The sequence below is a fragment of the Eulemur rufifrons genome, chromosome 19, assembly GCF_041146395.1.
Source record: "Eulemur rufifrons isolate Redbay chromosome 19, OSU_ERuf_1, whole genome shotgun sequence".
In the NCBI taxonomy this organism is placed as follows: Eukaryota; Metazoa; Chordata; class Mammalia; order Primates; family Lemuridae; genus Eulemur; species Eulemur rufifrons.
The window spans coordinates 95,199,928-95,334,839 of record NC_091001.1 but is presented as its reverse complement, the minus strand read 5'-3'; the positions used below and the strand labels follow the sequence as shown (position 1 = coordinate 95,334,839).

General features: G+C 48.8%; 8 protein-coding genes and 1 non-coding gene across 18 annotated transcripts; 4 read left to right on the top strand and 5 right to left on the bottom strand.

Annotated features, from left to right (window-relative positions):
* Nucleotides 1-11,141: 11,141 nt before the first annotated feature.
* LOC138400445 (small nucleolar RNA SNORA18) lies at nt 11,142-11,277 on the bottom strand. The gene has a single exon (XR_011236328.1). It is a non-coding gene; the product is annotated as a small nucleolar RNA SNORA18 (small nucleolar RNA).
* A 23,121-nt stretch (nt 11,278-34,398) lies between these two features.
* On the bottom strand, nt 34,399-45,580 carry SLC5A6 (solute carrier family 5 member 6). 5 transcript variants are annotated; one of them, XM_069495258.1, is made up of 17 exons: nt 45,351-45,580; nt 44,799-44,865; nt 41,255-41,788; nt 40,876-40,941; nt 40,429-40,480; nt 39,955-40,022; nt 39,474-39,628; nt 38,927-39,067; nt 38,630-38,759; nt 38,277-38,365; nt 37,713-37,825; nt 37,299-37,366; nt 36,766-36,852; nt 36,435-36,616; nt 36,121-36,224; nt 35,754-35,869; nt 34,399-35,351 (listed from the first exon to the last, which is right to left on the bottom strand). In XM_069495258.1, the coding sequence occupies exons 3-17, from the start codon at nt 41,585-41,587 to the stop codon at nt 35,205-35,207; spliced, it is 1,851 nt and encodes a 616-aa protein (XP_069351359.1). In that variant the 5' UTR covers nt 41,588-41,788; nt 44,799-44,865; nt 45,351-45,580; the 3' UTR covers nt 34,399-35,204. The 5 variants fall into 5 exon arrangements, with proteins under 5 accessions (XP_069351359.1, XP_069351358.1, XP_069351361.1 ...); XM_069495257.1 differs by lacking the exon at nt 45,351-45,580 and adding an exon at nt 45,242-45,305; XM_069495260.1 differs by lacking the exon at nt 45,351-45,580 and adding an exon at nt 45,219-45,236.
* Nucleotides 45,581-45,614: 34 nt separating this feature from the next.
* On the top strand, nt 45,615-49,545 carry ATRAID (all-trans retinoic acid induced differentiation factor). Of its 3 annotated transcripts, none has more exons than XM_069495264.1 (7): nt 45,615-45,799; nt 46,503-46,624; nt 48,086-48,157; nt 48,366-48,437; nt 48,532-48,653; nt 48,928-49,025; nt 49,323-49,545. In XM_069495264.1, the coding sequence occupies exons 1-7, from the start codon at nt 45,701-45,703 to the stop codon at nt 49,344-49,346; spliced, it is 609 nt and encodes a 202-aa protein (XP_069351365.1). In that variant the 5' UTR covers nt 45,615-45,700; the 3' UTR covers nt 49,347-49,545. The 3 variants fall into 3 exon arrangements, with proteins under 3 accessions (XP_069351365.1, XP_069351364.1, XP_069351366.1); XM_069495263.1 differs by having other exon boundaries at nt 49,242-49,545; XM_069495265.1 differs by having other exon boundaries at nt 45,691-45,936; nt 49,242-49,545.
* Nucleotides 49,546-49,751: 206 nt separating this feature from the next.
* On the top strand, nt 49,752-73,470 carry CAD (carbamoyl-phosphate synthetase 2, aspartate transcarbamylase, and dihydroorotase). 3 transcript variants are annotated; one of them, XM_069495198.1, is made up of 45 exons: nt 49,752-50,014; nt 50,258-50,397; nt 52,509-52,638; nt 53,505-53,647; nt 53,828-53,969; nt 54,165-54,336; nt 54,514-54,699; nt 54,861-54,973; nt 55,305-55,450; nt 55,723-55,854; nt 55,997-56,230; nt 56,356-56,577; nt 56,797-56,985; nt 57,226-57,350; nt 57,532-57,662; nt 60,916-61,028; nt 61,487-61,731; nt 61,955-62,201; nt 62,527-62,625; nt 62,796-63,020; nt 63,110-63,292; nt 63,485-63,703; nt 63,987-64,154; nt 65,012-65,194; nt 65,306-65,410; nt 66,240-66,479; nt 66,728-66,809; nt 67,118-67,284; nt 67,451-67,615; nt 67,748-67,879; nt 68,089-68,290; nt 68,714-68,904; nt 69,004-69,144; nt 69,389-69,514; nt 69,954-70,050; nt 70,250-70,300; nt 70,595-70,639; nt 70,746-70,915; nt 71,027-71,101; nt 71,618-71,830; nt 72,024-72,149; nt 72,346-72,501; nt 72,598-72,699; nt 72,908-73,002; nt 73,113-73,470. In XM_069495198.1, the coding sequence occupies exons 1-45, from the start codon at nt 49,933-49,935 to the stop codon at nt 73,213-73,215; spliced, it is 6,753 nt and encodes a 2,250-aa protein (XP_069351299.1). In that variant the 5' UTR covers nt 49,752-49,932; the 3' UTR covers nt 73,216-73,470. The 3 variants fall into 3 exon arrangements, with proteins under 3 accessions (XP_069351299.1, XP_069351300.1, XP_069351301.1); XM_069495199.1 differs by lacking the exon at nt 70,250-70,300; XM_069495200.1 differs by lacking the exons at nt 56,797-56,985; nt 70,250-70,300.
* An 8,567-nt stretch (nt 73,471-82,037) lies between these two features.
* SLC30A3 (solute carrier family 30 member 3) lies at nt 82,038-89,428 on the bottom strand. The gene is made up of 8 exons (XM_069494838.1): nt 89,334-89,428; nt 85,610-85,791; nt 84,874-85,020; nt 84,625-84,778; nt 83,838-84,036; nt 83,472-83,577; nt 83,102-83,236; nt 82,038-82,186 (listed from the first exon to the last, which is right to left on the bottom strand). The coding sequence occupies exons 1-8, from the start codon at nt 89,426-89,428 to the stop codon at nt 82,038-82,040; spliced, it is 1,167 nt and encodes a 388-aa protein (XP_069350939.1).
* Nucleotides 89,429-100,816: 11,388 nt separating this feature from the next.
* DNAJC5G (DnaJ heat shock protein family (Hsp40) member C5 gamma) lies at nt 100,817-102,583 on the top strand. Its single transcript, XM_069493885.1, has 4 exons — nt 100,817-100,929; nt 101,240-101,453; nt 101,622-101,766; nt 102,516-102,583. The coding sequence occupies exons 1-4, from the start codon at nt 100,817-100,819 to the stop codon at nt 102,581-102,583; spliced, it is 540 nt and encodes a 179-aa protein (XP_069349986.1).
* Nucleotides 102,584-104,463: 1,880 nt separating this feature from the next.
* On the top strand, nt 104,464-122,120 carry TRIM54 (tripartite motif containing 54). Of its 2 annotated transcripts, none has more exons than XM_069494543.1 (9): nt 104,464-104,966; nt 116,565-116,737; nt 117,219-117,390; nt 119,575-119,670; nt 120,227-120,460; nt 120,721-120,743; nt 120,853-120,977; nt 121,154-121,246; nt 121,561-122,120. In XM_069494543.1, the coding sequence occupies exons 1-8, from the start codon at nt 104,799-104,801 to the stop codon at nt 121,243-121,245; spliced, it is 1,083 nt and encodes a 360-aa protein (XP_069350644.1). In that variant the 5' UTR covers nt 104,464-104,798; the 3' UTR covers nt 121,246; nt 121,561-122,120. The 2 variants fall into 2 exon arrangements, with proteins under 2 accessions (XP_069350644.1, XP_069350643.1); XM_069494542.1 differs by lacking the exon at nt 121,561-122,120 and adding an exon at nt 117,490-117,621 and having other exon boundaries at nt 104,799-104,966; nt 117,219-117,389; nt 119,577-119,670; nt 121,154-121,245.
* Nucleotides 122,121-122,242: 122 nt separating this feature from the next.
* Nucleotides 122,243-122,629, bottom strand: UCN (urocortin). The gene has a single exon (XM_069495349.1). The coding sequence runs from the start codon at nt 122,627-122,629 to the stop codon at nt 122,243-122,245; it is 387 nt and encodes a 128-aa protein (XP_069351450.1).
* A 1,460-nt stretch (nt 122,630-124,089) lies between these two features.
* Nucleotides 124,090-133,554, bottom strand: MPV17 (mitochondrial inner membrane protein MPV17). Its single transcript, XM_069494690.1, has 8 exons — nt 133,541-133,554; nt 132,934-133,008; nt 126,586-126,701; nt 126,268-126,360; nt 126,078-126,173; nt 125,811-125,843; nt 125,496-125,548; nt 124,090-124,507 (listed from the first exon to the last, which is right to left on the bottom strand). Exons 2-8 carry the CDS (start codon nt 133,001-133,003, stop codon nt 124,438-124,440), a joined length of 531 nt encoding a protein of 176 aa, XP_069350791.1. The 5' UTR covers nt 133,004-133,008; nt 133,541-133,554; the 3' UTR covers nt 124,090-124,437.
* Nucleotides 133,555-134,912: the final 1,358 nt, after the last annotated feature.

Below are 134,912 nucleotides of genomic sequence, written 5' to 3'. Positions count from 1 at the left end.
GCGCTGGAGGCAGACATGGTGAGAAAGACTTCCCCGCTGTCTCCCTGCACAGAGCGGGGCATGTGTGTGCTTTCTGTGAGCAGGGCCGTAGGGTGGAGGCTTAGATGGGGCTGTGGGAGAAGAGAGCAGGCCCAGGGATATTTAAGTATTACGGCAGAGCCTGTGGATTTTACCAAACTGGGAACTAGAGAAATTAGAAGTAGAAGAAGACCTAGTGTTCTCCCAGAAACTCCTTTTCCCTTCCTCTGGGAGGAGCCTGGCTAGGATGGGTCAGGCACCTCCCTGTTGCCGCACAAGCCCTAAACCCAGGGCCCCTGCAAGCTGATTCCGTTCTAGATCAGGGGTAGGCCAGGCCCAGGCCCCCACCTGTTTATTGGAGTACAGACACACCCATTTGCTTAGATATTATTTATGGCTGCCTTCCTGATACCCTGGCAGAGTTAAACAGCTGAGACAAAGACTGAAAAGCCTCAAATATTTACTATCTGGTCCTTACAGGCAAATCTGCTGAGCTCTGCTCCAGATCACAGGTATTCAAAGTGTGGTCTAGGAACCCTGGGGTGGGGGGGTCCCTGACGCCCTTACAGCGCTCTAAGTGGCCAGAACTATTTTCTTTCTTACCTTATGGTAAGAAGCTCTTTGCGTTTTTCACTCTTAGTCTCTCAAGAGTGTAGTAGAATTTTCCAGAAGCCTCAAGCCGTGATAGTGCAACAGATGGGATGTTGCAACAGCTGTCTATTGTGACAGACATTAAGGATATTTGCAAAAATGTAAAGCACTACCACTCCTCTCACTAAATATTTCCCAATATGGAAAATAATTATTTTGTGTAAAAATGTTACATATGTTCACATATGATGGGATAATTTTAGAATAAATATTTTTAAAAATTCTCTATTTTAATTTCTAATGTGGTGACTATCAATAGATATAACCCACAGAAGCAAAATCACTTCAGAGTCCTCCTTTTTTTTTTTTTTTTTTTTTTTTTTTGTATTTTTTGTAGAGATGAGGTCTCAATATTGCCCAGGCTGGTCTCAAACTCCTGGCCTCAAGCAATCCTCTCTCCTCCGCCTCCCAAAGTGCTGGGATTACAGGCTTGAGCCACTGCACCCAGCCCACTCTTTTTTTTAGAATGTAAAGGGGTCCTGAGATGACGATTTTTAGAACCTCCGCTCTAGATAGGCTGGTGATGGTCAAGGAAAGCTCCTACCCCCAGCCACGCCCCTGTAGGCTGACAGCTCGGCCCTCTGCCCCAGTAGGCACAGTGAATTGGTCCTGGGCGGACTCAGGGCAGGGGGGGTGCCTGGCAGAGTAAGGACAGAGGCGGGGCCCTGAGTCCACGTCACAGGGAGGTCTCCTGGAGGACAAAGGTGGGGCTGCTCCCCCGGTGGGCCCAGCTGTCCAGGGCCACCGCCTCCTTGTCTCTGCTGTCCCTCAGCACACCATTCCCCATCTTCTCTATGGGGAGAAGGCCTCAGCCACGGCTGAACTTGTAAATCTGCCTTAAACCAAACCTCTGCTGAGGGACTTTCGGAGACAGGTGGGTCCTGGGGGACGCGCAAAGCAAGGAGTGTGGACACGGGGTGGTGAAGGGATTCATGTGGAAAAGATCCCTGGTAAAGGGAGCGCCAGGCAGGTGGGGCGGCAGAGCAGGACACCCCGGGCTGAGCTCTAAGAGCTCTAAGGGGCCCTAAGATCCTTCTGCCCCTGGAGCCAGCTCAGCCCTGTGGTAGCAGCTGGGACAGCTGCTGTGGGACAGTCCACGCTTAGCAGCTCCTCAGGGAGAGGGGCGCTGGGGCAGGGGAAAGGAAAGGGGTGGAAGGGAACCCGGATGGTCTGGCGGCATCTGCGAAGGGAAGGGAGGGGATCGTTTGGACGGCAGGTACTACCTGGCTGTAGCTCCTGCAGCAGAGCCGCTTCTGACAGGACCAGGGCAGCAAGGCGAGGAGTCTTGGCAGCACTGGGTAGATGGTCTCAGGCTTCAGGGGCCGGCCCCGCATTCCCCCTGGAGGCAAAGGCGCTCCTGAGTCTCCTACGTGGAACTGTGGCACCGTCCAGAGCAGCAAGCCCTCTTCTCCCTCCGGGGCCCAGTGGCCCCAGCCCTCTCCCACCTCCTAGATCTCAGTGAGAAGCCTGACTGTCATGGACACCCGAGGGCTCAGAGGGCAGGGTCCCCTCTCCCAGCAGACCGCAGAGTCCCCGAGGGCCCTCCCCCAACACCTCCTGTTCCTCTGCCCCACAATCCCACACCCTCACCCGTGAGCAGGTGCTGGCTGGGCCCCAGCTGGCAAGTGGCCTCCGAAAGAACTGCCACCATCCCAGCTTTGTCAACGGCCAGCCCCAGGAGTGACTATTAATCACTTCTTGGTAGAGTCTGGTTTCCTATTTCTCCGCACAGCGCCCCAGTCCAGTTTGGGAGTGTGAGGGTGGGCGCCTCCCCTCTCCGGGACTCTGCCTCTCCAGCCTGGCCACGGGAGGGGCGCCCCAACACGGTAAGGGGTCAGTTGCTGAGCAGTGAGACAGAGGACCAGGGCCCGCTCCAGGGTTATGAGTAACCTGCAGGAGACACTGGAAAGAGGGAGGAGCTGACGCTGGGGTGACAATGGGGAGAGAAGCAGGAACCAAGAAGAAGCGCCAGCAGTTGAGTACACTGAAGAGTTACCTTGGGGCAAAGATAACTGCATTTTTTTTAACCTTGGAAAAACTACAGGAAAGTATGACCCAGGAATCAGAACAGAAACAATCCTCCACGTTAAGGATGGAGGGAGGAGAAAAACGCATTGAGTAAATCAGGCCGGCCTCAATAACTTGACAGTTTTATCAAGGCTTTGGTGGCTCAGAATCTCTGTGTCGGGTCCAAGTTGGATGAAAATAGATTCTATGTCCCACGTCCCTGGAAGCACAGCTAACTGCGTTATGGCTGGTTGGGCCCCTGGAGTTCTGGGGTCCTTATGACAAAACAGGTACACTCTAAAGATTTCGAATGGGGAGCCAGCGTGATTGGTGCACACACAACAGGTGAACATAAAACTGTCACGATCTTGATGCTCTGAGAAGAAGGGCAGTCATGTAAATCAGAAGTTGAAGCAAAACTCAGCTATAAGCCCTGAGGTGTAGGAATAAGCCAGGCCTGCTGGGAAGGGCTACATCTCATCACAAGGAGCCACTGGCCCTGACACTAGGAGGGCACCCAGGTGTGGGGTGTGCCAGTCAGAAAAGCTGCTCTTCCTTTACACACCAAGACTGGCTTTAACGTGTCTTGTAGACATAGCTGTGACACTCCTCCAACGGGCCAGGGCAGTGAGATTCCCTTTTGGCCAGTGTCACCAGGTGCCCATCAGCAACAACGTGCCACCATCGTTATGTTCCTGGGCTTAAGGGCAGACCAGGAGAGACCTATTTTGCTTTTGGAAGCTCATCACAAAAATATGCCATTGACTCAAACATACAAGCCCCTCAACTTTACTATAAAATGAATATTTGCTTGTGCCTTTGAAAGATGAAGTCTTACATGGGGGGAAAATGGTGTTACTGAAAAATTATGGACCCCCTAAGCTGTATTTTGGTGACTGCAAGAGAAATTAACAGAATTTCTTGGGGTTCCTGTTATGTATGAGCCCCTGCTATGATGAGGAGCTGGGGAAGAGACTGGGTAGCTCTCTTTGAAAGGCATTGTCACTCAGGCTTTGAAGGATTCCCATGGATACAACTCCAACAAACTTGAGCTTACAGGAAACAATTATAAAAATCAGAAGGAAACACGCCACCATAAAGAAGCAATAACAGAAACACTGAATTATAGAATCACACAAGTACTGCACATATTGTAATTTTTAGGTATAGAATATACATTAAAGATATTTAATATGCTTAAAGAAATAAAGAGGATTTTGAAAACCCAATGCAGGAATAAGAGGCTATCAAAAATGACAGGCAGAATTGGGGAAAAAATAGAATTTCCAGAAATTAAAAAGATAAAATTTTAATTAGAAACTGCCAGAAATAGATGTAGCAAATCAGAAGATAGAGCTGAAGAAATTACCCAGGATTCAGAACAGAGAGAAAAAGATAGAAAATATAAAAAGAAGAATGTAATATAGGAGAATACCTTCATGACCTTGGGATAAGGAAATGTTTCTTAGAGAAGACACAAAAAGCACTAACCTTAAGGAGTGACAAAATTGTTTTTTATGGCTAGTCAAGTAGAGCAGTGGGAGTGGAGAAGTAACAAAGGAATTTGTAACTGGTTGTGATCAATTAGTTGTAAACACCACCGCACTCGGACCAGCTGAGAGTGATAAAGTGTACTACATACAATTAGGGGCATCTGTTCATCACAAGATACCACTGACAGAGTGAAAAAAACACATTAACAGATGGAGAGAAGATATTATTTGAAATACATATAATCAAAAGGGCTATCAAGACTATATTAAAAATCCCCACAGAGCAATAATAATCCTGCAGCAAATGGGCTAGAAACGTACTCAGGCACCTTTCTAAAAGGGACGTCCCAACAGCCAAAGATGCTCAGCTTCATCAGGAATTAGAAAAATGCAAATTAAAATCTTGAGATACTATAGCACATTTACCAGAATGGTTAATATCTGTATCAATTAAATCCCCTAAGTGCACTGTTACGTTTATACCCCCCAAAATGAGTGCACAAGTCATCAAAAGCTATGTGCAAGAATACGCATACAGCATTATTTGTAATACCCTCAACTGGAACCCGGTACTCATTTCCCACAGCTGCTGGGGCTGGGATTCTGCAAGTCACTTTCTGCCTTGTCAGCTCCACCAACCGAGGGTGCTAGAGGAAGCCTGAAAAACAGGAAGGAAAGGGGACTTGCTTCTTATTCCCTGTGCCTGAGTGTCATGGTGGCAACAGCTCTTTAACCTGGCAGCTTCACTTGTCTCAAGTTTCCAGCTTTTTCCCACTCTCAGGGCCAGCCTTTATTGTGCCTCTCAAAGAGGCCAGCAGTAGTTGCACAGGGCTCCTTCCCCTGAAGTCTGAGTCCCCTAACTCAGCAGGACTCCTGCTCCAAGCTCCTAGCTAGGTTCCAATAACTCCCACCTTTTCCTTGTGTTAACCTGCATCCCTCTGGGGAGTGTAACTGCTTTCTTCACTTGCCACCTCTGTGTTCCATGGCATTTCCCTTTCGCCTTTGCAATCTTTATAATAAATTCTCTCTGTTTAAAATAACTGGGGCCCACCTTTTTGGGCCAAACCAATGTATGATTCCCATGTATTGATTTATGACTTTACCTGTAACCCCTGTCTCCCTGAAATGTATAAAACCAAGCTGTAACCCAGCCACACCGAGTTCACTTGCTCAGGGCCTCTTGGGCATGGCTCCGGGTCATGATCCTCAAATTTGGCTCAGAATAAATCTCTTTAAAATAAAATAAATAAATAAATAAATAAAATAAAATAACTGGTGTGGTTGTATGTTTCAAATTGGACCTTGGCTGATACAACAGCCCAGGTAAGGTTCTTTTGGCATCTGACCTGCCTCCTGATCAGAACTACACTGACTATTCCTCCCCTTTTAAACAGGGAAACTGAGGGCTGCAATAAAGTTTGCAGATCCTGCAGCCTTGCTTGGTTGAAAGTCTGTGGCATCTTGACATGGTTACAGAAACAAACCAGAGCCAATGACCCTGAGTGTCTTGGGCATGACTGCCTGCCCTGAGGACAGCTAGAGTCAGGCCAATCTTTACGAACACTGCTTGGCTGGGCTTCTTTTATCCTCTCTCCTGTGGATGTGTTTGGATTCAATGGCATCTTTCCTAAAGTCTTCATGACTCTCCTAAGCTGTGGTGGCAACTGAACTTGAGAACAAACTCCAGAGGCACCTTGCTGCTACTTTGGTCATAATTGCACATGTGTGTGTTTAACATCATTGCAAAGCCTGATTCTTTTTTTTTTTTTTTTTTTTTGAGACAGAGTCTCTCTCTGTTGCCCAGGATAGAGTGAGTGCCGTGGCGTCAGCCTAGCTCACAGCAACCTCAAACTCCTGGGCTCAAGCGATCCTCCTGTCTCAGCCTCCCGAATAGCTGGGACTACAGGCATGCACCACCATGCCCGGCTAATTTTTTCTATATATATTTTTAGTTGTCCATATAATTTCTTTCTATTTTTAGTAGAGATGGGGTCTCGCTCTTGCTCAGGCTGGTCTCGAACTCCTGAGCTCAAACGATCCGCCCACCTCGGCCTCCCAGAGTGCTAGGATTACAGGCGTGAGCCACCGCACCCGGCCCAAAGCCTGATTCTTTAACCAGATTGTAAATATGTGTGCAAGGGTTGCCCAGAAAATTAACAGGAAAATTGTGCAATTTGCAAGCTAAGTCCTTGATGGACCATGATCTTTCTGCATCCTTCCTCTAGAAGGCTGGTAGCAAACATTATGAATTATTATAAACCCAGTACATCCTCCCCCACCCAAAAAAAATCCCTCATAGTATATAATTTTCCTAACCCAGTTAAGTACATACCTCCATAGTGCCCAGCATTTAAATCTGTGTCTAAATAAAGCAGAACACAAACTGCTTATTTTAAAATCTATTTTTATTTACACTTAGAGCCAAAATATTCTCTTAAGATTTCCCTAATGTATAAATACTAGATTGTGCCAATCTTTTCGTTCTGCCCGGAGGCATGAGATTGGGCAGAAATGGAGAGAAATTTCCTCCACCTCCCTTCAGATGACATATTTTATCACCCCTGTTGTATTTTGTGAGCCTGTTTTCCAACTTTCAAGAAAAAGTGGGGCCTGCTCAGTTCCAGTAAGGGCTTCAGAAATGCCATTCAGCCTGCAGCTTGGCCATGCCCATCCTGGGGCACAGTAGCCCCTGTTAGCCAGAGCAGCTCCCTGCTCAATGCCTAATCTTTGTGTTATCAAATGTATTCAGCAGGCATACAGTGGCAGTGGTACACTGCCTGTGACAGTGGTACACTCTGTCACCTCCAGAGTACACTCTGTCACCTCCAGATCTAGACCAGATGTCTCCTGGGGGCCCAGTTGCGTAGCCTGGCTATCATATGCTTCTCAGGAAAAACTAGTGTTATTAGCTCCCTTTCTTGCTTCCTTTAAGGATCTGCATGGGCCACCGAACAATGCTTCATCTTTCTAAAACCTCTTAGGTCCCAAAGGGGAATTAAGTCTCCTGTGAGTGCTAGTGTGTGGCTGAGGACCTGTTCTCCCCTGCAGGGCTAGGTGTGGTCTGCTAGGTGCCAAATATCACTTGTCTGTGGGCTCCTTTAAAGACTAGTCAAGGAGCTGAACACAGTGGCTCACATCTGTAATCCTGGTTAAGGCGAGAGTATTGCGTGAGGCCAAGAGTTCGAGACCCTGTCTTTAGGAAAGATTTTTTTTTTGGAGACAGAGTCTCGCTCTGTTGCCCGGGCTAGAGTCCTATGGCGTCAGCCTCGCTCACAGCAACCTCAAACTCCTGGGCTCAAGTGATCCTCCTGCCTCAGCCTCCTGAGTAGCTGGGACTACAGGCATGTGCCACCATGCCCGGCTAATTTTTTCTATATATTTTTAGTTGTCCAGATAATTTGTTTCTATTTTTTAGTAGAGACAGGGTCTCACTCTTGCTCAGGCTTGTCTCGAACTCCTGACCTTGAGCGACCCTCCCACCTGGGCCTCCCAGAGTGCTGGGATTACAGGCCTGAGCCACCGCGGCTGGCCTATAGGATGTTTATATGGAAGTTTGGGGAGGGTGAATTCTTTAAGCCTAACAGGGCCCAGGAGTTCGAGGCTGCAGTGAGCTATGATCATGCCACTGCATTTCAACATGGGCAACAAAACCAAGATCCTGTCTCAAAAACAAATCAACAACAACAACAACAACAACAAAAAGCCCCCCACAGTAACAACAGTCAAAAGTGCAGGGATGGGAAGGTGCTGGCCTGGATGCACTTGTCATCCCCTACCCTTCCCTATGCCTTCACAGGAGCCACCAAACAACCAAAGAGAGCATTCTAGCAGTGCCTCAGGCCACACTTTCTCTCAAGGTCCACAGAGCTGAGACCGTGTGGGACTTTCTTGTTTACGGCCCTGAGCATGGCCACAGGGATCATGGTGGAGACAAGTCTCTCTCTCCTGGAAGTCGGGGACAAAGACTGTAAACTTGAGATTCCCTGAGGGAACTCATCTGATCCCAGTGGATCCCCTGGGAGAGGGACTGGGGCCTGGCCCGCCACTTGCTGGGCCTTGGAGGGCTCCACCATGCTGCCGCACAGACATGAAGAGGGGCTGCTCTGGCAGACTCACGTGCTGCTACATGCATGGCCCCACGGTTGGGCAGCTTTCTAGCAGTAGCTCACTAGGATGAAACAGCAAGACTCCATCTCTACAAAAAATAAAAATTAGCTGGGCATGGTGGTGTGCACCTGTAGTAAGCCCCAGCTACTCGGGAGGCTGAGGCAGGAGAATCACTTAAGCCTTGGAGTTTGAGGTTGCTGCACTCCAGCCCAGGTGACAGGGCAAGACTCTGTCTCTAAAAAAAAAAAAAAAAAAAAAACAAAAGAAACCCTTCTGGCAAGGTCATAGGTAGCCTCCCTTTTGTCAAATCTGATATTGAGGCCAGGCATGGTTGCTGACACCTGTAATCCTAGCACTCTGGGAGGCTGAGGACAGAGGGTAGCTTGAGGTAGGAGTTCAAGACCAGTCTGATCAAGAGCAAGACCCTGTCTCTACCAAAAATAGAAAAATTAGTCGGGTGCAGTGGGACACACCTGTCTGTAGTCCCAGCTACTCACAAGGCTGAGGCCGAAGCATCGCTTGAGCCCAGGAGTTTGAGGTTGCTGTGAGCTATTGAAACCGCCCTTCACACAAGTCAATAATGTGGTGCAGGGAAAGAACTGTGGTAAGGGCGTAGCTAAAAATAATGATAATAACTAGTCACTGCCCCCCTGTTTGCTCCTCTATAATTGCCACTCCAGAGCCGTGCAGCTGGTGTCCATAAAGATTCTTAACTTTCTCCCCATAGCTGGTGTCCATAAAGATTCTTAACTTTCTCCGTAGATAACATCACCTTTTTGAAACCTAAAGGTAGTTTTCAGGATATCTTCCAGGCCCAGCATTTCAGTGGATTAGTTGACCCACGCAATAGAACAACAGCCCATACCAAGAAACCAACTCAACTGGAATTGTGACCCCAGGGACTGAGGTCACAAGAAGATGATTTCTATACCCCTGCCAAACTATCCTTAAAAATCCTGTCTCCCAAATTCTTGGGGAGGTGGATTTGAGAAATTTCTCCCATCTCCCTGCTTAGCGCTATGTGGAATAAACTCTTTCTCTGCCACAAAACCTGCTGACTCAGAGTATTGGCTTCCTCTTGGGCAGCGGGCATATGAACCTGGTTGGGCAACAGCACTATGATGACACCACTACCACTCTAGGTAGGGTGACAGAGTAAGACCCTGTCTGAAAAAAAAAAAAAATCTGATATTGACTACTGTGGTCTCATTTTACTGTTATTTGTTTTCATTTTTGGCATCATTTAACTCTTGATAACTCCATCCTTCTTGGAACACTTTTTTTCTCTAGATTCCTTAAGCAATATTTCTTCTCAGTCTTCTTCCTGCTTCTTCCTCCTCTGTTCTACTTCTAAATGTGAAAACAGGACAGAGAAAATTAGCAAGGCAAAAATCACTATAAGCAAATTCAAAAGGCAAATGACAAACTGGACAGTATTTGCAGCTCGGATAATGGACATAGGAATAAACTCCCTAATATAAAAGACCCTAGAAATCAATAAGTAAAAGACCAATAACCCAATAGAAAAATGGAGAAAGAATATAAACAGACAGATCTCAGGAAAGGAATACTTATCAATACAAATACAAATGGCCACTTATCAATACAAAGAGATAGGCAGCTCATTAATAATAAAGAGAAATATAGATTTAAACTACACTGAAATACCATTTTCAACTGTCATACTGATAAAAATCCAAAAGTTTGACAATATACCCTATGGGAAAACTGGTCCCATATATTGCTGTGAGATTAATATGGAAATATCTCTGAGATAGATTGTAAATGGATAAGAAGAAAATGTACAAAACTGTATATATTATGCTACCAGGATATGTATTGTTTCTGTTTTTATTTACAGAAGGATACACGTACACACAACAATGAAATGCAATTACTTATTGGAGTGGAAACTGGAGTGGATGGGGGATAAGGTGAGAGTTAGTCTTTTTCTTTTTCTTTTGAGATGGGATCTGACTATGTTGCCCAGGCTGGTCTCAAACTTCTGTCCTCAAGCAGTCCTCCTACCTCAGCCTCCTGAGTAGCTGCAACTACAAGTAGGTACCACTGACAGAGTGAATCTTTCAATTGTATGCCTTTTTAGGTTATTTAGCTTGTGAACTATATGAATGTATTAACTACTTTTTAAAATGAGAAACAAAGAACTATGGTCCAAAGAGTTTCCCGGTGAAATTTTTCTGAGCAGTGGTTTAAAGAACATAGACAAATGTGTTTCATCTACAGTAGGTGTTAGGGCATTGTTATAAGCAGGATATCCAGCCCAGGATCCTGAGCTGGGCTTGAGTCCTGTATCATTCAGAGATGATCATGATGGCCTGGAAGGACACGTATGATGACAGAGAACAGCATCACCAGGCATCCGTTCATCTATTTTTTTTTTAGTCAATAAATTTTTATTCAAGGAATGTCACATGTGATTCCTTCCACTGTCCCTCAGCCTTAGTTCCTCACAGGCTGGAGTCTTTGAAGATTTACCTTCAAGATAGCCCTTTCTAATAAAACAGATCCTCAATCCATAGTTGTCCTGTCAGCCCAGAAGTTACTTGCCACAATTCTTTTTCTTTTCTTTTGGCTTCTTTTATCTCCACTTGAACATGGACATACTGATGAAAACTTAAATTCCACACCAAGAATCTTTGGGATATAATTTCTTCAAGCAAGTTACTTGAGAATCATTTTTAGAGTAGATGGATCTGCCTGGTTCTCAAATTGACACCCTCTTGGAAAAATGGGTGCGTTCAAATCATTAGTTCCTAAAGCCATCATACTCAAGAATAGTACAGACTAGTGGGATATGCCAATACCTAAGGGAAAGACAAATATTAGGTCTTTTATACTTTTAGCAACTGTCTTATAGTTCCTGGGAACGCAGATCTAACTAACAGTCCTGTGAGAATAAAGCAAAACCACAGTGGTACTCTATGAGGCGTTTCCCGCTATATGTGGCTACAGAAAAAGCCCCACCGGGATAGACCTCAACCTCTATTGATCTATTTGAATACTTTACACTGGATCCATGACTTGGCTACGTACTGACTCAAATTTTTATCAGAACATCAGCTAGCACTGTTAATCACTACCTTCATCAGAAGCATTGACATCAATTGGATGGTTTTAGCTGCTAGGCAGAAAACAACCCAAACCAAATGGCTGACAGTAACAACAGCCATTATCACACATAAGAAGATGTCTAGAGATCAGGTGGTCCAAGGTTGGCTCAGTGCCTTGATAAGGCCATCACAGATCCAGATCCACCAATGAGTCCATCTTTCTGCCCTGCTATCCTCAGCACATTGATGATGGCTTCACTTGGGGTTTCAAGATGGCTGTGGCAATTCGAGACAATACATGAAGACATGACTTCATCCAGCAAAGGAAAAAAGGGGGTGCTTTTTCTCATGCATTTCTTTGTATTAGAATAGAAACAAAAACTTCCTAATATATCAATTTAAGACAACATATATGCTATATGAGTTATTATATTACTAAATTTTTGATAAAAGGAAGAAGCAGCGGGCAAAAGAAAACTAAAAACCCATTTGGCAAACAATAATATCCAGAAACTTAAGTAGCTGACCTACACGTCGAAGACTCAATGTCATCTTACAAGATAAATTGTTAGCAAAGTTTAGAGATTGATAACTGAATTCCACAAGGAATAATATGAAACCTTTGGAGTTCAAATGTCTACAACAAAATTCTTACAAATTAATGGTGAAAGTATTTTTATGGTTACAGAAAAAGAACAAGAAGATCAGAAGATATTGCACAAGTAAAAATTTCATAAAAGACTCCCTTTCCTGAACATAGATAGGTCTGCTCAGCTCACCATGACTGGATATATATCCACCATAATTTCTAGGGTGCTGACGTGGTCCATATTTTCTGAATGGTTTCACAATGAGAAATACTAAGAGGAGGATTATCGTTAATTTTTTTTAATTGAAGTAAAATTCACATAACATAAAATTTACTATTTTAGCCATTTTAAAACATACAATTCACACTCAATGATCTTGAGATATTAAATTAAATTAAAATTAAAAGTATATAACTCAGTGGCTTTCAGTACATCCACAGTGTTGTACAACTATCACCACTGTCTAATTCCAGAATATTTTCATCACCCCAAAAAGAAACCCTTAACCATTAAGCAGTCGTTCCCCATTCCCCACTCCCTGCAGCCCCTGGCACTAATCTACTCCCAGTCTGTATGGATTTGCTTATACTGGACTTTTAATATAAATGGAATTATACAATATGTGGCCTTTTGTGTCTAGGTATAAAGTTTTTTTTTCTTTTCATTTTTTATTTTTCTTCTTTCTTTTTATTTATTTTTTTTTTGAGTCATTTCCACTGAAAGCCATAGGCATAAAATTTTTAAGTTTCATTCATGTTATAGCATGTATCAGTACTTCATTCCTTGTTATTGCCAAATAATATTCCATTTTGGGGATACACCACATTTTGTTTACCTGCTCACCAGCTGATGGACATTTGGGTTGTTTCCACTTTGGGGCTATTATAAATGGGACATCTATGAACGTTTATGTACAAGTTTTTTTTTAAACACTTGTTTTCAATTCTTTTGGTTACATATTAAGGAGTGGAATTGTTGGAATTGCTGGGTTATACAATATTCTATGTTTCACCTTTTGAGGAATCACCAAACTGTTTTCCACAGCAGACGCACCATTTTACATCCCCACCAGCAATGTGTGAGGGTTCCAAATTCTCTACTTCCTTGCCAGCACTTGTTATTTTCTACTTTTTGTTTTGTTTTGTTTTGTTTTTAATAATTATAGCCATCCTAGTAGGTGTGCAGTGGTACCTCATTGTGATTTTGATTTGCAGTTCCCTAATGACTAATGATGTTGAGCATCTTTCATGTGTTTGTTGGACATTTGCATGTCTTCTCTGGAGAAATATCTATTCAAGCCCTTTGACTATTTTTTAATTGGGTTGTTTTTCTTCGTTATTGAGGCATAACAGTTCTTTATATATTCTGGATACTAGACCCTTTTCAGATACATGATTTGCAAATATTTTCTCCCATTCTGTAGGTTGTCATTTCACTTTTTGGGGAGAGTGCTTTGATGCAAAAAATATTTTATTTTGATGAGGTTTGATGTATCTATTTTTCTTTTGTTTCTTGTGCTTTTAGTGTCATAGTAAGAATGCACTACCAAATCCAAGGTCATGAAAATTTATCCCAATATTTTCTTCCAAGTTTCTATAGTTTTAGCTCTTTAGATATTTGATCCATTTTGGGTTATTTTTTTAGACAGTATGAGGTAAAGGTCCAACATTATTTGCATGTGGTTATGCAGTTGTCTCAGCATCTTATTTTAAAAAGACTATTCTTTCCCCATTTCATAATCTTGGCATCCTTGTCAAAAAATAAATGGACCATAGATTTATTTCTGGATCAATTATATTCCATTGATCTATATTCTATATTTCTTTTCTTTCTTTCTTTTTCTTTTTTTTTTCTTTCTTTTTTTTTTTTTTTGAGATAAAATCTTGCTGTGTCCCTGGGCTGGAGTGCAGTGGCATGATCATAGCTCACTACAACCTCAAACTCCTGGGCTCCAGCAATCCTCCTGCCTCAGCCAAGCAAGCAGCTGGGACTACGGTCGTGCACATATGCCATCACACCCAGATAATTTTTCTGTTTTTTTATAGAGATGGGATCTCAATCTCGCTCATACTCAGGCTAGTCTCAAACTTCTGTTCTCAAGCAATCCTCCTGCCTCAGTCTCCCAAAGTGCTAGGATTACAGCTGTGAGCTACTGCGCCCAGCCATCTACCTATATTTCTATTCTATGCCAGTTGATAGTTGCATTGCACATGGTTTTGATTAATGTAACTTTACAATAAGGTTTGAATTTGGGAAGTGTGAGTCTTCCAAATTTGTTCTTCTTTTTCAAGATTTCTTTGGCTATACAGGGTCCCTTGCAATTTCGTGTGAATTTTAGGATCATCTTGTCAATTTCTGCAATTCCCTATTGGAATTTTAACACAGGTTGCATTGACTCTGTAGATCAATCTGTGGAGTAGTACCTTCATACAATAGTAACTCCTCCAGTCCGTGAACATGGGATGTCTTTTCATTTATTTAGATCATCTTTAATTTCTTTCAACAACGTTTTGTAGTTTCAGTGTACAAGGCTTGCATCCCCCTGGTTAAAATTATCTCTAAGTATTTTGTTCATCTTCTAAATGCTACTGTAAATGGAACTGGTCTCTTAATTTCCCTTTCAGATTGTTCATTGCTAGTGTATGGAAATACCTTTGAATTTGGGGTACTAATCTGGTATCCTGCAGCTCTACTGAATTTATTAGTTCTAATAGTCTTTTGTGTGTATACTTTGGGATTTTGTATATAAAAAATGATGTTGTCTGCAAATGTAGATAGTTTTACTTTTTTCTTTCCAATTTGGATGCCTTTTATTTATTTTTCTTGCCTAATTGCTCTGGCTAGAACTTCCAGTACAATGCTGAATATAAGTGGAAAAGCAAGCGTTTATTTTGTTCCTGATTTAAGGGAGAAAACTTTCAGTCTTTCACCATTAAGTATAATAATGGCAGCTATGAGTTTTTCCTTCCTAATGCCCTTTATCATGTTGAGGAATGTCTATTCTATTCCTAGTTTGTTGAGTGTTTTTATCATGAAAGAGTGTCTTGTCAAATGCTTTATCTGCATCTATTGAAATGATCATATGATTTTCCCCTTCATTCTATTAATGTGGCATAGTACATTAATTTATTTTCATATGCTGAACCACACCTGCAATCCTGGGATAAATCCCACTCAGTCATGATGTAAAACCTTTTTTTGCATGCTGCTGGATTTCTCTTGCAAATATTGCTTGAACATTTTTTTCATCTATATTCATAGAAGATGGTGGTCTGTTGATTTCTTGTTATGTCTTTGTCTGCTGTGGGAGGGGGAAGGGGTGTTTCCAACAGGAGAATACCTTCAGATTTGTTTCTGTTGCCCCAAGTCATAGAAGTATGAATTACAGCTGGTAAGAATGTGATCGAGGTACAAGGATTTTTATTTGGATGTTGGATATGGCAACAAAAGTCAATTTTGATAGCTTAAAGGAACCTACAATTAACCATTGCTCAGTTTGAGAAGCTGAACCAGCAAAGATAGTTATTCAACAAAGAAACATTATACATGCTGAAAGTAAAGGCAACTAAAATATAGAGTACTGCTAAAAAAAGAAAGTATCCAAGAGTTTTGAAATGCACCTTTATGGCCACTGAGTCCTATATGTTCCTTTGTGGTAATATTTTGTGTGTGTCCATATTCTGGCATGACTATTTTAGAGAAAAACTAATTGGAAGATACTTTTTTTTTTTTACATTGAAAGGGTGATTAAAGAGTATCTAAAGTGGCAGAAAAAATATCCTGATGCAATAGCTGTTTGGCAGCCCTTGCACAGGATGTTATAATACATTTCCCAAATATTCTGCTGATGGGAATCCTCCTGGCAACAGAGAGTGATGATGAGTTTATCTTGTGCAAAATGTGTGAACTTGGTGATTGTAGATGACTCCAGAGGCAGAGCAGGTGGATGAGGATTAAAGTAAAAATGCTCTTACTAAACATTTCCAGAACCAGAACTTTATATCCTTTCCATCATTCGAAACGTGCTCTGACCAAGCAATAGAAGCCACATGATCAGTAAGGGAACCCCAAATATGTGGCTTCTAAAAATCAAAGCAAGACCTTTGGACCAACCACAGTTAACTTTCTGACTTGTCATTGCACCCTCTGGATCAAGTCCCCAGATGAGTTTCTAGTTTTCCGTGACTTCTGAAAGAACCTTAACACAACAGCGGACAGACTCAAATACTGCCGCATCTGATGGACACTCCCGAAGAACTACTTTTTTCAAATTGGAAGGACCAGCTGTCTTTGCCTCAAGAAAATGTGAGAACAGGCTTCCGTTAGGAAGTCATTCCCCAGGACATCGACTTCTAAAAACTTGTCTCTGTGTGTTCTAGGAACTTTGAGCTGTTGCAGCTGCTTGTTCAGTCCAGCTTTGCCAGAAGAAAGCTGTCCTGAGAAGAGCCTGTGGCAACCTCATCTCCCCAAGTATGGAGCTTCGTGCATGGCCTCAGCCTTTAAAGAGGAAAGTACCTCCCCTGCCACAAAGATCTGTATCTTTAAAAGATGGTCCAAGACGATAAAACATCTGGGTGATGGTTACATGACCCTCAAAACTCAGAGGTGCAACAGTTAGGCAACAGTGTTTCACTTTTTCTATCTTTTAAAAATTATATTTCAGGGAGGCTAAGGTGGGAGGATTGCTTGAGGTCAGGAGTTCAAGACCAGCCTCAGCAAGAGAGAGACCCAGTCTCTACTAAAAACAGAAAAAATTAGCCAGGTATGGTAGGCTGTAGTCCCAGCTACTCAGGAAGCTGAGGCAGGAGGATCACTTGAGCCAAGGGGTTTAAGGTTGCTGTGAGCTAGGCAGATGCCATGGCACTCTAGCCCAGGTGACAGAGTGAGACTCTATCTAAAAAAAAAAAAAAAAAAAAAAAAAAATTCCTATTCAGCATTATTTGCTCTGTTTCCAGCCTTGGTGTGAATTTAGATGCTGCCTTTGTCAGATATACATTCTCTCTCTCTATGTACATCTGTTTCTGGGCTTTCTTCTGCCCTACACTTCCCTCTGTTCCACCATGTAGTAAGGCCCAACCACCCCACTGTTCTATGACATTTGTCTGTCTAGTCTCAGACTTGTTCTTCCATATATATCTTCAGATCATTTTGTCCAGTTCTCTCCCTCTACTCAAAACCTATTGGATGTTTTGAAATGTTATCCTATGCATTTATTTAATTGTGACATGGAAATCCTTGAGAAGAAAGCTGGAGAATGGTATCTCTAATTCTCTGTCTGAACTGACACGAGTTCAGGGCTCACCCCTAAACTATGCATGTGCAGAACATGCTCAAAGATGCACAGCAAAGGCTTCGAGAATGGAACTAAAACATAAGTATAAATCAACATCCAAGTCCCAGACCAACCCCTGAGTGGTACATGAAGGGACAGACCCAAACAGCAAAGTCTTCAAAAACAACTGATGTGGGAACCCACAGAAGACGATATAGAACTCGAGGTTTGAATCTCACCCGATTGGTGGCCTACAAAAACAAACAAATGAAAATCAACTTTATCCAGAGATTTAACGGGACCCAGACCTCAGAACGTAATACTCAAAATACAAAAAACAAGGAAAATCTGACCAGTTCTCAAGGAGAAAGGCAGTCAACAGATGCCACCCACAATGCTGAGATTATTAAAGACTTTAAAGCAGCTATTATAATCGTACTCCATGAAGTAAAGGCGAACATTCTTGAAATTAATAGAAAGATAGCCCCTTAAGAGATGATTAGGTCATGAGCATTCTGCCCTCATGAATGGATTAATGGTGCCACCATGGGAGTGAGTTCATTATCTTGAGAGTGGGTTGTTATAAAAGCTACTTCAGCCCCCTCTTGCGCTCACATGCTCCCTCTCCCCTCCTCTCTCATACACACACACACACACACACACACGCACACACGCACACACATGCTCTTGCTCTTCCACCTTCCACCGTGGGCTGATGCAGCAAGAAGGCCTTCACCAGAGGTAGCCTCTCATTCTTGGACTTCTCAGCCTCTAGAACCTTGAGGCAAATAAATTTCTTTTCTTTATAAATCACCCAGTCTCTGGTATTCTGTTACAGCAATACAAAACACACTAAGACACCCCATATGCTTTCATTTTCCAGAATTGTTTTGACATATCTTGACTCCTGTCATCATTTCTCCCTTCTCTGTAACCGTATGGGTTTATGGTCCTTTTATTTCTTTAACTGTTATTACAGTGGGGACTGGGCAGGGAACAGATAAATACATATTCAATCTTTCATGTTGACTTACACAGCTCTTCTTTAATCAAGTCTACAACATAAATATAGTGTAGGAAATGGATACTATTTTCTCATGAATATGTATAAAAAGTTTACCTCTGGGGGCAGGCTCAGAAAATATAGATGTTTACCAGACATGATCCCAATCAGTGCAAGCCATCAGATTTTTCTCTCCCAGGGGAGACACACTTAGAAGAGTTGTCGCACGGTTTCCAATCCAGCAGCCAGAATTCCCAGTGCTGCGTGGGCTGTGTGCCAGGGTTCATGGGTTCTGACAAACAAGTGGTTTCACACAAGGGCCATGGGAGCTGGGGCAGCCCACTCACAGTGGTCAGCTGGTGACTCAGCCAAAGTTGCGGGTCTGTGAATGTCTCAGTAGCATCGCAGCATTCACACCTATAATCAGTACCCAGAAATGCCTTTTCATTGTCGACATCAAATCACCCCCTTACATAAAAACATGAAAATAGTGTTGAAATGGCACTGACTGTCATGGGAAACATTCTCATCCCTCCTCATCACTTGTACACCTTCAGTCCCAAGAGGTCTTTGGAAAGGCAGTGCTCAATTAAGACTTCCACACAGAGAACACTCCAGGGTCTCAGAAAGCAGGTGGGCCTGCCTTTCATTCTTTTTAGGTGCTGCAGCAAAACTAGAACACTAGGTGGTGGTGTTTTGTTTTTGTTTTTGTTTTTGTTTTTAGAGACGGGGGTCTTGCTCTGTTGCCCAGACTGGAGTGCAAGTGGCACGATCACAGCTCACTGCAGCCTCAAACTCCTGGGTTCAAACGATCCTCCTGCCTCAACCTCCCAACTCACTGAGATTACATGGTTTTTAAATTTTGGATCCCACAAATGTAATTTGTAGATTGTAATATGCCTTACACACATTTTATTTTCAAAAACTCTGTCACTGTTCACCTTAACCAGCTGACCGTGGGAATTTTTATTTTACTCTGCAATATTATAAAATTATGACCTTGGATAATTTGCCTACCTCCTCACCAATGCCTGCCTCCTCACCTCCCTCCACCCCTGCCTCCAACACACACACACACACACACACACACACACACACGAGACTGGGAGCCCTCATGCTCATGTGAAAACCCTGGGCTGTGCAAAGCAGAACTTTCTTGACTGAAGCTGTAGGAAACCTTGTGAAGCAATGAGGGAGACTGTTGATTGTTGCTTTTCGGCATTATGTCCTTTTTCTTGCTAATGGAACTCTGATTTCCAAGTATGGCTGGCAATGGGCTCAGAAAATATGGGGGTGTCCCCCAGTAGAGTTGCCAGATTTAGCAATAAAAATACAGGATGCCCAGTTAAAACTGAATTTCAGATAAACAATGAATAGGCAATCCTATTCCCCAGACACTGAGGATAAACTGTGATTGAGCCAAGCGGTAATCCTCTGCCCCTTGCCAGCGATTAGCTTGGGAATGGGCGTACAACACAGTTCTGACCAATTGGGGCTGAGGGGCAATCTGGGGGCTTCTGGGTAAGATTACACCACCACCACCACCCCGCAACCCCCCTCCCCCCGCCCTCCCCAGTTAAAAACAGAGAGAGAGAGTGCAATGTGGGAAGTTCTTTGTGCTTCCTGCTTTCAATGATCTCATGTGAAGATATGGTGCCGGGAACAGCAGAGGTCATCTTGTCACCAGGAAGGGAAAGTCATGAGAAAGAGAGGCTGAACCAGAGCTCTGACATTATTGAACTTCCGAATTAGGCAGCTCTGAAATTCCCTTCTTCAGACTTTTTGTTATGTGAAATAATGAACGTCCTCACTGTTTGAGTCACTTGTAGTTGGGTGTTCTGTTTATGCTGCTGAAAGTGTCCTCAATGATTTAGCTGAAAGCGCACTCAACAAGCATTAAATTGCTGTGGTTAGTAGTCCCAGAATTCAGCTAAAGAACCTTATCCTACTCAGATAAACAAAATTATTTTATTATAAGAGCTATTGGCCCAGTTGTGTTGCATGGGTCTTTCTGAACTTCTCACACTTTAGGAATCACAGAGACACTCTCATAGACTTTGAGGGGTGGACGGGAAGCAGGATGGGATAGTTACTCTTTTTTTTTTTTTTTTTTTTGAGACAGAGTCTCACTTTGTTGCCCAGGCTAGAGTGAGTGCCGTGGCGTCAGCCTAGCTCACAGCAACCTCAAACTCCTGGGCTCAAGCGATCCTCCCGCCTCAGCCTCCCCAGTAGCTGGGACTACAGGCATGTGCCACTATGCCCGGCTAATTTTTCTATATATATATTTTTAGTTGTCCATATAATTTCTTTCTATTTTTAGTAGAGACGGGGTCTCGCTCTTGCTCAGGCTGGTCTCGAACTCCTGACCTTGAGCGATCCACCCGCCTCAGCCTCCCAGAGTGCTAGGATTACAGGCGTGAGCCACCGCGCCCGGCCAGGATAGTTATTCTTGTTAACAGTTCTCTATGTCCTCGATGTCACTGACAGCTTCGGGATGTGAACTGGCTGCATAGGGAAGTGGTAGCCAGGCAGCCAATTTTGTGGGACAGATGGCTGCTGTTTTATAATTGTAGGCATGAGAAGGACAACCTTTCTCAGAAGTTTTGGTTGGTGATGCTGAGATATCATTAGCATCTATAACATCTGTGCTGTCACTTTTGATCACAGTGTGGATAATACCCACTATCTGTTGGTTTTATTTCTAAACATTCTAAAACAAATAAAATGTATCAAATGTTTAATAGCACAATTCTGATATATGGCAACCACTTTTAATTTTTTTGGTAATTTTTTGCATAGGTTACAAGTGCACATAACATATATAGAATTCAGACCAATAGGTCTCCCTTCCCTCCTAGACTCCTCTTTCCCTTCTATAGAAACAACCATTATTATCAGTTTCTTGTGTTTCCTTCCAGAATTTTGTATATATGGACAAATATATGAAATGTACATTTCCATTTTTAATACAAATGGTAGAACATAACACGCATTGGCCATATCTTAGAGATCCTCCCATGTCATTACTTTTATTAATAAAACTCTTTTACTCTATTCAGGGGCTGCATCGTATTCTGATGCATGCGTGTGCCAAGATGTACTGGCCTATATCCTGTTGCTAGACAGTATAATGGACACTTGTCATGTCCAGCTCCTTTGGAACTCTTCTAGTGTTTGTGGAAAAACTCACTCTCTAGTCTTCTTTGAAGTTCCAGTGACCAGCTGCATCCTTATCGGTCTCCAAATCAGAAGTGGACCCTGGAATGAAATGGATCCTGGGCAGGGCATCCGTTTACAGGCTTATGGCTTTGGGAGCTATAGGGGCTACAAGGCGAGCTCCTACTGCAGAAGAGACATTGGTGGTGCTGGCACCAGAAACAGCTGCAGTTGCAGTCAAGTTCTTGGTGACAGTGCAAATTATGGCATGTAGTTCTTGGTCACAGCACAACGTTCTGGGCATTTTCCTCATCTGGCTATTTCTGCCTGTGGTTTGTGGCTTTATTTCTTGAGGGTTAGCATCAAGCCTGTTCTCCGGCCCTCCCAGCGCTTGTGTCTATAGTAAACGACTTTCAGCTCATCAACCAGAGTCACAACTGCTGCTTGCAACCAAGAGTCCCATCTGAGACAGACATTTTGTTGTCCTTCTAATTTTTTTTAGGGCAAAGAAATCTGTAATGATTATCCTTTCATATATGTCTTTGTGCCTGTGTGTGGGTAAATCTGTGGCATAAAATACTAAAAATGGAATTACAGCATCAAATATAATGTGATTTTGATGGTTATTGCCAAATGGACTTCAGTGTGATTTTACCAATTTATACTCCTGCCAAAAATGTATTCTCACACCCTGGTCAACACAGTGTATTACCCAACTTTTTTTAACTTTGCCAAACTGAGAGGTGAAAAGGATACTTCATAGTAGTTTGATTTGCATTTGTCTTATTACAGGGTGAAGTTTGCAAATGCTGAAAGATATTTGTATTTCCTTTCCTGTGAACTGTCCATGTTTTTGCCTGGTTTTTTTATTCAGTGTAGGTCTTTTACTTATCCATTTATTGGAACTCTTTATCCTTTAAAAAATTAGTCTAATCTTTCATTTTTATGTGGTCAAATTTAGAAATCACTTATTTTATGACTTCTGATCTTTAAGCTTAGAAAGGACTTCCCCATTCAGAGATTAGTAAATAAAATCACCTAGATTTTCTTCTACTAATTTTTTTCCTGCTTAACAATTTTTTTCAATTTTTGTATTATTTTATTTTATTTTTTGAGACAAAAATCTTGCTCTGTTGCCCTAGCTAGAGTGCAGTGTCATCATCATAGCTCACTGCAACCACAAACTCCCGGGCTCAAGCCATCCTCAGCATACTGAGTAGCTGGGACTACAGGCATGCGCCACTGTGCCTGGCTAATTTTTTTTATTTTTAGTAGAGATCGGGTCTTGCTCTTGCTCAGGCTGGTCTGCAACTCCTGAGCTCAAATGATCCTCCCCCCTCGGTCTCCCAGAGTGCTAGGATCACAAGTGTGAGCCACAACTGCCCAGCCTTTCTCAGGAATCTTAATTGCCCCTCTCTGGGTCACGTGGGCAGATCTGCACCAATCATGGCAAGGAATACTCAATTTGAGACTATTGCAATAAGGGTCAAGACCATCGCAATGGGGGAGAGAGATTAAACTCAACTCTGAACACAACAAAAGCAGCTGGGGATTCGTGGCAACAGGCAGTGTGAGGGAGAGATGGAGAATTACTAAGAGGCACTTGGTCAGGTTTCACAGGTATAGGGGAAAGGAACTTGACTAGATATCAAGAGTGTTTGAATTCTTTCTAAAACTGGGCTCAGCAGGCCAAGGATGAGGCCTAGTCAAGAAAACGGCTCAGAGGAGCCTGACTATAGTTTGGACAAGGAGGGAAGTCTGGTCATAGGTAAATTAAAAACAAAATCACAGTGAGACACCACTACACATCTATTAGAATAGCTAAAATCCAAAACGTCAAAAACACCGGTAAGAATGTGGAATGACAGAAACTCTCATTCATTGCTGGTGGGGATGTAAAATGGTGTGGCCGCTTTGGCAGATATTTTGGCAGTTTCTTACAAAGTTAACCATAACTGTTACCATACAATCCTGCAACCACACACCTTGGTATCCAACTAAGTGAGCTAAAAATTTATGTTCACACAAAAACCTGCATAAAAATGTTTATAGAAGCTTTATTCATAATTGCCAAAACTTAGAAGCAACCAAGACTTCCTTCAAGAGAAGGATGGATAAACAAACTATGGTAATCCATACAATGGAATATTATTCAGTGATAAAAAAGAAATAAGTTATTGGCTAGGCGCAGTGGCTCACACCTATAATCCTAGCACTCTGGTAGGCCGATGCGGGAGGATCGCTTGAGGTCAGGAGTTCGAGACCAGCCTGAGCAAGAGTGAGACCCCGTCTCTACTAAAATAGAAAAAATTAGCCAGTCAACTAAAAATAGAAACAAAAAATTAGCTGAGCATGGTGGCTCGCACCAGTAGTCTCAACTACTAGGGAGGCGGAGGCAGGAGGATCGCTTGAGTCCAGGAGTTTGAGGTTGCTGTGAGCTAGGCCATTGGCACTCACTCTAGCCTGGGCAACAAAGAGAGACTCTGTCTCAAACAAACAAACAAAAAAAAGATATCAAGCCACAGAAATACATGGAGGAATCTTGAAAGCATATTGGTAAGTGAAAGAGGATAATCTGAAAAGGCTACCTAGTATATGATTCCAACTGTATGATTTTCTGAGAAAGAATGGAAAAATACTGGAAAAATACTATGAAGACAGCAAAAAGATCAGTGGTTCTGGGGAAAGGAGGGAGATATGAATAGGGGAGCACAGGGGATGTTTGGGGCAGTGATACTGCTCTTGTGTATGCTACAGTAATGGTAGACATGTGCCATTACACATTTGTCAAAACCTGTAGAATATATAATACAAAAAGTGAACCCTAACGTAAACTATGGGATTTAGTTAATAATAATGTATCAATATTGCTGCATCAATTACAACATATATACCACACTAATGCACAGTGTAAACAATAGGGGAAATTGTGTGCTCGGGGAGAGAGGGTATGTGGGAACTCTCTGTACTCTCCTATCATTTTTTTGTAATCCTAAAACAGCTCTAAAAATAAAAATATAATAGAAAAAAAAAAAACCCTACGATGAGAACCACTTCATAGCCACTAAGGTAAAAAAGATGGCCAATAGCAAGAGTTGACATGGAGAAATAGGAACACTCATACATTGCTGGTGGGAATATAAAATTTGCAGCCACCTTGGAAAACAGTCTGGTAATTCTTCAAAAGACTAAACATAGAATTACCATATGACTCAGCAATTCCACTCCCAGGTGGAGAAATGGATACTATGAGAAATGGAAACAAGCCCACACAGAAACTTGTGCACAAATGTTCATTGCAGCATTATTCGTAATAGCCAAAAAGTAGAAAAAACTCAAATATCAATCAACTGATGAATGGATAAACAAAATGTAGTATATCCATACAATGGAGTATTATTTAATGATAGAAAGGAATGAAGTACTAATGCATGCTACAACACAGATAAACCTTAAAAGCATTATGCTGAGTGGAAGAAATCAGGCACAAAAGACCACATATTGTACAATTCCATTTATATAAAATGTCCTGAATAGAAATCCAGAGTCAGAAAGTAGAGCCCCACACCCACAGTGTCCCTGGAGACCATGTGGGAAGCACCTCTACCCCTCCCAGCCAGGATGTGTCAGCAGAGCCTCCTGGGGAGCCTGAACTTGGAGGGTAATGAGCTACTCTTCCCAGGGTGTCCACAGGAGCTCAGTTGGGAACCTGGGATTCTACCCCCACCTGATAACAGCAAGGTGATTCGAATACCTGTACCACCAGCAAACACAGATTTGGGAAAAAACACAACTGATTGTTGGCAAGTACACAACTCAACCCGTGGGAGCCATATGTGTGTGACCAGCTGTGGGATTTCAGTGGGCTTTGACCACCAGTCAGTATGTTTTGCAGAGTAAATGGAAAGCTTCTCTCAATCACTTCTCTCAAGTATTTTTAAGCTTCCAGATGTAGAGGGCTTTTAAAAATATTTTAGTATTGGTAATACATGAATTGTTCAAAATCAAATGTGTAAGAAAGAGATGAGAGGTGATGAAGCAGAGGTTGGTTAGGACTGCTACTGCATTTCTGCATGTAAATAATGCAAGTGAATGGGCCTTTGTGTCCCTGCCAGCTTGCCACTTTGAGGGTACAGTGCTTATCCAGTAAGCACCGTCCATGCTTTGGATCCTGGGGACCTCTTGTGGACAATTCAGACAGAGTGCGGGCTCTTTGAGATTGCCTGTCAGAATCAAATAACAAAAATTCACAAAGGAAACCGAATGGAAAGCCACTCCGATCTGGTAGCCACATCATCCAGGAACAGCAGTTTCTATGCTATTATCATGTAAGACAATCCCATTAATCTATAAATTTAATGCAATCCTAACTAAATCTTAACAAGATTTTTTATTTTATTTTTAAAGGTTTTTTTTTCTTTTTTCTTTTAAACTGACTGAGCATTCTTGGAAAGAATTTTTTAAATTGGAGCTTTAAAATTCTGACAAAATATTCAATAGTAGCCAAAAAAAATCTGAAAAAAAGATTATTGAGTGGGAATTTTCGCTACAGTATATGAAAATGAAGCTGTAAATACATATAAATCCATTGAAATATAAATAGATTTTGCAATATAATCATAGCTTATGACAGAAGTGACATTTTTTTCTTTTCTTTCTTTTTGAGACAGAGTCTCGCTCTGTTGCCCAGGCTATAGTACCATGGCATCAGCCTAGCTCACAGCAACCTCAAACTCCTGGGCTCAAGCGATCCTCCCGCCTCAGCCTCCCAAGTAGCTGGGACTACAGGCCAGCGCCACCATGCCCAGCTAATTTTTTCTATTTTTAGTTGTCTGGCTAATTTCTTTCTATTTTTAGTAGAGACGGGGACAGGGTTGGGGGTCTCGCTCTTGCTCAGGCTGGTCTCGAATTCCTGACCTCAAGTGATCCTCCTGCCTCGGTCTCCCAGAGTGCTAGGATTACAGGCGTGATCTACCATGCCCAGCGAAGTTAAAGTATTTTAAAGGTTTTTGAACTATATCTTTTTATAATGTGGTGATGAATGCCTTCCTAAATAAGATATAAAACCCAGAAGCCATAAAAGACTGAGAGATTTGTTCTCATAAAATTTAAAACTTCTGTTAAACACTAAAATCAAAGTTAAAAGAAAAGAAAGTCGGAGAAAAAATTGTTGCATCAAATTACTATCCAGATTATATACATAATAATTCTGACAATAACTTAAGAAGAATTTTTTTTTTTTTTAGAGATGGGGTTTTGCTATGGTGCTCAGGCTGGATTCAAACTCCCAGGCTCAAGCGATCTTCCTAACTCAGCCTCCCAAGTAGCTGGGACTACATGTGCATGCCACCATGCTCAGCACCTGACAACAATTTTTTAAATTGATGAAGAATATGACCAGGAAGTTCACAGAAAAAAAAAATCTAAATCAAAAAAAGAAGAAAAAGGAAAGGGAGGAGAAGAAAAGAAAAAGAAAGAGAGAAAAAAAAAAGGCGTTGAAACTTAATCAAGAAAAGCAACTTCAATGAGATTTTTTTCCCCATCAGATTGTTCAACATTTAAAAGATTGCCCGTCTGAAGCCAAAGTTTTGGCTATGTGATGTTCTAGTTGCAATATTTTTCTAAATGGCTTATAATTTCCAGTATGATTTGCTCTTTAATGCAGATGTTATTTAGAATCTTTTTAAGCTTCCAAATGTATAGGGCTTTTAAACATATTTTAGTATTAGTAATACGTGAATTGTTCAAAATCAAATTGTATACAAATGTGTAAGAGATGAGAGAGAGGCCTTCTCTTATCCTCACTCCCTTCATCCCGTCTCTTCTCATAGGTGTTCATCATTGTTAGTTCTTCTACACGCTTCCAGAGGTAGTTTACGTGTATACAAACAAGTACTGGTGTATTCGTTTCCTCATCATCTTTACTGTAAATGGTACCACATTATATACTATTCTGCATCTTGCTTTTTCTTCTTAATAATATAGTGAAAATAGGCAGCTATGCCAATGATCATCATATTATATTAGTAGATTAAAAATATTTACTGTGAGATATACACAGGGCATATAAAACATATTTGTAGTGTTTAAAGTGAACCACTATGGTATCTGCACCCAGTTAAGAACCACAACCTGGCCAGCACCTTCGAAGCCCCTCCCTGATCACACCATCCACCCTCTTCCCTAAAGGAGCCTCTATCCCGACTTTGGGGTTAATCATTCCCTGGCCTTTCTTCATGGTTTTACCACCTTTGTATGGGGCTGTGAACACTAGAGTTTAATTTTTTTCAATGTTGAACTTTAACAAGTAGAACCACAGTGTTTTCATCTATGACTTGCTTTCTTTTGATCAACACTTTGTCCTGTTAATGGGTGTGGTTTTAGTTAATTTTTCACCATTGCCACATAGCATTCCTTTAAGAACAGAACACTGTTTTTTTTTTTTATAGACTTTTGGGATGTCTCCAGTTTGAGGTTATTATGTTATTATGAAGCCTCTTGTATGTTTCCTGGTTTAGGGAAACGGTTCTCAAAGTGCATGCCATGAGCCCCAAGGGCATTCCTGAAACTTTATCAGGGGGTCACTAAAGTTAAAACTATTTTTTAATATAATAATACTAAATCGTAATCTGCCTTATTCACTCTGTGGATGTTTGCACTGATGGTGTAGAAGCAATATGGGTAAAACTTCAGCCACTTTACCATGAATCAAGTCAATGGCTACAAATTGTATTTGGAGTCATTCTTTGCCAATCTGCTAAGTATGCAATCACATCCTGTTTTGGTTTTCGTTGGCATAAACTACTAAATTAGCAGAGAGTACTAATGAGATTGAATTGCTTTTTACATGTTTCTAGACCACTTAGATTTCCTCTTTGTAAAATATTAATTCAAATATTTTCCCCATTTCTAATTAAGTGATTTATCTTTTCCACATTGTTAGTTCTTTACGTCACATGTTATTTACATCATTACATGTGTTACAAACACATTTTCTCTACTTTTTGTGTGTTGTCTTTTTTACTCTTTTAATGCCGTCTTTCACTGAAAAGAAGTTTTTGATTTTGATATAGTCAAATCCATCACTCTTTCCCTTTCTGTTTATGTTTTCGTGTGACTGTGTTGACTAGAACATCAAGTACAATGTTGAATAGAAGTTGTAATAGTGGTCGGCCTTATCTTGTTCCTGATCTCAAAGAGAATGCTTTCAACACTTCACCATTAAATATTTTTCTTCCACTGTTTCCCCTTCTTAAAACTTTGACTATAGTTAAAAGAATTAAATTATTTTACCTTTACCTTCGATTATAGTTTACAAAGGTTTGCTGTGGATTTTTTCATAGATACCCTTAATCCGGTTAGGAAAGCCCTTCTAGTGCTAGCTTTTCTTAACAGGAATGCTGAACTTTATGAAACTCCTTTTCTGCATCTATTGAGATGATAGTGAGATTTTTTGTTTTAATCTCTTAATGTTAAGAGTTGTATCATTGGAGGGTTTTTTTTATTGTTGGTTGGTTGAGTTTTGTTTGTTTGTTTTTTTGTGTTTTGGAGACAGGGTCTATCTCTGTCACCCAACCCAGGCTGGAATGCAGTGGTGTCATCATAGTTCATAGCAACCTCAAACTCCTGGGCCCAAGTGATCCTCCCACCTCAGTCTCCAGAGAAGCTGGGACTATAGGTGCACACCACCACTTCCATTGAAGGAAGCTGAGCACCACAATGTTTTTCAAACAGTGGTTTCCAACTCATCAGTAGTTCATGCATGAAATTAATTTCATTGTATATTTCCTACTAACAAGACCATTATCCTACCTAAATCACAACAGAACCATGAAAATCAGGAAATAAATGTTACTTCCATCTAATCCTCAGATCCCATTTAAATTTCACCTATGGCCACAACTATGTCTTTCATAGCAAAATGATAGAATTCAGAATCACGTGTTGCATATAATTGTTGTGTCAGTTTAGTCTCCTTCAGTCCAAAACATTTCTTCAATCTTCAGTTGACTTTGACTTTCATGACCTTCACACCATTCAAAATTACAAATCAGTATCTCATAGGATGTCTCTCAATTTGGTTTGGCTGATGTTTTCTTTTGATCAGTTGCAGGTTATGCATCTTTGAGAGGAATGTCATAGAAGTGATTTTTCCCATTGCATCTTATCAGACGGCGTGTGACTTTGACTTGTCCTATTACTGACAATGTCAATTCTGATCACTTAATTAAGATACTGTCTTCTAGGCTTCTTAACTACAAAAGTACTCTTTTGTGCAGAGCAAGGTAGTTGAAACTATGTAAATTCTGATTTATTCACACACTTTTATCAATATAAACTCATGATTTTCTTTATTTATTCAATGGGTTATAAACCATTACTATTATTTTGATGCTCAGACTGTCCCAGATTTGGCCACCTGGCTTCTGTGTCCTTTCAATATGATCTTATCAATCCTCAAGAAGTACTCTGCTTTCTGGCTACTTTAACTTAGGATCTTTAGGATGGAGAGTACCCCTTCAATGATTAGGAGAGACACACGATGGAAAGAAAGATTATATTACGTACAGGTCCTGGTGGGTGGGGGTACAGAGCACACTTGGAGGACCCACACACAGAGGTCCAGAAGTGCACAGAGAGAAGCAGAGAGAGGGACTGTGGGCCAAAGCCTTGATTGGGGTGCCGGGTATTGTCCAGACAGGTTTTCCGCAGGGAGTTTTAATTGGTGGGCTTAAAGCAAGCAGGCACAAGTTCCAGGAGGTCATGCTGTGACTGAGAAGTAGTCACTGTGGCATATCTGCACAGTCCACGCAGGGGGAGAGGGTCCGTGGGGCCAGTCAGGTAGGCTGTATCTAGCTGTCCCCTAGGGAGGCTGGCAGCAGGAAGAAGTTGTATGAGGCAGATACCTGGATCAGTTACACTGAGGACCTGGGAAGAGGTAGAGAACTGGAAACTGTGTCAAGGTTAACTGAGCCCTGTTTCTCGTATGAGAAATTCCAACTTACTTTCAAAATGAATGCCAAGGCAACATAAAGTTGTAAGAATTCACCACACCAACGCATCTTGTACTTTGCCCCAACTCTAGAAACATTTATTTCTCCAAGTAGCCCTGACTTTTAAAGTAGAGAATGATATTTAGAAGCTGAGATCTAGACACAATGTACTTACTAATTGCTATTGGAGTGCTACTGCTCCCAGGCCCTCTCAGTAAATGGAGCTACTTCCAACCCTATTTATTTCTATATCTCTGTAGGCACGTTGAAAACCACAAATACATGCCAATATCTCCTATTCCAATTCACCACCACAGGGTTCATTCTTGCTTTATCCCTTTCTATGCACCTAACACCCTTCTCCAATAGTAGGAAACATGGCTCACATTACCTTTAATGTGCTTATTACTTGATTCATTCTCTGCGTGCAGCCCACGCCCTATCACTGTCTCTTGGACAGATGCTCTCCTCACCCTACTCAGGCTCCATAACCCTGCAATAGGCTGGCCCCTACGAGGACATCCTCATCACCCTCTTAGGCTCCGACACCCACTCCAGGCTGCCTCGATAGTGAATGACTTCCTCACCCTCCTTGAGCTCTCACCTGCTGCCAACAGGTCTCCCTTCCATACAGATGTTATCCTCTCTGCACTCAGGCTCTAATCGCCCAGGTAGGGCTACTCACATGTGTAGATGCCCTCTTTGTTCTGTTTGGGTTCTGAAGCTCCATGTAGGAAACATACATAGATATACACACACACGTGCATGCACACCCACACACACACTTGTTCAGACTCTGACAACCCATGCCAAGAGATGCCCCTTGTGGATGCCATTCTCATGCTGTTAGGCTCTGACACCTCCCATCAAGCTGTCCCCATGGCCAGGTGCAGTGGCTCATGCTTGTAATTCCCGCACTTTAGGAGGCTGAGGTGGGAGGATTGCTTGAGCCTAGGAGTTCCAGGCTGCAGTGAGCTGTAATCATGCCACTGCACTCCAGCCTAGGGGACAGAGTGAGATCCTGTCCCATGCATGGACCCCCTTCTCACTCCACCCCAGCTGACACCCACACCAGGTCTTGTCTGTGGAAATGCCCTTCTCACTTAGCTCATGCTCCTACACGCCACACTAGGCTACTGACCCACACGGACCTTGGGCTCCAGCACCCCACAGCAGACTGCCTGTATGGACGCCCTCTTCACCCTGCTCAGGCTGACATCCCAAGCTGGGCCCCTCCCATGCACAGCCTCCCTCCTCCTTCACTTGAGCTCTGACATCCTGCACCAAACAGCCCCTGCCTAAATGCCTACCTTGCTCTGCTCCATATCAGAGGAGCAGTATTAGGACTGAATTATTCAGGAAGAGGAGGGAAGAGCTCAGAAAATATTAACTACACCCCAGGGGTATATTTTCATGAAGTTTTGGTTTTAGTAACATGTATACAAGGTATGCGTGTATTGGACCATGATGTAAAATGTGTTTCTTACTGTAGGTCTCAGTCAAAAAAGTTTTTAAGCCACTGCCCTAGAAAGATTCTAGAATGATGGTGCTATTGCTGCCCATGTAATGCCTCACTGTGCTCTGGACTGCTGTCTCAAGAGACACACTGTTGTCTGTGTGAACACCCTATCCAAAAGCACATTGCTGTCATGGCAATAGTGATTCAATTTGGTGGGCTACAGGGAGTCATAGACCCTCCTTTTAGCTCTGCCTCAACCACTTACTAGGCAAGTAAGCCAGTTACCTTACATATTAAAAACACAGATGATATGGGATGTACATCTCTCCCAAGGTATGAAATAAGGTAGTATATGAAAAGTGCTTTGAAAACTACAACAAACAATCATTACAACAATAAATGTTATTGTAGGAATGCATACATACACATATATGTACATATAGACATGCAATATAATTTTGAGTTCTTAAGTAACTCTGTGAATTTCACATTTAACAGATGAAGAAACTGAAGCTTAAGGAGGTTAGATGGATGAACCAGTACTTGAACTCAAGTTTATTAGACCCCACCCTCATAACCACTAAATAGCACTTTTTAAATGAAGAAAGTTTACTACATTAGAAACAAACGAGCATCCTTGCTGTATTATAAAGTTTGAATTATTTATGTGAAGAATTGGATCTTTTTGCCATTTTCCCTTAAATATCATAATTCTTAAAAGTTTTCAGTCCTTTGGGGGTTCTTATTTTCTTTTCTATGCAAATACAGCTGAAATGCAAGAACTTCAGATTAAATGTTGATGGTGGCACCTGGTGAAGGGGTCCTGGGTGGCACAGTAGTTTCCTTAGCTCTAAAAAGTAAAGCCCTTGCATGCAGTAGCGATCAATAAATACGCTGAACAAATGAGGGTCCGGTTGAGTCTAGAACTCTGGCAGAATTAGCTGGGTGTGTGGTGCGCACCTGTAGTCCCAGCTACTTAAGAGGCTGAGGCAGGATGTTCACTTGAGCCCAGGAGTTTGAGGTTGCTGTGAGCTACTCTAGCCTGGGCAACAAAGGGAGACTGTCTCAAAAAAAAAAAAAAAAAAAAAAGCCCTGGGCAGGATGCCCTGCTCTTGATTCTCCTGCAGCCACACTGGCTTGGCCAAAAAATGAGGGATGGAGAGGTAAGACTCCAAGAATTCAGAGATGACCTCCTTCCTTCACTAGTTCTTGCTGACGTACAATCATCACTCTCTCCCTCTTCTATGACTTGAGCTATAAATCTTCCACTTCTGGTTTTCATGGATATTCTTGGATAGTTTCTGTTGCCTAAGTTGAGAAGAGCTTGCCCCAGAGGCAGCTCTACCAGGTCACCTGAACCAGGAAACAAATAAGGCTTGAATTTTCAGTTACATTCCTAAAGTACCTGCAAAGGAAAAAGTGAATTTTTTTCTAAATAATTACAGGCTTCTTATCTTACCATCCTTTTAATCCTCCAGGCAAAACAAGACAGGCCTGAGTCCAGAGGCCCCTAGTATAACTTTTGCATCTGTCCTCTCATGTACACTCCCTTCTACCCTAATACAGCAACCTGAACCCTGGGGGTATCATTCTCCCCAATTCTCCCTGGAGCCTTGCCCAGGTCCATGTGAAATGTGGTAGCTTCAGTGGGTATCTCTGGCCTGTCAAGGTAACTTCCCAGGCTTAGAATAATAGCTCGTGGTCAGATACCTAAGGTCCATACTGAAAAGGGAGTTTTATGTTTAATACCAGCCTTGTGGACCAGAGAAAAGTCCAGGGCAGTAGGTCTAAGGCACGTTAGGAGCCTTCATTGTCACCGTGAGTATAAATGAAGTCTGGGCAGGCTGGGAGTGGCTGGGGTCTGGCTCTGGCACCACGAGCCCTGTTCCTTGACAGGGCTGGCCAGGGCAACAGGGGAAAGAGGACAGAAGGGGTGACTTGGCAAGCTGGGGTGAAGGTAGAAAAGGAGACAAAGAACGTCCCAGCCCCAAGCCGTTGGGATGTGGGAGAACAGCTGGATTGTGGCTGGGATCTCTGAGGAGATGGCCTCTGCCCAGGCCGAATTCCTGGGTCTACCAGGGATCAAGTCTCTGCTGAGGGGCCCTGGAGAGCTTGTGCAGAGCTGCTCTGGGCAGCTAGACAGGGCCAGGCGGGGGCAGAGACCAGGTGTGGGAGGGCATGAGCACTGTCTCCACAAGACTGTAAGTCTAATTAGAATGCTGTTTCTAATATCAAATAGCAGAATCCTTCCTCCAGCCTCAAAAGTGGAGATCTCAGAGTAGCAGAAACTGTTCTGACAAAGGACAAGTGGGGCCAGAAAGAGGTCAGACTAAGCCACACGGCATGACAAGCTTCTCTAAGAGGGACAGACTGCATCCTGGGGAGCACAGTGCTGTCCACTGCAGAAATGGTGGCCACAGAGACTTGAAGCCATAGCACTAGTCCCCTTTGCTCCTCTCTTCCGCAGAGGAAGACGACCTGTGCACGGGAGGTGGCTCTTTATCCTCTCCAGGGCATGGGGCAGGGGGGACAAGAGCAGTTGGAGACAATACAGGAGCCCAGATTCTAGGTCCAACAGCAGATTTTATTCCCTAGGAACAAAGATATGCAGGGAAGAAACTCCAAAAGGAAACGGGTGTGGGTGAATGACACCAGGGTGGCCTGCTTCAGAGTCAGGTAGATGGCTGTTCCACAGTGGACCCGGTCATGGCCCTAGTTTCTTGGATCTACTTTTGCCCCATCCCCAAGTGTCCATCTCTGAGGCGGATGATAGAGGCAGTGAGGTGAAAAACTTGCCTATTCTACACAAAGGAGACAGAGGTACCTGTCTATTCCCAGAGGCCCAGGGACACCAAAATCTCCCTCTCAAGACTGGAGGTAGACAGATAAGAATGAGAGGGGCTTGGGTGTCACAGAAAACATTAAAATAATCACAGGGGCCCACCATGACTGGCAGAATCGGTGTTGAAATGGGACTGCAAGGGAAGCAACAGCTGGCGAAGGCAGCTTTGAGTTTTGTTGTAGAGACAGGCAATCTTCCAGATTGAGCCCTAAAAGGGCTCTGGCTCTGTTGAATCAGAAGCCGTTATCCTTTTCCCAGAGGATTTGCTTCTATTGCTACTTCTGGCACGATCCTGCTCCCTGCAAACCTGGTCCTTTACAGATCGGCAAGGAATGAAGAGAAACCCTGCCCTATTCTTACACACTCGAGATGTGACAGCTTCTACTGAAGGCAAGAACTGCTAAGAATAAGGTCCTTTGGTTTGGGCCAAGTCATCCAGGCACATCCTGCAGAACACATCAAATGATTCATCCCTGTACTACAGGGTAGCCTCTGGCTGCTGCCTGGCAGAGTGAGGACAGAGGCGGGGTCCGGAGTCCACGTCACAGGGAGGTCTCCTGGAGGACGAAGGTAGGACTGCTCCCCTGCTGAGCCCAGCCATCCAGGGCCACCACTTCCTTGTCTTTGCTGTCGCTCAGCACACCATTCGCCATCTTCTCTGGAAACAGGTCAGTGTCCATGGGGAGGTCCTGGGGACACAAATAGCAAAGGGGATGGAGCTGTGGAATATGGGCACGGGGTGGTGAAGGGATTCATGCAAAGGTCCCTGCTAGAGGGAGCCAAGCAAGGCTGGGTGGGGGAGGGGAGAGCAGGGGGAAGAAAGGGAGGAGCAAAGCATGGGGGAGGGGCTTGAGAGGGATGGGGAGGGGAACAAAACACATCTGTGGGCTGAGCTCCACACCCCCCATCTCCGAACCAGTAAGGCCCTATAGTAGCAGCTGGGACAGCTGCTGTGGGACAGTCCACGCTTAGCAGCTCCTCAGGGAGAGGGGCGCTGGGGCAGGGGAAAGGAAAGGGGTGGAAGGGAACCCGGATGGTCTGGCGGCATCTGCGAAGGGAAGGGAGGGGATCATTTGGACGGCAGGTACTACCTGGCTGTAGCTCCTGCAGCAGAGCCGCTTCTGACAGGACCAGGGCAGCAAGGCGAGGAGTCTTGGCAGCACTGGGTAGATGGTCCCAGGCTTCAGGGGCCGGCCCCGCATTCCCCCTGGAGGCAAAGGCGCTCCTGAGTCTCCTACGTGGAACTGTGGCACCGTCCGGAGCAGCAAGCCCTCTTCTCCCTCCGGGGCCCAGTGGCCCCAGCCCTCTCCCACCTCCTAGATCTCAGTGAGAAGCCTGACTGTCACGGACACCCGAGGGCTCAGAGGGCAGGGTCCCCTCTCCCAGCAGACCGCAGAGTCCCCGAGGGCCCTCCCCCAGCCCCTCCTGTTCCTCTGCCCCACAATCCCACACCCTCACCCGTGAGCAGACTGATAATCAGGCCCACGACAATGACTGTGGTGGAGTTGTGGGCACTGTACCACATATAGGACAGGGAGTAGAGCCGCTGCAGCCCCACGGGCCTGGGGAGAGAAGAGAGGGGAAGACAGTTAGTTAGCAATTTCTTGGAAGGGTGTCCCTCAGGCACCTGGCTCCGCCTATCTGCATGGTACCAGAGTCTTGGGACCTATTACCTGAGGCCTCAGATGGCCCATGCCTAAGCAAGGCCCCTGTGAAATCCCTCAAAAATGAGCTCCTATCCCCAAGGAGAAAGACAGCAAGCCCCGCCTCACTTGGAGAGGGTAGTTGAGGGCATCAGTGTGGTCACAGTGGCAGCGGTCAGATTGCTGGGCAGGGAGAAGCTGGATCCATTAGGGGGAGAGGCTGCCATGCTGGAGCCCACGCTGGTCACTATGCTCCCGATGCCAATCCAGAAGGCCATGATGAGTCCAGCCAATAGGCCCACGATGGCACCCTGCCCAGAGACACAGTGCAATCTCCTGTCACAAGGCCAGCCCTCCCATCCTTCACACCAGTCCCTGGGCCGCCTGGTGAGAGCCCTGCCAACCCATTCCCCAGGCCCATCCCACTGCACATGACTAGGGAGCCAGATGTATCACTCACAGGAGGGTTGGCACAAGGAAAGAAAATCCCAAGACAGAAGAGTCCAAGCAGTGGCCCCCCAACCATGCCAAAGATGCTGATTGCTGCCTGGGAAGACGGGGTTGAAGGGGAAAAGGAAGAACACACAGGCTCAGAGACCCCCAGCCTCATGGTAGAACACAGCCACCCACCATTGCCTCAGAGCCCCACTTGTCAGATCTGTCTCTTCTACCTGGAACCACAGAAGTCATGAACCCAGAGGGCAGGGGTGGTTAAGGGAATGTGCTTTGGGTTCTTCTCTGAGGCTGATCCTTAGATCTCTCTGAGCCCAGACATCCCAGGAATGACCCTAGGGCTTTTAGCTGCTTGAGAGTCTGTTCACAGTGAAGGTGGTCCATCAAAGGGAAATTTCTGACACCTGCCCCTCTTTCATTCCTCTCAAAATAGCTGCCTTCCTCAATTTCCTGTTTCAATCAATTCCTTTCCTCCCTTAAAAATTGCTCCCCGCCACCCCCCCACCCCCCCCCCCCCCACCAGGCTCCAACAGTCATTACCTGCAGCACAGGTCCCATCTGGGAGGAAATATAGGCCATTCCCAGACAAAGCAGCCCATAGCCAAATGCTGGGGGGAGGAGAAGAGAGGAAACAAGCAGATGTGAGTTAACACAAGAAAAACAGTTAAGCAAGGCCCCTGCCCAGCCAAACTGCCACCTCTGTGTCCCTGGAAACAAGGGCATACTACCTGACACCCAGCTCCAGACCCCTGCCACCAAGTCCTCACTCCAACATGACTCAGAGACCTCCCAGGAGATGCCCTGAGATGTCAACAACCAGGGAGTGAAGGCTGTGTGCTTCACTGGGCCAGTGCTGGGCGCAGACAAAGCAGGGGTTTCACGGCACACGGAGGACAGAGGTCAGGTGTAACTTAGAAAGCAGCAGACTGAAGAGATGAGGAAGCGTAATCTCACCGAGGCTTCTGGAAAGCATGATGGCCCGGGCTTCAGCAAACTCAGGGAACCAGGGTCGAATCAGGTCTTCCATCGTCACAGTTGCCAATGAATTAAAAGCAGAGGATATGGTGCTGAAATGGAGGAGGAGAAGTAGGAGCTGCGCTGAGTCTGGGGGCTGAGAGAAGCAGAACTAACACGGGACTCTACAGAGGGACTAACACGGGCTCTACACCCTAAAGGGGGAGAGAAAACCCGTACTGCCAAAAACCTCCTCACAGCTGGAGCCGAGACCACCTTAGAGGGGGCCTGGAGGCAAGGATATGGTCCTTTCCTGAGGGTGGGTACAGGTTTTGTTCAGGTAGATCGATTCCTGGTATTGTAAAAGAAGAACCCTTAACCAAAACATGGGTATCTCCTGGGACCTGTGCTCTGTCCTGCACAGATGAGCTGTCCCCTGTCCGGTGTTATCCACAGTGGATGGGTACAGTGAGAAACTCAGAAGAATCCCCTCCTCCACCTGTCACCTTGTACCAAGAAGGAGTCAGGTGTACCAAGCCTGAGGGAAATGGTCAAAGGAGGTACCTGAGGGAGCCACTGAAGAGGCAGGCAACAAAGAGCCCAGGCAGGCCGGGCAGGTCTTTCAGGAGATCCATCACGAAGTACAGGACGAACTGCAAGCAGAGCAGAAGGCCAGAGCATCCTCAGAGGGGATGCCTTCCCCAGTGTCTCCACCCCAGCAGTGTGAGCGCTGTGATTGTTGATGCTAGGGGCCGGGATCCTCACGTGCTAGACTGCTAGCATCTCAGAGTGGGAAAGGATTTTGCATCCATCTCCCACCCAGGGTGACAGTCCTTTCTGTAACCCACAGACACTCCTTTTGGGGGCCCCGGTGGGCCACTCACAGGCATAAGAGGGAGCCAGGGAGGCCTTCTCACCTGGTCAGCGGATGCCTGAGACTGCTGGGTGCTCATGGTATATTTCTGGTAATAGGCAAACATGACCAGGCCAATGAGGCAGCCCATGCCAAGGACCACCTGCTGGCAGGGGAACACCGCGTAACAGGACCTGCAAAAGAGGCCGGAGCCAAGAAGAGAGATGGTATTCACAGAAAAACTCAGCACATCCCGCCCCCAGTGAGTGTGTGTGAGTTCTGGCATCCTACCTCACCCCAGTTACCTCTGGGGAACCCACCCCCCAGCCCTTGCTCAGAATCTTCCTGCCCCTGCACTCACAGCACAGCAGCCTTCTCCGTGCGGGAACTGAGGTAGCGCTGCACCTGGGCCTGGTTCACCCCGTACAAGGAGAGCATCATGAAGACACCCCCGAAAGCCAAGGTCCAGAAGGTATGCCGCACAAAGGGGTCCGGATCCAGCCTGCAACAGACACCGCTTGGTCACCGTGCCACAGCCCCAGACACTCAGCCTTCCTGCCCTCCTGGCAACATGGGTCGGAGGACAGGAAAGCAGAGACACCACTGCTAGGGCCAAGGGCAAGAAGCCAGGTGCTCAAGAGACAGTGCAGCAAGTTAGAGGGAGGGTTCCACTTCTCTGTTCCCCAGCGCACTCCAGGTACTCATCCTAGTAACATCCTGACCCTTCTTGACATCAAATGAGCACCTGTGATCACCCTCCATCTCGGCAGGGCCAGCTTTCCACTGTCTAGTACTGCACCTGAAGTTTCCCAAACCACCCTCTGCTTACTACAGCCCTGAGAGCAGGCTCTAGGATGGGCAAGCTCCCAGGCAGTGCAGACCCCAGCCAGGGGAAGGGATATACTTACTCGATCCCAGAGATGCGGTCATGCTGGGAAGCCACGGCCCACACATGCCCCAAGCCGCCCACCTTGGTTGACCCCACAATGATAACTGCCAGCTGCCCTAGGAACATGACCAGTGTCTGGAACACATCTGTCCAGATGACGGCCTTCAGCCCACCCTGCAGGGAAAGGACAGCACACCACCACAGAGGTCTTCTAAACCATCCACCGTAAGGACACAGTGCCTTCAGCAAGGAGACTATACCGCTATTGGGGGTGTAACTGCTCAGACCCCGCTGACAGTATTTCCACCACATCCTCTACTTTCATATGTCAGCCCTTCTCCTAAATCCCACCCTAAATCTCATCTCACCTCATCCCACCCTAGAATTTCATCCCATCTCCTCACCTAGATGTTTACCTCATCCCTTCTTTTCCTTCTCCTCCCACCACCCCTCCTTACTTCATCCCTTCCCCTGCATCCCCCAGAACTTACTGCACTTACCAGAGCAGTATAGACAGTACAGACAATCCCTAGGGTCAGCACGGACAGCCACAGATCAAAGCCAGTCACTGTAAGCAGATAAAAGTCAAACTCCAATCCCTGGAAGAGGGTTTCCCAGGGAGAAGCTCCAGTAGGGCAGCCAGGTTACATCACAGAGATGAAGCATTTGGTCATTAACAACGAAATAAATAATTCACCACAATGGAAAAAATATGATTCAGAGCTCCACCAAGAGGTATTGATTAACCAATTCAGATGAAGCATGGTAATGTCTGAGTAGCTTTCAAGTGATATGAACCAAGCCTGCCTCTACCTCTGATAGAGACCAACCCAAGAGCCCATGCAGTGAATTCATTCCCCGTTCAAGGTCAGGGAGATTCATTTCTGCACTCTCCCCTCTGTCGGCCCCTCCCAAAGGTGCAAGGTGCGTTCCCAGCCTGCCATGGCTGGAAGCCAGGGGCTGTGACTCCTCACCTGCATTGAGAGCCAATGATGGTGCATAGAGCACAACCCCCATGTAGATCACCTGTTGGATGTGGAAAAGAGAATGTGCCAGGGAGAGGAGACAGGTGGGAAGAGAGAGGAGGAAAGATGGACCTCAGCTCCAATATGCCAGCAGCTTCCCCTCATCTAGGCTCACTTCCCTCTCCCTTCCCTTACCAAATTCTGGCTTGCTGCCACCACGGTGTCCATGCTAGAATTGGAAGGAACAGGCAAGCAGAATGCCTCTGGGTGTTTAGGGAATGCTGACCCCTAGCAGGAACCCTGCCAGTCTGACAGCAGGGAAGGCTCCAACTCCCTCAGCATGCTTGAGTTCAGGTTCCCCTACCATTCCCCAGGCTCAATTTCTTTTGTTTGTTTTTTCCTTTTCAAATCTACACCTGCCTACCCAGGCTCAATTGCTATCCTCATTCTACTTACCATCTGAAAGATGAAGGTCATGGTTCCACAAACCCGGACAGTTTTATTGAATCGGAGCTCCAGGTACTGGGTATACAGAAAAAAGGTATTCCTCCTGACTCCACCCCCACCATTCACATGCAACTTCCCTCAAGAGACTCGCGAATATCAGAGAATCCAACGTATACCCACTCTGATTCCCACTCAGCAAAGCACTCTCCTTCTTCCCCCATTCCCATCCCCCCACCCCAACCTTACCCAGAAAAAACTATTAACAGAGGTAAGTTTCTGTCACTGTCATTAGATGGAGGAGATCCAGGGTCCCAGATCCTTCATATGTGCCCTGTTCCTCTTCTCCATCCCTGACCCTCGTGCCCCCATGTGCTCCTCCCATGCTCACCTCATAGGCACTGGTGAGATGCAGGCGGTAGAAGATAGGGATGAAGATGTGTGCAGGAATCAGCAGCCCCAGGAAATAGGAGCAGCCCAGGAACCAATACTGGGTCCCAAATCGGTAGATCTCAGCTGGCACACCCAGGATGGCCACGGCTGACTGGAAGGTGGCCAGCAAGGACAGCGCCACAGGAAGGCAGCCCATTTTGCGGTCTGCCATCAGCAGCTGGCCAACAGTATGGCGGCCCCAGCCACGAAACGCATGGTAGAGCCCGATGGCAAGGGAGAGAACCAGCAACAGGATGAACACCACGTAGTCCACGACGGAGAAGGTGGACATGACCACACTTGTGTCTGAGGCTGGGCGGAGGGGTGCTGAGGCGCTTACCCCTACACTGTGTCTATGATCTGCAGCCAGTTGCTCCTCCTGGGCTCTGGGCTGCCAATTAGCTGGGCAGTAGTGGGCAACTGGCTACAACCTGTCTCCCAACCACGGTCTCACAGTCCTCCTCCTCTCTCAAGTGACATTGTCCAGGGTGAGCTGCAAAGGAATCGGCTTCTAGTCAGGCCTAGCCTGCCTTCATGGCCAACCCCCCTCAGGTCTTGTACATCCCAAACCCATGGGACTTGGACCAGCCAGTGTGGTGGCAGCCCTGGAAGGTCTGGAGCCCTGCTATGGGTTTGGGAGGGGAGTGAGGTGAGGGGGCAAGCAACAGAGAGAGACAGTCAGGAGACAATAATTTGGCCAGGACCTTTAGGTATGCAGAGTTATGAAATTCAAGAACCTTCTTAGGTCTCCAGCTGAGTAGCAAAAGAAAAATCAACTCTAGCCTAAGTTTCTTCTCAAAATAATTCCCTGTTCCCATTTGCAGGCACAGACCCAGTCACTACAATCTACTAAGCCAGCAGAGCCCAGCCTGGCGCCATAGCCCAGCAGGGAAGAAGACACAGAGACTAATGACAGCAGGGCTTCTACTATACCCCTGGCCTCAGCCTCTACCTCCCATGATCCTGTGTCACCCCTCCTAAGTGATCACCAATGAGACTGCCTCTGTAGCAGCCCCAAACTCCATTCTAGGCAACTCCAGGCTAACCACCCCGTGCCCCTTTCTTAAAGTTCTCCCCAACACCCCCAGAGAAACTCTGCCATCCACCTCTCAGCCCCTCTACCTGACACACCACAGTAAATAGCAGATGCAGGAAGAGCAGTGGGATTCAAAAGTGAGAGGGGCAAGGTGAGAGGGAGCCATGCTGGAGCCAGGGGTTCAGAGTTATGATTCCAGGGTTATTCTGGAGAGGAGCAAACCAGCCAGGGAGCTAGGAGGCAAAGGGACCAGACAGGAGAGTGGTCCCATCCTGCTGGAGGTAGACACCTACCTGGAGAAGCAATCCCTGTTCAGAGGCAGAGTTGCCTGGAACTGGGCAGAGGCTGAGGATCTGGCTCTATAAGTGGCTGAGGTGAGATCAGGAATGGGGGTGGGGTGAAGCTCAGCAGTCATTTGTTTTGGTCTCTTAGGGTAACCAATCCCTGTGATCCAAATGGCCCTATCACCCTATGGCCCCTACCCCAACTCAGCCCTTGAGGCTCCAGAATAGGGAGCAGGGAGCTCATATTCAACAGCATTCCTAATCAGATTAGGCTTTCAGCCTAAATCACTCTTGGCACTCTGCTGGAAGGAGCTGGAAAACAGGAACTGAAGGAAGACAGGAAAGTTGATTTTCTAACTCCTAAACAAAAAATATTAATCCTCTAAGAATATATCCCCAATCCTCAGAAGAACAATGATAGGATGGTAATATTTCAAATCTTAAAGAAATCTTTGGAAATCACCATTACAAACATCCCCCCCCCCCATTTCACAGACAAACACACTAAGGCCCAGATGGTTCAAATGACCTTTCCAAAAACACAGAGCCAACTACTGTCACAGGCTAGATTAGAACATAGATCTAGTGATTTCACCATCTATCCCGCTTACCATGCATATCATAAATACCTTACTGGTATGGGGAAAAAAAACACCAGAGAATGCCATGAATTTAGGTGGCCTAACATGGTAACAGTTAACCTTTATTGAACACCTGCTCAGTAAGCCAGCAGTGTGTTAGGTGCTTTATAAACATTAATAATAATAAAAAACAATGACAGCTAACACTTTCAAAATATCATGGCTTAGGTTAAAACATGAATAATCTCTAGTTCTCACAAGAATACTGAGAGGTTAAATCACTTGCTTAAGGTTATGCAGTATAATACAAGACAAGGGAGAAACGATGCTGTCAGCAGCTGTGACAGATGATTCAACAGGGGCCCTGTCCTCACAACTTCCAGTACCAGGGTAGGAGCAGAGTGTTAAACGTATTCAGTCACTCACAGGACATAGTTTAGATTTCAACTAATCAAGAGACAGATTAATATGAACTGTGTTTTCTGTTCTTGCCCACTAGGAGAAAGATCAGGCTATCTTCTGGCTCTTGCACACTATGCTCTTGAAGAGATGTAGCCTAGTTGGCAAGATATGGTCTCATGCAGACTAAACCTGAACTCTGAACCTCGTGGGGCCAGTAAAGCAAGGAAATCAGACCTGGCAACCCTGGATCACATGTTCTCCGGAGTCACAAATGCTAGAGCCTAGAATGAGGTTCCCAACAGGCCATTCTGGTTTAACCTAAAAATCCCCTGGGCCTCTGTACATTGCAACACCCTGAGTTTTCTCACTTGTCCTTGGCAAGGTTTTATTGTTATGCTAGAGATGATGGGAAGTGCTGGAGAGTAAAAGGGAAGAAGACGTCTCCTGTAGGCAAATAACATAGCACTAACAAGTTAGTGGTGTGTACAGGCAGGTGCTTGGAGAAAGAAGAAAGGCCCCAGTACAGGACGCAGCTGTACAGAAATTGAGACCCTCTACTAATGGGGCTTCCTGATAGGATTCTATTTGCATGATGTGTAGAGAACCCTTCCAGGTGGCTGAAGAGAGAGGTGGACAAGACAAGAAAAACCTGACCCAGTAACAAACCCTTCATCCGGCACAATTCTAAGAACAGAGTGGTGATCCAGACCTTATGGACTTGCGTCTCTCTGAGTGGGAGCCAAAAGGAAGAGCTGAGTTGTTTCGCTGAAACTGTAACACACTAGGGCACAAACAGCAGGGTGTGGGACCCCTTGTAAAAAAACTAACTCACTTTGGTCACATACTGCACTGGATTGCTTTGACTCCTACAAAAGGCAAACGGGTCACTGCAGGACCAACTGTTGTAAAAAGATTCCCTCAAAATCTGTCCTTGGGTCTAAAAGGCTTTGGGGGCCCTCATTAAAATCATAACTGCTACTAACACCTTTGAAAATTTGCCAGCCAGCTGAATGCAAATCCTTTCAGGAAATTTCAGGCAGATATCAGGGGGTATGTAGAAGGGAAAAGCCTGGGTCGGCTTTAATGAGCTTCTGGCTGGTCCTAACCAAAGCCAACACTCAGTCCCTCACGGAGCGGGGCTACCCCGGCGCCCTTCAGGCAGGGCCCTGGCCACCCTGGGGCAGCGCTGCCCTCCCTTACCTCCGTGGTTCAGCTAGGGCTAGGAAGGTCCCTTCGTTCTTCCCGAGATCAGCATCGTTCCCTTTTTCTGGGAAGGCAAAGATGAGGAGTTAGGGAAGCATCTATCCCGCCCCTACCTCCTCGCCAGGCTCTGGGACGCTGCGCGCTGTCAGGGCTGAGGTGAAGGAGACTTGGTGCCCAGGGCGTTCCAGGCTCGCGTCCTCCCGCTGGGGTTTGAGGTTTGCCCTTCGCCTTCTGCTCCTCCATCCCCCTTACCCTCTTTCCTTCCCGGTTTCCCCCTTCCCTCCACGCGAGCGGAGACCACCACCTCGCCACTCGCACTTCAGGTCATCCCAGTCCCCACTTTGGGAGCCAGCGCGCTCCGCCCCTTCCCTCCTCTCCGCCCCCGCCCCAACGCAACTCTCTGGAGCCTCTCAGCACCTGACCACACCCTCCCGGCCCACCTGCCGGGTCTCCACACGTGGGTAGCCTGAGAGCCGCGCCGCAGCGCCCGGGCCAAGAGAGCGCGAGGCCCCGCCCCCTGCCCGCCCCACGAGTCGCCGCCATGTTTACTGAGGGCAGATGGAGTGGCCCGAGCCTCTGCGGGAACACGACCTCGGCGTCCGCGCGCGGGGAACGCAGGGCTGAAGGAGCCTCCGGTCGGCTCGGGGAAGCCGAGCGGTGACGGGAAAAGCCTTCGCTAAAGGGAGAAATGGAGAGGGGATAGGCCAGTGCCCCTGAACTAGGGCTGCGGCGCATGGAGACAAGCGCTGACCTCCCCGGGCCGGAGCAACCCACAGCCCGCCCAGGCGACTGGCTGGACCCAGCCGCTGAGGCTACGCCGAGAAAGGGCGTGACGCACCGGGGGCGGGACTGCGCACACAAGTCTGGCGTTTCTCCGAGAAGGATGTAGGGAACCGAAAATGGCGCCTCGCTGGCCGGGGAGTCTCTCGAGCCTGGCGCCTTGGGTTGCGGCCCTGCTCCTCGCTCTGGGCGTGGAAAGGGCTCTGGCGCTACCCGAGGTACAGAAGCAAGTTTGAGGTCGGGCTAAAACAGGGTTGCCGGCCAGCCATGTGTGTTGCTCGCCCGCGACTCTCCCCTTCCCACAGCCGGTTTGCAGCTTTGATTTTTGTCCCTGAGAACTCCGTACCCCAGCCGGGTCCTGTTTCAGAGCACTCACGTTGCGCAGGCCTTCCATGCCCCTACCTGCCAACGTTAAAAGACCTGTGAAACTTGATCTCCTTGTTCCTTAATGTTTGAATAACTTTAAGTTGTTCTTTCTACGGACGAGTCTAATGGCTCTTCTGCAAGCTCGCCACGCACGAATACCGTATATAACGTGCGGTGGTAGGACTGTACTTTTTGTAATGCTTGATGCCTTCTTTTTGTACCTGCAGTCCTTTTGCACCCGGCCAAACGGTCTGTCAGATTAAATCTCTGGGGACGGTATAATAAATATGTTCGAATAGTGATCCTCAAAGGTGAAGACCTTCACTGGGCGAGGTCTGGTACTAAGTCTCTGGTGAGCTGATTCGGCGTCTGGATCTGGGGAAGAAATGGCATTTCCTAGCCTAGCCTGATACAAGGGTAGGGCACGAGCCATTTCTCTGCCCTGTGTTAGAGGAATTCTGGAGAGGTGTGCTGGCAGTTAATTCTTGACCCTTGTTTGTTCTTTTCTTGGGTTTTCTTTCTGGAGTTCTAATAAGGTTTCTTTCTCTTCTGCAGATATGCACCCAATGTCCAGGGAGTGTGCAAAATTTGTCAGAAGTGGCCCTTTATTGTAAGCAGACGTCAGAGCTAATGCTGCATGCCCGCTGCTGCCTGAATCAGAAGGGCACCATCTTGGGGTGAGGGAGGAGAAGACATCTTTGGATACTGGATACAGGCCATTCCTTGGCCTGGCTGCTTTTCTCCCTTTACATTCTTTTGAGATTACACCTATTCTGATAGCTTTAGCTGTAACCATTATGCAGTGGCTCCCAAAACTAGATCTCTTTGGCCTCTCCATGCTCTAGTTATATGTGGGTACCTCTAGCTTCCTATTAAACATTTCCTATTTAGTACACCCTAACTTCAAACTCAAAATACCATATTTTGCTTCCGTTCTCTTCTTTCCCTAGTCTTCCTAAATATTTCTCTGTATTAAACTTTCCGAAAACCATGTTTTTCCATTATCACTCTCTTGCTTTAATGGTATATTTGATAACTGTCTGTTGCCCTCAGGAAAAGGTTCAAGCTGTGAACCACCACAGACTAGTCCCAACCCAGTTTTCCAACATTATTTCCAATTGTCCACTCAAATTCTCCATTAGGGTCTGGCTCCAGCCAGACTTGCCTACCTCCAAAGGCATTCCACCTTTGTGTCTTTGTTCAGGCCACTCTCCGTACCTGAAATTGCCTTCCTCCACCAAGTTAGGACATATCCATCCTTCGATTCCAATATCTTTTATGTATGCTCCCTACTACTAAATCCCAGAGTAATACCTTTTTTTAAAACTTCTCTAATCTTTAGTGTCTATATCACCCAGATTTATTTATATATTGTTCTATGATTTCTTTCACATTATAATTTAATGTTTACATTGTTTTTAGTTTTGGTGATGGTCTTGTTCCCATACTACATTGTAAGCCACTTGAAGGCTAAGATACTGCCATGTGTATTTTATATTCTTTCAATTTTTGCAGTTTGTAAGCACTCAGTAAATGTGTGTAGAATAAAAGAATGGACAGCAATAGATATTGAAGAAAAAAATAATGTGGCATAATCCTTAATGTCCAGAAGTTTATGACCAGTCTGTGTTAGGAAATACACTTGGAAAAAAAACTTCATTTATGTGCCTTGCATTTTTTTTTTTTCATTTAAAGGCCCTCTGTGGATCTGAAAATCATAATATGAGATTCATTAATGTAGACAAGAAACACAAATTTCTTCCAACATATGCACGGATGCATAGGTATACTGATAGAATAGTGCCGGCCGATAGAACTTTCTGTGATGATGGAAATGTTCCATATTTGTACTAACCATTACAGTAGCCACAACGTGGTTATTCCATTTGCACTTGAAATGTGGCTAGTGCAAATGAGGCACTGAATTTTTAGCTTAATTTAAATTTAAGTAGCTAGTGGTGACTGTATTGGATAATGCACTATTAAAATGTCTATCATAGCACCTAGTTTGTGGCTCTGAACACAACTGTGTTCAATTACTATTAGCTGAAAGGGGGGCTGTGTAGTCAAATACAAATCTTTCCTTGGATGAAGAAAAAGAGAGACACATAGTTATATTGATTACTTTGTTTCCTCAGGCTGGATCTCCAGAACTGTTCTCTGAAGGACCCTGGTCCAAACTTTCCTCAGGCACATACTGCTGTCATCATGTAAGTGGTTAGGTACCCTCCTACCCCAAAGACAAATATGGTAAAAGGTTAATGGGAAAGTCTTTGGAGATAGACTCCTAAAAAGATGGATGAATATTAATGTCTAAACTTAGGCAACTCAGGATGAGGATTAAATTACCAGTCTGGGAAGATATGCGAATATAAACAGGGTGCTTCCCTGAGCAGATACTAACGGTGTGTTTTGCAGAGACCTGCAAGCAAACCCCCTCAAGGGTGACTTGGCCAACACCTTCCGTGGCTTTACCCAGCTCCAGACTCTGTGAGTAAGGGCATGGGAAGAGACTCAAAGAGGGGCAGTGCTGCAAGCTTAGCAACTGTGGGCTGTATTCTGTGACTACTTGTGTTGTCTTCAGGGTACTGCCACAAGATGTCACCTGTCCTGGAGGTATTAATGCCTGGAATACTGTTACCTCTTATGTAGACAACCAGACCTGCCAAGGACAAAGGAACCTTTGCAATAGCACTGGAGACCCAGGTATGTTGTCTTACCTCCAACCATCTGGAAACTGCCCTTCCTCCCTTGTATTCTGCACTTTAAATCAGAAAGACAAAGTTGCTTTGTTTAGAGTTCTAACCCCTTGGAAAGCAAAGGTCTTAAAATATATTATTGTTGATGTTGTTATTATCTGGAATCTTCTTTCCTCTACCTTTCACCTAGAAATGATTGAGAGAATCTAAATTGAAACAGATAATTGAGAAACATACCTAAGGAGATCCAGTAATATTCTCTATTTTTCTCTGGCTTTCAGAAATGTGTCCTGAGAATGGATCTTGTTTACCTGTTGGTCCAGGTCTTTTGCAATGTGTTTGTGCTGATGGCTTTCATGGTTACAAGTGTGTGCGCCAGGTGAGGAATTAGGCCTTCTAATTAGGGATAAGAAGAATGCATAGAGCAAGACCTCTCTGAGAGGACAGCCACAAGACCAGGAGCTGATAGAAATACTTAAAGGTGGAAAACTATAGGAGAATTGCCCTAGATGAAGGGATAGGTACCTTAGGAAAGTGTCAGGACATAGCCCGCCATGTAATGCTGTATGGGATGTTTTTGGTCTGTTATTAACAGGGCTCCTTCTCACTGCTTATGTTCTTCGGGATTCTGGGATCCACCACACTGTCCATCTCCATTCTGCTTTGGGGGACCCAGCGCCGAAAAGCCAAGACTTCATGAAGCACATACTGATCTAAGATCATCCTGATCCATCTTAGCCCTTCCAGGGAGATCTGCTTCCTAGACAGGCATCATGGGCCGGCAGATCCTTCTCAGGTGTGAGGCCGTTAGAAGGAAGATGGAAAATTGCACTACCCTGGAGTGGACTTGTACCAGTTCCTATTTGTGCTGTTACTTGTAATAAACACTTTTTTCCTCATCTTGTTTTTTCTTTTTAGGGAGAGGCACCCTGCCTTTCTGTGTTTCTTGCATGGGGTGGGAGGGACTACTTCAGGGCTGCTGGTGTTTTCAGGATTCCCCTGGTGTAGCGGTGCGGAGACCACGCGGGCTCACATCGCGCGGCCCCGCTGGCCCCGCCCCTTGCGTGCGCGGCCCCGCCCCTCACGTCACCGGTTCCCGCGCCGCCGCAGTCACTGCCGCCGAGCGCGCCCGAGGTTCCTTCGCCTGCCGCGCCTGCCTTCTCTTCAGCGCCCCGCGCAGTTAGCCACGTGGACCGACTCCGGCGCGCCGTCCTCACGTGGTTCCAGTGGAATTTGCAGTGCTTCCCGCTTCTCCGTATTCGCCCCCGCCTCTGAGCTCCGTTCCCATGGCGGCCCTAGTGTTGGAGGACGGGTCGGTCCTGCGGGGCCAGCCCTTTGGGGCCCCTGTGTCGACTGCCGGGGAAGTGGGTAAGCAAGCCGGGGCAGGCTGCCGACCTTATCCCACTCTCTGTTGCCCCTCTCCGCCCAGCCTTCTCCGTCCAGACCCCGCCATTTTCCCGCCTGCACACTCCCTCTGCCCCGTTCGGTGCCCATGGCCCGACCCCTTTCATCCCTCACGACCAAGGCAGCCTCCACGGGGGCATGCTCATCGCGCAGGGCAGTGTTCCAAAGGGTGCCCTGCCTGAACCCAGTCCTGCCTCTCTCTTGCAGTGTTTCAAACCGGCATGGTCGGCTACCCTGAGGCCCTCACTGACCCCTCTTACAAAGCACAGATCTTAGTGCTCACGTATCCTCTGATCGGCAACTATGGCATCCCGCCAGATGAAGCGGATGAGTTTGGTCTCAGCAAGGTAGCCACACCCAGTGCTTTCTCTACATTCTTAAGATCAGTAATTGTTAACTAGCAGGGAAGTGGGAGACGTTGACACCCTGCTGGGCATCCTGGAGAGTACGAAGATACCCACTTTAGTGATAAGTACTAAGATAACTAGTTAGGCAGGGGTTGTTAAGTACCTTGAGAGGCACTTTGTTGGAGGCCTCAGAGGAGAGAGCTACCCCCTTTGTTAGGGTATCAAGGCTCTAGACATAGTTGAGAGTATTTTCTATATAGTGAAGGCATGCATTAAGGAAAGTGGTAAGAAGTCTAAGGGAACAACGTTGTCCAATTTGTTAGGAGTGCAGAAATCATGATTTAAAAAAAAAAAAAAAAGCCCACAAACAAGTTAGATACAGCGGGCATGGAGGGACTTGAAGCCAGTCCAGAGTTTGAGCTCAATTTGGTTAGGAACCATTGAAGGTTTTTTTAGCAGAAGAGTCATGTGATGGGAGCAATGCTTTAGGACTATGTAAATTAGCAGGAAAGAGACTGGAAACTGTAGGGTCATACACTTCTCAGTGACAATACCAGTTTACCTACAAAACCAATGGCATTATCATCTTCTAGACCTACTTAGATTGCCTTGTCTGATTTTCTACTTTTCAGCTCTGTTCTTACCTCTAGATAAGAAAACTCAGTTTCTCCCTGCAGTGAGGTTTCCCCTATTCTTTTGCCTCTGGAGTTTGAGAACTAAGTTGCCCTCTGAGAGTTCGAGTAATAAAATAAACATATAGTAATTCAGGTAATAGTGGAAGTCACTATAGCCTAGATGCAGTATTTCTTAATACTGCTTTTGTCTGGATTGCAGATATACTGAGCCTTTAGTTTTTAATTTGCCTTCCCAGTCACCCTAACACAGGGGAGAGGAACCTCTGGATAAGGGACACATTTATTATTATTCCTGGAAAGGAATTTTTAAATTCATCATAAACCTATAAATACACTGCATTCTAGTTCCTAATGCAGTGTCCTGTGAATCTCGTTAACATATGTCAGTCGTCAGCTTTGTCAACTCTAGGCATTCGACAAAATTGAGTTTATAAAAGTAACATTGAGACCCTGATGGGACCAGGGTGAGTGAGGCCTCCTAGAGCCAATGACTCAGCACTGCTGCTGTTGTGGCACATATGCTGTACATGAACTTGAGCATCGGTGTATTATTCCACCTGGCCAGGGAGGATTCTACCAAACTATCCTTGAGATTCCTCAAGGACAATCTCAACATGCATGTTTCTTAAACCTTTCGCCAGTGAGCTGAATGTTGTTTAAATATATTCATACCACTCCCTCCCACATAAACTTCCTGTTTCTATTCAGTTACTATATGCTTATCTATTGAGTAATAAATTTATGTTATCTTTTTTTAATGATAATCCCAAATGAAATTTGAGAGAATCTAGTCATGCCTAGTATTGTGCCCCAAACCTTTATTTGTTTTTATCTAGTAATGTGTTACATACCTACATATTTTATCACTCAGTTTATATCACACTCTGTAATTGACACCTTGTTTATTTAAGTGTTATCTTGTGAATTTTCTAGCTCCCTATATCATAAGTTAACATCATGAAGACAGGGACCTCATCTTTTCTTGTTCACTCCTCTTTCCCCAGCATCTGTTATAATGTCTGCACCTAGTAGCCACTCAGTGAATATCTCTTGGCTGACAACATGTGCCTTGCTCTTGAGGAGTTCACAGTTTTGTGACAGACTGACAAACACATATTTCATAATACAACATAAATGGCAATAAAGAGATGGAAATAAAGTGTTAGGTGAGCTCTAAGCTGCAGTGGGTGAGCAGAGGTGGCTTCACAGAAAAGAGGAATTGTGATCTCAGTTTGGATGGTGTCATTTTCAGTTATCAACCAGGCACCCTGGGCCCATGTGTTCAGTGTTTCATTTGGAGGACAGCATTGTTGGAAAGGGAACTATCTATGCAAAAGCACCAAATGCTTGGTATGTTGAAGGAATGACAGGTCATTCAGTGTGGCTGAATATAGGGTCCAAGGCCACACGATGGGGGAAAAATGCTGTAAAGAGATGCTTGGCCCCGAGTTCCTCATGATCTCCTTCCATCTACAGTGGTTTGAATCCTCGGGGATCCACGTGGCAGGACTGGTGGTGGGAGAGTGCTGCCCCACACCCAGCCACTGGAGTGCCACTCTCACACTGCACGAGTGGCTGCAGCAACATGGCATACCTGGCCTGCAAGGTATGGTGGCAAGCACAGGCGTGGCTGGGCATAGCACAACATGCCTGGATCGAAAGGATCGAGAAGGTTTCTGTAGTCTGTTGGGACCCACATCTAAGGTGATAGAAGGTTTAGATTAGAGTCTGGGGCTAGGGGAAAGAACTTAGCTATTGCTCAGATGGAAAATTTTCAATATACAAATGAGTGAATAGTACGGTGAATGCTCAGCTTGCATAATCATCAACTCAGGGCTAATGTTATTTCATCACCACCACTACCACCCCTAAATTATTTTGGAGCAAATCTCAGATGTCATGTCATTTCATCTACAAGTAGTTCAATATCTAAGAGGAAGGTGTCTTTTTTAAAAATCTGACCACAATAATATCATACATTTTAAAAATTCCTTAATATTAAAAATTCAGGCAATGTTTTAAATTTCCCTAATTATGTAAATTTTTGGTTTTTTATTTGAACCTGTCTCTAAGCAAAGGTTCATGGGTTATATTTTGGTTGATATGCCTCTTAAACATAATCTATGGACTTCAAACCTATTTGACGAAAACAGATCGTTTTTCTTTAGGAATATCCGATAGTCTACATTTTGATTCCATTCCTGTGGTGTTATTTGGCGTGTTCTTTTTCCCCTTGGTATTATTTTCTGTAAATGGATAGATCTAGAGTTGTGGTTCGATTCAGTTTTGATATTTTTGGCAAGAATGCTTCACAGTTGTGTACTTCCGGCAGGATAGCCCTACATTTTGATGCCCTTAGAACAGCTGTGTGTGACTCAGGGCTCTGGAATAGAAGTGCTTCTCTGGAAGTGTAACTTCACGGATGACTGGGTTGGGGGAGTGTGATCTCTGAAGCTGTGCTGTTTTTGACAGGAGTGGACACTCGGGAGCTAACTAAGAAGTTGCGGGAGCAAGGGTCTCTGCTAGGGAAGCTGGTCCAGAATGAGACAGAGCCTTCATCCCTGCCATTCTTGGACCCCAATGCCCGCCCCCTGGTGCCAGAGGTCTCCATTAAGGTACAGAGGTAGAGTGGGAGAGTATTTCAAGCTGTAGCACAGTAGTTATATTCTTCCCACAACTGGGGTGAACACTCGAGAGAATCAGAGGAGGCCCCAAAGGTAGGGGTTGTTGTGGGCATATCTTATATCCGCTGATCACAGCTGCCAGCTGTTGCCCTCTATTCCTCTATTCCTCAGACTCCGAGGGTATTCAATGCAGGGGGTACCCCTCGGATCCTTGCTTTGGACTGTGGCCTCAAGTATAATCAGATCCGATGCCTCTGCCAGCGTGGGGCCGAGGTCACTGTGGTACCCTGGGACCATGCATTAGACAGCCAAGGTGAGTAGTGTGGGCCTGTCCGGGACCTCAGACAAATAGCTTGGGTGGGAGATCTGTCCCTTGGTCCAGTTACTAAAAGTCAATATGAGTTTCAGGGAAGAAGATAGAGATCAGGACTTAGGCAGGGAAGGGCTGCAGGTATGTCTCTTCTATTTTAAATACTGGTTTTGACATCATCTTTTCTGCCCACTGCAGAGTATGAGGGTCTCTTCCTAAGTAATGGCCCTGGTGACCCTGCCTCCTATCCCGATGTTGTGTCCACACTGAGCCGTGTCTTATCTGAGCCTAATCCCCGACCTGTCTTCGGGATCTGCCTGGGACACCAGCTGTTGGCCTTAGCCATTGGGGCCAAGACTTACAAGATGAGGTGGGACTCCTGGGGAGCAGAAGGGCCCCACACTTGTGACCTGAGGGGTGGGTGTCTTGGGAATGGGAAGAAAGTTGGTATTTATTAGTGTGGAAACAGAAGTGGGGCTAGTGAGAATAGTGCAGTGGCGAAGAGAGGGTGAGAGGGCCCTGTGACTCAGCACGTTTCCATCTCCAGATACGGGAACCGAGGCCATAACCAGCCCTGCTTGCTGGTGGGCTCTGGGCGCTGCTTTCTGACATCTCAGAACCATGGGTTTGCTGTGGAAACAGAATCACTGCCAGCAGGCTGGGTTCCTCTCTTCACCAATGCCAATGACCATTCCAATGAAGGCATCGTACACAACAGCCTGCCCTTCTTCAGGTGAGCGATTCTGGCCCAGTGACTGTGGGTCTGTGCAGCTTTGAAGCCCTGTGGGCCTAGAAGATAAAAAAGTAGACCTGAGTCCTATCCCACTACCCACCTCTGTGGCCGCCAGTGTCAGGCCAGTGACAGCAGGTTTTGTGGTCTGATGTCTTCAACAGTGTCCAGTTTCACCCAGAGCACCAAGCTGGCCCTTCAGATATGGAACTGCTTTTTGATATCTTTCTGGAAACTGTGAAAGAGGCCACAGCAGGAAACCCAGGGGGCCAGACAGGTAAGCCCCTGAGTAGGACTGGGTTGTGGACCTAAGAACATGTTGGCTCCAGGATGGGTATAAGATGGATATGCCCCAGGCATTCATATATATTTCGTAGGTTACAGTTAAGAGGATGGGTGGGGAGAGTGGGGGTGACCAAGCCAAGATAGTTTATGCTTCTCCTATGAAAAGGAACTCCAGTGTCATGACTCCTGGGTTCTGGTCCTCCCTTTGGTACTCATTAGATGCGTGATTTGCTCTAGACTCTTCTGAAAGTGAGGGGGTTTGTCTAGATGATCTCTCAGTCACGCCCAGCTCTAACATTGTATCCTTCTTCTTTGCTTCACAGTTCGTGAGCGACTGATAGAGCGCCTCTGTCCCCCTGGGATTCCCACCCCAGGCTCTGGGCTTCCACCACCAAGAAAGGTTCTGATCTTAGGCTCAGGGGGCCTCTCCATTGGCCAAGCTGGAGAGTTTGACTACTCAGGCTCTCAGGTAAGGCACATCCATCTCCCCCGTTCTGGGTGTGGGTGACCCTCAGGAATGGAGAAAGCGTTAGGGAGAAGGGCTGAGGCGTGAACATTGATTGTGGGGAGGAAATGAACCAGGAGATCTGAGGAATGTACAGAAAGATGAGGGAGTAAGGAGTAGAGTCAATTATTAGGGACCAAGAGTACAGGGGGCTAAGAAGGGGAGAATGGCAGCGTAAGACTGTCTGAGATCTTGCTTCCATGGTAGAGGCTGAGGTGCCATTCTTGTCCTTTTAGGCAATTAAGGCCCTGAAGGAAGAAAACATCCAGACATTGCTGATCAACCCCAATATTGCCACAGTGCAGACCTCCCAGGGGCTGGCTGACAAGGTCTATTTCCTTCCCATAACACCTCACTATGTAACCCAGGTATGGCTGGGGCAAGGCTGGACTGAGAACGGGACTTGTGGCGGGCAGGGAGGTTCAGTGGTCACTCTGGGTTTCCAAACGTCTTTGATGCCCTCTCTACCCCTAAGGTCTTAATGCCTGTTACTCCTTTCTCCTTCCTCAGGTAATACGTAATGAACGCCCAGATGGTATATTACTGACTTTTGGGGGCCAGACCGCTCTGAACTGTGGTGTGGAGCTAACCAAGGCCGGGGTGTTAGCTCGATATGGGGTCCGGGTCCTGGGCACACCCGTGGAGACCATTGAGCTGACTGAGGATCGGCGCGCCTTTGCTGCCAGGATGGCAGAGATCGGAGAGCACGTGGCCCCCAGCGAGGCGGCAAATTCTCTTGAACAGGTTCGAGAGGTGGTTGGGTAAAGGTAGAATAGTGTTATTTTCTTTGTATCTTATTTTCTCTGGGTCCAGGCAACCTCTGGGCAGCAGGAGGTGACCTATTTGTTCATCTCTTTTACTCCTTGTAGGCCCAGGCAGCCGCCGAGCGATTGGGGTACCCTGTGCTGGTGCGTGCAGCCTTTGCCCTGGGTGGTCTGGGCTCCGGCTTTGCCTCCAACAAAGAGGAGCTCTCTGCTCTTGTGGCCCCAGCTTTTGCCCATACCAGCCAAGTGCTGGTAGACAAGTCCCTGAAGGGATGGAAGGAGATTGAGTATGAGGTGGTGAGAGACTCCTATGGCAACTGTGTCACGGTGAGTGTGATTGGTGGGAGTTGGAGGGCGGGTGGGAGTCATGTCAGGCAGCATGAGCTTTTGGAAGAGCAGAGCTCAGGGCTGAGGTCTTTGAGGATTCTGTGTGTCCCTCAGACCCAGGTTAGGTACAGCCCCAGAGGTAACAGGACCCTGGGATGTGACCTTCTGCCTCTCCTGACTGCCCTTGGCAGTGACCTCCATGGCACCCCCCCTTCACAGGTGTGTAACATGGAGAACTTAGACCCACTGGGCATCCACACTGGTGAGTCCATAGTGGTGGCTCCAAGCCAGACGCTGAATGACAGGGAGTACCAGCTACTGCGGCAGACAGCCATCAAGGTGACCCAGCATCTGGGAATTGTTGGCGAGTGCAACGTGCAGTATGCCTTGAACCCTGAGTCAGAGCAGGTGAGGCTCTAGGCCCTGGAGCTGATATTCTAGCTATGATTTCCTCTGCCTTCCATAATTTTTGGGTCTCAAGGTTAAAAGGTCTTTTGGCCCTATGGGTCCTGAAATAGAAGCTGGGATCATCTTTGCTAGGGTTGGTCCTTGGGGAGGGCTTATTTTCTCTCATTTCTGAGATCTAGACAGGGTTTTCTAGATAGGCCTGGTACCTGGTGACTTTTTCTTCATTCTTCCCCTTTGCAGTATTACATCATCGAAGTGAATGCCAGGCTCTCTCGCAGCTCTGCCCTGGCTAGCAAGGCTACAGGCTACCCACTGGCCTATGTGGCAGCCAAGCTGGCTTTGGGCATCCCTTTGCCGGAGCTCAGGTATGAGAGTAGAGGAGAAATCACAGTGATGAGGGGGTGGGGAGCTGAAGAAAATACTCATGGAACGGAGAATATGAAGAGGATGTTGGCCTGGCCTTGTGGGGATGGGCAGAGCTATCTGGAGCTCACCCTTTATACCTCCCTCTCTGTCCTTCTGGCATCCCCACCTCCTGGCTCCCAGGAACTCTGTGACGGGGGGAACAGCAGCATTTGAACCCAGTCTGGATTATTGTGTGGTGAAGATTCCTCGCTGGGACCTCAGCAAGTTCCTGCGCGTCAGCACGAAGATTGGTAGCTGCATGAAGAGCGTTGGTGAGAGTCATGCCACAGATTACCACCCCCCAGTCCCACCAGCACCAAGAATCTCGAATGTCAGAGTTCCCTGGTGTAGTCTTTCAGCTCCTATACTAGCAGCTGCTTGGAAACATGGTCTCTAAGAGCTATTAGAGACGTTTCAAGCTAAGATAGGCATCATCATCAGGGGTGGGTTAGGCATCAGGAATCCACATTCGAGTGTAGAAGCTCTGGGACGGGGTACAGCAATCAGACTGTCTCATCTCATTCATGTTTTACAAATGAGTAAACTGAGGTGCCCACTGGAGGAAAGTGGCTTGGCAGAGGGCCCACAAATGAGCAGAGAGGGGGCCATCAACTGCGGCTAGACCTGGTTCCTGGCTGCCTCTCCTCTGTTCCACTGCATTGCCTATTGTGTGAGACCAGTTCTGGGGACTGCACCCACAGCATTTCATCCTCACAGCATTTTGCCCACGGCTTCATCAGTAAATTGTTAATGCCAGTGACATTTTTTCACTGTATTCATTTAAATACTGAAGTTTTAGGGAAACAATTACTGCCTGTTTTCCTGTGAACCCTTCTAAATCCAGGTAAGCACAGTGGTAGCCATTCTTAGCATATCCCCTCCTCTGGCACTTTCTGCCTTGATCACTAAATGAAATATTTTTTAACATGATGTTAAGATGAGAGCAGGGCATCAGAGACCTTTTCGATAACAAGGAATTATATTAGTGAACAGTGAATGGGTGTAACAATAACCCACCAAGCAATGGTAGAGTAGAGCATGTTGGAATTGAGTTAATATGCTTTTTTGTGGTATCCCTTTAGTTGCCTTAGACTATTTTCTAAGACATTTCAACCAAACCAAGAGTATGTGTACCAAGTGCCACCAGCTTAATGGATAAGGGCATTTCATTGTGCTCTAAATTTCCACGTAGAGCAGTAGTAGCCTTTAAACAAGTAAGTCTGAGCTCAAATATTATTTCAGAATTTTTAGAAATCCTACAAGACTGCCAAGTTGTTCCTTCTGGAGATGAATTTCTGTTATATGAAAATTAGAATAAACATGGGAATAAAGCCATAATTAAATTGTGGCTAAAAGAAGTGGATTGAAAATAGGACAATCAAAGACTGATTCCAAGATGAGGCATTTAAATGTTTTACGTCTATTCAAGTATTCTTGGAATGTGATCTTTGGTGACGTTTTGTAACTTTTATTATGCAAGCTAGATACACACGTCATTGGAAAGTGAGAAAGGACAGTTTAACCAAAGAAAATAATCACTTGTAATCTTGCCATACAGAAATGGATTAATTTGGCTATATATAGATTATTGCAGAGATTTTCTTTCTTTTTCTTTTTTTTTTTTTTTGTGAGATAGGGTCTCTCTGTTGCCTGGGCTAGAGTGCAGTGGCATCATCGCAGCTCACTGCAACCTCAAACTGCTGGGCTCAAGCGATCCTCCTGCCTCAGCCTCCCAAGTAGCTGGGACTATAGGCATACACCACCACACCCAGCTAATTTTTTCTAATTTTAGTAGAGACGGTGTCTCACTCTTGCTCAGGCTAGTCTCAAATTCCTTAGCTCAAGGGATCCTCATGCCTCAGCCTCCTGGAGTGCTAGGCTGGCTAATTTTTTAATTTTTTGTAGAGATTAGATGTCACTCTTGCTCAGGCTGGTCTCAAACTCCTGACCTCAAGCAATCCTCGTGCCTCAGTCTCCCAAAGTGCTTGGATTGCAGGTGTGAGCCACTGTGCCCGGCCCTTATTGCAAAAATTTTCTAGGCGTACATGTATGAGTATTTTGGGTTTGTCTTTTTTAGAAAACCCCAAGGTAAAAGATTTTATGATATAACTACAGTACAAAAGATTTGAACAAAATCACTCATAGTCCACTTGCTTAACACTACTCTTAGCATCTTGGTGTTTTAAAATTATTTTAAAGAAATGTAAATGTTGTAATAGGTTTGTAAATAGGAAAATACAATTGATAAGAAATACCTGAAGCCTCTAGTGTCAATGGTCAGAGGACATGAACAAATCTTTACAGAAGAGGAAATCAATAAGCTAAACCTAGAAAAAAAAAAGTTTCCTCCCATTAGTAAATAGAAGTCTAGTTAAAATGAGATCGTTTTTGCTTATTAATAAAAATTATCTAAGATGATTATGCCCACTTCTTAGAAAGTTGATTAAACTTACGCATTGTATTATAAAGCACAAACTTCTATAAAGCAATTAGTACTTATCAAGGGCCATAAAGTTTATTTTACTTATCTCCCCTACACTTCTGGAATTTTGTCCTAAGGAGATAAGCCAGCTGGCTCAGTGACTCATGTAGGCTGAAGTGGGAGGATTGCTTGAGGCCAGGAGTTCGAGACCAGCCTGGGCAACATAGTGAGACCTCATCAATACAAAAAAATTAAAAAATTAGCCAAGCATAGTGGATCGTGCCTGTGGTCCCAGCTACTTGGGAGGCTGAGGAAGAAGGATCACTTGAGCCCAGGAATTTGATACTGTGGTAAGCAAAGCTCGAGCCACTGCACTCCAGCCTGGGCAACAGAGTAAGACCCTGACTCTTAAAAAAAGGGGGGAGAGGGCCGGGCGCAGTGGCTCACGCCTGTAATCTTGGCACTCTGGGAGGCCGAGGCGGGTTTGAGCTCAGAAGTTCGAGACCAGCCTGAGCAAGAGCGAGACCCCGTCTCTACTAAAAAAATAGAAATTATATGGACAACTAAAAATATATACAGAAAAAATTAGCCGGGCATGGTGGTGCATGCCTGTAGTCCCAGCTGCTCGGGAGGCTGAGGCAGGAGGATTGCTTGAGCCCAGGAGTTTGAGGTTGCTGTGAGCTAGGCTGATGCCACGGCACTCTAGCCCAGGTAACAGAGTGAGACTGTCTCAAAAAAAAAAAAAAAAAGGTGATCCAAAAGACAGAAAATAATCACAGCCTCACTTAACAGCTTAAAAGCTAAATGTCCTTCAGTAAGGTGGCAGTTAAATCATGGTAAATCATGCAGGGATTAAGCTGGTGCTTATGAGGTCACACAGCAATGTGGGAGGATGTGTATGATGAGGGGGAAAGTGGATGGAAATTATACGTACACCATGTTCATGTGAATTAAGATTTCTTGATACTGAAACACTGTGAATCCCACCAGCATGGGACCAACTTTGAGAACTTTCCAGAGTCTTGACTATAAACCACAGGCATTATGGGCCTCCCCACTCCTCCTACCTCCAGGCCCTCAGTCCTTCCATCCTCTTCCTCTAGGTGAAGTCATGGGCATTGGGCGTTCATTTGAGGAGGCCTTCCAGAAGGCCCTGCGCATGGTAGATGAGAACTGTGTGGGCTTTGATCACACAGTGAAGCCAGTCAGCGATATGGTAAGCAGCTCCCCTCCCCTGACAACACACCTAAAGTAGACCCTGCTTCTCTCTTCCCTCAGGCCAAGAGCTTGTCACCAGTAACACTAGAGCAGTCACCATTGGACATTTGCCGTGTTGTCACTTTGCTGAGAATTTTGAGATGTTGTCTCATTTATTATTACTGAGGATGTATCATTAGACTTGTTTTTACAGATGAGGAAACTGAGACCAAAGAGAGGTTATGGAAATTGCTCAAAGTCACACAGCCTGTGCCAGGATTTGTATCCCAAGTTTTTGCAACTGCAGAATGCATACTGTGGTGTACAGCTTACCTTTCCTAGCACAGTGGCAGCTGCTCATGCTCTCAGGCTTTAGAGGTGCTGGCAGTAGGTTGGGAATATTTTTGCTTCATATTCTGACATCTCCTGCCTCAGCACAGTACCTCTGTATCTGTCTGTCTGCCCTCTCCCTATCAGGAGTTGGAGACTCCAACAGATAAGCGGATCTTTGTGGTGGCAGCTGCTCTGTGGGCTGGTTACTCAGTGGAGCGCCTGTATGAGCTCACACGCATCGACCGCTGGTTCCTGCACCGAATGAAACGCATCATAGCGCATGCCCAGCTGCTGGAACAGCACCGGGGACAGCCTTTGCCGCCAGACCTGCTGCACCAGGCCAAGTGCCTTGGCTTCTCAGACAAGCAGATTGCCCTTGCGGTTCTGAGGTCAGAGATGGCGGTGAGGGTCTCGGGCTGAGAAATGTGGGGCAGAGAACCTTTGCACCAGTAGGGGGTCCTTGGGGGCAGGGAGGGTGTGGGGAGCTTTGGAGGCTTCTGACCTTTGTCCCTGGGTTATTTTCCTCTCTAATCCCTGCCTTGTGATCTCACTCCTCTCTTCAGTCCCTACTCTACCCCCTCTGGGCCTATGTTTTTGACCATTCTCCTTTAGCACAGAGCTGGCTGTCCGCAAGCTGCGTCAGGAACTGGGGATCTGCCCAGCAGTGAAACAAATCGACACGGTTGCAGCTGAGTGGCCGGCCCAGACAAACTACCTGTACCTGACGTATCGGGGCACCACCCATGACCTCACCTTTCGAACGCCTCATGTTCTGGTCCTTGGCTCTGGCGTCTACCGTATCGGCTCTAGTGTTGAGTTTGATTGGTGTGCCGTAGGCTGCATCCAGCAGCTCCGAAAGGTTCGAGAGTTCCTCCTTCATCCCAATTTCTCTGCTGTCTGAGTGCTCTCATCCTGCCACTCACTATTAGTTGCTGCCCCTTAGTTCTCTCATAGAGCTTTGGTTGGCAGGGAGGGAGGGCCTCTTAGGGCATCTCTAAGGCCCCATACCGCACATGAATCTCCTTCCCGACACTTTGTACCTACTTCCCTCCCCAGGGAGACATCCTATACAGCTGTCTCGGAGGAGGCTGGGCTAGCACTCTGTGAAGTAGGGGCTTTGGCTTAGTTTCCCCATGATCTTCCTCCCACCTGATTACTAAATACTGTTTCCCTCCCTGTCGCAGATGGGGTACAAGACCATCATGGTGAACTACAACCCAGAGACAGTCAGCACCGACTATGACATGTGTGATCGACTCTACTTTGATGAGATCTCCTTTGAGGTAAGAGAGACGAGGGCTGCCTGGTAGCCTGGGTGGCCAGGGTTGAGCGGGACCAGCTGGCTGACCTTGGATTCTTTGGGACTTGGGGTGGGAGGGAGTAATGAGCGAGATGGCGCAGATCTCTGACCCGTTTTGCTGCGACCACTTGTTTCTCCCCCTGCACTATGTAGGTGGTGATGGACATCTATGAGCTGGAGAACCCGGAAGGCGTGATCCTATCCATGGGTGGGCAGCTGCCCAACAACATGGCCATGGCTTTGCACCGGCAGCAGTGCCGGGTCCTGGGCACCTCCCCTGAAGCCATTGACTCAGCTGAGAACCGTTTCAAGTTCTCTCGGCTCCTTGACACCATTGGTATCAGCCAGCCTCAGTGGAGGGAGCTCAGTGACCTAGAGGTGGGCTGGAGCCTGGTGGGAGACCTGAAGGCTTAGTGATGTTCAAGAGTAAATGTGAACAACCCAGCTAAGCTCCCTGTCTCCCACAGTCTGCTCGCCAGTTCTGCCAGACCGTGGGGTATCCCTGTGTGGTGCGCCCCTCCTATGTGCTGAGTGGTGCTGCTATGAACGTGGCCTACACCGATGGGGACCTGGAGCGCTTCCTGAGCAGTGCAGCAGCTGTCTCCAAAGAGCACCCCGTGGTCATCTCCAAGTTCATCCAGGAGGCCAAGGTGGGAGGCTGCAGACAAAGAGTCTCTGAGAGCACTCTCCCAGCCCTGGAGGAGACTCCGCTCTCTGGTCCTGCGGCACTGTAGGCACTGTGGGTTGTGTGAGGGCTGCTAAAGGAAGGGAACATTCTAGAGCAAGTGGGAGAAGAAAGTGGCCCTTCCCCTATATCACAATGTCCGTGTCCCCCCCACTAGGAGATTGATGTGGATGCTGTGGCCTGTGATGGTGTGGTGGCAGCCATCGCCATCTCTGAGCATGTGGAGAATGCAGGTGTGCATTCAGGTGATGCCACGCTGGTGACCCCCCCGCAAGACATCACCCCCAAAACCCTGGAGCGGATCAAAGCCATCGTGCATGCCGTGGGCCAGGAGCTACAGGTCACGGGACCCTTCAATCTACAGCTCATTGCCAAGGTAATAAGGCTGAAGGAGGAGAATAAAAGGCCACGGCTCCTCCACATTCTGTGCCGGCCACAGTGCCACAAAGCCCTGAGCTGTATCCTGCCCTCATCTGAGTAGGCAGGAAAGCTGGAGGGAAAGGGCCATAGCTAGAGCCCACAGTGTTGTCAGGGTTTATGACAGTCACCCTGAACGCTGTCCAGACTGATACACACGGACTGAAGAAGGAGGGGAAGAGTCAAGGTCAGTGAGTGGTGGCCAGCCTGCAGAAGGCCTGACCAATCCTTCTCTGCCCCAGGACGACCAGCTGAAAGTTATCGAATGCAACGTGCGTGTCTCTCGCTCCTTCCCCTTTGTCTCCAAGACACTAGCTGTGGACCTGGTAGCCTTGGCCACACGGGTCATCATGGGGGAAGAGGTGGAACCTGTGGGGCTCATGACCGGATCTGGAGTTGTAGGGGTAAAGGTAAGAAGAATTGAAACCCTTGGGGTTAGCAGAGAAAGAGTGAGGTGGAGCCCACTCACCACACACAGTTGTCCGTCAGCACGTACCAGGCAAGGCATTGCCAACCATGAGGGTGACAAGATGGTCTTTGTTCCTTGGGAGCTCACATACACTCTATGGGAGGCAAGAGAAGTTGGATCCAAAAATAGCTTTGGCATAGAACAGTCTGTGATGACACTACATATTCAAGATATAAATAAAATACTACAAGAATTTAGGTACAAGAGATTCCACTTTCAAAAGAGGTGACCTGGGAAGGCTTGAGAGAAGGAGTGATATTTGGATTGAGTATTGAAGCATGATTAGGTGTTTTTGTTTTGTTTTGTTTGGAGACTGAGTTTTACTCTGTAGCCTGGGCTAGAGTGCAGTGGCTTCGTCATTGCTCACTGCAAACTCAAATGCCTGGCTCAAGGGATCCTCCTGCCTCAGCCTCCCAAATAGCTAGGCTTACAGACATGTGCCACCACGCCCAGCTAATTTTTTTAATTTTTTGTAGAGACAGGATCTCACTATCTTGCCCAGGCCAGTCTTAAACTCCTGGCCTCAAGTGATCCTCCTGCCTCAGATTCCCTAAGTGTTAGGATTACAGGCGTGAGCCACCACGCCCGGCCTGGTTAGGATTTTTGATTTGCAGAGCTTATAAGTCAGGGCACAGCCTAAGAAGCCGAGGGAGGACGCAGAGTGTGTTTGGGAAGCAGTGGGGCACACGAGAGTAGCAGCTGGAGGGCAGGGGACCCTGCTGTTCATGTCTGCCTCCCTGGTGAGGGGCGGTGGTCCCCTCACACCTTGGCCCCCTCTCTTCCATCCTGCTCTCTCAGGTGCCTCAGTTCTCCTTCTCTCGTTTGGCGGGTGCAGACGTGGTGTTAGGTGTGGAAATGACCAGCACTGGGGAGGTGGCCGGCTTTGGGGAGAGTCGCTGTGAGGCCTATCTCAAAGCCATGCTAAGCACGGGCTTCAAGATCCCCAAGAAGAATATCCTGCTCACCATTGGCAGCTATAAGGTACTGGAGTCCAGGGAGGGTTGCCCAGGTGGCCTTGGCTCCCTGGGTCAGGCATGATCTTGAGATAGAAGGCAGGAGACACAACCTCATCATCCTTCTGCTTGGTTCCAGAATAAAAGTGAGCTGCTCCCAACCGTGCGGCTGCTGGAGAGCCTGGGCTACAGCCTCTACGCCAGTCTGGGCACAGCTGACTTCTACACCGAGCACGGCGTCAAGGTATGGGGCTCCAGCAGCCGCCCCGCTGCTGCCCTTCCCCAAGACGGTGAAAACATGGCACCAAAGACGTCTGTCTCTCTTTGTTTCCCTGCTACTGTTACTACTTTTGTGATGCTAATAGCATATATGCCACATAAAACAAGTAGAGTGCAGAAAAGCTGAGAAAAAGAACCCCTTATAATTTTTCTACCACTATTAACATTCTGATACTTTTCCTTCCAGAATTTCATGTGTGGGCCAGGCACAGTGGCTCACGCCTATAATCCTAGCACTCTGGGAGGCTGAGGCGGGTGGGTCCTTTGGGCTCAGGAGTTCGAGACCAGCCTGAGCAAAAGCAAGACCCTGCCTCTACTGAAAATAGAAAGAAATTATATGGACAACTAAAAATATATACAGAAAAAATTAGCCAGGCATGGTGGCACATGCCTGTAGTCCCAGCTACTCAGGAGGCTGAGGCAGGAGGATGGCTTGAGCCCAGGAGTTTGAGGTTGCTGTGAGCAAGGCTGACACCACGGCACTCTAGCCCCGGGCAACAGAGTGAGACTCTGTCTCAAAAAAAAAAACCAAAAACAGAATTTCATGTGTGTACATGTGTGAGCTCAAACTGCACAGAGTCCTTGGTGACTTGTCTAATTTAACATAGTGTAGACATCTTTCCTGTCAAGAAATTTGCTTTGCTAGTAACAAACAGAGGGTGCCCCTGGTCCTCACCCTTTCAGTCCTTGGTCTCCTCACCATGGGCTCCTGGGCCAGCTCCCCTCCCTTCAGGCCGGCCTTCCTGACCCCTGCCAGGCTCAGCCTGGTCCTGACCTTGGCTCTGGGTCTGCAGGTAACAGCTGTGGATTGGCACTTTGAGGAGGCCGTGGATGGTGAGTGCCCACCGCAGCGAAGCATCCTGGAGCAGCTGGCTGAGAACCACTTCGAGCTAGTGATTAACCTGTCCATGCGTGGAGCTGGGGGCCGGCGTCTCTCCTCCTTCGTCACCAAGGGCTACCGAACCCGGCGCCTGGCTGCTGACTTCTCTGTGCCCCTCATCATTGATATCAAGTGCACCAAACTATTTGTGGAGGTAACTGAGGCAGGGTGCTGGGGGGAGACAGCCGGCAATCATGGGCGGAAGACGGAGTAGTGACCACCGTCAGGGTCAGGAAATCTCAGTATGGAACAGCCGTGCTCATAAAGCTCTGTGGCTGCAGGGGGAGAGAAGGTGGGCATAGAGAGTGCGGAGCCTGGTTTATGAGAAAACCCAACCCCTACCTACAACTCCCAGGATCTCCCTTCCCTTAAGTCAAAGCTGACCATGCTTTCCACTCACAGGCCCTAGGCCAGATCGGGCCAGCCCCTCCTTTGAAGGTGCACGTTGATTGTATGACTTCCCAAAAGCTTGTGCGACTCCCTGGTAAGTGCCTCTTTTGGGAGAACTTGGCTTCTGGACACTGGTAGCAGCTGGCATAGAGACCCTCGGTGAGGTGAAGGGTGGCTGGGGGGCCCACTCTCTGCCATGGGGTGCAGAGGCTACAACGGCCCCAGAATCCTTCTCACTCTGAGTTCTTTTAGCCCTCAATCCACAGTGCCCTTGACTGAGGAACTTGCCACCTCCCACTTGTATCCGTTGCTGCTAATTTTCCTGTTACCACAACTCACTTCTTTGACATCCTTTGTGTTTCTGCATCTTCCTCTAATCTTGCTGCCCCCACGTTCTCCCAGGATTGATTGATGTCCATGTGCACCTGCGGGAACCAGGTGGGACACACAAAGAGGACTTTGCCTCAGGCACAGCTGCCGCCCTGGCTGGGGGCATCACGATGGTGTGTGCCATGCCCAACACCCGGCCCCCTATCATTGACGCCCCTGCTCTGGCCCTGGCCCAGAAGGTGAGCCGCTACACTCTCGCTTCCTGATCAGAGACCCAGCGGCCCACCCTTGCATCCCTGGGCCCTTTTCCCTCTGCCGCTTCCCATAGGCCCAGGCCACTGGTGCCAGGCTGGCCTGTGTGGACATGGATGCCAACACGCCTTATCTTGTATGTACCCTCTCCAGCTGGCAGAGGCCGGTGCCCGCTGTGACTACGCTTTATTCCTTGGGGCCTCGTCTGAAAATGCAGGGACCCTGGGAACTGTGGCCGGGTCCGCAGCTGGGCTGAAGCTCTACCTCAATGAGACCTTCTCTGAGCTGCGGCTGGACAGTGTGGCCCAGTGGTTGGAGGTAGGGAGTGTGCATGTGACAGGAGGCTGCCACCTGAGTGGGCTGCCAGCAGTGAGGACTCAAGGCAGCGCCTGAGGGGCGCGGGCAGTCAGAGGCTCTGCACGCTCCCTTATCAGTTGTTTCTGCCCCCAGCACTTCGAGACGTGGCCATCCCACCTCCCCATCGTGGCCCACGCAGAGCGTCAGAGTGTGGCCGCCATCCTCATGGTGGCCCAGCTGACCCAGCGCTCAGTGCACATATGCCACGTGGCGCGGAAGGAGGAGGTGAGAGTGTACCAGTGGTCCCAGTGCCCCCATTGCTTTCCCAGTAACACCAAAGGTCAGGGCCGTCCTTAGGGGCGGGAGGAGAGCTTCGAGCTAGGACCCTTGCATGTCGGTCTCGTCATTTTCCAGGCTGGGGTGCTGGCCAAGGGGACTTTGTGGGGCAGGGCAGACGGGACGGCCTCTTCTGGAGCTCCCTACTCTCCTCCTAGATCCTGCTGATTAAAGCCGCAAAGGCACGGGGGCTGCCAGTGACCTGTGAGGTGGCACCCCACCACCTGTTCCTGAGCCACGATGACCTGGAGCGCCTGGGGCCCGGGAAGGGGGAGGTCCGGCCCAAGCTCTGCTCCCGCCAGGACGTGGAAACCCTGTGGGAGAACATGGCTGTCATCGACTGCTTTGCCTCTGACCACGGTGAGAGGACTCAGCATGCCCCTTCTCTGCCCGACAGGGTTTGTGCCCCAGCTCAAGCTGTGGGGCAGCCCCAGCAAGAAAATGGGTGCTGAGCCAGGACTCTGGGCTCCAAGAGGACAGGGTCTTGGTCTGTGTAGTACCCCAGCCTGCAATACAGTGCCCAGTCTAGGATAGATGCTTGATAATTACTCATTGAAAGAATGAATAAGCGATGAGTAAAATTGTAAGTGAGAGAATATGTGGGTAAAAGTGTTGGCCCAGAAGATGGCAGCAGTCCTGTTTCCCAAGTTTCCAATTCCCAGAAAAAATGAGCATCGGGGTTGGTAGTGAGCATAAGGAGGTTGCTGGAAGTATGGTGCCAGGGTGTGTGGCCTCCCAGATGTGGGGCTGATTGGTCCCAAGGGTAATGTCTCTTTCTCCCAGCCCCTCATACCTTGGAGGAGAAGTGTGGACCCAAGCCTCCCCCCGGCTTCCCAGGGCTAGAGACCATGCTGCCACTGCTGCTGACCGCGGTGAGCGAGGGCCGGCTCAGTCTGGACGACCTGCTGCAGCGATTGCACCACAATCCTCGGCGCATCTTTCACCTGCCCCCACAGGAGGACACCTATGTGGAGGTGTGGGGATGAGGCCCAGAGCGGGTGGGGGACTCCCCAGCCCTAGATCTGTTCCCTGGCGTGTCCTTTCCCCGGCATAACCCATGGTGCTCTGGGCAGGTGGATCTGGAGCACGAGTGGACAATCCCCAGCCACATGCCCTTCTCCAAGGCCCACTGGACACCCTTCGAAGGGCAGAAGGTGAAGGGCACCATCCGCCGCGTGGTCCTGCGAGGGGAGGTTGCCTACATTGACGGGCAGGTATGTGGGTGGCCCCCGCCTGATGTTAGTAGTGACCTCTTCCACACCACTTCCATTTTCTTCCCTGCCCAGCACATCTACACGGTGCCACTCCCCGCTCCAGCTGTTCTGTACCCAGGGCAGGGGCAGGGGCGGGGGTACAGCTCTCAGAGGCATTTCTGATTCTTGCTGGCATCTGCTCCTTTAGGACCCCAGTTGTGGCTCTCTCCCCCCTCATCTCCTTGCCCGTGCCTTCTGTCTGCAGGTTCTGGTGCACCCGGGCTATGGACAGGATGTACGGAAGTGGCCTCAGGGGGCTGTGCCCCAGCCCCAGCCCCAGGCCCCGGCCCCAGCCCCAGCCCCGGCCCCTGCCACCAGTGAGATAAGCACGGTACCCACACTGCAGGGCTGTGGCGGGCTGGGAGGGCCTGGGGGTGCTCCCAGGGGCAGGACTAAAAGCCTGAACATTTTCATTGGTGGTTCAGAGGGTGGAAGGTGCTATACTTGACAGCTGAAATCACCACCTACCTGTCTGTGTGCTGCAAAATAGACTTAACTGCATTTAAGAGGCTACCTGTGGGAACACAAGCCCGTTACTAATCCAACCAGAGTAATGTCTGGGGCCCTGTCACTGGGCGAGCACATACCTTTAAGAGGCCAGTTTGCCTGCCACCTAGTGACAGCAGACTGGAGGATGCAGCTGAGGGGAGTTAATGTAAAAGCCGAATCCACGTGGACAAGGAACATTTGGGCTTTTCCTGAGGGATTGAATTTGAAGTGACATTGCGTCACTTGCTTTTCAAAATGCTGAGCCAATGTTGTCACTCCAGACACCTGAAAGGCCTCGCCGGGGCATCCCAGGGCTTCCTGATGGCCGCTTCCACCTACCACCCCGAATCCACCGAGCCTCCGACCCGGGTCTGCCAGGTAAGAGGGGAGGTTCCTGTGGCTCAGATGTGTAGGGACAGGGTGCTCTTCCTCCTGGCACCTCTTCACCCACTTACCCTGCCCTCTCTCCATCCTCCATCCTAGTCTGATCTGTTGTACTCTCCTTTGCCTAAATAAGCCTCCCCAGCGTGAGTAGCCATGCCTCAGTGTCTCACGGGCCCTTTTCTGTTGTGGGCAGCTATGTTCCTCCGCCCGGAAGCTGGGATCCCACAGGGCAGCAGAGCGTGGGGTAAATCCCGGTTGTTGGTTGGTGTGAGTCTGTCTCTTCCTCTTGCCTAGGATCCCTTTGCCAACTGGGAGAGCCCTGGGTGGGCACCACTGCTCCCACACGACACAGCCCCTGTGGGGAATCTCATGTCTGTCCCCAGAGCTGCTGCAATCCTTGCCCTCCCCTAACCTGCTGTCATTACTGTGGTGTGCATTGGTTTAACACATACACTGTGATCCAGCTTTCTGGGGCATATGGGATCTGTCTCCAAACCTCAGCCACAAACTTACATATGTCCTGTTGCCCTGTTTGCAGCCGAGGAGCCAAAAGAAAAGTCCTCTCGGAAGGCAGCTGAGCCAGGTAAGAGGCTCTGCCCTGACACCCACTCACCTTGGCGATCTCTGTGATCTGGCCTGGGTTGGAAAAACCCTCTGACCAGCCTTTCCTGCCCCGTCCCTCACTGCAGAGCTGATGGGAACCCCTGATGGCACCTGCTACCCTCCACCACCAGTACCTAGACAGGCGTCACCCCAGAACCTGGGGGCCCCTGGCCTGCTGCACCCCCAGACCTCACCCCTGCTGCACTCATTAGTGGGCCAACATATCCTGTCTGTCCAGCAGTTCACCAAGGATCAGGTGCCTGGGGCAGGGAGGATGGGACACCCAGAGCTTTGAGGATTTGGAAAGCTGGGGCTAGGACCTCTGGGGGCCGCTCACTGCCTTTCCAGCTGACCTGAGGTCTTTCAGATGTCTCACCTGTTCAATGTGGCGCACACACTGCGGATGATGGTACAGAAGGAGCGGAGCCTCGACATCCTCAAGGTCAGGATCAGGGCCGGGGGCCTGAGGGTCCTGTGGCCATGGCAGGGCAGGGCTATGCGTTGGTCAGAGTGGGTCTTCCTTCCCCTGCGCCAGGTCCCCTCACGTGAGTCAACCCCCTACTGTCAGGAGCTCGGCCTTCCCTGCTGCTCTAGATCTCCCCCACCGCCACCCGGTTTTTCCCTCCTCAGAGCAGGATTTGTCTGACTTGGGAGGCCCTGGGCATCAGCCCACTCTTGGGGCCCTCCGGTCAGTGCTGCTGTGGTCATGGGAGAGAGCCAGGCTGTTTCCTTCTCACGGGTGGCTCAGACACTTAACCACAGCTTTCTGGAGGCAGAGCCTTTAGCTCAGAGTGACCCTAATGGGGAAAATGTTAAGGCTCTGACTGGTCACGGAGGTTTGGGCAGAGAAGGGTCCTCTCAGAGCCCCACTAGTGTAAGCTGGGGAGGTAGGCGCCGGCCTGTGTGCTCCCAAAGGTGGACATGCACACACGCACCTTCCACCTTGCCTGCTCCCCAGGGGAAGGTCATGGCCTCCATGTTCTACGAGGTGAGCACACGGACCAGCAGCTCCTTCGCAGCAGCCATGGCCCGGCTAGGGGGCGCTGTGCTCAGCTTCTCGGAAGCCACCTCCTCGGTCCAGAAGGGCGAGTCCCTGGCCGACTCAGTGCAGACCATGAGCTGCTATGCGGACGTCGTCGTGCTTCGGCACCCCCAGCCCGGAGCGGTGGAGGTGAGGCCAGCCTGTGTGCTGAGATGCGGTTGGTATGGCTGGACTTGGGGACGTGACGTCCCTTCTGTCCACAGTTTCTGTGACTGCAGGTCTCAGGTTGGGCCGATGAGTGAGGGGTCCCCAGGATGGTGGGACTGAGGTGGGCAGGGGCTGCAGAAGACAAGATTCTCCCTCCTTATGCCTGTTTTGTCAGCTGGCAGCCAAGCACTGCCGGAGGCCGGTGATCAACGCCGGGGATGGGGTTGGAGAGCATCCCACCCAGGCCCTGCTGGACATCTTCACCATCCGGGAGGAGCTGGGGACTGTCAATGGCATGACGGTGAGGCTGGTGGCGGGGTGGGAGCCCTGCCTGGGCAAGGTCTGGAGGAGGAGGCAGTTAGGAAGTGGTTTCTCCAGTCCAGGGTGTGCTGCATCGGGGAGGCCTAGATCCTGCTGCTCCTCAGGCTTTTGAAAGCTTTGACATGGAAGGAGGGCGCTCAGTCTGGGGTCCCTGTGGTGACTGGGTTTCTCCCTAGATCACGATGGTGGGTGACCTGAAGCACGGACGCACAGTGCATTCCCTGGCCTGCCTGCTCACCCAGTACCGTGTCAGCCTGCGCTACGTGGCACCTCCTAGTCTACGCATGCCATCCACTGTGCGGTCCTTTGTGTCCTCCCGTGGCACCAAGCAGGTGAGACCCTCACAGCCCAGCCAGAGGCTGTGGGCATGTGGGTTGGGCTGTCAGAGCCCAGCATTGCATTCACTGTGGCTCCGCCTCACCCTCCAGGAGGAATTTGAGAGCATTGAGGAGGCACTGCCCGACACCGATGTGCTCTACATGACTCGAATCCAGAAGGAACGATTTGGCTCTACCCAGGAGTATGAGGCTGTGAGTGCCAGGCTTGAGGAAGAAGCCGGGGCTGGAACAAGAGGGCAGGAAGACTGGGCACCGGGGCTGGGGCAGAGCTGTGAAGCCTCAGGCCCCTCAGTTGCCATAGCTGCATGTGGTTGTGGAGGGGCCCCTGGTGGAGCCCAGACTGTGTCCTCTGTAGCCACCCCTGTGCCGAGGCGCTAATGAGCACCTGTCTGCCTTGCAGTGCTTTGGTCAGTTCATCCTCACTCCCCACATCATGACACGGGCCAAGAAAAAGATGGTGGTGATGCATCCAATGCCCCGTGTCAACGAGATAAGGTGACCCAGCATTAAAATCAGAGGCTGCCACAGGGCTGGCCCTGGGGAGGGGACTTGGGCCTGGACAGGCCATCATGGGCTGCATGGTAACTCTTTTCCTTCTTTTGCAGCGTGGAGGTGGACTCGGACCCCCGAGCAGCCTACTTCCGCCAGGCTGAGAACGGCATGTACATCCGCATGGCTCTGTTAGCCACCGTGCTGGGCCGTTTCTAGGGCCTGGCTTCCTTAGCCTCGTCTCCTCAGGCCCAGCTGCTGGGCAGGGAACGCAGTGCCCCCCACGGGGGCAGCACATGTAGTAGGTACTCTGGGGCGTCCAGATGGTTAACATGCGCAGACCATGCTTCAGGCCCTGGGCTGGAGCGATGCATCTAGCATTGGGACGGAGCCTCAGATACTGGGGCCCAGTCTGCTCCACCTTCATTGTTGCACCTTATATCTGTACAGTCACTTTTCTACTGACTTAATAAACAGCTGAGCTGCCTCAGTTCCTGCTTCCTTCCTTGTGAATATTGTGAATACTGTGCCTTTAGCATAGGATGCTGAGTGTAGTAGAACAGAGCTTTCTTTTAGAAAACGGGAACAGATTCCCAAATTCCAAGAGCAGCTTCACTGGGCTGGGCTCTGGCTCTGGCGAGGGCTGAGCAGCTAGACTTGTGTTTTCAGAGTCGTGGCCCTTTAGGACTTCGGGCAGGAGCATCTTCTGTTTGTGCTCTGAGTCCTGTGGTACACTGGCACCAGAGCTCACCTGTGGACTCGGGCTAGTGTCCAGCCCTCCTTCCTCAATTAAGTTGCCCGTAGAGTCCTGTCAAATAGTTTTGCCTTCTTCCCAGACACTGAGAGAGTGAGTGCCTGAGTCGTGGTGAAAGAAAGGCTGGGCACACAGGTCTGGTCTGATGAGGTTCATTATCTTCTAATCTTCATTCTTCCCACTTATTTCTGGTTAGTCCTCTCCTCAGTGGCTAAGGCTGCCATGGTGTTCTCAAAACCTCACCCTAGAGTTCTCCAGCCAGCATCACTGTTTGGACGCCCTCCTACCTGCCATCCCTGGGAGCTTCTGCCTGACACTGGACAGGGGCAGGTGCCATAGAGAGCAGAGGAGAACTTTGGCTTGGAGACCCCAGGGCAGGGGGCTGGGTGGAGTGGCTCATGTGTCTTGGCAGGTGAGGGCTTCTGAGGAGCAGCCGTTCCATTCTATGAACTTTAGCATTGGAGAACTCACTCATTTCTTACTCCAACAGACTTTAACTTAGCACCCTGAGTCCAAAACACCATGTGCAATGGGAGTACAAGGACAAGCAAGATAATTCTCACCCTCTATTTTTAGCCTCAGGTCATAAGGCATCCAGTGACTCCTACAGATTAAACTGCCACACACTGGCACAGGGTGGTCCCAACTGCTCCGACACCATTCAGGAAGAACCTGCTTCATCCTAAGAGCTGTCAGGATGTTATAGGTATGGAAAAAGGAGAAGGACCTGGTTTTTTGAAAACTTGGTGTAAGCAGGAGCTTTATATCTCACACAACCTTCCAGCCATGTTACAGATGTGGGCACTGGCTCGGAGAAGTTACTGGGTAGCTTGCCAGACCGCTAGCCCCAAGACTCATACACAAGATTGCTTGACTTCAAACCCTCCTTTCTATTCAAACAAAAAGGAAAAGGTCATTTCTGGCTTTGAGGACATCCAAAACCAGTGGGAAAGACAAGCCGCACGAATCTCAGCAGCCAGAGAGCACGCCTCGGGTGTCCCGTGCAAGCCAGTTTCCAGACTAGGTCGGCACAGATACAGTCAGAAAAGCCCCGTGGAGTGGGCGTTTGAGCCGGCTCCCGAGGAAGCATGTGCTTTGGCAGGTGGACGGGAGGACGAAGAATCTTACTGACAGAACAGCTGGACACAGTGTGCAGTGCAGGGAGGAGATGCGCCGCACCCAGCGGAGGATTCCTGCTCGGTCTTGTTGGGGTCGAGAGGCCGACAGACCAGACCAAGAGGTTTGGATGTCACTTCAACAGAAATACTATTTCATAACCTCGGGAACTGTGTGAAGAAGGGTGGGACCAAGTACAGTGCTCTGTCCCTGAGAGGTGAGACGTGGGTCCGGTCCCACTAATGTTAACCTTTCCCGGTCTTTCCAAACCCTGGTCTTGCCTGACGAGTTCTTCCTCAGGTACCTGGAGGACTTGGTTGGTTGGAAAACAGACTACCATTTTTGACTCTTATTTTCTAGAGCTTTGGTTTCCCTGCTTAAACTATTCAAACAAGTCAGATTATTTTCCCAAGTACTCTTGAGCACTTGAGACTCTGTCACACACAGATTCCCACAGAACTTGGAGAGTCACCCTCGAGTAGAGGCAATGTTTGCTGCCAAGCAGCAAACACATTCTACTCAGTTGCTAAGTGGTGGGAGGTGTTCCTGCCCTGATCCTTTCTTTGGCTCTCCTAATCATAACACAGCTCTAAGTTGAATAAACTTCTTTCCCCTACAACCAGAAATTAGATCTTATTACATTGGGAGATAAAATGAAAGAAGCTATCAGCAAAAACTAAAAACAGCCCTTTAATAAAGGAAAACAGCCCTGTCTGAGTCTGTTCCACATCCGCTGAGGAACAACTTCGTACGCTTCGTGTAATTGTCATTGGCCGTAAAAAGTTAGCTTCCTGGTTTGCTTTCATCCTTAGCTACTTAAGAGGTTTGATCTGTTTCTTTAAAAAAAAAAAAAAAATCTAATTATGTGCCAACCTCTGCTATAAGCACTTTACAAATACAAACATTCCTTTTGACATTTTGGGATGAACCTTTTAAATCTATCCCCTTCCTGCCCCCATAAAAGAAGTCGGGCCTAATGTCAACTTACCATCATTGCAAAGTCATTTCTCCCCAACTTGTCACTGTCGACCCTAGTGAGGGAGAACTTCCCCTCAAAACAGTAGTCCTCTTGGAGCTTTGTCACCTGCATCCTATTCCTGCCTCTTCCAGCTATCTGCAATCATGGGCAAGTCGTGCACCTTAGGGCTTTTAAGTTAAAAGGGTAGAGTTGGAAGTTCCCAGTGTCAAACTGATACTAATTCTGTGCAATATTCCAGAGACAGTGGGGGGCCATTGGCTGGTGGGTACATGGAACAGATAATGAGGTGAAATGAGCGCTTACAAAAGACCAGTCTGACAGAAGCACCTAGAAGAAGTGGGGAAGGGTGCATTCTGCATTCTTCCTATGCATTCTGCCATAGGAAAGCCAATTAGGAAGTTGTTGCAGTAAACAGATGATTGGTAACGAGGGTCTGGACTAAAAGACAGGAATGGATAAGACACTAAGGAGAGAGGAAAGTGAAAAATGAGTCCATGATGTGAGACCTTGAGACTGGGAGAATGAGGACGGATGAAGACAGACCAGAGCCAGCTGGGGTGGGGGAGGGCGGATTCTGTGTGGGCGTGATACTGCTCAGCTGTGGGCCACCTACATGGACATGTCTTGGAGCTGGTGAATTGGAGCAAGGTGCGACAGAGACAAGTACGTGCAATTTATGTTAACACAAGTTCCTTGAGAACAGGGACTTTATTCACTAATATATCCCAGCACCTAGAACAGCTGAGCACATAGTAGGTGCTCAATAAACATTTGTTGCCCGAAGCATCAACATAAAGGTAATTGACACTTAAAATATGCATCTGTGTTAGTTCAAGAGAAAGGGAGCAAGGCGGATGAGCTGGGGCTAAAGCCGGCATCCCAGAAAGGGCGGGAGAACTCAGAAGAAAGCCCTCTGAGAGGCCCAGACTTTCGGGGCTGTGAGGTATATGGGAGGTGTTGGTAGAATCAGATCCTGTAGGAGGCCAGAAAGAATGAGATCTAGGCAAGGACGCTGTCACAGTCAGTAAGGTGGGCACCTGGCTTCATGGGGTTTCTGAGGAACTGGTTTAGGAGCTGCAGTCTTTTGCCAAGATGCATGGAAAAAAGGTGTTGGTGTTGAGAACTGAAAGGGTCTGAAGAAGGTTAGGAAAGCTGTGATGCAGCCACAGGAGACTAATGAGAGGATCACCAAGCAGGGCTGAGGGGGAAGCTAGATGTGAATTTGTGGTGGGGCTGGGGGAAGCCATGTCACCCACCCTGGAGGACCTTCCAAATAAAAATTACTGCCCCTGCCTCAAATGCTTCTGCGGAGTTACGGGGGGAAGTCGGCATGTAAGAAACTGGCTTGTTGGCCCATTGGTGGGAACTGGGATCAGAGGATACGTTATGGGCCTTGTATTGACCAGCAGCTGGGGATGGGCCACTGGCCTCACGTCCCTCTGGTCCCCATCCTTCACCCATTCATTCCTTCACCAGCAGGCGTTACTGCAAGTTTACTCCGTGCCCGGCTGGGACCTGGGAGCTGGGGAGGCAAAGCTGAGGAAAGCGTGGCTTCCTTCAAGGAGCCTGCGAGCGGCCCGGGACTCCCCACCACCTCTGTGCCCCCAGGAGTCCTGTGTGACCGAGGCCCTGTCTGGACAGACTTCACCGTCAGGGAGAAGCAAGTTGCTGTTGTGGGTCTGAAACCTGCTTATGTTGGTAAGCTGTGTCATCTTTTTTATTTTCTGAATCTGGTTCCCTTTTGTTTCTCCCCAGGCTTTTGGCTACAGTCCTTTAAAAATTGATAGCCTATCATTGTTGAGCCAAAGGGAACAAGCAAATGGAACTGGAGGTTAAGGATGTTTGGGTCATGTCCTCTGAGTGAGTTTAAGGCCTGGGGCTGCTTCCTGTCCTCACCATGTGTCACCAGAGAGCAGGTGAGGGGCTGGGGCCCCACGGGGAGTGGCAGGAGCAGAGGGAGGCTGGGACCTGGGCTGAAGGAGCGAGGCACACCTCTGACTACCGGGGACCCTCCTTCCTACCTACTCTTCTGCTCTTTCTCTCGCCAGGTGTGGCAACAGGGCCCACTTTGTCTAATGGATCATTTGTGACCACAGCTGCATCTGGGACCTCAGGCTTTGCCCAGCTGGGGCCTGGGAACTGCCCAGCACCCCTTGGAAGGTGCTGGTGGGATGGCCGTGGGGTTCAGGCCAGGGACAGGGAGGCCCTGGGAACTCGCAGAGTTGGGGGAAGAGAGGCTGGAGAGTTGAGGGGCAAGAGTCCTTCGACTATAAAAGAAACGCCCCAAATACTGCTCTGCACAGAGCGGGTAGAATCTTCCTGGCAGAGGGCAGGGGATCTTCCCTTCCTGGCTCCAGTCCTGAGATTCCCTCCAGAGACTCCTGGCTGCGGCTGCCAGGGCGCGGACCCCAGCGGGGCACTACTGCCCGAGACACTCTGGCTCAGGGCCGCCAGGGGGCGCCACAGCTCCTCCTTTAGACTGGCCTGTACCGAAGTCCTGAAGAGGGGCGGGGTCGCCGGAGAGGGGTGGGCACTGCTTTATCGCCTTGTGCTTTCCCTCTGCCCAGATAGGCTGCTCTCTTGCCCTAGCCGGTCCTGGCCTTCTCAGACATGGTGCAGGCCCCGTCCCAGGCCTCCCCCAGGTGAGCAGCCCAGGGAGGAGGGCAGGACGTGCTCATCTGCCGGGTGTCCCCTGCCTGCCCAGTCTCTGTAGCACGAGGCCTCTCAAATCCACACCCTGCCATTCTGGCTTTTCCATCTGGCCCCTTGGTCTCAGATCTCTCTTTTGAACACTCTCCTACAGCCCCTACAACTCTCAGCATGACAACCCTGTCTCTCTCCCTCTCCATCTCACCCTTTCTCTGCTCTCCCTTTTCTCTGGTCCCTGTCTGATCCCAGGCTTCTCCCCTCCCCACCTCTCCCTTAATCAGCCGTGTAAGGAGCTGTCAGGGCTGGGCTGAGGGCTGGGCCCTCCCCACTGCTCCGGCCTCTTCTGGCCTCCGCTTGTCCCCTCCCTCACCCAGCCCCTTCCCCGCACTTCTCCCCCCACCACATAATTTATCATCAGGACAGGGCTCCCGGAGGAAAGGGGCCTCTGGGTAAGGTGGGGTGGGGATAATGGGGAGTGCAGGCAGCCCTGCAGATAAGGCTCCCTGGGCTCCCTAGAGAGAATGTTCCTGAGACATCTCCTGATCCTCCTGCCTGAAGGTGAGTGGAGAGGCACGGTGGCATGGGCAAAGGGCTGGGACTTTCAGCAGCCAGGACCCAGTGTGAATCTCAACCCTGACAGTTACTAGCTGCATGACCATGGGCAAGCAAGCCTGTTTCTCCATCTGTAAGGGGCCCATGATACCATCTAGCTCACAGTGCCTTGCACAAAGTGTAAGCTCTAAGCTTGGTAAGTGTTGGTTTCTGTCCCTGCTGTCAGGGTGCTAGGCCACCCTGTTCCCCTGAAATCTATCCCCTGCATCCTGGATTCAACTCAAGAGCTAACTCTTTTGTACACACCCTCTATATACCAGGCACATTCAAACCCATAATGTCATGTAATCCCTATTTTATAATTAAGAAAGCTGAAATGCAGAGAGGTTAACTGTGACCAGGGTATTACTAGAAGGCAGAGTCAGGACCAAGGAGCCTGACCTCACAGGCCCAGGACAGGGAGTGCTGGTGACTGCAGGTTGCTGGAGGAGAAGCTGACGAAAGGTTTGCTGAGAAACTCAATGGGGCAAGAACTCCAAAGGCGCCTGCAATGGGAGTGAGAGCCTGGGCTCCGCCCCTGCCCGGGCACTTGCTGGGTGTCCTCAGGAAAGTCCTTTTCCTTCCCTGAGCCTCAGCTTCCTCTTCCTCATCTTGCAGGGGTGTGAGGCAGAAGATGGACTGGATGCTTGGTGAGGTCTCTTTCTGCCCTGAGCATTGTGTTCCCTCCCCAGCAAAGGGACCTGGCATGGCACACATAGGACAGGCTGTGGCTTACAGCTGTTTATAGGGTGAAAATCGAGTCCTCATCTTCCCCACCCCCATCCTGTCACTTGGGGTCTATAATCAATGAGTCGTAAAATGAGAAAGTATCAGGAACCAGCAAGGCGTGGCGAGCAGCTGGGGCAGCCTCGCGCTGCCGGTGTGATGGAGCGCCAGCCCTGTCTCGCCAGCCTCCACACCCGGCTCGGGCCAGTGGGCCAGCAGCGGCTCGCCCAGCCTGGGCCCAGGCTCCAGCTGGACATCGGTTTGGAAGCCAATTTTCAATGAGTCTAAACGCCTCACCTTAAAAAAGGAATGAAATCTATGTGTCTGGACATAGAAAGATGTATCCAGTATGTATAGTTGAGTCATAAAGGCAGGTTACATGATCTCACCTATAAAATGATCCCATTTATGTTGTTATATAGAAGTGTTGGTATGTACATAAAAAATGGGTGGTAGATTACAAATTGCGATTAGCAGTTATCTCTGGGAGTGTGATTATAGGGGAAACATTCTACTTCATATTTTTCCTTTGTTGGACCCTTAAAATAAGTATATATTGCTTTTATAATTTAAAAAAGGATAATCTTATAATAAAGATATTTCCATTATTGGGGGAAGCCTCACAGAAATATGCATGAGCTAATGATATGCTCAGTGTTTGGGCTGGAATTTTATCAAGCTAGGGTGGGAAGGCCTAAAGTAGTAAATCTAAAATCAAGGCACAGGCCAGGCCTGGTGGCTCACACCTGTAATCTTAGCACTCTGGGAGGCTGAGGTGGGAGGATCACTTGAAGTCAGGGGTTCAAGATCAGCCTGAACAAGAGTGAGACTGGGTCTCTACTAAAAATAGAAAAAAATAGCTGGGTGTGGTGGCGTGCGCTGGTAGTCCCAGCTACTCAGGAGGCTGAGGAAGGAAGATCACTTGAGCCCAGGAGTTGGAGGTTGCTAGGAGCTAGCCTGATGCCACTGCACTCTAGCCTGGACGGCAGAGGAAGACTCAGTCTCAGGAAAAAAAAGACAAAGGGGGAGTAAGTATAAAAGAGGTCCTTGATTTCCACAGCCCAAACCTGGACTCAGGGTTGGCTGCTGTCAGAGGGCCTCAGGGCTGAGGGCGCCCTCCCCCCTGGCACCTTACAAACCTTGAGAACCAAGCCCACATCAGTGCTGTGGTCCAACCTCTCTCCCCAAAGGGACCCAGCTCCCCTCCAACCAGCCTGAGGGACCCTGGCCTGCTGGAGCTGTCAGGAATGAATGACTTCCCAGGACCCCCTTGGCTCCCTGCCTTCCAGCTTTCTCCTGCAGCCACACCTGGGTACGTGGGGACTCTCCCAGGATCAAGGACCTGGGCTTGAGCATGCCCTGAGATAGGGAAAAAGGAGTGAAGAGATGGGTGGGTTTTAGCCTACATCTGAATGGATATCTGAGGGTGTGGCGCTGGGGGAGGTCACTCCCGCTGAGGGATTCTGCAGTTCCCAAATGGCCAATTCGGTGTCCCCCTCCTGAGGAGTCAGCACAAGGGGTGAAAGATGCAGTGAGACACAAGTTTATTGGTGGAGCTGCAGAGAAGTCCTCCCTCTCTCTGGGATAGCCGAGGGTACAGCACCAACAGAGGGATGGACAAACCCCCGAACAGACACATGGATGGAGCAGACTCAGACCAGAGCACAGCCACACAGGCACAAAGACACACAGGCCACAGCACCAAGAACACACACACACAGAGACAACATCACAGGGCTAGGACACATGGACAAAGTGCAGGCATTGGGGCCCCTGCATAGACAGAGCGAGGGCCACATGGGGAGGGGGCCCCTGCTGACCTCCCCCAGGCATAGGCACAACAACAGCACACAGACAGGCAGATGCCCCCAGCCAGCCAGCCACACAGACAAATGGACTGCACGGAAAGGGGCTCACAGCTCCCCAGACGGTGGGGAGCAGGGACCACGGGCCTTTCACACCCCCCCACTGCACTGAGGCCGGGGAGTTCCTGCCCCTGAATGGTCACGTCTGTTCATCTGACTCCCACCACACTCCCCCCCACACTTTGGTCTTGCCCACTGGGGCTGGGGCTGGGGCTGGGGCTGGGAAGTTTGGCAGGTGGAAGGAGGGGGAGAAGGAGGGGTATGGGCCCAGCTCGGTCCCTTCTCCCTGATCAGGGAGGAAGGTGCTGAGAGTCCAGGGCTGAGCTTGGGCCTGGCAGTGGGGCGAGGACGGGGCTGTGGCTCAGGCTTGAGGGGGCTCCCGGCAGCGCAGGCACTGGGCCATCTCCGGCTGGTACTGCTCAACCTGCAGGGTGCAGCTGGAGAATCCAAACCGGGAGTAGAGCCGTGATGAGGCTTCAGCCAGGACAGCTTCAGGGTCAGCAGTGGAGTCTGTGGGAGAGCGATAAGAGGCAGCATCAGTCCCCAGGGAGTCAGGAACAGGCAGGGGCTGAGATAAGGATGCACGAAGAGGCTGAGGGCTGCACAGCATTAAAGCCACGCATAAATGCGGAGCTTGCTTTTCTTTCTGTACTGTATGAACAGCGTAAAATCGTCAAAGAAAATGTTGGAGACACTCACCCCTAATCGACCATGCTAACACACTAAACTGTTCCTAGTCTTCTATTCTCTTCTGTCTTTGGGTATCAATATTTCAGCAGCCATACCACTCGATTTCCCAGGACAATCCAGATGTTAAATATTCTGTCCCATTGTCCCTCTAGAGTTACCATCAAATATCCCACAAATTATAATATTTTTGGCATCCAAATTGCATGTCTCTGATTGCTTCTTGCATCTGGAAGAAACTCAAAAATCCTTTGTCAGCTCATGAGTCACCATATATATTTTTAATAGTTGAATCATAATGTAGATGTAATTTTATATTCAGCTTTTTTCTCTCAGCATTATACCATAAACATTTTTCCTAGTTGCCATACATTCTTCATAATCATCATTTTTAATAGTTATGTGACACCCTAGAGGGGAGGTGCCATAATCTATCTAGCTGTGGCCCTGTCACTGGACCTGTAGGTACCAGTAATCTTTTAAAGGGTTGCTGGTTCCCTGTGCTATTTCAGAGAGGGTGAAACCTCTGCCAGAATACCATGTCTGGGACTCTTTGTCTCCAACATGCAACATGCACACATATGTGTGTGTGTGAGAGAGAGGAAAGTGAGAGAGACAGAGACAGAAACAGAGAGAGATCAGGAAAGACTGAAACAATCCAGTAATTCAAGCTTTGTGCACGCTGGGGGTAGAGGCACGTGTGCAGAAAGTAATTGGCTGGGGCCCGCGCAGACTCACCAATGGCCAGGTGTGCAGAGGCAACATGGTAGGTGAGCGTGAGGGCCCACAGGTGCAGCTCATGGGTTGCCCGGACTCCTGGCACTGACAACAGTGTATCCCTCACAGGTTCAAATCCCACACTGCGGGGGGTACCTGCAACCAGCACCAGCCATGTCTCACCACAAGGGATGCTCCTGCCAGGGGCAGCCCCCTAGCCTTCACCTCCCCAATCCTATATCCAATTATCCTGTTGACCCCCATGATTCACCCTATGCCCAAATCCTCCCACCCAAGCATTCTCACCACTCTCTTCGGAGAAGAGAGGTGGCCCAGTGCTAGAGGGAGTCAGAGAGGGCCCCAGGGTAGGGAGCAGTGGTTTCTGATTCACCTTCCATGAGGATGCGAAGAACATCCCGAAGGGTGGGCGCCGTGGATCCAAGGGCACAGATGGAGAAGAGGAAGGTGCTGATGGGGTCAGCCGCTTTGTACTGAGGCTATAGAGAAAGAGACCCCTGAGCCCAGCAACCAGGGACCTTTCAGAGCAAGACCTAGGGGCATCCTGATGAATAGGACCTGAGAGGCCCCCGGGAACCCTGTAGAGGGGAAAGGGAACGTGACCCAGGGCTGGGAGAGTCCTGAGGAGCTGGGAGGTAGGAACTAGAGTCGGGGGGGAAGGAGGCTGAGGGTCCTGGGAAGGAGGGGTGGGGTGTGGAGTTGCGGGGAGGAAGGCAAGGCAGGCCCCCACAGACGATACCTTGAAGTAGATGAGGATGGAGGCAGCCAGCACCCCAAGGCTCTGCAGGAGGTCGCCCAGCACGTGCACAAAGGCTGCCCGGACACTGGTGTTCCCCAGCGGCAAGGGCTCCCCAGGCCCCTCCTCTAGCGGTGCATACTCCGCCCCTCTAGACCCATGGCTGTGGGGGGGCCCAGCCTGGTGCAGCACAAAGGCCATTCTGAGGGAGAAGGAGAGCAGCTCAGCCCAGGGGGCCTGCCCTGGCCGCCCCTGCCACTATGTCCATGCCTCCTCCTCCTACCTCCCCCTATTTCCATCCCCAGGAAGAAAACAGCACTGTCCGAGAGAGAGAGAGAGAGAGAGAGAGAGAGAGATATAGAGGATGCGGGCTGGGGGAGAGAATACTGGATTTGGTGCCAGAGACGTGGATTCAGATCCTGGCCTTGCTACCTAAATAGCTATGTGGCTTGGGCAAGTCACCTGGTCACCTGTTGGGATCGATTTCATTAACGGTAAACTAGGGGAAATACTGCCTACTAGGGGTGGTTGTGAGGTTTAAATGAGACAATACTGATGAAAACCCCCAGCAGAGTGGCTGGTACACAGTAGGCCCTTAACAAATGTCTGTTGACACTGAAGTTTAGGTCTCTATCCCAGGCCCTTCCCAGTCAGGCCCAGGGCAGACAGTTGAGAGCTGTGTGTGCATGTTGGTGTGTCTGGCAAGGGAGGGGAGGGCCAGCTCTCCCATGCTGGAGGAAGACCCCTCACTTTGAGCCCCACATGGTGCCTGCTCCACACTGGAACGTACAGCAGATTGGCACAGACTGCGATGCTGGCGGTCAGCAGCATGGCACCCCCCTCGATGTGGTAGTCGCTGTGCAGCAGGCGGATGAAGGCCAGGTACAGGAGGATGCCAGTGACCATCCAGAGGGAGACCACGGAGGCCAGAGCCCCCAGAGTCTCTGCAGGGGGAGACAAGCTGTCAGAGACCTGCTCAGGATCCTGAAAGGTACCCTCCGGCAAGACTGGAGGGTCACCGGTCATGCAGGGGCCTTACCTGAGCGGTGCCAGCCAAAGGTCATGGTGCGGGTGGCTGGACGTGTGGAGAGCCAAAGGGAGAAGAGGCTACCCATCATGCTGCCCACGTCCGCCAGCAAGTGGGCTGCATCGGTCATAATGGCCAGGCTGTGCGCCAAATACCCGCCTGCCGGGGCAAAGTGACGTACAGTGCTGGTTCCACTTAGCAAATGTCAGGTAATATGTGCATACGGGCATGGAAAATAAGTTGAGGGATATACACTAAAATGTAAATTGGGGTTTTCTTGGGTGATGGGATTACAGGTAGTTTTCATGTTCTTCTTTTCACTCATCTACTTTTTCTAGTTTTTCTACAGTGCCGTCTTTTTTTTTTTTTTGAGATGGGGTGTCACTATGTTACCCAGGCTGGCCTCGAACTCCTGGGTTCTTCCCACCTCAGCCTCCCAAGTCACGGGGATTACAAGCATGCGTCACCATGCCCCGGTTACAATGACATAATTTGTTTTAATAACAGGAAAATAGGCCTTTAAAAGCCCAGTTAACACCTAGAAGTCAGCCCTAGCCCATGGGCCCCAGACCTCGGCCCAAATTCCCCTTGGTGCTCTGTCCCTCACCCACTCCCACTTCCTGAGTCCTTGGCACCCAGCACCCCCATCCCAGCCATCCCCATCTCTGCACCTCCACCCAGGAACACCCCCAGGACTCTGAGTGGACAGTGGCTTAGGCAGGTGTCGGGAGGATGCTCTCCAACTTACCCACCACCTCCCCAGCCATGAAGACGAAGCACACAGCACAGGCGGCGTACAGCTGCCTCCGCGCATGCAGCCTCTCGGGGGTGAGGCCCTGCTGTGGCAGGGGGTCCCTGTGGCAGTGGTGGAAGGGCATCTCCACAGGTTTGGGCTCCTCGGGTAGAGGCTCTGAGGGCTCTGTGAAGAGACTGAGGCGAGCAGCACGGTTCAGCCTGGGCCTGGCCCACAGACTGGCCTGCTCACCCCAGGTCCTCCGTGCCCCAGGCTGGCCTCCTCAGACATGGCCCATCTCTCACTCCGTCCCAAGGCCTGTCATACCCGGGAGGCTTGTGGACAGAGGGCCATGTGGGAGATGGGGGCCAAATGAACAAACAGTTCAGACTCCAGCCTCCCTCTCCCTTCCATACACAGAGCCACAGAGTTTCACAGCTGGAAAGCACCTTACAGACAGTCTAGTCTAATATTTTACTAAATAAATTAGAAATGTGAGGCTCAGAGAGGGAGAGAATGTATGGAGGCCACACAGCCAGTTGTTGGTAGAGCTTAGACTAGACCCCAACCAAATCAATTATTAAGCTGGTCACCACAAGGAATACAAAATGAGCAGGACATCCCTTCTGATCTCCAGAAGCCCTTGGTGAACAAGACAAATGTGTACCAAATGCTACGATCCAGAGCAGAAGGTGGTCATTGCCATTAGAGCAGTTAAAGTGCTATCAGGACTCTGAGGAGAGAGGGATAGTTTAATTCTAATGAGGAAATCAAGGAAACAGCTAGAGGAGATAACGTGAGAAAGGCCTTGAAGAATGGGAAGCATTTTGGTAAAGATGGGGTCAACATTCCAGGCAAAGGCAATATGAAGAGAAGCTGCTATGACAGTGTGGAGCTGGACTCCCCACGTGATCCTGGCCTTAGTGCACCTCCCTCCCAGGCCACTCCCACATCCTGCCCCTTCCTCTCTACACATGCAGCTGAAATGCGGCCCTTTAAGAGGGGAGTGGAACGTTGGGACCCAGAAGGTCTGGGACCCAGAAGGTCTGAGATTCCAGGCACCGAGAACTGAGGGCTAGATTCCAGAGCTGAGGTTGGCGTGAGGAGGTATAGGTGCAGACTGTTACGGCTGGGGATGGTAGTGACAGGGGCACTGGATTTGGAGTCTGCGACACATTAACTGGGCCTCAGTCTGACCACAGGCACTCAGCAGAGGCCGCTTTAACTGCATAGTGCCATAAGCCTCCCCTGACAAATAAACGGGGCTGATGGCCTTACCCAGGGATCCCAGAGGTTGGGCTCAGGCTGAGTTTTAGGTTCATTCTGGGCCAATTCTCACCTCCACCACTACCCAACCTGAACCCCTGCAAGGACAGAACCTTCCACAGAATAAAGGACATGAATAGAAAATACAGTACTAGGGGAGGTGTGACGAGATTACCCATGAATGAAAACAATGGCTCCAGATAGAAAAGTGAACACAGCGGCAGAGTGGGGAGGGATGCCTGGGGCCTTCTGGCGAGGAAAGCTCTGCCAAGTGGGTGAATGGAGGTTTGAAGGAGGTGGGGGGGACATTTGGTGCTTGTAGAGAAAATTCAAGTGCTTGTAGGTAGATTGATCTCTCAAATTTCAAAAGCCCCATCCAAGACTTAGAATCTGGTGTGTATGGTTTTCAGAGGAGACAGGGAGATGAAGGTGGCTTTGAAACCCATCCTCATTCGTTCAATGAGGTGTGCCAGGCAGTGTACGCATAACGAAGCCCAGCCTAGTGGGAGAGACAGATGTGAAACAAATGACTTACTATGCAAGGAGAGGCTGGTGCTGGAAGGGTTATGAACAAAGGACTTTGGGGCACAGGGGAGGGAGCACCCACTCACAGGGGGTAAGAACTTCACAGATGAAGATATGTTTAAGGAGATGAGACCTAGGTGGAGAAGGGTGCTCCAGACATGGGGAATGACACCGACAAGGTTTGTGGTGTGGAGTTCAAGTGTGAGGCACCAGGGGAAGGACTAAGGATGAAAGTGATGGGTTCAAAGAAACATACAGGGAGATACATCCATTGCTTGAACCAGTATTTCCTGAGTCCTGAGATGACCTTGCTGATTGGGAGGAAGAGAGGAAAGGAGAGCAGATGGAGGGGTCTAGAACAGACAAGGCCAGAGCCTTCTGGCACAGAGTTTTAGAGGAGGGGCAGGTAGGTTAGGAAGTGCCTCTTGCAGAAAATGCTGCAGGATTTGGTGACTAATGGTCATATGAGAATGAAGACGGGCTGGGAGTCAGAGATGCAGGTCTGAAGAGCAAAGCACGGCTGGGTGGCTTTGGAGCAGTGGGCAAGATGCCTTCTCTGGCCTTGAGGTAGCACACCAGTCACCAAGGTAGCCACCCATCAACAGGCTGCTGCCTTTTGTTCTGCATAAATTGGGCACTGAAGAAGCCTCATTGTTGGTGTGCGGGGGTGTGTGTATGTGGGGTGGCTATATTCTGCTTAGAGAGGAGGAAAGGCTGGTTCCTCTTCCTGGCCCTCTGAAACCCCCAACAAACAACAAATAATATTGAGTAGGAAGAGGGATGAATGAGGTAGTGAGGGGAGAAGAAGCAGAAGCAAAGTCAAAGGAGATGTGAAGAGATGCCAGGGCCACAGCTGAAGCCCCCCCAGCTGCCCAGTCTGCAGGCCCCTGCAGGAAAGGGTCTCCACTCCCTTGTGTTCACCCACTTCCCCGCCCACCCGGGTTTAAGGCCCCTACCCAAGGAAAGAGCGAGAAACACACAGAAGCACCACGTCAGAGACAAAGGGAGAGGGCTGAGAGAGAAACAGAAAGATTGGGAGAGATGGGGGAAGAGAAAAAGCCAGAGACCCTGCCAAATTCCGGAGACAAACGGACGGTCAGCCAACAGACAAAATGGCCAGCGGAGGTGGCCCGGGAGGGCCGGCGCGGCCGCTCCGAAGGCCAGGGCGGAGGGCGCCGGCGGGCACGGGAGGCCGGCGGGACGCGGAGGCGGTTCTCCGGCCGCCCCCGGCCCGCTGTCCCGGCCGCTCGGCGCGCCTCATTTCACACCTCGCCGCCCCCGGCCCCGTCTGTGCGGAGCCGGGAATACCCCCGCCGCCCAGATCGCACCTGCTCCTTCCTTGCCGCCCCCTCGCTTCCCCGCAGCCGCCCGCCTCCCGGGGCCCTGGAAGACCCCCCGCTGAGCCCGAGCCCATCCTAGGACCGGGAGCCCACAGCTGGCCGTGGCTGGAGGTGGTGCCCCGAGCCCGGGCGCGCAGAGGAAAGGACCCGGGGCCTACAGATGGGGCTCCGGGGCGGCAAGGTGTTCCGCCTGGCCCCGGAGCAATGCGGACATCGGGGGCCCCCAGCGCCGGCTGCGGCCCGACGGAGCGGCAGCATCTCCCAGGGAAGTCAGACGCGGTGGGGGCAGCGGAAGGGTCTGGAAGCTTGGGACGCCGGCCCGGGGCCGCTTCGCCGGCCCGGGAGAAAATTAGGCGGCCAGGAGGAAGTGTAGGTGGTTGTAGAGGGGCTGGGGTCGGGGCTGGCTGGGCGGGCTGGCTGGGGCGGGGGACCTCTGTGCTGCCTGAGGGGACAGAGCCAGGCGCGACAGAGCCGGGGCGCAGCGGGGCCGAGGGAGCCGCGGTGCGCTGGGGCGGGCAGCCAGGGCCCGCGCTGAGGGAGACAACGAAATGGACCGAGGGTAGCAGTGTGGCACCCCCAGGCCGAGCGCCAGCCAAGGTCTGTCCTACCTCTTCAAGCGCAGGCCGCCGCCAGTGCCGCCGCGGTCCCGGGGGCTCACCAGACGAGTGGTCTCCGAGCCCCCAGTGGCGGGAGAGGGCTCCATGTCCCCGCTGCCCTGACCGTCTAGGCCCCGACGAGGGAGGGAGAGGCGGGGCCGGCCCCGCGCCAAGTCCAAGCGGCCCGCCGACCCCTGGACTCCCCGCAGGGCCACGGGACCACCAGAGTGGAGGGAACTGCAGCGACTGTGGCGCGTGGAGTCCGAACTGCAGATCCCGCGGCCGCTGGAGCCCCGCCCCGCGTGGAGCGAGCTCCCCAAGCCCCGCCTCCAGGCTCCCCGGCCTCTCTCCCACGCCTAAGCCCCGCCCCGGAGCCGCACCCCCATAGCCAAAGCCCCATTTCCCGACGCCACAGCCTGGCGGGGGAGGCGGGAGCGCCCCCGCCACCCGGGTTCTAGAAACGCCCCATCTCCATAACCCCGCCCCTCGGCGAACTAGCCACGCCCCCACCCAAGTCCCGCCCACCGGTTCCAGGCCAAGCTCCTCAAGCCTAGGGACCTCCCGAACAAACTTCACCCAAGGCACATGGTCCTTTGCATGCCCGTGCGGGGGTATCGCTCCGCCACCCCGTTACCTTGTGGCCCCAGCCCCTGTGCGGAGGCTGAAACAGGTGCAGACCCATTACCTATCTCGAGAGAACCAGAAAGAATGTGGGTGATTGGTGGTGACACGCCCGGGAGTACTGCAGGGATTCCAGCCGGAAACCCCTCTGTGGAGGATCTGGGGTCGGAATTCACAAGCAAAATGTGCTGCCAAGCACTGTACTGCTAATGATCATTTATTTTTATACGGAGACATTGGGTGACAAAAATCTTCCTGCTCTCTTTCAACCCATTATTAACCCTGCTCTTCCGATGAGTAAACTGAGTCCAAGGACATGCAGGCCGTGAATAAAGGGCTCGGACTGGATCCCCATCCTCTTTCCCTCCCGGGGTCAGGACGCTGCAGTTGACTGAAGATAGTGTAGGTCACGGTGCTCTCACAGGCGGGGGCAGCCGGTGGAGTCCATGCCATCTCTCTGGGATCACAGCCACTGTTTATGGAAGGGAGGCTGAGGCTCAGCTTGTGAACTGGTGATTCCTAACCTCCGTACCTGTAGCACCTTCCCGCGTATTACCTCATTTTGCCTCATTTTGGGGAAACTAAAACCCAGGGGAAGGAGCGACTTACAGCAAAGTCGGTGGCCCAGCCTGGAGTCGAAGCTTCAAATGCTCAATGTTCTCTGCCCTTGGCACTTGCCGCCACTGTAGAATGAAAAGGGGGTGGGAACTGGATTGTGCACTCCAAGCTGTGACAGTCTGTGAAGAGGAGGGTCCGTAGGAGGAGGGGAGAGAGTGAGCAGGGATGGGGAAGCGTGGAGGGTGGGAGTGATTAGTGAGCCCAGGCTAGAAACCCATCAACCGTATCCTTCAGAACACACTGGGCGTTCTGAACTGAGGGTTCTGGAGATACACACCTGCCCTCAACATTGTTGTTCCAAACAATGAGCCCGCGCGCGTGCACTTACAAAAACAAAACTGGTGCACGTGCCAAATAGAGTGGTGGAAGTGATGGGGTTAACCTGGGAGAGCTTCGCGGAGGAGGTGAGGCTTAAACGGATTAGGCAAGCTGGGCGGCGGGCTGGCAGGGGAGAATGCTAGGCTCCTGCCAAGGTTTGCGGGCGGGGTGTTCGAAGTGATGTACTGCGCTGTGCAGGGGAACCGAAGGGTCTGCGCGCGCCTCCACCCACGCCACGCTCCTGGCCTCAGGCTGCCTTTGCTCGGCGCCTGCCCCCTCTCTCTTGGCCGAAGGCCCAGCTCAAAGCCCAAACGGGGCGAGGGGGCGACTGGGTGAGGAAGCGAAGGGGGGCTTTCTTCCTCCAACCTCCCCTAGAGGCGTGGGGCTAGAAGGACCTCAGCTACCTCCTCAGGTCACAGGGGGACAAACTGAGGCGGCGAGTGGGGAGGCCACTGGCCAAGGTCACCTCGTTTGCCCGTGTCAGAGCCGGGGTGGGACGCATGTCCCTGCGCGGCTATGCCAGGGCCCAGGGCACGCCCCGCCTGGTGCCGTCGGTTTTCTAAGTTTCCGCACCCGTCCTAGGGCTTTCTCCAATTCTGAGAACCCTGGAGCTGGCTGGGATGCGGAGGGGCCACCGCGCACTCCCAGGCTCTGATGCGTTAGCCTGGCCCAAAGTGGCCGGGGTGAGTGAGCTGAAGAATGGGGAGAAACGGCGGAGCCCTATGCGGAGAACCGGCTTCTTGGCAGACTCAGCTGATGACGACAACAGGGGACAAAACAACAATGGCTTCCTCCGGGATTTCCCTTCCTGCACAGCCCGCCGCGCGCGGACAGCAGCCCTGAGTGCCCGGGAGGGGGCGCAGACGCTGGCACGTGCCCAACCCGCCACCGCTGGGGAGCTAGCAGGCAGGGAAGGGAGAGGCACGTTGGAGCTGACCGCCGCGGAACATGCAGCCTCCAGAAGCCGAGGGCGCCGGCAGTGGGAATTCCAACCTTCGCTTGGAAATTTATGTAAGGAAAGCTTGGCAGCAAAACAAGGTGCTTGCACCTGTTTCTCAAAGAGCCATCAAGTGGCCTTATGAAAATCTTTGCAAAGGGTCCTCGCGAATACCAGGCCTGAGGAAGTCATGCTTCACCTGGACAGGAGCTAGGAAAATGACTCAGGAGTTGGAAGGTCAGCTTAGGGCTGGTGACCTGTATGGAACTGCAGTCCTGTAAGAACTGTTCATTCAACATTTACTCAACATTTATTCCCTGCCATGCAGCCTGCTAGCCTACCAGGGGATTGGTGGTGAACAAGATAGACTGTTACCTCCCCTCCTGACTGTAACTTGACTGCAAGAGACTTCTGCTCTGCAGTCCTTTGTTACTGATTAATCCACTTGCTCTTGCTGCCTGTCCTGTCCTGCCTCAGGTATCAATCTTCTCTAAGGTGAGTCACTAGGCTGCTCTTAGTCCCAAAGGCATGACTGAGGAGAAGCCCTGGATATCCCAGGAAGATAGGTCGCTGCCAGCTTCCAGAAGGCCTCTGTCTGGCAGAACAGGCCAGAAGAGAGGTGCAGGGGGTCCCAGACTAGAAGTCCATGCTGGACCAGTTCATAATGGGAGAGGAGAGCAACACCTACCACTGAGGTCTAAGCTGGGCTAGAGATCTCAGGCAAAATCTGTAATTTAAGTATGTGTGCAGGAGTTAACACTTGAGAGGTCCAAGCCAAGCTGAAGTGTATGGGCAGAGGCAACCTAGAGGTCCAACTTGTACTCCATTCTCTGCTCAGATGTCACCTCCAGGCAGCCTTTCCCAACTTACCCCAGGCTGGGTTTGTGCTGCTCCCCAGTTCTCTCAAGGCTCACTGCGATCATCTGAGCAGAGCACTCACCACATTGTAATGAAATCCTCTGCTTGTCTGTCTCCTCATTAGAGAGCAACTCCCTGAAGGCAGGAATTGCGTCTTTCTCATACTGTGTCCCTAGTGCCCCACTAGTGGCTGGCACATAGGCTCTAGTAAGCCATCCCAGAAAAGAGGAGCTGGGTGTCCGAATGGAAGCAGGATGGAGGAGGGAGGATTTTAGCTGGTCATAGAGAGGATGAGGGAGGAGGCCTTCCCTGGCCCCCATACTAGGTTGGTTCTCTTGTCACACGTGCTCATTGCACACTACATTTTCTTTCTTAGCATTTATCACAGTGTAATTAAACTGTTATTTGGGAATTATTTGTTTCTTCATTTGGCTTCCAGTATACCATAATCTGGTTTTCCTTCTGCTTCACTGACTGCTTATTTTCAGCCCTTTGCTGGTTCCTCCCCACCTACTCGATCTCTTAGTGTTGGATTAGCCCAGGACGGGTCACCCTCTTCTCTTACCTTTACACAGTCACTCCCATGGATTTATCATCCAGTCTTCAGCCTTTAAATACTATCAAGTAACAGCAAAAAGTGACGGTTGTTGAAGCTGGATGTTGGGCACATGGGGAATCACTGTACTACTCTCTCTATATTTGTATGTGTTTGAAATTTTCTATTAAAATGGATTTTTAAAAATGACATCTATCCTGGCAGTGGTAAAGATGAAAAAAAAAAAAAAAGAAAGAAAAAAAGACATCTATATGGTGATGATTCCCAGATCTCTCAGTTGGACTCCAAACTCAAATACCCAAATGTCAGCTTAACATATCTTCTCTAATGTCTAACAGACAGGCACATCAAGCTCCATAAGTCCAAATCTGAGCTCCTGATTGTCATCGCATCCCAAACCTTTTCTTTCTGCAGTCCTCCCATATCAGAACATGGGAACTCCATCCTTCCATTTGCTCAGGCCAGAAACCTTAGGGTCATCCTTGACTCCTCTATTGTCACCCCACATATAAGCTGTCATTAAATCCTGCTGTCACCCTTGTGCAAACCACCATCCTCAGCCTTCTCAATTATTGTAGTGGCCTCCTAGGTGGTCTCCCTGTTTCCACTCTTATTGCCTTATAGTCTGTTCTTAACCCAGTAGCTAAGCAACATAGGTCAGATTTTGTCACTCCTCATCTTACAGTACCAGCCAAAGTCCTAATGGTCTGCAAGGTTCTACACAATTTAGCTTCCTCTGAACTCACTTCATACTCCTCCCACCTCACTCCCCAGCCACCCTGACCTTTGTGTGAGTCCTGCAACACACCAGGCATGTTCCTGACCCAGGGGCTTTGCATTTGCTCACCTCGCTACCAATAATGCACTCTGCCAGATGTCTCACAACGTTCTCACGTACTTCATGTCTTGACTCAGATAACGCCATCTCAGGCCCTCTCTGCTTGTCCTTTTAAAAATTGCAACCTTCCCCCCACAAACATTCTCTTTCTCCATTCCTTGCTTTATTTTTCTCCATAGCCATTATGACCATCTAACATACTATATATTTTATTTACTTTGTTCACTGTCTATCCACTCCCACCAAAAGGTAAGCTCCATGATGGCAGAAATTTGTGTCTGTTTTGTGTGCTGCTGTACCCCCAGCACCTAGAACAGTGTCGGGCACATGATAGCACCCAATAAATATTTGCTGAAGGTCTTGATGAATGTCTGTCTCCCACATTAGGCTATAATCTACGAGGTCAGAAAAAGAATTTGACTGCTTATCGTTGTATCTAAAGTACTAGACATATAGCAGTGCTTGACAGATATTTGTTGAGTAAACAAACGGTGTGAGAGCACCTGTACAGAGGTGAGAAAGAACAGGGATATTTAAGGGGGTGAGACCAATTTGATTGTTATGGAAGGTTCACTTTAGGACAATAGTAAACAATGAGTTTGGAGGGGTGAGTTGGTATAAAGTTGTAGAGTTCATTGCCGGATTTAAAAGGTTGTTTTGCATCCTGTAGGCTATGAGTAAAGCAGTGATAATAATGGAAGCATGGCTTTAAGAGCGTTGATCTGGTGGCAGTATGCGGGATGAGACTGGCAGCAGGGAGAACAGGCAGGGGGATATGGCAAGCTTTTAACTGGGGTACTTCAAGGCTGTGGGAGCTGAAAAGAAGGGACACAGGAAAGAACAAATGATTTTGAAAAATATTAATGAGATTTTTAACCTGAATTTGGGGAAAATAATAAATCTACATCCCAGTGATGCTTGGGTTTTGAACTTCATTATCTTGAAAACAGTCACAACAGTAACAGAAATGGAGAAACCAAAAGGAACAACCAGTTTGGGGGAAAGATGTGGAGTTCAGATTTTAGAGTGTGGTTTTGAGGCAATGGGACACTGGCACGTGGATGACATCAAAGCCTCCCCGTAACAGCAGAATCATGGGTATAGACTGGGTCTCGGATGAAGAGAGAGCATGAGCAGAAGCTAAAGACCAGCCACAGAGAACATCCACAGTTAGGAGGCGAGAGAAGGAAGAGGGCCAGTAAGGAGACAGGAACCTTACCAGAGATGTAGGAGGAGAACTGGAAGCGCGCAGAGCCCAGGAAATGAGAGGACGTGCAATTGGTGGGGTTGAACAGAAAGGAGCGAAGTGATTTAAGGACCAAAGTCTCTTCCCAAAGCATAGCCTGATATTTTTCACTTCAATTAGTCACTCTGCCTGAAATGCTACCAGTTACTCCTTTTGCATTAGTGAGAATTAAGAGGATGTAAGGTATTGTCTCTCTTACCATAATCTAAATTACAGTGTTTTAACCAGATTGCTTTCTACCTAACCGTTAGGGACGAGGTCATTCTATGGAGGCAACAGTTTTATTAGAAATGTTGAAAGGAGAGGAAATGAGAGTGGTAATTTTGGAGTTTCGGCTGCGTGGGGAGGACCAAGAGGGGTGTTTTGGATAGCCAGAGGGCGGCATGAGGGCCCGGGGTGGGGGAACAAGAAATGGGGTTCTAAGAGGGTTCTAAGAGGCTGGGAGAAGGATGTGGAAGGATGGAAAGACACCAATGACAATCTGCAAATCTTACAGGAAAAACCCTGTGTTTTCTCTTCTTCCCAGAGACAAAATGAAAAGCAACTTCTCTCCTTATAAAATTGGGAGGAGATAGGATAGAATTATTACAATAACAGTAATAATGATAAAGCACTTATCATGTGCCAGGCACTGTTCAAATTAAATATTTAATCCTCACAACAATCCTAAGAGGTAGACACTATTACCTTCATTTCACAGCGGAGGCAGGTGCTGTTAGCCTGGCGTTAGGTCTGCAGAGTCTGGGGTTGCAGGTCAGAGAGGACAGGGACATGAAGCAGCCTGTCTAGCTGAAAGCCCTTTACATCCCACCCCAGATGTCTGGCCTGGGGAGGACAGGCAAACAAAACTGGGCTGGTGGGTCTTTGGGTCACATGTAGTGTACATGCCTTCTACTGAGGGAAGAGAGAGCAAGACAACACCAGACTTCACCCATGAGAGGACATGATGATCCCCCACAGCTTTGGGCTGCCTCCAAATCCAGATTTTAAAGTGGAAAGGGAGCTGGTGTGTATGAGGCGCAGTCACGGTGCAGACACTGAACTTGGAGTCAGAAGACTCAGGTTGTGGACATCACTGGGTTAACCTCAAGCAGGTCAATCCTTCTCTCTGGACTGCACTTTCTTCAGTTATATTAATAAAATGAAGGCATTGGATTAGAGTTAAATCTCTGAGGTCCCTTCCAGCTCAAAGACTGTATAATTCTAGGACGAACCTGGTGGTTGAGTGTGACAAATTATGATCGCTCTCTCCCACTGCATATGTTCTAGAGTGTGGTATTTTGAGTATAAATATGCCAATGTCTGCTGTCTGTATGTGTGTGTATTCCAGCTATATTACTAAACTTTAGTTGTTTGTGGGTAAATAAGGGATGCTTCTTGGTTTTCTCCAGGAGAGACCAAATGGCTCTGGGTGGGTAGTAAACTGTAAGATCACTGACTCAAAGTATGGTGGGAGGGCAAACGGTTCAAGAAAAGGTTTTAGTCTGTAATCATTCTTTGGCACAGTTATTTTTGTTTTTTCCATTCAAGTCTTGACATCAACCCTGTGAAATGGCACAGGTTTTCTATAGTGAGGAAAAAGAAACTGTGAGATTAAGTGACTTATCCAAGGTCACACAGCTTGTTAGAGCCAAAGCCAGAGTTACTAGCTATGGCTTCTGACTCCTGGCTCGTGTGTTCTTCCTAGTACTGTGCTGGGTGTTAGAAGAGACCCTAAAAGCCTAAGCAAGAGTGAGACCCCATCACTACAAAAAAACAAAAATTAGCCAGGCATGGTGGTGCATGCCTGTAGTCCCAGCTACTCAGGAGGCTGAGGCAGGAGGTTCCTCTGAGCCAGGAGTTTGAAGTTGCAGTGAGCTACGCTGATGCCACTGCATTCTAGCCCAGGCAACAAAACAAGACCCTGTCTCAAGAAAAAAAAAAAAAGAAGAAGAAGAAGAAGAGACCCTAGGCATAGAAAACAGAATCACTGTCTAGGTGAAGGCAACATGGAGAGCCTCTGACAAAGGATGCCTGGCCAACATGCCTGCTAGATTCCCATCTCTGCGGTTTGCTGGCTGCAGTGTCATTTCATTCAGAGCAGAGCCTCCCAAGACTTAAAGATAATGGCTATTTCAAGAGCCACGAACTGTGATTAATTAGAATGTCAGAGGGCAATGATAAGAAGCAAAAACATTCTGGAGCCTCTGGCAAGATGTGAAAGATGTTTTCTAACTCCTCTCAGAACTGAATTAGCCCTTTTTCATTCTGTGAAGCAGGGATGTGATGATACCACCCCTCAGGGTTGCTGTGAGGACCCAAGGAGATAATTAGGTAAAAGTGCCTCTGAAAAGCCACACAAATGTCTGCTCTTTCATTCAATCAATCAACACTCTTGAACACCTACAATATCCCAGGAACTGTGTTAGGAACTGGAGGAATACAGAATCACGTTATCATCTCCCCTCTCCCCTTCTTTCTCCATCCTTGTTTCTTCTTGTCTAGGGCCATATGAAGGAAGATGGGCACTGTAATCCTGACCAGTTCCCCAGCTAGGTGCTTCTGTCCTAGGGAATTCTTGCTATGGCCCAACCTTCAGACTTACATTGGATCAGCAGAGGGCTCCCTCAGCTGTAGCTCATTCAACAAATCATTAATTCACTTACTGTGAGCCAAGCATGGTTCTAGGTGCTAGAGATACAGTGGTGAACAACCAACCAAGGTCCCTGCCCTCACGGGAGCTCACTGTCAACTGAGGTTGGCAGCCCTTAAACAAATCAATTCGCAAATAAATATACATTCACAAACCATGGTGAGGGTATTAAGAGGTAGGAAGAGAGAAGTAGAACCCAGCTTAGAAGGCCTCTCTGAGGAGGCGTGAAGCTGAGATCCTTGAAGGATGAGAAGTTGGCCACACAAACAGCCTAGGGGAGGAGCCCTCCAGGCAGAGGGAACAAAATGGTCAAAGGCCCTTGAGGTGGGAGGGAACATAGTGTCTTCAAGAACTGGCGGAAAAGCAGTGGGGCAGAGCCCAGAGCAAGCAGACAAGGGTTCTCAACTGGAGTGAGAGGCAGGGGCAGGACCTTGTCAACTGAGGTAAGGAATTCGTTGTAAGTGTATTTCTAATGCTTCTACTCTCTCTTCCCAGCACTAGTGAAGAACTGAGCTGGCTTGTTCTGCTAGTTCTGTCATTCCATGATGGTGATGAAAAGTTGGAGATTCAAGAAATTTGGCATAATAGAAACCACCAAAAAGATTTTCAGCTTTGGCTGGGCACTGTGGCTCATGCCTGTAATCCTAGCACTCTGGGAGGCAGAAGTGGGAGGATCGCTTGAGGTCAGGAGTTCGAGACCAGCCTGAGCAAGAGAGAGACCCCCGTCTCTACTAAAAATAGGAAAACTAGTCAGGCGTGGTGGTGCGTGCCTGTAGTCCCAGCTACTCAGGAGGCTGAGGCAGAAAGATCACTTGAGCCCCAGAATTTGAGGTTGCTGTGAGCTAGGCTGACGCCACGGGCCCTCTACCCCAGGGAACAGAGTGAGACTCTGTCTCAAAAAACAAAACAAAACAAAACAAAACCTAGAAGGGGAGAGGTAAATATGTACAAATAATTGTAATAAAGGGAAGCGAGTGATAAAAGCCACAAGAGGGTTAACAGACAGGTAGTGTCAAAATAATAAAGCTTTTTCAGTTACATGTTATAGGAACCCTTCAGTGCCCCTCTATAGAGAAAACCAACACCACAAAGTGGTAAAAATTATCAGTGATGCAAACACTGCCTCCTGTAGGAGATCACAGGAAGTGAGGCCAGGTGGAGAAAGATGCTCCTATGCACCGCAGGTGGGGGTGCAAACTAGTACTTTTGGTACATTTCCAGGAAGAAAGTTAGCAACAGTGATCAAGGTATTAAAAAATTCACTTTGACCCAATAATTCCATTTCCAGGCATCCATCCTTAGGAAAAAATTAAAGATTTGTTCAAGGATTTCTGATAAGAATTTTCATTATAAGGTTATTATACCATCAAATAGTTTAAAACAGCTTAAATATCCAACCTGGATCACATAATTAAATTATCGTACACCCTCATGATGGAATGGTATTTAAACGAAGTTTCTGAATGAAGCACAGTAGTACTTTTGGAAAAGCTCATGATACCATTTTAAAGGGATGTGTAAACAAATCATTATAATATAATAGGAGAAATGCTTTGACAGACAAGGTGGGAATAACTAGGAGAGAAAAGGAAGGAGTCTTAGGAACATTGACATTGGAGGTGGGTCTTGAATGTTGGGGAGGAGTTTCCAGGTGGAAGGAAAAGAGGGAGACCCCTAAATTCTGAAGAGGACTGGGAAGATAATACACCTCTTGTGAAGGGCTTGCAGCAGCCATACCTCTCGTCTGCCACGGTCGGCAAGCCCACTGCCTTTCCTTAAGTGAGTTGGTGAGTCCTGATGGCCATCAGGACGGGTGGTGCCCCGCGCAGATGCAGCTGGTGACCCCAAGCGCCGGAAGCAACGTTCAGCCGCCCACCCGGATCCCGGCGCTCAGGCTTCCTGTGCGCGAAATAAGTCCCAGGCCCAATGTAGCCTCCCCACCCAGCTTTTCTGTGGGCGCCAAAAACGACCCGGAGTGTCGCTGCAGTGCGCAAGCCCAGTCGGCTGCTGGACTTGGCCAGTGTGAAGTTTCACACCCGGGAGGATGAAGGGTGTGTGAGGCCTACGTGGCTCAAGAGAGGGACTCCTAGGTAAAGGAGCAGGCCCAGCTGGGGAGTCGGCACAGGGCCAGAGGGGCCTTGCCTGGGTTCTCCTTGGCGGTAGGCCCGGCAGGCCTCTATCCGGCTCTCTCTTCCCTCCTTGGGCCGTCCCACTAGTCTCCCCTTTCTGCTTCCTTTTTCAGCCCCTGAGTCATCCTTTTGTGTTCTCCCCACTGGCCTGTCTCTGAGGGGCAGAGGTAGGATGGTTTGAGAGCGGAAGGCTGGGGGAAAGAAGCAAGTCCCTGGCCTGGCTGCAAGCACCCCCTCGGGCCTGGCTTCCAGACACCCAACTTCTCTTATGCAGCATGCAGTTTGGTTTCTCCGTTGGTAACTGTGGATCTTTCCTGACCCACCTGTTCAGGGGCTGGGGCTGCCCTAGTCTTGCAAACCCACCAGTGAGCTTGGAGAGGCCCAGGGCTGTTTACTTAAGATAAAAGGAGCTCTGGACAAAATCAAACTCTTCCCATGACTTTGACCTCTCTTTGGTTATGCCTCTCTAGGATGTGGGATGTTTTGAGGTCTGTGTAGCTAGAGGATGCTCGGAAATGTGAGGGGAAGATGTTTCCTCTTTAAAATTTGAATTTGAATTCCTTTCTGGTCACCTGCACTCTCCTGCTGGTCACCGATCACACTCGCTGTTGTCTTATTCTTTCATCATCTTTTACCTGCCTAGCCCCTGAAAGTAACGAGTTTCCTTTTACTGGAAGTTCACTGCTCCATGCCCTTACCTGTGGAGGTTCTCACAAATGCTTTTTCTCCTCCGGCTCAAAGCATGTCTCAGGTGGAGGAAGCAGCCCGGCGGCTGTCCAAAAGTGGGAGGAGCCTCTATGCAGTGCTGGAACTCAAGAAGGGTGCATCACCTGAAGACGTCAAAAAGGCATACAGGTTCAGACCTCAGCCCTTTGTTAAACCCTGGAGTTTTCCCTTTTAAACCTTTTTCTTTCTACTTTGCTCCCTGACCCATTTTTAAATCCCAGCAAGCCTTCCATTTTGGGGCCAAATGGGGCCATCACCCTCTTAACTGTGGCATGGGAAGGAATTTAGACCTTGGCTCCTTGCCGCCATCCTTTGTACCACATCTCATGCATTCTTTCTGCACTATCCAGAGACCTGTCCCTGTTATTCATCCTAACCCTCCCTCCCCAGCCATTCACCATCCTCCTCCCCACCCACCTTTTGGGTATTGCCTGGGTAGGTCACTGGCCTTGAAGTATCATCCAGACAAGAATCCAGGGAACCCTCAAGCAGCAGAAATATTCAAGGAGATCAACACAGCCCACGCCATACTGAGTGACCCTAAGAAGCGGAAAATCTACGACCAGCATGGCTCATTGGGAATATATCTGTATGATCACTATGGCGAAGAAGGCGTCAGATACTATTTTACTATAAATAGTTGTTGGTTCAAGGTACACAATTCTTCCTAGTCCCTTAAGGAAAGAGGGGTGACCCTCCTCTTCTAGGACAAATGCTTCTGTCCTCTCATTTTCTGGGTGCTGGGAGGATTAAAGCAGGGGGAGCTCAAATGGTCATAATGAAAAACTGCCACACTGAGGCCATTGTCTCCCACCTTTTAGACACTTGTCATCCTGTGTGTACTGCTCACTTGCTGCTGTTGCTGTTGTTGCTGCTGTTTTTGCTGTGGAACACTTAAACCACCTCCTGAGGAGGTTACTAGGAGGAGATACGAACAGAACGTCCAGAGAGAGCCTCCAAGGCCAGGTGAGAACCATAGGCAGGGACTGAGGTAAGATCTGGATTAGGAAGGAGAGAAATGGTTAGGGGTAAGAAAGTCCTGTGAAAATGGCAGGTTAACCCCTAAGTATGGCAGTTTCAAGTCTGGTATTGGGGCAGAGTGAAGAAAGAGAAGGGGATCAATATGTTTCTGTGAGCCTTATGCCACAAACTGACAGTTTCAACGTGGTGTTGGCCTCTCTTGCTAAGCGAAGGAATGGGGTGTGAGAGTATGTCTAGAAAAGACAGTAGTTGAAGACAGGTTTGAGAATGCAGTTTTTTGCATCTAAAAGGAAGATGAAGTGTCTGAGATTATTCTCACCCCAAATAGTTCAACTTTAAAATTGTAGGTTGACTGAACTTCACACCAGTGCCACCTAGTGATGCTAATGAGTACTAGCAGAGTAATGGGTTTCTCATCAGTAAACTAAAAGTACTTACTCTTTATATATGTAATCATGTATATAATTCCATCACAGGAGCCAAAAGTCACTTTAGAAACAACGACTATGACGAAGATGATTAAGAGATGAAGAAGAGTGAGGTATGTAAACTGAAAGGCAGCAATAATTTACAGATAAGAAAAGCATATAAGTAACTTCACATGAGTCATTGGTGCAAAGTTTATATCTTTATAATATGGACTACAAGTGTTTATATTCTTACATATAGGGGTTTGCTTTAAATTCTAGGTTATCGTTCCTGGTTAACAAGGTACTACCTTCTTCTGCCACTAGGTGCTGACCCAGGGAGGGTGCCTTCTGCTGCCCAGTCCACTGGACACATTGAAGAGAGAAGCAAGTAGCCCTGTCCTGACATTGACCCTGATTTAACCCCTCTTCTTTTAAGAATCCCAACTTCAGAAGCATTGATGACATCTGTCCCAGTAAGGACATCATCTCTGCCCATGGTGGTTCCACTGACCCTGGCCGTACGGAGCCACCTGGCTACTCTTGTTTTTAGTCCTGGTCCCAGTTTTAATATCAGAGAGCAGCCCTCCCATCCTTACCCTTATGAGATCTCAGCCAGTGGTGGCAGACTTTTCCTGAGATTCTTTGTCCTGTGCCTGCCTTGTTATTTGAGCCAATGTCAGCTGGCAGAGCCCCTGAGCCCCTTGTGATATCTCTGCCAGGATCCCTATAACTGGACAGGGTAGATTCTGTCTACGGGTCCATGGAGCTGCCACACCAGTTAACTCTCCTTTGTTGCAACTTTGTATAGTGGCAACCCCTGGCATCAGCTCATTCCTAAGCCAAATATACCTTTCTGGGGCCAGTCTCACCTTCTTCTGTACCCATGGCCCTTGGCATTGCCATCCTCATTCCATCATGAGTCGACTCAGGAAAAGTCAGAGTGTATTCGAGGCTTAGAGGTAGTCCCATCTTTGGGTTTTCCTTGGACTTCGGCTATTAGCACAACATGAATGAGCCTTGGTCCTGTGGGTTGACTGAAGTTCACACATCAGTGCCTGACACCCTCCATCGTTTTTATCACATCATATGCAGGCTGATCACCATATACCTTGTTCTTAAAACAGGGGCATGGAATGTGATAAGGAAAAGATTGCACTTGCAGACTCTTTCCCCATTCTCATCTCTTCATGCTGCCTGTTTGGTATCCTCTCTGCATTTATTTCCCATCCACCCAGGGTCAGAGCCTAGTAACTCCTCGAACTTCTCTCTGCGGACTGGGAGAAGGACTAAAGAATGTCAGTAAATAAAAGAGCTTTTGTCTACTCCCAGTGCACACATTGGGCCCAAAAAGACAAATTGTGCCTGAGGTAGAAAAAAAGGCTTATAGGAGACAAAGAAGACCAGTGCTCACAATTGGGACAGGCCTGGTTTGGATAGTTGGAGTCCAGGACAACTGGACTTGGGAGCCCCAGAGCCTTGTGATTATGACTTTGTCAGTGCTCTAAAATTTCCCTGGAGATTGATTCCCTGGGTGCCCAAAATAGGTCCCTGGCACTCAGATCCTTTCCACCCAGCTCAGCTTCTCTCAGTTTCCCAACAAATTTGAAATCCTTGGAGCAGCTCCAGTGATGTGCTCATGGACTAGAATCCCACACTTTCTCAGGGCCATGCTCCTAGGTACTTCCAGGCCCTGGCACCACAGCCACTTCTAGCCTCTTGAGCTTCTTTTTCTAGGGTGGTACAAGAAAAGAGTGAGCAAGAACAAAAGTGAGCCAGAAGTGTTGGACAAGAGGCTCTCTCCCTAGTCTCTGGTGTGGCTGTTCTGAATCACACAGCCTTAAAGAGGAGGGCCAGGGCCACCAGCTAAGCCTGTGGAGGAGGAAACTGTCAATGACTGCAGGTCTAGCAAGATGTTTCCACCCACCCTAAACCATGTATGGTGCCTCTCACACAGGCCATCTTAGATTCTGTGTCACTGTCCTGGAAGAAGGGCCCAGCAAGAGCAGGGATCAGGGGCTCACAGAAGCCTTCCAGGTGAGGGCCAGTGAGAGACCAGCACCTTTGCTAGCCCCCCTTTCACTCTGAGCAGTGGCGCTCACCCCTGCTCTTGCTCAAGGGAGTCACCCATTCCTGAGTGAGTCAGGGTCACTCACTGGGTGACAGCTGTGGCTCGCCTTACATGAGCTAAATTGGGAGTTGGAATGTCACACAGATGCCCCTTGTCTCCCCACCCCCACAGTAAAATTAATCTCCTCTCTGGGGAGTAAGGGACAAACAGTGCTGCCCACAGAGTGAACTAGAGAGAGTCATTTGGAAAACAAAAGGAGAATTTTACAGGGAGGAGGGATAGATAAAGCCACCAGTGCCTGGCCAGGGTACAGAGCAAAGAATAGGGAGAGACAGAAAAGTGTCTGGAGACAGCTATCTGAGGAGGAGACGAGTTGTTAGAGGAAGGGACAGAAGAGATAGCAGAGTTATTTCAAGAGTGAGCAACAGAGGGAACATAAGAATCCACAGACCGTCTAAAGTAAACGAGGAAGGGTCCAGAGGCAGTGAGAGAAGGCCAGGAGCAGGGCCCAGTCCAGGGTAGGTACGATCACTGAGGGGATGAACTTCACAGTGGGTTTCAAGCCGCTGCTAGGGGATGCACACAGCATGGACAACCTGGAGAAGCAGCTCATCTGCCCCATCTGCCTGGAGATGTTCTCCAAACCAGTGGTGATCCTGCCCTGCCAACACAACCTGTGCCGCAAGTGTGCCAACGACGTCTTCCAGGTGGGCTCCGGGGACGGGGCAGGTAAAGCAACACAGACTTGTGGGAGTCTGATCAGGTCAGAGCCGAGAACCCAGAAGGTGATGGGCGGAGGGCTCTGTGAGGTGGGTGGTGGCTGCGTGGCTGAAGAGTGGAAGAGCTGGGGTCCTAGCAGATCCCAAAGCAGGCATGAGTCAGCAGCTGCTCTGCAGGCTGGCAGGTACAGCCTGTGCACGGACAGCAGCTGGAGTGCTGGGACCTACCGAGGAAAGAGACCCAGTAGAAACTGGGAGGGAGGGGATCCTATACCCAGCTTCATCAGAGCCTGTGCTAGACTCTGCATTCCAGTTCAGAGTTTCAGACTTTGGGAACACTGTGGAAAATCTGGAGAAAAGATCAATGAGATAATGAAACATTTAAAAAAAAAAACAACGCTGTGAGCCTGTGAGAAAGCTCCATAATGACAGTGGAACTATTTATACTTAAGACAAAGCTCAATGCATCTACTTTAGGGGGCAGAGTTAGACATAGTAGGCAGGAGACTGGGAATTCTTCCCAACTTCAGTTCATACCTGTGTCCTTTCCAGGCTGTTCAGTAAAGAGGCCTCCTGGTTAAAGGTATTGAGGTCATTTGACAAGCAGGGAAAAGGCAGAGAAGAAATTTTACTTCCCAGAAGTGCAGCCAGTTTTGGTTTATTTGTGGTCATGGGGCAGAGCATAGCTAATCAAATTCACAGGTAACAGTTTAGCCACTGGTTTCAAAAATAAAAGCAGCACACACCAGAATCGTTTATAAATGGTTTTTTCTCTTGCCCTGTGCCCCTGGTGGATGTTCTAGTAGGCTGTCAGATGGCACAGAGATCAGGGAGAATGAGGGGCAAAGGCACACACGCAGAAGAGGCCTTGCACATGAAGTGACAACCCTGAACAGACCAGAACCGGCTGGCTTAGTATGCATATTGGTGATAAGGAACATCATGAGCTAGCATTCTTCATCTGTATCAGAAATTAGGAGGAAATGTGTTGAACACAAATGATTTTTAACCTAACCAAGAAAATACTTCCCTTCTTTTAAGTTCTCTGGGGCAGCATGTTTAGAGAAAAGAATGGGCTGGCTAAGTCGGGCCATCCCATGCGGTGCCCTGTGAGCCACCCCGTGTCTATGGGCTGTCTGTTGTCCTCACCATGTGTCCAGCACCCTGTTGTCTCTCCCGCCATCTTCCCATCGTGGCCCCTTCCCATCGCCTTCTAAGTATCCAAACCTACCATTATTTGGCCCCAAATATCTCAGCCAGGAGATTTCCGCCTCTGGGGCCTGGACTGAGTGCTGTGCCTGTTGATCCTGGGCGTCAAGTCCTTCATGAGAGGCGACGCCTTGCCCACCATCTTGGCTTTTCCCTTGGTCCAAGTAACTCTCTAAACATCTTTCAGGCTGAGACACCCAGGAGGGAATGGCAGAAAGATTTTTACCATCTTTTCTTATGAATTTATAGTGAAACATCCTCTCATTAGGACCTGAAATATGAGAAAGCAAAGAGAAATGTTGAAAGCTAAGGTAATGTATCCTGTAGAAAAGTGGTCAGAATGTCAAAGTGCAAGCCACGTGGTATCATCTGGCAGAAGGACCCAGGAATAGGCTCCATACACAGAGGCCAGAAGACATTTAAGTTATCTCCTCGTTCAAGTCAGCCCTCTGTATCCAATCACACTGTTTTGGTTCCAGAAAGTTCTAGAATACTGACCTGGGCCTAGAGAGACCTGGAATGGTTTGGGGCAAACCGTATGCAGAATATTTAGGAGATGCTTGATTCCCAAGGCTTTAGGATGGTTCTGTGGATCTGGAGTGATGGGTATCTTTTAAAGTGCAGAGCACCCCTAGGCCTCCAAAGAGAGAAGAGTGAACAGCTCATTCCTTGTTGCTTAATTTGGGAGGCCTGGTGGGAGGCTGGCCCAGTTCTTCAGCTGCATGTAGAGATCTACATCTCAATATATCTCAGTAGATCTCCCTCTGAAAGATGAGCATATTTAGTTTTTTCACACATTGCCTCCACATTTTGACAACTCTAGGCATAATCAGATTGTCTGTTTTCTAAGTATGGGGACAAGAATAGGACTTTTGGTCCCTCTGTCTTCAAACCCCTTAGGAAGAATACCCTTAGAACCTTGCCTAGAAAGTTAACACTATAAAAGTAACACCAGTATATCATATTTAGAATCTTTAATTATATACATATTGTTTTCAAACAGTGTAGGAGTTTCTATCATGAAATTCACCTCAGACCCTCAGTTTCCTTCACCAGATAGAAGTAACCATTACCAACTTTCTTGGCAATACTTCCAGAAAATTTCTGTGAATAGGTATGCTTGCATGGATATATGTACTTAAACTAGGCTTATTGTCCTAGTATACCTACCTTTGTTGACTCACTCTCTCAGTGCTTGTTTTATATCCACACATTCAGATCTATGTCTTCCTTTTTATTTTTTTTAATTTTAATTTTTTTTTGAGTCAGGGTCTTGCTCTGTTGCCCAGGCTAGAATGCAGTGGCGTCATCATAGCTCACAGCAACCTCAAACTCCTGGGGTCAAGCAGTCCTGCTTCAGTCTCTCAAGTACTGCACTACAGGCATGTACCACCATGCCTGGCTAATTTTTATATTTTTTGTAGAGAGGGCTTCTCACTAAGTTGCTAAGTCTGGTCTCAAACTCTTGGCCTCAAGTGATCCTCCTGCCTCAGCTTCCCAAAGTGCTAGGATTACAGGCGTGAGCCACTGCACCCTGCCTGTCTTCCTTTTTAATAGCTGTATAGTGTTTCATTGTTATGACTGGACCACAGCCTATCCAATCTGTCCCCTAAAATATTTAGATGGTTTCCAGTGTTCTGCTGTCTTAAAAAGTGCTGTGATGGACAAAAGACAAGAGTTTTGGGAACTGTGATTTTATAGACAACCAGGCAGCAAAATTTGAAAAGTTAGAACATTTTAATTGGAAATGTTGAACAGTATGAAGGGCTTGGGAGGAACTCATCCATAATCCTACCTCCCCAACACAATTATTTTCATTTTTGTGTATTATTTTTAAGCCTTTCTCCTGGAACATATTTTTACATAGTGGCCATCATAATTTAACTAGTTCTCTTTAGAGCTGTAACACCTCTTTCTCTCTGAGCTGAAACAGAATGAAACACCAAGACATCACATTAACCCCCTCTAATTTCTCTCTCTTTCCCCACACTTGCTCCCACTCAGCTACCAAGAATTTTGACTAGAGGAAAGCTGTTGGTGTGGGACTTTGACACAAACATCTTCCCATGTGTTTCTGTATTTGTAAATTCTGTTCACTCCTAACTACTTGAATGCAAGCCTTCGGTTTATTTTTAAACCTGCCTCCACTTCACAGTGGGCACTTGTTTATGAGCTGCAACCTGTTGTAATTTAACAGATGACCAGAAGGCCTTGTAAGAAGGTTGTTCAGGAACAGCTTTTCTGGAGGATGTCTGTCTAGAAAGGAACTGACTGGGGGCGGGAAGCGGGGCGGGTGTCAGGAAAGGGGGCTCCTTCGCTAACAAAGGGGCGGTCTGGGAAAGAGAGGACCCATTTCACTCCACCTGAATTCCATTTCTTTATCAGTTAACGTTGGGATCAAGCGTCATCGGGTACAGGCCTGCTGGTGGAACGCCTGCCCTGCCTCCCTCCTTGACCACTTCCACCTGCTGCCGAGGGCACCAGGACCTCTCCAGCCCAACCGTGGGCAGGTCTCCTTTTTGAGAAATTGGTTCACCGAAATTTTGTGAATTGCTTTAAACTTGTAGCAGGGTTAGGGATCTTACTTCTGTAGGAAAGTATCTTGGTTTAGTGAGAACAAAAACCTAAACTGAGACTGAGCACTCCCGGGTTCTCACACCAGCCTCTTCGGTAATTTGCCATGTGATGTAAATCAGGCTGTTTCACCTCTCTGAGCCTGTTTCCATATCTATAGATGGAGACAGTGTTTTAAACCAGTCTTTAACATCCCTTGTAATTCTAACAATCTGGTTTCACAAATTCAAGAAATATTTTTATGGATTTCCATTTTTAAGGGTTTTCCATTCTGTTACCAGTTTCCTAAGTTGGCCCACTCTTCTGCTTATCAATCCTCCTTTCAAGCAGTAGGGACTAGTTTATCAACCCCATGTGTTAGGCTCTTCCCTGGGTTCTGTCTGCCATAGCTGACCATCCACTCAAAATCCCTCGTACACCCACAGCTCAGCTTTTACTGAAACCTGGATTCTTCTATGGCTCTTCAACTTTTCTCCAAATGTCTGGCCTTCTGCTCACCATTTTTCCATGTTTCAGAGGTCTGGCTCCCAGAACCTGCCTGATCCATCACTCCTCATGGACCAGACAGACTATCAGGTTGGGGCCTCCAACAAGCCTCCTTGCATCCTGGGCCTGAGTCCCAAATTAGCATCTCCCTGGGTAGCCAGGGAAGAGGAAAAACGTTCTGAGATAAGTATGGATTTGCAAGAGTAGCTGCATTTACAGGGCATCTTTATAGATGGAACATTTCTATTAGATGCTATGGAACATTACAAAGGAAATGGAAGGCACCACACAGCCTAAAAGGTAGACAGCTCATGGCATGGGTGCCACACAAAAGCCTTGAACAGAGCCTAGAATTAAATTCCATTTATTTGTGCCATTCCATCTTATCCTTCACAGTGAAGAAAGAAGTTATTTCATGCATTTTGGTTCAGTGTGATAATGTATTTTTAAGGTCTGGATTAGGATTAGTAGTGATCCTTTGTGTTTGTGCAGTGCCTTATAATTTATAGAGTATCTTCACAAACACGATTCCATTCGAGCTGTATAGAATGGATGTTATCTCCATTTTACAGGGGAGAACACAGGAAACAGGGTGTCACACAAACAAAGGGACAGAGTAGCGACATAAATCTAGGTGCTCTGTTTCCTAGAGTGAGGGAATTTCCTCTACACATCACATCATTGGCACATGAAATTTTACTTCTTGGGGCTGGCTCCCTACAAGACATTTATGTGTATAATAGCACCAATCAACTATTTCTTATTCTTGAAATAGAAAGATAAACAGAAGCAGAAAATAAGATTTTGCTAACTGGATATTAGTCGGCTGAGAGATCTTTAGCCCAATGTAGAGACCTACATCTATGAAGATGTGTTAAGGAGGTTGCCATCTACCTCTTAGAGTATAAAGTTCCTACTTGTGATGAAAAAAATTAGGGACTTGAAGTCAGGGCAGAGAGTAATTTTTTTTTTTTTTTTTTTTTTGCCATGGACCTATTTGTCAGTCTGTGAAACCTATGGATCTCTCCTAAGAACAATATTTTTATTTTTAATTTTTAAATTTTTTATTTTATTTATTCTTTTTAGAGATAGGGTCTTGCTCTGTCACCCAGGCAGGAGTGCAGTGGTGTGGTTGTAGCTCAAAGTAACCTCCAACTGCTGGGCTCAAGTGATCCTCCTGCTTCAGCCTCCTAAGTAGCTGGGACTACAGGCATGTGCCACCATGCCTGGCTAATTTTTAAAAATTGTTCTGTGTAGAGACAGGAGTCTTGCTATGTTGCTCAGGCTGGTCTCAATCTCCTGGGCTGAAGTGATCTTCCTGCCTTGTCCTCCCCAGCAGCTGGGACTACAGGTGCATGCCACCACACCAGGGTAATTTTTAAAAAATTTTTTGTAGAGATAGAGTCTCACTATGTTGCCCAGGCTGGTCTTGAACTTCTGTTCTCAGGCAGGCCTCTCTCTTTGGCCTCCGACAGTTCTGGGATTACAGGTGTGAGCCACCACACCAAGCCCAGAACAATATTTTTAAATGCATAAAATATAATACATACCGATTATAAAGAAAACCATTTGTATTAAAATATGGCATTCATTCTCACTGAGGATGCTATCACTCCTAAGGGAAAAATATTCATTCTTGAAGGGGGCAAAAGAATCTTACTCTTCTATGTATAAAGCATAGATATGCATACAGTACATAAGCAGATATACAGTGTATCTATGGTATTAACATGTAATGGGGGAGGGGGAGCTACTAAGGGGAAAATGTCTAAAAAGGCTCCTGGAGGGGGCAAAAATGAAAACAAGCTTGGAAAACACTGGAATGAGATCACCAAAATACTTAAAGCACATTTTATAGAGTAATACATGTGCTTCTTGATTAACACATTAAACCAAGAATGAAGTCTAGCAGTGGGCCTAATAACTGCTGTAATTTAGAAGCAATGATAATCGTACATTATTTTTTGAAATTTCAGCAGCAACTGTAATGTGATATGAAAACAGCTATGGTTTCTGTTGGTCACAAAGTCACAGATGCTACTAAAACTACTGTGGTTTTGTGCTACTCCCCTTATATTGTGCTGCATTAAATGCCCTCTGTTAAAATAGATGTTACCCAGAAGAGGTAACAATTTTATCCACAGAGCCAGTACAGATGACTTTCTTGAGCCACCCGACATTGCAAAAGGTTTGGAACACATGTCGGATAAGACTTATTGTGTAAGTGGAGCGATTCAGGAAATGGTTAGCACAAATTTCCCAAATTTCATTCTCATATCACCTTCCCAATTTTTGCCATAGCTGTATACCACCTGTACTATAATAGTTCTATTTTAAAAGACGTACTTTTGAAGCTTATATATTTATCCTCATTCTAAACAATAAAACCCGTGGAAAATCACCAGCTTTATGGGCTGTCCTTTTACTAATGTGCATTAGAATTAACACATGAAAGTCTTGAATGTTCATCCTCATACTGCCGAAAATCATGCTTGTCATCGGTATGTATACTATATTTTGGGAAACACAGAGGGCCCTGGAAAGTCGAAAAGATAAACTTTACTGTTTTATTACTAGTTTAATTTCATCCTAGTACCAAAGGGCACGGGTATATATGTATTGGCCAGAGACTAGCAATGGAAGTGGCGCTGGGAGGTAGGAGGGGGCAAACGTTAAAGCAACCGCAGAAAGGAGGGGCTGCTTTGGAGGTTACCGGAAAGCCAGCCAGGCCAGAGGTGGGATGTGGCAGGAGAGATTGGGTTTTGGAAGTGGGAGGGGACTCTGGGACCAGGGGATGAAAAGCCACATGCAAAATACTGGACTGTGGTGCCTGAGCTAGATGGTGAGACGGCAGAGGCACAGCCCCTCCCTGCCCCCTGCCCCAGGTGCCCTCAGGTTCCTGGTTCCTCTCCCAAGAAAGGGACTGTTAAAGGACTTAGGGTTGGACTGCCTGAGTACTGACGCCTCTTAGCCCTCGGGGCTCCCAGAGCAAGGCAGTGATTAACCAATGGGATGAGCTGCTAAAGGAATTTCTTTGGCAGGTAGGGCAGTGGGGGAGAGATGTGCCTCCCCAGCCCACCTCTGGCCAGCCCTGAAGTCAGGCCTGACTCTAAGATGGTTGGCTGAGATAGCCCAACAAGTCCTGATTACTTTTTCCCTTTTTTTTCTTTTTTAAAAATTGTAAATGCACATAACATGAAATTTCCCACCATACCTATTTTTAAATGTACAGTTCAGTGGCATTAAGAGCATTGATGTTGTGCAAACATTACCACAATCCATCTTCAGAACTTTTTCATCATCCCAAAGTGAAAGTCCATACCCATTAGACTGTAATTTCTGGTTATTCCCCTCCCTCTCGCCTCTGGCAAGCAGCATTTTACTTTCTGTCTCTATGAATTTGACTATTTCAGGTATCTCATATAAGAGGAATTATGTACCATTTGTCCTTTTGCGTCTGGTTTATTTTGTTTAGCATAAAGGTTGATACATTTGTAGGCTGTAGTCCTGATCACTTTCATCTCTGTTAATCTCTACTACAATCTATGTGACTTTTATCAGCGTCATCCATTCTACTGTGTTAAATGTGGATTTTTTTCTATGTTGATAATATATTTTACTTGATTTCTTTCCTTAATTCTGTCAGTTCTTTTCTTCTCCAGCTTCGATCACACTTACATCTCTTCTTTAATCAAAGAGACTGTTTTCTTTATTTTTTAAACAAATGTTTGATTGAAACTGTATCGATTCTTGGAGCATTTCTTCTTCCAAAGGGTATTGTTCATCTGTCCCCTGTTTGTCATGCTTTCTTTCTCCTTTTCTTGTTTTATCTTGGGTTGCATCTCCTGTTGGATCCCTTCTACTTCTCACTCCTCTTTCATAGGGGCCGTTTTATCTGGGGCTGAAGGTGAATTCTTGACTCAACCTGCTGTGTTTACCTTGGCTTTGCTTCACTGTTCTCTGAAATACAAGCTGGCTGGCTGGATGTTGTCATCGGTTTGTAATCTCTGTTTAGTCCTTTGGCTTCTTTGGTGAATAGAGGAGTATGACCTGAATTAGTAAGTAGTTGCGTGTCTCAATTTGGTTATGTTGTCTCAGGATATTGTTCACACCGAATCCAGTGAATTATGTACCACAGAGACATGCGCAGATCCGTGGGAGCAGGTTTCCTCGGAGATTAGAGCTCTTTACTCTCCTTTTCACAGACAAGCAGGTCATTCTGGCTGAAAGCAGGGCCCCTATAGTGTGCTCCATGGCACACAGGGTTTTGATTTTGATGGGTCTTTTGTTTATCTTTGCTTAAATAACTTCAGTCCGCAGTTGCATAGTTGACTTTCAGACTGTAGTTTCTTTCCTCTGTGAAGGGTTGATGTTTGGTCCTTCATGACCCTTTTACTTAAAAAAAAAAAAAAAAAAAAAAATCTGTCTCTGCCTGAGACTCAGAGAGATGAATGTTAGCTCTGGGCATCACCCTTCAGGTGGCCTAAATTTTACTGTATCTGACAATGTAGCGTAATGAGTGTCAGGACAGGCTCTGCAGTTAGAGAGCCCAAGTTCAAGTATCGGCTCTGCCACCTATTAGCTGATGACCGTGTGCAATTTAATAACTTCTCTGGGCCACAGCTTCCTCATCTTTGATATGAGGCTAATAGTAGTGCCTATTTCAGAGGGTTGATATGAGGATTTCATGAGTTAATGCAAATAAAAGACTTAGAGTAAATCCTGGTATAAAGTAAGTGCTTAGTAGATGTTAGCCATTCTCATTATATTTCTTGTAGTCTAAGTTAGGGGTAAATGTTCATCTTCACCATCTTTACAAGAAGCTCTTGAGGATTAAATTCAATAATGTCGGGAAAGCCCATGACACAATGCTTGACACATAATAGGCCCTCAAAACATTTATCGAACGTTAAATTCTGAATCCCCCTGCATTTGTGCCTCAGGAAGAGGAAGGGGTCAGTGAGGGATGGAGGTCAGGGAGAGAAGCTTCCTAAGGGGAAGTCTGTCTTTGCTTTGGGTATAGGTCCCCTATCTTCCCAAACATTCACTGAGCACCTCTGTGTGCTTGCCACCAGCAAGTCAAGAAGCATGAGATCCTTCCAGGAGCTGGCAGGCTTAGAGTTCTCCCAACACCTTCTTACTCACTTGGATTCTAAATATTGAAAAGTAATTGTATTAAGCAAACAAAATCTAGGTGATTATATACTTTAACACATTCCCTAAACTCAACTCAACAATGTTCACACAGTTCTAGCTACTGAGAAGGACACATGTGCAAACACAGCCTTGGATTATCTCAAACTAATCTGTTCCATGTTTATGATGTGCTAAAGTGTTAACTTCCTATGATTCTCAAGAAATCCCAAGAAAAATGTGCTATTTCTGGCACATGTTAGTTACTCTCCCCAAGATAATCTGCCCCACTTAAACAGTGGGGCCACGTTTCCTGCCTCGCCTACATCCCTTGCTACTGAAGGATCAAACAAGACTCTTGACTTGGATGCCCTCTGTGCATAATGCCCTCTGTGTTGCTGTGCACATGTAAGGGTCCTTTCATACCTGTCTTCTGGTTGGTGTATAGCATAAGAATTTGGAGAATGTCATGGAACCCAATTGTAGCAAATACGTCTAAACATACCAAGATTACTTTCCTGTTTCACTTTGAGTAAAAAAAAAAAAAAAAAAAGATAAAAATAAACCTACCAAGTCATAGGTGACTGCTGTCTCCTCTCCATTACTCTCTAGGAGTGCATGGTCTTCTAGCCAGTTATAATTAGGTTCTGCTGTAAGTGGCAGAAACCCCCAAATCACAGCAGCTTGAAGAAGGTAAAAGTTTGCTTTTCTCTCAGATGAAAGTATGGGTAGGCAGTCCAGGACTGCTTCATCAGAGACCTGCTCCTTTTTATGCCACTCTCAACATGTGGCTACCGCATCATGGCTCAAGATGGCTGCTTCAGTTTGAGCCACCCATCTTCATTCCAGACAGCAGGAAGGAGAAAAGAGAGCAGGGCATATGCCTCCCATTAAAGATACTTCCTAGAAGTTGCACAAAACATTTCTGTTTATATTCCAGAACACAGTCACCTGGCCATGCTCAGCTGGAAGAAAGTCTTGAATTCATGATCTTTATACCATGCGTCTTGCTAAAACTCACAGCCTCTATCATTGAAGAGGAAGGGGTGAACATTGGGGAACAACAAGCAGTCCCTGCCAGGCTTTCATTTCTCCTTCTCCCCACAAATTAATTCTTTTTCCTTCTCTGTAGACCAGCCTTCTCATTCATAGTTTCTGACCCCTCACACTTTCCAGAGTGGCCACGAGGGACGCCAGCTCTTAGCCCAACACCACAGGTCTTTTCAGTTCCTAAGCAGCACATCGTGTAGCCAGCTCAGCCCGTGTGTCTCAATTCCAAATTCCTGGGTAAGAACATTTGATTGGTCCTGCTTGGGTCAGGTGATCACATCCTTAGCTCTGAGCCAATCATCTGTGGCCAGGGGCATGGCAGGCTCTCCCTTCTAGGATGGGATGGTGCAGGTTCTCCAAGAAAGATGGGTAAGTAGGAGGAAATGATGGGCATCTCCGATAAGCTTCCTTCTGAGCTTACCACTATCACAACATGCATCCCACTAGATGCAGTTGTCTGTTTGCTTGTCCTTACAGTAGGGATGCATTTTGCTCATATCTTTAACCCAGAGCCTAGCAATTATTGCCTGGCAGACTCACTATTTGATCTAAAATGAATAATCCAATTTAGGCCTTAGTTTTGCAGAGGTTGAATGCTTGCCCAAATTTACATAGTAAAAAAAGCAACAGGAGCAACATGGTTCCAGGACTCCCAACTCCCAATCCCTGGAGCAATTTCCCCAAATTACTCAGCTAGTTACGGCTTGTCAACCCTATTGTTCAGCACTTGTCTCTGCTTGCACCCCTGCCCCAGGAGGGCCCCAGACTGGAGGACATTTGGTGCACCACTCAGAGTCCATTTCCTGCTCAGCCTTTCTGCCAAGGCCAGTGTCTCCCCATAGCTCCAGGCTGGGCCCCTCTGGAGAGATCCCATCCTGACTAGGCCTTGGCCTAAGCTCTGGATGCAGGGGACACTCAAGGAGGTGAGCTGAGTAATGACGCAAAGGTGGGAAGCAAGATCTCCACGGCCACCCACCCTGAGCCACTCTCAGAGGAGGACTCAGCCATAGAAAAGAGTGAACATCTCCCCCTCCACCATTTTCCTACTCCCGAGCCCCCAAGACCTTTCCCCTGTCTTTCCCCACTCCCTTGTGCCTCACTGTGTCAGTTCTCTCATGCCACCTGTCCCCACAGGCCTCAAACCCTCTGTGGCAGTCCCGGGGCTCTACCACTGTGTCTTCAGGAGGCCGTTTCCGCTGCCCGTCTTGCAGGCATGAGGTTGTCCTGGACCGACATGGTGTCTATGGCCTGCAGAGAAACCTGCTAGTGGAGAACATTATCGACATTTACAAGCAAGAGTCATCCAGGTGAGCTGTCAGGGCCTCTTGCCTCTTTAAGGGGCAGTGCCTGGGACACAGCCAAGGAACCCATCAGGGCCAGGAGGGAGGGACTGAAACAATAAGCTTCCTCTTCAGTTTAGAGCTGAGAGGACTGGACCAGAGAGGGGAGGGAATTACCCCCGGTCACCCAGAGAGCACAGTCAGATTCCCTGGCCAGTACTTCGCCTTAACCCCCTCCTCCTGGGGAGAAGCTGTCAGTCCACCAGCAAGGTCCTTGCCAACCCTCGTGACTTCCTGTCCTGTGAGACTACCCTGCCCCCTGGAATACAGACCATTCTTGGATCCAGGCCGCCTCCACCTCTCACGGAAGCACTCACCTGCTCAGCCACAACACTGCTGCAGGGGCAGAGAAGGTGGTGGTGGTCAGTGCAGGCTGAAGACAAGGTATTCGTGGGGCCCACCTGCCCCCTGGCCCCTGGCCCACCCTGCCCCTCCCACTGCCCTCCAGGCCGCTGCACTCCAAGGCTGAGCAGCATCTCATGTGCGAGGAGCATGAGGATGAGAAGATCAATATCTACTGCCTGAGCTGTGAAGTGCCCACCTGCTCTCTCTGCAAGGTCTTTGGTGCCCACAAGGACTGCGAAGTGGCCCCACTGCCCACCATTTACAAACGCCAGAAGGTATCAAGCAGAGGAGGGACCAGGCATGGGGGAGTGGAGTTTAGGACAGGGTCTCCTGGCAGCCTCTTACTCCACTTGGGGTTTTTTTTTGTTTGTTTTGAGACAGAGTCTCACTCTGTTGCCCAGGCTAGAGGAGTGCCATGGCGTCAGCCTAGCTCACAGCAACCTCAAACTCCCAGGCTCAAGCGATCCTACCGCCTCAGCCTCCAGAGCAGCTGGGACTACAGGCATGTGCCACCATGCCTGGCTAATTTTATATATATATATATTTTTTAGTTGTCCAGCTAATTTATTTCTATTTTTTAGTAGAGACGGGGTCTCGCTCTTGCTCAGGCTGGTCTCGAACTCCTGAGCTCAAACGATCCGCCCGCCTCGGCCTCCCAGAGAGGTAGGATTACAGGCGTGAGCCACAATGCCCGGCCTCCACTTGGTTTTAAAATCAGGCGGATCAGGGCTAAAGTCCCAGCTCTTTGCTTGACTCAGTGAGTGACCTTGGGTATGTTCGTTGACCTCTCTGGCCCTCGTTTTCATCACATGTAAAGTGGGGATGAAAATACCTACTTCTGAGAGTTGTCAAAAGGATGAAATTAGACAATGGATGAAAGCAGAGACTTCAGTATGGTGGACGAGATACTCTCAAGGTCCTCTCACTATCACACAACTAGATTCTGCATAAAACAGAATTTTAAAATGATATTGGCTAGCACATAGGAAGTAAAAGGAATCTCCACGTGGGTGTGGGGTGGGGTGAGGAGGGGAGAATGAGCTCAAAACAGAACCATGCGTGGCAAACACAGAAAAGGCAGCATTTCCCAGAGGACCGATGCTGACACTGTCCCTGAGCTAGAAAGACCAGGGTATGCCTCCAAACCCCTACGAAGTAGGGGACCTGCACGGAAGAGTCCCAAAACCCCAGGTTAAACTGGAATCCCAAGAACTAAAGCAGTCAGTTGCGCCACCTGGCTTTGACAAAAGAAAATGCAAATTCTGTCTGAAGGAATCTATCTACAATTTAAGCCCTCAGGTTTATACTTAGATTAAGATCAACAAAAAATTAGCTCAAAATTGAAGCTACACAAAGAAATGCACTCCATGAGTGAAGTCAGCAGAAGCAAAAATTACAAGGAATTCAGATATTGGAATTAAAGAATAGAAAGTCACAATAAATTGAATGCTTTTTAAAAAAAGATGGAGGCCAGGCATGATGGCTCACACCTGTAACTCTAGCAGTTTGGGAGGCTGAGGCGGGAGGATCACTTGAGGCCAGGAGTTTGAGACCAGCCTGGGCAGCATACTGTGACCCTGTCTCTACAAAAAATTAAAAACTAGCTGGGTGTGGTGGTGCAGGTCTGTAGTCCCAGCTGCTTGGAAGACTGAGCCAGGAGGATCACTTGAACCCCAGAGTTTGAGGTTGCAGTGAGCTATGATCATGTTTCTGCACTCCAGCCTGGGCAACAGAGTGAGACCCTGTCTCTAAAAAAGGATGGAATAAAAAAAACCAAGCAATTATAGAATATCAAAAACTGCCATGCAGATTTGACAAAGAACCAAATAGAGCTTTTAGAAATGAAAGTATAATTGTTGAAATAAAATATTCAATGGTATGCTATCTCTAAAATCCAAAAAAGAAAAAGAAAAACATTTTAAGAAACATTTAATGGATGAATTAAATGACAGATTTCTCTGAAGAGAGAATTAGTGAACAGAATGAGTGAACTGGAAAACAAAACAAAACAAACAAACAAAAAAAAAACCAGAATGCAGCACTGGGAGATGAGAAAGTCTAACATAAGTCTAATCAGATTCCCAGAATGAGAGCATAAAGAGAATGGAGAAGAGGCAATATTATCAGAATGGGTAATCACTAAGAATTTTTCAGAATTGATAGAAGACATGAATCTACAAATAATGCATCTAGTCCAGTGCCTGGCATTTAGGGGATGTTTGGAGAATGTCTGTTCCTTCCCCATTTGGTGGTGGAGGGTTTCTTCTCTCCATCTCCTTCCAAAATCCATAAAACATGGTGCCATACTTTTTGGATCATTCCAAACCCTCTAGATCTCTGAAGATACCCTGACGGGGGATCTAGGAAGAAGTCCTCTCTTAGGCAGCCTTGGCTGGGGTGAGGGGTGCAGCTCTAGGCCAGGTGCTTCAGCTCTAAGCAGTGACCTGTGTGTGTGGCAGAGTGAGCTCAGCGATGGCATCGCGATGCTAGTGGCAGGCAATGACCGTGTGCAAGCAGTGATCACGCAGATGGAGGAGGTGTGCCAGACCATCGAGGTGAGCCTGGGCTGGGAGGGAGGGGGGAACAGAGACTGGCCAGGCTGCAGACCCAGGCTCCCAAGATGACTACTCCTCTCTGACCTCAGGCTAAAGTGTTCAGAAAGTTTTTGGGCTCCTGGAGTGGTGGGATGTGCTTGGCCAGGTTGCTGGGTTTGAATCCCTGCTCTGCTGCTTACTAGCTCTGTGACTTTGGTCCACTTACCTAACTTCTCTCTGGTTTTGTTTCTTTTTAACTACATAAAATAGTGATGATAATAATATAATGATTACCTTATGAGGTCTTTCTGAGAATTAAATGAAACAATGCAAGTGAAAACCAGGGCCAGAGATATAGACAGCACTCAGTGAAGCTACTTTAAAATACCATGTTCTTATTATGGAAAAGATCTGGACTGGATTCTGGCTCTGTCACTAACTCACGGTGTAACGATGGACTGGTCACTTTCCTTCTTGGCTCTCTGTGAGTTCCATTAAGTGAAGAGCCCGACCTGTACCTGGTGCTCTCTGGGGCCTCAGCCAGTGCCTTCTCTCATCCTTGCTCCGGGCCTTTCAGGACAACAGCCGGAGGCAGAAGCAGTTGTTAAACCAGAGATTCGAGACCCTGTGCGCCGTGCTGGAGGAGCGCAAGGGCGAGCTGCTGCAAGCACTGGCCCGGGAGCAGGAGGAGAAGCTGCAGCGCGTCCGCGGCCTCATCCGTCAGTACGGAGACCACCTGGAGGCCTCCTCTAAGCTGGTGGAGTCCGCCATCCAGTCCATGGAGGAGCCGCAGATGGCGCTCTACCTCCAGGTGGGCCCTGGGGAAGGGTGGCCGCTCCGCACACCTGGATTCGTGGCCTTGGCACCTGGAAACCCAAGTTCTAGTCTTGTCTCTTACACCAACTTGCCCCCACCACGTTGGGCAAATCACCCCCTCTGAGTTCGTTTTCTCCTTAACGATTGGGCTGTGCACCCCCCCACCTACCCCGCAGGACGGTGGTGAGAATCAGAAATGGGACCTTGCCGGGGTTGGCCCAGTGCTTACTCTCATCCTCCTTTTCTCCCCTGCAGCAGGCCAAGGAGCTGATCAATAAGTGAGTAGGCAGAGTTGGAAGGGAGAGGAAGGGGGCGCGCAGCCCCACTGCTGGGGAGGGGCTTGAGGGTGCTGGGGCGTTGCCAGCCTAGCGGCTGTGGCCACTGCAGGGTCGGGGCAATGTCGAAGGTGGAGTTGGCAGGACGGCCGGAGCCAGGCTATGAGAGCATGGACCAGTTCACCGTGAGCGTGGAGCACGTGGCCGAAATGCTGAGGACCATCGACTTCCAGCCCGGTGAGGGGCGCCGGAGGGAGGGAAGGAGAAGGGGAGGGAAGGAGGAAGGGAGGGAAGGAGGAAGGGAGGGCGGCGGGCCGCTGGGACTGGGCGCTCAGACCCTCAGGGTTGGGGTGAGGCGACCTGGCGAACGGAAGGGCAAGGACTCCACCTTACGTGGCCTTCCTTCGGCCCAGGCGCTTCCGGGGAGGAAGAGGATGAGGAGGTGGCGTTGGACCGCGACGAGGGCAGCGCAGGGCCAGAGGAAGAGCGGCCGGATGGGCCGTAAGGTGAGAGTGGCCCGAGGTGCTAGGGGCGGGGCCCTTCTCCGGCGATTGCCTCCCCCGAGGCACCGGAGGTCGCGTGGAGCCCCTACTCCTTTTAAGTGCCCCCCAAGCCTCGGCGCCACAAAGGAGCGCCCCCTAGGGCGCGTAAAAGGACACTTGCGTTTCCACCGGCCTTTCCTCTGGGGTTTGGGGAGACCAGGTTGGGTCGGCCAGTAGAGGAGAAACCCATGTGGCTGCGGAAAGAGAGGGAGAGGGGGTTCGGGGCTGCCTTGTTCCTTTGGAGCACCCGCCCACTGAGCTTTCTTTCCCGGGCGCAGGCCTGCACTGACCCGACCACCGTCGAGCAGCCGGGCCCTGGCGCTAGGGTGGTGGAGGATCTGCGGAGACCACCGCAACCACCCAGCTTGGCGCCCCGCCCCGGGGGAGGGCTCAATAAAGGACTCCTGCGTCTCAGACCCGTATCTCCTTTCGCTGAGCACTTACACAGCTTCCGCTTGGGTGGCGACCCCGCCACCATCCCGGCCTTCCTGGAACCTGAGACCATTTGGGGGTGGAAGTGAAATTAACCTCCATTGGGCACCTCCTTGTTGCCAGGGGCAGACTCGTGAGCCCAGTGCCCTGGGAAGAGGGTCGAGAGTGGTGCGGCAATGCCGGGACCTCTGCGTACCTGGGGATTTGGGGAGCGACGGGGCTCACAGGAACCTGGCTGAAAGCCGTCCTCTCGGACCTTCTACCCCGACCCCTGCAGCCTCTTGTTCCCTCCCGCTGGCCTGGGAGGCCCCCACTTTCCCAAGGGTTCCCACCCTGCTGTGATTGCCGCGCCCCCACGACAGAAGCCAAAGGCTCTTCAGCACTTTTATTAAAAAATAGCCACGCAGAGCGGCTCAGGGTGTCCCTGGGCCGCTCTGCCCGCGGGACTGGATCAGTTCCGGTAGCTCGTGTCCCAGCTCTGGGGTAGTAGAAGGGGGTCAAAGTTTTCGTGGTCCCAAACCCGGCCGATCACTTGCCCACCGAGTCGAATATGATGCGATTCTGCTCGGCGCGCTCCCTTTGGCTCTGCGTCCGCGACAGCTCCAGCAGGGTCCTCAGCAGGTGGAAAGTGAGGTCAATGGACAGTGGAGGGTTGTTCCGTCGCGGCCGCTCGCCTGTGGTCGCAGATCCCCATCCGCCGGGCCCGCCGCGGCGCGGGAAGCGCTCCGCCAGCAGCAACAGGAGCGCGCGGGCCCCGCCGCCCTGGGTCCGCGCCCGGGGGCTCCATCGCAGACTCGGGTCCTGGACCCCGGCTGCTGCCGCTGCAGCCTCCGGGCTCCACTGGCTGCTCCCGGAGCGCAGCTGTGCCAGGAGCAGCAGCGCCGCCAGCAGCGCTGCACGCCCCGCCTGCCTCATGGTGCCGCCGGCCCTGGACAGGGGCAGCGCAGGGTGAGGCGCGCCTGGGGCAGCCGCAGGGGGTGCACTCCCCATCCAGCGCACGCCCAGCGCCCCCGCCGGGCCCCTCCGGCAGCCACCCGGTGCCCACAACCTGCCCTCCAGCCCCAGCCCCTGCTCCAGTCCTTGTTCCACCCCTTCCACCCACCGTCCCTCCCGGCAGGTCGCAGTGGGTGAGCTGCGCAGAGTCCTGGTACCGAGGGAGTCTGGGCGAACGCTCTGAGCCACTCACAGGTTGTCGGAGAGCGCCTGCACGGCGCAAGACGGAGCTCCAATCTCTGTCCCTCGGGGCGGGCTGAGGGCGCCTTGGGGAACACGGGGTCTGTCCCGGGACTGTCACCAGCCTTATATAGCGCCAGGACAGCTCCGACTGACGTCAGCGAAGAACATGCAATGATTGTAGAAGCAATGAGTCTGGCGGCTTGCAAGCCCTCGGAGGAGCGCACCTCCGGACACTAGACTTCATGTCCCTGGAGCCAGCGCTGGAAGCAGCATTGGACTCAGAAAAGCAAGAAGCCGGCTGGGGCGTTGAGATTGTTTTGGGACCCCCGAGAGCCCTCTGCCCCGCTTAGAACAGCTATTAGTGACTAGGGCCTGTCCCCCGAGACCAGACTAGTCCTGGGTCGCTTATTCCATGGCACATGTAAGAGAGGCGGGACCGTGGGGCTGTCCATGGTGCTGACCCTGTCCTCTATCTCTAGAAGGGGCCAGAGGCGTTGGGACAACGCTGTGCGGCTCAAACGCGCTCCCTAACCCCAACTATCAGTTCCGAAAACTGCGGCAATCAGGAGCACACCGCTGGCACTCAGCCAACACTGTGAGACCCACCGAGAGGCAGCGGTCTGCCATAGCCAACCTCTCCCAGGATTCTTTTTTTTCACAACCTACAGAACTAGAGCATGAAAGGATTCTTGATCTTTTTCCAGCTCTAGGGTCCAAATTCTGGGGCTAATTGAGGCACCATATAAAAGAGGGTCTTTGGCCTCAGGGTGCTTTAAGACCACAAAAGCACCTTCTGCTTCTGAGTTTGCCCAGAGTGGTAGCTTATCAAAGTTCAGATTTTCTCCTGGGAATCACAGCAGCAGCAGTATTACTATGCCTATGACCTCAGGTTAGGATTACTGGGTAGGAAGCAAGGAAACTTGGGCTCAAGTTTTCACTCTGCCACTAACTCCTGGTGTGGACAGGTCATCTCTCTTCTATGGACCTCAGTGTCCTTGTTTGCAAAAGACTGGGCTTGCTGGTTTCTAGGCTTCTTTCCAGCTCTAGAAATGTTGACTCCCCAGTAGTTTTGTTTAAAAACTTACTCATTACCTCTGCAGGTTCCAGATTACATATTTAATGACATATTTACTAAGGCACCATATAAAGGTGCCTTATAAAGGGCACCATATAAAGGGTTTGAGCGGGGTCCCCAAAGAGGTGGAGTGACACTAGCACTGGGCAGGGTTAGAGTAACAGGTGTGTCTACGAAGAGTGGGAACAAGTGGCATTTGATAGGATATGGCTGTAAAGTTAACGAAGTCATAAGGTTCAACAGATATTCATGGAGTGCCTAGTATGTGATGCGAATAAGACTGTGGTAAGGTTTTAGCGATTTCAAAAGCTGTGAGTTTACATTTCAGTAAGTTTAGCATTTCAGGGTGCTAATAAGTTCTGAGCAGCAATGCAACCCCATGGAAACTGGTGTGCCCACTTTGAGGAGGTTGTCTGACCATCCAGGGTCAAGGTGCATCCCTGCAAGGTGGAAATGATTGAGCGAGGCAGACTTAGAGCTGATGCGCCTTCCAGGACAGGTAGGAATTCCAGATAACAGCAACACACTGGACAACGGCCAACCTAAGGGACAGGAATAGCACGGTGAGGAGGAGGTGGAGGAGGAGCAAGCTTAGGGGTACGGATGGGAAAGTGCAGTAGGAGATAACCCCTCCAGACTTAGGTCTCCTTCCTCCAGCACTTATGGCGGGACTGTGGCTCAGACCAGAGGACAACCAGCTCAAATTCTGGTACTACACCGCGCTCTGTCTCCTGATGAGACACATAGGTTAAAGACCCTCAGGAGCTCTCTTGCCATGCATGGCTGTTATTCATACCCCTGTCCAGGCCCCTTCTAAGTACATTTATCTGTCTTGTACCAGCTGAGGACATTTCATCTCCCACAATGATATACAGAGCAGCACTTTCTCTTCTTTATTGTAAATTAACCTTGCTCTAGTTTCTAAGAGTGTTGCAAAGGATCCCAATGTTTAGGATTTGGTTCATAAGTCTGTGTTCCTGTTAGCTATGCTATTCATGTACATTTTGGCCATGTCCCTTCTGAAGAGTTTCATATTTCCCTGTTCCCAAGACCTGTCACCTCTAAGCATTTTAACCACTCATCTTGAGTTCCATTACATTTTTTATTGTGGTTCAGCAGCTACCTTTATTGTGAGGGTAAAATAACACTTTGCAGTGGACTAACCTGGCCAGGCTCCTACTTGGCTTTTTGGTCTACCTTTCTGCCTAACCTAGGCTGCAGCACCCCAGGCACTGTCCCTGCAGAGAGGCCATCAAAGGCGGTGAGCTCAGGTGGGATGGAGACAAGGGCTGTGGAAGCAAGATCCTCCCTAGGGAGATGGGAGAACGTCAGTGGGCAACACTCTGGGACAGTTTCTGTAAAGCATGAGAAGTTCAGAATAAAATGCTTGGGAGTCTGAGGAGCCCCGAGCAGGGCACAGTGTTCTGACCGGGGATCTAAAGTAGCTCAAGGTTGAAATGAGAATCATTTTGTCTCCAACTTTTGGCAATGTGGATCTTCCTTGATGTGTGGGGTAGGCATCTGTCATACCTGTAATGAAGGGGGACCAAGTAGAAGTTGGCTAACTGCACGGCAGGCCAGAGCTAGAAGAGAGAGAAGGTAAAGGTCGGATGGCGGCCCCACCACCTGACCCCAGACTCACCACTTTGCCTGGCCCTACCCCAACTTCTGCACACAAGACAAAGCTGCAAAACTGGGTGAGGGCTTCCCTGAGTATGGTGCCCAAACTGGGAATGAGAGAATAATCCCAACAGAGGGGTCCCTATGTCAGGAGGACCCCCAATCCCAGGGCATTTCTGGACTTAAGGAAGCAGGAGACCAGGCAGTTGAGGTGTCAGCTCTTACATAGTAGTTGGTGATGAGGGCATCAGGATAATCCTGAGGAGAGAGAGGAGGAACAATGAACACGTGCACCTCCAAGCAGCTCCCATGTGAACATCACACACAGCCTTCTGTTCGCAGGGCACACTCCTGCACCCCTCCCCTCAGCGCCTCCCTCTGCGGCCTGGACTCTACCTGTACTGCCCCCTTTTTCATCCCCGTAAGCCTGCCTCCTTCCCCTGGGCTGCCAGCCTGCCAGCCAGAGACCGTCCCCACACCTGCTCAGCTCACCCGCTGGAGTTTGGCCCAGTTGTCCTGGGCTGACAGTCCATTGAGTGCCCCTACCAGTGGGAGGAAGCAGCCTAGAAAACATGGGGCAAAGCCTCCCTAGGAAAGAGAAACAAAAGCTCTGTGAGTGCCTAAAGCCCCACCTACCCCCAACACAGCTTACCCTTCCTCACTCCCTTTTCCTTCTGCTCACCTGATCCAACAACATCTTCTTTAGTGCATCCACCTTGGTGGTGCCAGGGATGAACCGATCCAAAACCTTGTACCAGCCTCCTACTACGGGGCCCTGAAAGTAAACCCCAGGCAGGGGGCAGGCTGCAGTGAGGAGAGCACTGGACCTTTACATCACAAAGCTCCTCCCTCAAGTACCAGAAAACAAATCCTAGGGGAAGCAGACACTAAGACAAAAGAGGGCGGCAGGTTGGCTTAGGTGTGAGAAGGAAACTGAAGGATGACTTAGAACTAAGACCACTGTCCAATCCTCTGAAGCCCCATTGTGGGCAGAACTTACCACAAAGCCACAGCCCAGGGATACCATGGTCAGGGTCCGGCCCGTCTGGTGTTCCCGCAGACCCCGCTTCTCCACCAGCTGCTGTGAGATAATGTCACCTAGGCCCATCAGGGACCCTGTGCAGGGTACACAGGTATTGTCAGGACATCTCCTGGGGATGGGCTACCATTCCAAGGAGGGAGCGAGGTCTGTTGGCTGAATGAGGCTCTGGCACTCTGAGCCCCAGGGCTTCATTCTGGGGGCAAATGACCAGTCCCTTCTTGCTGCCTCAAAGCCTTCTTCTCCCTAAGGATGGCTCATGTGTATCCTGTCAGAAACTGTGGTGAGCAGGCCAGGGCCCAAGAACTCTGCATTGAGCAGTAAAAGGAAGTCAGAATCAGAAACTGCAGCTAGAGGAAGGAGAATCTAAGGTTCCAGGGCTGAGACTCACAGGCTATCAGAATCGAAAGGGCTTGCCAGAGAATTTAATCCAAACCCCCTATTTTAGAAGCATGGAAACGAAGGTCCAGGATCTCACATAACTAGTAAGGGCAGTGCCAAAGCAAGAATCAGGTGCCTTGCTTCCCAGGCACTGTTCTTTCCAGGACGCAGCATTATGAATAGATCATGTGTAGATGGTAGGGAACCCTGTCCTTCTTCCCCCAGCCTTAATGCAAGACCCTAGCCAATGTCCTTCACCTTGGTCTTAAGGTCTTGATTCATGGGGAACAACAAGAATAACTCTTTTTCTAGAACAAGAGTGCTCAAATGGCCCCAGGCAGGAAGATGGCTGGTTAAGCCAGTAAGAGTCCCCACAAAGAAGAGTCCTGGTCACCTCTTAGCACGATCAGCTAAACCCAGACTTCCCCATTCATAACCTTAGATTGAGCAGGCAATGAGTATAGTAGCCATTTCCCCCAGGCCTCTGCACCTGCTTCCCCTCCCCTAATTGCACAGACACCCAGCTCCGAGCAGCCCTGGTAAGACAGCCACATTTAGAAACCTTGACAGAAATCGTCACTATTTACAGAGCCCCTGGTCAGTTATGGTGGCGTGATGGTTTCTAGCAAACATACACTTACAGGGCTGCTTGGGAGTGACCGTATGATCTCCAGCTCGCCTGTCTATCTCACTGAGTAATGACAGCCCCCGCTCCAGCCCCGAAGCCACCATGGTCCCTGTGCCCTCAATTAGCACTGAGCAAACACATCCTTCAACCCCATTCCTTGGCCCGGAGCTGGCTCTGACGTCCATGCTGGCTGCACACTCACTGCTCTGCTCTTCCTCCACACCCTCTGCACAGCCCTGCCCTGAGTAGCCTAGTCAGAAGCAGCTGGGTAAGGCTGGGAGCTAGGGCTGGGCACCCATAAGTGACCTGGGATGCTGGCCACAGAGCAGCTCTAGGGACGTCCCCTCACCGCCCGGCACACCATCAAGGCAGCTCTTCCTCACCTCTCCCTCAAACTCCCAGAGTGGTGGGGCTCTTCCCAGAACACTGTCGGACATGACCTCCCAGAGGGCAAGGACAGAATCCTAGATACCTCTGTTCTCCTCTCCCCCACCACACCTAACCAAGCCCCTGGCAAGTGCGCAGAAAATAAACAAAGGAAAAATGTCAAATGTACTGCTCCAGACAACAGGACTGTTCTGAGAAAGGGATGGAGAACTCTAAATCTAGCCCAAAGGACCAGGTCAGGATCAAGGTGTAAGGACCTCAGGAAACTGAAGGCTTGCTCCCCAACCCCAGGCAGTTAGTACTTAATTCCCTGTCCCTCACACCGTGGGGTCACCGGCTGCACTGGCAGGAAGAAGAGGGAGCTGCTGCAGCCATGTATAAAGGGAAGAGTGACCCTGAGAAGGCCAGGGGATAGTGGAGCAGAAAAGACAGTCACTTCTTAAATGAAGGGCCTAGCAGTGTGACAGTCTACTCTGGTAAGATGTTTACAGTTTGCAAAGGGCTCTGACACACTTAATCCTCACAAAAGGTCTGGGAGGTAGCTGGTCACACCTCCATTTAAGGATAAGGAAAGAGTCTTTGAGAGATGGGGTGACTTGGTAAGGAGTGGAGTTGGGACCAAACCCAGGCCTTTCTCAAGGAGGAACAAGGAGGCAGCGAGCACCAAGAGGCTCCTGCGCCTGCCCCTCTGCAGGGGGTTCCTGCCTAGGCAAGGCCCGAAAGGGCCCACATATCAAAGACACTCCCTGGCCTAATGCATTTCCTCTCTGACTTTACTCCCCAGAATTGTCACCTCTGTTCTTGGTTACCTCATGGGGAGGGCACGCAGCAATATTTCAGGGAAAGAAATAGTCAAAGAGAGTTGTGTGTTTTTACTATTCACAACTTGCCGACAGTCACACAAGCTAAAAGCAGAGCTGAAATGAAAACTCAAGTCCCTGACTTCTAGCCCCGTAGTCCCAGAGGCCCTCAGCCTTTGAGAAAGAAGGATTCTAGGCCCCCAAACATCAAGCCTGAGGGACTGCCAAGAGACAGGGCAGCAGCAGAGTAAGTGGTGTGCAGCTCTGTGGCCCCTGCCAGTTTTGTTCATTTCAGACAGAGCAGTGCCCAGAGGTTCTTTCTTTGCCCACAGATGATCAGGCCCCTGGACCTGCCACAACTCCAGGGTGGTCTAAGTCTTTGGTCCAAGCACAGAGCAAGGCCTGCTTCTCTGGTCCAAGTGATCCTTGTGAGCAGGAAGGGCTCATTCAGATTCCTCATCCCACCTGCCCGGACCCAGAGCCCAAACAGACCAACCCCACTCTGGGAGATCTCCTGGACATATCTGGTTGGTCTGGATCTTCCAGTGCTCTAGCTCCCATCTCCTTGGACTTGTTTCCAGGGAGTTGGGGCTGGAGGCCTGCAGACATATGATGCCCAGAGCCCTGATGGGGCAAGGCGAGGGGCTGCCGGGCAGCAAGGCCCAATGACAGGCTGGGCGCAGAGCCCAGTGAGAAGATGCTGGCGCAGGTGTGACATCATGCCCCTGGGTAGGTGCCAGTTCTCATGCCGTCACTCCCCACCAGATCCAGGGGCCAGGGGGAGGGGAACCTGCCTCTGAGCACAGACTGATTTGGGACTACCTCCTGCCCACTGGTGAAAAAGCCCCAACTCCCACACCCTCTTCCCAGGCATGGGTGGGGGTAAATTCCCTACTTCCCCTATTTTCTTCCTCTCCTGGCTTTTGTGTAGAGTCTTATGTGCAAGAAAATAAAGCGTTAACAGTAGAGGGACAGGAAGTAGCTTCTTGGAATGAGGAGCAGGAAGTGTGTCCTTGAGTACAGGAGGCCTAGGTCAGCAGGTATAGCTGCTGGCACGGGGCCAGCAGTGCTGCCATTCTTCTCCGATGTCTCCAACCATTAACTAGCTGCCTGGGGTAGGGACTTGCTTGGTCTGGCACAGAGCCTAGAGGGAGCTGAAGCCCAGCAGTAGGAGAGGAGAGTGCATTCTCAGGGATTGGTCTGAATGCTCTCTCCATTCCTGGCCTGAACCCATCCTACTGCTAGAAAATGAGACAGAATGGATGGTTTTGCAGCTAGCTAGTCAGGTATCTAAGCCCAGACCAGCTGGGGCTGCACTCAGCATTTGGAGGCCCGAATAGTCTCGAGTGCAAGGCACTGCCCTAGGTTCTAATGACAGCTCTACCATGTGAGACCAAGTGCATGTCATTCCCCCTCTTGCCTCAGTTTCCTTCTCTGTAGTATCAGGGGCTGGACTGGATTCTGTAAGGCCTATTGAACCTTCACATCCTGGCTTAATTCAGATTCCAGGGAAACCAGTGTCTGCTGCTCAGCTGCTCCCATGGCAGGACCATGGTGGCCTAAGATGGATGGAGCTGGGCCCTGGGCCCACTGGAGACTGCAAGGGCCCTCAAGAAAGGAAGGAATAAGGCTGACTCACACTCTCCACAGAACATGCAGCAAACCTTTCCCCAGGATGCCCTGTTCCTGATGCTGGCTTGGCCAAAAGTGGTTTATCAGTCACTTACTGCAGTTCAACCTGATAGAACCTTGCTTCAGGCCTATGCCATACGGGGGGCTTTGTGTTGATGCCTTCAGTGACTATGCGTGTTGTAACCTGGTAGTGGAGGGAGTTAACATCCCATGGGGTGAACCTTGGACCAATGTGGGATGGAAGCTGGTGGATAAAGGTCTCTTCTTTTCTTCAAAAATGACTACTCATCCAGACAGTCCTAGGAAGCATTCCAAAGAGCTTCTCAGTCAGTAAGTTTCAAGGGACTGGGCAGCCAGTTGCCCTTAGCAGTGGCCAATTTGATAACACATCCTTACACTGGCTTTCCCTCTTTCCCTCCATGGGATTATGTCCTACTCCCTAACAAAGTATCTGCACATAAGCTGCAGGCTCTGCTATAACAGTTATCCATGTTCGGATTTATGGCAAGTGGAACAAACCCAATCCAAACACCACTATAAAAAGAATAGCTTATTTTGCCTATGTTGCCAACAGTCATAGAAAGAGCCAACCCCTTGAGCATTTATGTTTATTGAGCATTGTTTTTATTTCCAAAGCTGTTTCACAGAGATAATCCCTATACTGACCCTGTTGAGTCATATAACTAATCTCAAGTTCTAAATGAGGAAACTGAGGCCCAAAGAGGTTTACTCACTTGTCCTGATTAATGCAGCTATACTAACTGCTATGGCTCTGAGATTCAAATCTTGGTCTTCTAGCTCCAAGTCTGAAATTTCTGTTCTGTTTTACAGTATAATGAGTGATCCCATGGGACCTTAGGAGCTACTGTGTTGGGGCTCAAAAATGGCTCAGTGAGCTAAATCAATCCATTTCCCCCCTTTATTTGTAGTTTGATCCAAATACACTGAACTGCAGGGAAGAAAAAGTGTGAAATGTCTGGAAAAGTCTGAGAAAAGTACTAAGGGGCTACAGGTTGTTTCAAGGCTGAGCTGGGGTATGGGCATAGCCTCAGGAAGATTGAGGATATGGAGCCAAAGGGCTCTAGCACCAACAGACCAGAACCCCAGTTCAGCCACATGTCTGCACCTGAGCCCCCTGGAGTTCTAGCTTCTGCACCTGTCAGCTGCAGATCCCTTAGGTAGGGAAATACAAGGACTATCTTTCCCTCCCTATTCTTGACAGCCACGAGGGGGAACCTTCCATCCGGCAGTTATGGGCCCTGAGGGAATCTAAAGCTGGGCAAAGGGCCCAGCGTGTCAGTTCCCATCACAGCCACACTGTCCAGCATGAGTCACCATACACGCAGCCAGGTTGAGTCATACAGGCTGACGGACACTCTGAGGACAGGACAAGAGGTGGTTGGGCACCGGACGCTGGAGAGGGGCCCAAGGTAGGGCAAAAGAGTCCATCTCCAGGCCATTCATGTAGTGAAATTTCTAGTGAAGTAGGACTATTGTGGTAATAGGATCCCTGTTCTACGCTGGCCGTCAGTAGTTCCCAATCCCTTCGAACAGTCCTCTTCTCAGAAGCCCATGGTCCTCTGTTCCCTTCCTCTAAACATAGGTAAGACCCCATCTTAACCTGATTACCCTTTGCACTACCCCAGTGGTCCTTCTGATCCTTCCCCAAGACTTACTCATCCCCATGCAACCCCTTTACATTGGCCAAAGTGCAAAATGAAGATGGTAACAAATGCAGGTAAGTCACTGCATTACCTCAGTGAGGTTGCTATTCGATTACTGAATTTGGAGTAAAAAACTTTGGTTAGTATATTGTTTAGGGATACATACATAGGTCATAAACTATTAGAAAAGAAAAAGAATGCTATAAATAAAACTCAGGAAAGTGGTAATCTCTTAAGGTGAGGTGTTCAAAGGATCTCAAAGCTGGGTACTGATACAGGAGTGTTCAGTTTTAAGACTATTTAAACTGTACATACATGTCTTAATCATTCTTTTGCATATTTCACAATAAAAAATTCTAAGAAAAACAAACAGGTAAGAGTCTTGATTCAGCATGTATTAGGTATGTGCTCTAATGTGGGTTTAAGTAATCCTAGCTCACCCACCTTTGTGGGGTCCCCACAATATAGTGAATATGAAAGTGCTTTGCGTATGTAAAATGTTAGAGTGTTTGTTATTGTTAGTTTTCCAAGTTGGGGCCTACTGGGGCAATGCCTTTATCCTTAAAAACTGACTGCTCAGCTTTTTGAGGACTTTCAAATCTTATCTCACAGCTAGGCCAACTATGCATACCCCTTAAAAATATCCCTGGGGACCCACTCTCCAAAACAGAATGGGGACAGCTTGGCATGTGAGACAGCCAACCCTTCAAGGAGGCTGAAGAGAAGCAGGAAATGCGGGCACTGAGGAGGTGTGAGTCTCTGCCTCCCAAATCAGCCTGCTGCTCTGGTCCCATTCAGGTCCCAGAGGGACACTCACCAGCCGTCAGGACCTGTACTTTCCACGGGTGAGCAGCCAGAGCCCGCTGATATGCCCGCCAGAGTGCCATGCTTCCTGTGAAGCCAAGAGGAGAGGGTGTCACCACCCCTGCCCCTCCTCACAATTAAGGAGCCGCCAGACATTCCCTTGTACCACTCCCTCTCCCACTTTCCACTTCCAATATGTCTTAAACCGGCAGAGGCCAGAGGAGGGATGCTTCTCGGACAGCTTCCCGGCACAGGGATCGACTTAGACAACTGGGGAAGAGAGAAGGGCTGTGGGCAGCTATGGACTCCCGGTGGCAGCCACCGACCACCCTACCCCTAGTCCTAAAGCAGGGCCACCTGGAGGCCTCCGTTCCCAAATGAGGCACTCATGAGGACAGGCTTGCTCTGGTTTCCACCCAGAGCCTGGGTCCCCGAAAAGTGAGCCTGGTCGGTCTCTAGATTCAGACTCTTAGTTGGAACCAACTCGTATCCTTTCTGAGTCCAACTCCACTCCGGAAACGGGTCCCGTCACTGCCCGAGCCTGGAAAGATCACACGCCCTGTGAGCGCTCCTGCAGCGCGACGCTTTGAGCCTGTGACCGCGGATCACCTGCCACTCACCTGCGCGCGAGCTGGGCTCGGAGCATCCTATCACGTGACTTGAGCGACCGAGGGACTTCCGCTGCAAGTCCCGCCCCTTCCGCCCGCCGTCTTGCGGACCCTGGCAGCCAGGAAGGGAATGCGAATCTACTGAGCCATTAAAACCGGTGGAGAGCTCTGCTTGGTTCACCCACTCTGTGAGCCGCCCCGTTCCCAGTTGGACCTTGGTGTGGGGCCCGCCAGGCTTACTTCCTCCTCCTGCCCCTTCTCTTCCAGAGGTCCCGGGCCTCTCTCAACAGGATAGACTCTCCTTATCCAGCCCACACCCCCTCCCCAGAACCGGCCAAGGTCCTGGCATCCTTCTGTCTCAGAACAGTTGGGGAACTAAAAGCAAGTTAAGTGCGTGCGTGCAGGGTCTTGCGTTTCTGGGTTATTAGCCTCAACTGTGAGTTCCTGAGTGGGTGGAGCCAGGCTTTGTTCATGTTTGTCGTCGTCATAGCAAGTAGTTCCGTGCTTTGCCCAATACAGTCCCTTTAGAAATGCTGTATAAAAATGATTTCCACGGAAAGCATTGGAATTACAGAACTTCAGAAGAGTTTAGGTCTTGTCTCCATACCTAACACGCTGTGTAGCCTTGGTCATCACTAGATTTGAACTTAAGGTTCTTCATCTGTTAAATGAGGGGGTTGCAATGTTTTTCAAACTGGGTTCCTCAGTTCTAGGGGTTTATAAAATGTTTCTGTAGGGGAGTAAGAAGGAGAGGCTCACTACAGGTTCTTCTCTCCTCAACTGTTTTTTAAATATATACTTCTAAAAAGAGCCATTTTTAACAAAGGTGCCCACAACTAAGTGTTTGAAAACCAGTATATTAGGTGATTTCTTAACCTCCTTCCAACTCTAATACTCTAAGATTCTGTGAATATAGCACAATATCCTTTCTGGGGCGGGGGAAATTTCTACACTATCCCTGGCAGTGGATTTGTCAGGCTGGTAGCCTTTGCTTATCTCCAGGGAGCCCACACTTCAGAGGACAGACTCTTACAGGGCTCTCTACCCACCTAGCTGCAGCCTCAGTTTACTCAATTCCTGTATGATTAAGGCAAGGAGAATCCTGTCACAAAAGCTGGTGAAACAAGAGTAAGGAAGCAAGAGAATTCAATGTCAAAAACATTTAACTAAAAAGCTCCTATATGCAAAACACTGTGCCAGAGTGAATTTACACTAGCAAATGTAACAGGAGATCAAATGTGGTAAGTTGTAAAGTTGTATTCTGAAATTAGACTATCTGGGTTCAAATCCCAGCATCACCACTTAGTAATTAAATGACCTTGTTCAGACTTACCCTCTCATTCTTATCATTAAAATGGCAAAACCCACTGGATACAGTGGCTCA

What these genes read in the sequence shown, in the direction of transcription:
- TRIM54 (XM_069494542.1), top strand. Translation starts at nt 104,799, where the DNA reads ATGAACTTCACAGTGGGTTTCAAGCCGCTGCTAGGGGATGCACACAGC. An exon ending in GCAGCTGGGACTACAGGCAT is followed by an intron (nt 117,622 to 119,576) that starts GTGCCACCATGC and finishes TGTGTGGCAGAG; the next exon opens with TGAGCTCAGCGATGGCATCG. An exon ending in GACCATCGACTTCCAGCCCG is followed by an intron (nt 120,978 to 121,153) that starts GTGAGGGGCGCC and finishes CCTTCGGCCCAG; the next exon opens with GCGCTTCCGGGGAGGAAGAG.
- SLC5A6 (XM_069495258.1), bottom strand. Translation starts at nt 41,587, where the DNA reads ATGTCCACCTTCTCCGTCGTGGACTACGTGGTGTTCATCCTGTTGCTG. An exon ending in TTCCTTGTGCCAACCCTCCT is followed by an intron (nt 36,617 to 36,765) that starts GTGAGTGATACA and finishes GTCTCTGGGCAG; the next exon opens with GGTGCCATCGTGGGCCTATT. An exon ending in GCTGCAGGAGCTACAGCCAG is followed by an intron (nt 35,352 to 35,753) that starts GTAGTACCTGCC and finishes TTGTGTCCCCAG; the next exon opens with GACCTCCCCATGGACACTGA.
- MPV17 (XM_069494690.1), bottom strand. Translation starts at nt 133,003, where the DNA reads ATGGCACTCTGGCGGGCATATCAGCGGGCTCTGGCTGCTCACCCGTGG. An exon ending in AGTACAGGTCCTGACGGCTG is followed by an intron (nt 126,702 to 132,933) that starts GTGAGTGTCCCT and finishes TACCCTGCACAG; the next exon opens with GGTCCCTGATGGGCCTAGGT. An exon ending in ACTGGGCCAAACTCCAGCGG is followed by an intron (nt 125,844 to 126,077) that starts GTGAGCTGAGCA and finishes CTCTCTCCTCAG; the next exon opens with GATTATCCTGATGCCCTCAT.
- CAD (XM_069495198.1), top strand. Translation starts at nt 49,933, where the DNA reads ATGGCGGCCCTAGTGTTGGAGGACGGGTCGGTCCTGCGGGGCCAGCCC. An exon ending in AAAGCTTGTGCGACTCCCTG is followed by an intron (nt 66,810 to 67,117) that starts GTAAGTGCCTCT and finishes ACGTTCTCCCAG; the next exon opens with GATTGATTGATGTCCATGTG. An exon ending in ACAGGGCAGCAGAGCGTGGG is followed by an intron (nt 70,301 to 70,594) that starts GTAAATCCCGGT and finishes CCCTGTTTGCAG; the next exon opens with CCGAGGAGCCAAAAGAAAAG.
- SLC30A3 (XM_069494838.1), bottom strand. Translation starts at nt 89,428, where the DNA reads ATGGAGCCCTCTCCCGCCACTGGGGGCTCGGAGACCACTCGTCTGGTG. An exon ending in CTTTGGCTGGCACCGCTCAG is followed by an intron (nt 84,779 to 84,873) that starts GTAAGGCCCCTG and finishes CTCCCCCTGCAG; the next exon opens with AGACTCTGGGGGCTCTGGCC. An exon ending in TCTTCGCATCCTCATGGAAG is followed by an intron (nt 83,237 to 83,471) that starts GTGAATCAGAAA and finishes TGCTGGTTGCAG; the next exon opens with GTACCCCCCGCAGTGTGGGA.
- ATRAID (XM_069495263.1), top strand. Translation starts at nt 45,701, where the DNA reads ATGGCGCCTCGCTGGCCGGGGAGTCTCTCGAGCCTGGCGCCTTGGGTT. An exon ending in GGGCTCTGGCGCTACCCGAG is followed by an intron (nt 45,800 to 46,502) that starts GTACAGAAGCAA and finishes TCTCTTCTGCAG; the next exon opens with ATATGCACCCAATGTCCAGG. An exon ending in GCACATACTGCTGTCATCAT is followed by an intron (nt 48,158 to 48,365) that starts GTAAGTGGTTAG and finishes TGTGTTTTGCAG; the next exon opens with AGACCTGCAAGCAAACCCCC.
- DNAJC5G (XM_069493885.1), top strand. Translation starts at nt 100,817, where the DNA reads ATGTCTCAGGTGGAGGAAGCAGCCCGGCGGCTGTCCAAAAGTGGGAGG. An exon ending in TAAATAGTTGTTGGTTCAAG is followed by an intron (nt 101,454 to 101,621) that starts GTACACAATTCT and finishes CCCACCTTTTAG; the next exon opens with ACACTTGTCATCCTGTGTGT. An exon ending in GAGAGAGCCTCCAAGGCCAG is followed by an intron (nt 101,767 to 102,515) that starts GTGAGAACCATA and finishes TTCTGCCACTAG; the next exon opens with GTGCTGACCCAGGGAGGGTG.
- UCN (XM_069495349.1), bottom strand. Translation starts at nt 122,629, where the DNA reads ATGAGGCAGGCGGGGCGTGCAGCGCTGCTGGCGGCGCTGCTGCTCCTG.